This window comes from Zingiber officinale, chromosome 9A (genome assembly GCF_018446385.1).
Source record: "Zingiber officinale cultivar Zhangliang chromosome 9A, Zo_v1.1, whole genome shotgun sequence".
Classification (NCBI taxonomy): domain Eukaryota; kingdom Viridiplantae; phylum Streptophyta; class Magnoliopsida; order Zingiberales; family Zingiberaceae; genus Zingiber; species Zingiber officinale.
This window is the reverse complement of record NC_056002.1, coordinates 134,468,293-134,612,471: the sequence shown is the minus strand read 5'-3', so window position 1 is coordinate 134,612,471 and position 144,179 is coordinate 134,468,293. Positions and strand designations below refer to the sequence as shown.

The 144,179-nt window shown below is 35.6% G+C and overlaps 6 protein-coding genes across 17 annotated transcripts; 2 read left to right on the top strand and 4 right to left on the bottom strand.

Moving 5' to 3' along the window:
• Window positions 1–2,013: 2,013 nt before the first annotated feature.
• Window positions 2,014–3,760, bottom strand: LOC122019618 (probable WRKY transcription factor 26). Its single transcript, XM_042577070.1, has 5 exons — window positions 3,578–3,760; window positions 3,400–3,465; window positions 2,903–3,306; window positions 2,674–2,838; window positions 2,014–2,506 (listed from the first exon to the last, which is right to left on the bottom strand). The coding sequence occupies exons 1-5, from the start codon at window positions 3,758–3,760 to the stop codon at window positions 2,014–2,016; spliced, it is 1,311 nt and encodes a 436-aa protein (XP_042433004.1).
• Window positions 3,761–19,521: 15,761 nt separating this feature from the next.
• LOC122019617 (probable WRKY transcription factor 2) lies at window positions 19,522–21,283 on the bottom strand. Its single transcript, XM_042577069.1, has 5 exons — window positions 21,101–21,283; window positions 20,924–20,989; window positions 20,426–20,829; window positions 20,197–20,361; window positions 19,522–20,029 (listed from the first exon to the last, which is right to left on the bottom strand). The coding sequence occupies exons 1-5, from the start codon at window positions 21,281–21,283 to the stop codon at window positions 19,522–19,524; spliced, it is 1,326 nt and encodes a 441-aa protein (XP_042433003.1).
• An 8,011-nt stretch (window positions 21,284–29,294) lies between these two features.
• Window positions 29,295–34,565, bottom strand: LOC122021535 (eukaryotic translation initiation factor 3 subunit F-like). The gene is made up of 6 exons (XM_042579658.1): window positions 34,280–34,565; window positions 32,070–32,149; window positions 30,953–31,200; window positions 30,131–30,252; window positions 29,939–30,052; window positions 29,295–29,694 (listed from the first exon to the last, which is right to left on the bottom strand). The coding sequence occupies exons 1-6, from the start codon at window positions 34,484–34,486 to the stop codon at window positions 29,605–29,607; spliced, it is 861 nt and encodes a 286-aa protein (XP_042435592.1). The 5' UTR covers window positions 34,487–34,565; the 3' UTR covers window positions 29,295–29,604.
• Window positions 34,566–39,503: 4,938 nt separating this feature from the next.
• On the bottom strand, window positions 39,504–55,694 carry LOC122019982. 3 transcript variants are annotated; one of them, XM_042577656.1, is made up of 20 exons: window positions 55,226–55,694; window positions 54,963–55,140; window positions 54,721–54,883; window positions 53,823–53,959; window positions 49,527–49,630; window positions 49,321–49,416; window positions 46,758–46,848; window positions 46,356–46,476; window positions 46,075–46,274; window positions 44,393–44,484; window positions 44,199–44,254; window positions 43,453–43,542; window positions 43,261–43,360; window positions 41,991–42,095; window positions 41,831–41,903; window positions 40,911–41,065; window positions 40,769–40,823; window positions 40,490–40,606; window positions 40,086–40,150; window positions 39,504–39,895 (listed from the first exon to the last, which is right to left on the bottom strand). In XM_042577656.1, the coding sequence occupies exons 1-18, from the start codon at window positions 55,226–55,228 to the stop codon at window positions 40,548–40,550; spliced, it is 1,878 nt and encodes a 625-aa protein (XP_042433590.1). In that variant the 5' UTR covers window positions 55,229–55,694; the 3' UTR covers window positions 39,504–39,895; window positions 40,086–40,150; window positions 40,490–40,547. The 3 variants fall into 3 exon arrangements, with proteins under 3 accessions (XP_042433590.1, XP_042433589.1, XP_042433591.1); XM_042577655.1 differs by having other exon boundaries at window positions 40,086–40,606; XM_042577657.1 differs by lacking the exon at window positions 40,086–40,150.
• Window positions 55,695–69,201: 13,507 nt separating this feature from the next.
• Window positions 69,202–78,514, top strand: LOC122019614. Its single transcript, XM_042577068.1, has 4 exons — window positions 69,202–69,266; window positions 76,290–76,436; window positions 77,038–77,103; window positions 78,303–78,514. Exons 1-4 carry the CDS (start codon window positions 69,202–69,204, stop codon window positions 78,394–78,396), a joined length of 372 nt encoding a protein of 123 aa, XP_042433002.1. The 3' UTR covers window positions 78,397–78,514.
• Window positions 78,515–80,814: 2,300 nt separating this feature from the next.
• On the top strand, window positions 80,815–142,519 carry LOC122019804 (SWI/SNF-related matrix-associated actin-dependent regulator of chromatin subfamily A-like protein 1). 10 transcript variants are annotated; one of them, XM_042577343.1, is made up of 27 exons: window positions 80,954–81,092; window positions 81,692–81,787; window positions 82,065–82,119; window positions 82,193–82,284; window positions 82,372–82,427; window positions 82,514–82,589; window positions 82,684–82,719; window positions 82,838–82,904; window positions 83,691–83,757; window positions 88,402–88,468; window positions 93,737–93,820; window positions 93,907–93,948; window positions 95,119–95,274; window positions 109,353–109,430; window positions 114,601–114,669; window positions 114,761–114,826; window positions 114,921–115,049; window positions 117,642–117,698; window positions 119,006–119,095; window positions 127,313–127,375; window positions 129,147–129,212; window positions 138,939–139,007; window positions 139,089–139,193; window positions 139,299–139,424; window positions 141,553–141,611; window positions 141,689–141,725; window positions 142,160–142,519. In XM_042577343.1, exons 6-27 carry the CDS (start codon window positions 82,521–82,523, stop codon window positions 142,349–142,351), a joined length of 1,794 nt encoding a protein of 597 aa, XP_042433277.1. In that variant the 5' UTR covers window positions 80,954–81,092; window positions 81,692–81,787; window positions 82,065–82,119; window positions 82,193–82,284; window positions 82,372–82,427; window positions 82,514–82,520; the 3' UTR covers window positions 142,352–142,519. The 10 variants fall into 10 exon arrangements, 9 of the variants coding, with proteins under 9 accessions (XP_042433269.1, XP_042433270.1, XP_042433271.1 ...); XM_042577335.1 differs by lacking the exon at window positions 81,692–81,787 and having other exon boundaries at window positions 80,815–81,092; XR_006122037.1 differs by lacking the exons at window positions 81,692–81,787; window positions 142,160–142,519 and having other exon boundaries at window positions 80,815–81,092; window positions 139,310–139,424; window positions 141,689–141,727.
• The last annotated feature ends 1,660 nt before the right edge of the window (window positions 142,520–144,179 follow it).

Below are 144,179 nucleotides of genomic sequence, written 5' to 3'. Positions count from 1 at the left end.
TCCTGGTGAGTGAAGCCAGGTGAAAGTCCTAGTGAGTGAAGCTAGGCAGATGGAAATCCTGGTGAGTGAAGCCAGGTGAAAGTCCTAGTGAGTGAAGCTAGGCAGAGTGAAAACCCTAGTGAGTGAAGCTAGGTGAAAGTCCTAGTGAGTGAAGCTAGGCAGATGGAAAACCCTAGTGAGTGAAGCTAGGTGAAAGCCCTGGTGAGTGAAGCCAGGCAAGGGAAAATCCAGATGGATCAAGGATGATCGGACATCTGGTGCTGGGAAGTCCAAGTAGGTCAAAGGATTGACTGGATACTTGGCATGAAAGAAAAGTCCAAGTAGGTCAAAGGGATTGACTGGATACTTGGCACAGAGAAAAGTCCAAGTGGGTCAAAGGGATTGACCGGACACTTGGTAAGGGAGTCCTAGCAGGTCAAGGGAGTGACTAGATGCTAGGCATGACATACCAACAGGTCAAGGTTGACCGGATGTTGGTTTGGGATATTTGGGACTTGGTTTTGGACAAAAACCAAGTGCTGGATCGATCCGTGGATCGATCCAGGCTCTGGATCGATCAGTGGATCGATCCAGACCTGTCCCAGCGAACAGAGAGCTTCTGGATCGATCCGTGGATCGATCCAGATGTCCCAATCGATCAGTGGATCGATTGGGACGCGGCTGCTTCGCGCGATAAGCGCTGGATCGATCCGTGGATCGATCCAGGCGCGTTTCCAGAGCACAGAGGCGCTCTGGATCGATCCGTGGATCGATCCAAAGCCTCCCCGATCGATTGGGAACATTCGAATCGATCGGGATCCGACCGTTGGCGTCGTTAAAGGCCGCAGGCGCACGATTCCTCCGATTCTCGCCAACTCCTCCACAGCGCTCACAAAGCTCAGATCGCCAGTTCTTGAAGGATCTTGGAAGCTTTCCAAGTCAAGAGGCGGATCAAAGGCAAGAAGAGAAGCTAGGGTTAGGGTTTTGTACTCATTGTAAGCTTGTATTTCTTGTATCCTTTCCCTCTCTTCTTGTATTGAGTATTGTAGGGCTTCTCCGCCCTTGGTAGTTACCACAAAGGAGATTTTTATTTAGTGGAGGGTGTGTGTGTTGGTGTGGATCCTTGGATTAGTCACCTCTTGTGAGGTGGATACTAAGTAAAACCAACCGTGTTAGCGTTGTGTGTTTGTTTCTGTATTTTCCGCTGCACATCTTTGAAGGAACAAGCAACGCCGAGCACCGAGCGAACGCGACGAGCTATTCACCCCCCCCCCCCTCTAGCTACTTTTGGTCCTAACAGTAAGTTCTCTAGATATAGAGAATTTATGATACTTATCAACGGATATCAATAATAATACTAGTGATCGTGCACACGCGTCGCGTGTGTGATATAATACATTGAAATCACATTGACCATTTATAATAAAATTATATTAATTAAAGCATTTTAGTATTAAAATACTAAAGTAGAGTCATGACTTTTGAAAATCTGAATTATTTGGGTCTTTGAAGATCCGATTTGTTCAGAATCAAGAAATTATTTGGGTAAGATTCATCAGGCAATAGTGTAAGGGTAACTAGAGAATCCCAGCAACAAACTACTATAACGGGCTTTCCTATGAACAAAATTAATTTAATTTAATATTATACTTATCTTAGTAAAAAAAACTAAGAAAAATATATTTTTTAATATTGTCGGCCTAAAATATTTATAGATGCTTTTTTGATCATAGTGTTGTCAATTCTAAGATGTGGGACTAAAGAGAACTATATTTTTTTATATAAAACAACCAGAGAAAATTAATGATGAGAAAAATTCATAATAATACACCACAGCTGAGCCTCGGACTCTAAATCACTGATTGTTTCACTTGTGGAATTATTAATAAATCTTGGAATTATTTTTAGTGTGAATAAAAGGATATTAACGTAAATTCATTTTAGGCTTCACCAAAGTTAGTTAGTAGCGGGGGTGGAACTAAATTAAAATTAAAACTTTTTCTTAATTTATAAAATAAATTACATTCGACATGACTAAGGTGGTGCCATTGTCATTGTCATATCACATCCTTGATGAACATTATCTTGCATAGACAAATGTGTCCTCGAGGAGGAAGCATTGAACTCTTGTGTGCGCTCTACCTTTGGTTCAAGAGGCCCACGAATGCCAACATAAGGCATAATGATAGGTTGATAACCCAAGTTAGATCGAGGACATTGTTCCACACTAATTGGTGTTGCATGAACCGTGTTGAGAGGATTAGGGCATTCAAATCTCATGAACCTTTCTTCTTGGTTCGTCGTTGTCGGTGCCTCAACTCTTGTCTCGAACTGCAACTTATTAGCTTGATTGTGCTGGTCGAATGGAAAATGCAAATTGTTGTCAATATTGTGCTTTGTCGTTGGAATTCCATGGTTGTGGAGGCCTTCGTAGGTTATCAATAGGATGTTGCGATTATGATCATCTACTTCCTTCTCCACGTGCTTCTTCACTATGCATCCATGATGAGTGCACATATAGTAATCCCTGCATCATCAATAACTAGAATTAATCAACACATAAAAATAACATTTTTACTCAATAAGATTTGGTTAGTAATAATAAAATAAGATAAAATTGAAGATTATTATGAGATTAAGGCTTGATCCCACTTAGTGAGATAAAAATTTGATTGTAGTTGTATAGATAGTTACCTTGGTTTTAAGTTTCCTTTCACAATCTTTCTCCCATACTTTCGCCAGCGATATCCATCATCGAGCACTTCATGGTTGCTTACTAATTGAGCCACCCACTTTTGTTGGCGAACAGATCTCGAAGATGAGCTCATTTGAGAAGTAGCAACGTACTGATCCAACCTCCTGAAACAAAAAACAAGTTAAGAAATGGGCCTAAAATAACTAACAAACAAACTAACAAACAAACCTGTTTCTTAAGTCATTATCAACTTCATTATCGAGATTGTAGGTCATTTCTTGTGCTAAGTAGATACTAACGAGATCGCAAGAGGGGTTAACTTGAGGGTGGTCATGCGAGCCCTTATAGATTATTTCCGCGGCATAACCTTCGGCCGAGTATTCGACCTTCTTCTTCGCATCACAATTTGGATATGTGCATTTGTAGTAGTTCCTCGGAAAGTTGTTCCCTTTCACATTCTTCTGCCCGTATTTCCTCCAATTGTATCCGTCTGAAGGCGGATTCCCGATTGCCTTTGAAACTTTCCTCATCAATGGCTTAGCAACAATACTCTCAACCTCATTTTCGAGCTGATTTTCATTGTTGTTGTTATTATTGTTGTATTTTTCAACCATAGCTAGTGCATATTGTTCCTGTTCGACAACAAAGTATAAACTTCTTTAGGAGCACTTAACTTTACATGAATTGTACAAGGCAAGGCGATCGGAACTGCAATGAGAGAATACCGATTTGAGAAGCTCGTTGGAACGCATGATTTGAGCATTTGCATCTTCGGAAAGGATTGCATTGTTCTAAAAAAAGAAGATAAGTAAAAGAAGTTAGTTTACGAATGGATTTATTTGTTTATGAAACATATAGTGTTATTAATAGGTAATTTGATGATAAAAAATTGAGTATCTTTACCGCATAGTTGTCGAAATTCAAAAATTGTCTTGGGTATGTGGAGTGAGGGATGTCAATGTGAAGTGCGGCTTCATTTTGATACTGACTCTGTCTTAGAAGGAAATTTTGATCATTATCTTGTGAGGGTTGCAATCCTTGATCATTCGTCAAGAAGTATGATTTGAAATTGTTGAAATCTGTCATCCCTTCTTCAATATGTTGATCTTGCCGTGACAATTAACTTCTTTTTCCGATAAGTGAATTAGGTGAAAGATGTCTTCTTACTTAGTAGAGCCAAATTAAAAAAGACACCTGAATTATAAAAATATATCTAAAAATATTATTTAAAAATTTAAGAAAATAAAATTAGTAGATCAAATAAAAAGGAGGTTTTTTTATGTTGCACTGTAACTTTTTTATAATAAATAATAATTTTTTCTAATAAAAACTCTACATATTTTCTAGTAAAAATTTATTACCCAAATAAAAAAAAAACTAAGTGAGTTCTTCCCAACTTACTTTTAAAATACAAAAACTAAATGAATTTCTTTTAAAATAAAAAGAAGTTTGTAAATTAAAAAAATAAAGAGTTTTTACTTGATTTTCACCTCTTTTTATAGATGAAGAATATAATTTTTTTTGGGAGGAAGTAACCTAATTTCCTAATAAAAACTTCATATTATTTTACTAAAAAAAATTAACAGCTTGTATTTTTTTAAAAATAAAAGAATTTTTTATGTAGAAATAATATGGAGACCCCATTTACGTAAAAACTTTTTTACTTAGACCCAGTTTTTTTAAAAATATAAATAGACTAAATAAACTTCTTTAAAAAAAAACTCATGACTTAATTAAAATTCAATGCAACCAATAAAAACCCCAAATAGGATTTAGCTTCATCTACTCATGGCCCAGTGAAGCTGATAAAAGCCCCCACAATGTTCTGAGCACAGATTCTCTCGACCATAAATTACGATCCAAAGGATCCTGACTATAATGTTTCGATAATTAAAAAAAAAGAACAATTATGCAACGAATAAAGACACGATACTTTCGAAGATAAATAAAAATCCAAACTCAAAACTTTTTAAGTATATGAGATCTTAAACCCCCTCCCCATTCTAACAGTGAAGAATCTTTTACACAACAAATAAAGATATTAAAGACATTATACATACCTAGAGAAATAGAAGTCGAAACGTAAAACTAGTTTAGTATGTGAGATTCTAAACTCTTTTTCCCTTTTATAGACGGTTACCATGATTTTTTTTTTTTTGTGAAATAACAGATTTTCCTAAAAAAAATCCTAATTATTTTAATAAAACTCTAACGAACTGTTTTAAAAAATAAACAAACTTTTTATAAGGTCCAAATTTATTTCTAAAATATAAAAAACTAAATAAACGTTTTTAAAAAAATGAGAACGGCCCATAAGAAGCAAAAGGCCCAGGAAAGCCTATAACAATCCACAATGAGCCTTGATGCGCATAGCTGGGCCATTATCCAATAACGGCCCATTATTATCCGAGTTGGCCACGACTAAGACCCATGAAGACAAATAGGAACCTGAATTTAGCCCAATAGAGTTCCATAAATTGGGTTTGACGGCCGTAAAACTGGCCTACAGATTGAAGACATCGAGTGTAAGATCATTTTTAGAATTTAAAGAAAAGTTTCATAAAATATTAGTCAGACCTAGTTGAATATTAGAATGTGAAGTGATTATAAGGAAGAAAGTCATAATTTTATTATATAAATGTGGAACCGTTATATTAGTGACTCTCTTACCTCACTATTATTGGGAGGGAGATAAAGTTGGAAAATTCAAATAGCAAGTGCCAGGCAGGAGTTTATAGAGATGGTGAAATCCTTTGTTGAGTTTTAGACTCCGGATCACTATAGCTTTATCTTAAGCGCTTAGTGAAATCTTCTACTAAGTTTTAACCCTCGATAACCACAACTTTATCTCAAACACTTACTACTGAGTTATATATATGTATACTTAGGCAATGTTAGAATATGACAAATATATTGGAGAAAAAAACAAAAAATTTAGATAATAATAATAAAATTTATTTAAATATAGATGAAAATATATTTTAAAATTAAATTAAGAATTAGGAGTGTCAAGAGTAAAATAGATTTGGATCAATCGGAAAAATATCGGATTAAAAATGAAGATTTTTGAGTTCTGGTTGGATTTAAATGGGATATAAAATCTGATCTAGAAAAAAATTATGTTATGTTTGGTCAAATTCGGTAGAAAAGTGATTTGTTTTTTATTTTCATTTTAAAGTTATATATTTTACTAATATTTTTTAATTAAAATATTATTATTATGCATTTTAAATTTTTATTTAATTATTTTATTAAATAATGAAAGAATAATATCACATTAAAAAAATTAGATCAGATTCATCAAGTTATTTGAGTTGGCCCGGATTTTAATTTATAATTTTCAGGTCGATTAGAGTCAAGTTTGAATTGGATAGTTTTGTGTAATACCCTTGTTCAATTCGACCCAAATTCATCCGACACATCCAAATTGAGATCCCTATTAATGTAGTTCGGATCCTCTGTCTTGAAATTATGTGTCCTCGTGTCCTCTTGTCGATCAGATGATCATGACATTCTTGAAATATGTGCAACATCTTTAAGATATAATTTAATCCGTCTAATCGACGAGCAAAATAGAAGGGACATATGATTTTGAAACAGAGGATCTGAACTCCTATCAATACTCATCGCTATAAGAAATCTACTGTATAAATAAATTTTATTGGTCAGAATCTATAACCAGCTAGAAATGAATTTTACTGCATGTATATATATGCATATAATTAATATATAAATATAATATTACTAAAATACTCATGTATATACATACATGTATATATTATAGCTGACCAAATTCTAATCAGTTAGCACTATCTTTAAATTCTAGGCAAATGGTATAATCATGTGTCAATTAATATCCATTAATTGCCTCTGTTGGATCGAAACACAATCTCACCTACATGGACAATGTTTGCTTCTTGCCATTTAGAGTATCCATACTAGCAGCTTACGTAAAATAAATTACTATACTAAATTTTATTATTATTTTTTGTAAAAAAATCACCTACATCAGATTTTATTTTAATTCTCTAAATTTAAATTTATGCTAAAATGTTTCTCCAATTATAAAAAATGAAATTCTTTATTTTAAAATGAAGATAATAAAATTTTTAACATAACTAGTAGAAAGTGAAAAGTAATTATCTAAAATTTAATAACATAGATGATTTATTTTAAATTTTAGAGATATTCATTATTCAGTGGTTAATTGTCTATTCTCTTATTGGTATATTGGAGTCTAACCGCGTCCATTTTTCATTCAAATTAACAAATTCAGTTAGCCTAATTCGATACTATCCTTACGGTAGTGCCTATAAGCATACTGTGCACAGTCATGCACAGTAGATTTTTTTTAATTTCTATTTTTTGATGATTTTTTTACGCGTCCAATTATACAACTAAAATTTTATCTTTAGAGTTTAATCGTAATTATAATATTTTGTAAAAAATTTGATTTGAAATTTTTTAAATATTTAATATTATAACCCAGTTTTTAAATTTTAAAAGTAAAATTTCATTGACACCATCATAAACTTTAAAACTATCAAAAAAAAATTAATTTTTTTTAAAAACATACTGTACACAACTGCACACAATACCTTTATGGGCAGTGCCAGTAAGGGTGGGATCGAATTAACACTTAGCATTAGTATCTGTACATGTCGAGTACAAGGCTATTTCATTTATGTTTGAGGTTTTAGGGAAAAAAATAACCTTTAATATATTTTAAAAAATAAGTATTAACCCTCATTTATTTTCATCCGAACTTAACTGGAGGACATCTTAAAAAAAAAAAATATTGTCAGCTCCATAGATATGGAGGAAAATAAATATAAATACATAACCGTCAGATGCATAATAGGATAAATCTTGGATAGTAAATTTCTCATAATTGACTTTTGACTATTATGTTAGAGATGTCATGTATTCATCGTATGCGCTACGTCTTAGGGACAAAGGACATCCTTTAAAAATATCACTAATAAGGAAGGGAAAAAATGTAGATCATTGATGAGGGAGAAAAATAAACAAGAATACTGATCAAGGAAGAGAAGGATACGAGATCATAGGCGATTGAGAGAGTATAATTTTTTTAGAGATCAATGTGGAAAAAAAATTGATTGGGTTTTAATAAATAAGATACATAATTTAAAAAATATATAACAAATAAAATTAAAAATAAATGTTTATTTTTTAAATTGAATATAAATAATATTAAAATAATTAAAATCATTGGCCCAATTAGTGGACGCAAACATGGCCGGCATGACTCCTCAAACGATCAAATCGGCTGGAGTTAGGAATAAATGAAAATGAAAAAAAAAAAAGACAAATAGTAAGAAGTCATACCCTTTTCTCCTCATCTTCTATAATCGGGATTGTCACCCAAGTTTAATGTTATCTGGTTAATTATTATGTTTTATTATTATCATCATATTTATAGAGGTAAACCCTCAAGTCATACCAGATTGTTAAATATTAGATCGGACCGGAAGGGCACAGCAGAGATGGAGCCAAAGCGGGGTGATGGTGGCAGCCGCCGCTTCTCAATTTTTAAATATAAAAAAATGTAAGAAGTATAAAAATAGGAAATAAAAAAGAGATGAATGGGAGGTAAGATATGATCATCTCCCTTCAATATAAAGGTATGCATTTCACCCTCTCAATATAAAATTTCTGGCTTCATCCCTGAGCAACAGAATCCGATAGTATCACTTAGTAGACATCAAGTTGGCCGGCATTAGTAATGGGACTTCAAAAACTCCTCATAATTTCAAAGGGTAAAGTTCATGACATGTTTGGAGGTTATTTGATGTGTTTGAGAAAAAGTGCTAGAGGCAGAGGCTTAATAGGTAATTAAAGGTGGAACGATGGCATAGGGTGTTAAGGTCGACTAGGTGCAAATTCAAGTTTGATCCAATAAGCTAACTAGCTTAACTTAAACCAAACCAAATGAACTTGCACACTCAATCAAATCATTAAACATAAACTTGATACTTTAATAAAACCCATAAGAAACTAACACCCAAATTATTTCGAGTTGTTGCTTCTGTTGGGAAAGTGAACAAAAAATTAGTTGAGATGAACTCCATGTGAATGAGAATTTAGTCTAGCACTTCTCCGCGTCAGCTCTTCCTAGTGATAAGAGTTCGGGCAGTGTTTGATTGATCTCAACCTTCCGAGCTCTGCCTTCTTGACTCGACATCCATGAGTGATGTTAACAACCTTCTAATTTTAACTAATCCTTCAAATATATATACATTTATATCCACTACTCGTTTAATTGACTGCTTATCCACAAGCACAGATCTCTTCTACCACTTTTTTGTGATCTAGAAGATGTGTCACTCCTATTTGTGATCGGATTGCGATCACGATCCGACTGCAAAGGGTTGCGAACCCTTCTTGAGTTCACCGTTCCTACCAGGTTATAAATTTTATTCGAAACGGACGGTCGGAAACCGCCTGAAAACCTCCGGTGGTGGATAAGTGGCTAGGTTACTGGGCATCGAGTGAAGGTGTCCTCTGGACAACCTCCGACCGCCCGCTTCGAACAAAAACTATAACCTAATGAGAACGATAAACCCAGGAAAGGATCCCAACCATTTGCGGACAGATCACGACCGTGATCCGACTGCAAATGCGAGTGACACATCCTCTAGACCATAAAAAGTAATCCAGGAGATCCTGCCTCCTTATCCACACACTCAATGCCTAAACTTAATGAAAATTCATAATTATAGACATTTATATCCTTCAAATATATATACATTTGTATCCACTACTCGTTCAATTGACTGCTTATCTACACACTCAATGCCTAAGCACAATGAAAATTCATAATTGTAGACATGAGAATAATCAGCATATCATGTGCCATGAGGCATATTATGACCTATTATATTCATGAATCTTCAAAATTTAAGTCTTTCTAACTTAATTCCCTACTTGCACTAGAATTTAAATTACTAACATACATCATAACAATTTGAAATATATATATTCCATTCAATATTACTGCTTCAATGTTATTAAATTTTTAGTTTTGTTGTTGTAAAAAATATCAGATAACTTAATATGATAATTACATTTACTAAATAAAGTAAAAGGCAGCATGTAAAGAGTAGGATAAACAATAGAAAATTCATTAGTAGCATGCATAAGAAAATATTGCATGCTTTTTCAACATAAGATCATTTTGGAGATTGCAGTGATAAAAGGCCATTTCCTCATCTAGTAAAGACTGGAAAGATCATGAAGATATTTGGAAATCCTAGAAACAAATAGTCATACATGCTTCCTAAGATTGCAAAGCCAATAAATCAATTTTACAAAGCTTGTCGATTTCGATACTATGATAAACAGTAGTGAATCAACTTGGTAAAGAAGCACCTGCAATTGGAGCAAAACTGATGATGGAAAATAGCAATGTCAATAACTAGGGCAACTTCAACACCACGCCATTAATAAGGAAGACAGTCAAAACAACAGAACGACACAAAACTGCATTGAGACGCGGTCATCTTCATCACAAAACAGCTGAAGCTCTACAATATCTGAGCGGCCGTATTCAGCTTTTCAGCAATGCCGAGTTGCGTTTTAACGAGGCTTGACAAGTAAACTAAAGCAAGATTGTCCTGTAACAAAGAAAAGGGTCTCACATAAGCAGTCAGAAAATTGACGTAATAATTCTTGTGGTCTTCCAGTGAGACAAAAGCAAATGCAGTGGGCATATGGTCAGCTTATCGAACATCGCGCAGAGGCGCATTTACCGTTGCAGGAAACACTTGATATGCATCTTCTAAAGGATACAAACACTGCAAGAAATAATTATTTAAACAGACACTTGAGGGAGTCTTCACCTGAATCTTGTCATTGAAAACCTTGTCAAAAGCTGCCGGAGACATTCTTGGTACTGAAGCCAATGTGCCCGCCACAAATCTCCCGATATCATTATCTGGGGCTACTCGTCCCTCCTGGAAAATCATAGAAAATCTACATTTTATAGCTGCAAATGGAAAGGCACAAGGAGCATTGGCAGTTGAGACCCTTATCACGACATCGCCAACATATTTGTAAATCTCATCGAGTAAAGAGTGCACATCAAAAAGAGGGAGATTGTTGGACCCCGTGGTTGTTTTGATGTGATCAACCAAGTTAGATTAGGTCTTGCTTATTATTTAATCCCTGTGTCTAAGTGTACAGGAGCTTAGTAGCGCAGGAAGTTGAACGGAAGACGCAGCTAGCGAGAAGGACGGCACGAGAAGGGAGCCGACGAACTCGGTGTGTCTGAGGGACGAGAGAACTGCGGAAGAGTACACTGGTAGACAAGAAGAACGTGCGCGGCGTTTGAGGGACGAGAAGACGGGTTGGAAGCATGCTCGAGGAGAAGGCCAGAAATTGAGTTCGGATGAGCCTATTTCGATTGACCGCAATTACCCATGCATTCGGATCCTCAGAAGAAGAGAACAAGTCAAAAGGAGTTAGAAAAGCTAGTTGGAGGCACCTTCAATGAATTGTTGAAGGTGTCTGTGCTGACTGCAGTCTTGGAGGCGGCTTCATTGCCTTGAAGGCGCCCTCAACCTTGTCCAGGTCGCCTTCAAGGCCATTAAAGGCGCCTTCGACCCAGTCTAGATGACTGTTGCGAGTACGGATAAAGTTTTATCCGTTGACTCGGCTGGAGGCACCCTCAACCTCGTTGGAGGCGCCCTCAAGGCTCAAGATAGGTTTTCCAGGAGCTATATAAAGGCCCCTGAAGCTAGGAAATTAATCATTCAACTTAGTATTCAATTCCTAGCAACTTGTAAGAGCTTTTAGTATGTAAAAAGCTTCTACGTCTTCAGAAAAGGAGATTTTCTTAGTGCGTATATTTAACCGCCTTGAATTAACAACCTTCTTAGTTGTAACCAAGTCATATCGCTGAGTTTCTTTCTCTCTTTTCTGTTAGTTGATTTTGTTTTTATTATTGTTGCACTATTTTAGAGTTGAAAGTTTTGAGGAGGGTATTTTTATTTTACAGGCAATTCATCCCTCCCCTCTTGCCGGCTCCGTTGCACCAACATATCCATCTGAGGGTGGATTTCCAATTGCCTTCGAAACTTCCCTCGACAATAGCTCAGCAACGACACCTGCAACCTCATTTTTGAGTTGATTTTCCTTGTTGTTGTTGTTATTGTTGTGTTATTCATGCCGCGCCTTCTCCGATGAAACCATAGCTAGTGCAAATTGTTCCTGTTCAACAATCAAGTATAATATTCTTTGGAAACACTTCACATGAATTTTACAAGGCAAGGTGATCGTAAATTACAGCAGGAGATATCGATTCGAGAAGCTCGTTGGTGCGCATCATTTGAGCATTTGCATCATTAGAAAGGATTGCATTGGTCTACAAAAATGGAAATCAATAAAAGAAGTTAATTAGCGAATGAATTTACTTGATGTATGCAATTTTGTGATAAAAAATTGAGTATCTTTATCACATATCCTTGAAATTCAGAAAATATCTCAGTCTGTGAACTGAGGGATGTCAATGGGAAGGTCTGTTGGTTGAGAACTAGAATTCACAAGCATGGCTTGATTTTGATTTGGACTTCGATTTTAAAAAACAGGAGGAGTTTGCGACGAAGTAACGACTTTAAGGAGGGCATTTTGATCATTATCATGCAAGGATTGCAATCCTTTTGCAGCAAATGATAATTCTTACCCCAAGGCCTTTCGGCCTTTCGGCCTTTCGGGATTAGCTCATGCAATCTAAAAGGAAGGTAACTCATAAGAAACTTCATCCAACATAGTGACCCATTATACGGGGGATCGGGTGACATGCGATGTATTTCACATACGTTGAAAATCAACCACATGACTTATTACAACAACATCATATGTAAGTACCAATAATGCATGTCAGCCGATGGAGACGCGAGGGTTGCAATCCTTGATTGCCCATTAAATAGTATGGATTTAAATTGTTGAAATCTGTGATGATTTCTTCAATATGTTGATCTAGCCATGGCAATAAACTTCCATAGGTGAATTTTATATATATTAAAAAGAAGGCTTTTTATGCCACACTGCGTAACTTTTTTAAATAAATAATAAATTTTTCTAATAAAAACTCTAACATATTTTTCAAGTAAAAATTTTAATAACCCAAATAAAAAAAAAACTAAGAGACTTCTTCCCACCTTATTTTTAAAATATAAAAACTAAATGAACTTCTTTTAAAATAAAAAAAAGTTTGTAAAAGTTGAAACTCACACTACAAAAAAAAACAATCTATTAGGGATGAATATTTGCAACGAATTTAAATTTTGTTCCAAACTTTCCAACGAAATTTGCAACAAAATAATAAACTATTCCAAATTAGCAACAAATTTAGCAACAAAATAAATTCGTTGCAAATTAGCAACAAAAGATATTTTGTCGCTAATATGGTTGCAAGTTAACGACAAAACATAAAATTTGTTGCAAATTTTACAACGAATAATATTTTCATTGCAAATTTTGCAACGAATAATTTGTTCGTTACAAATTTTGCAACGAATAGTATTTTTGTCGCAAAAATTGCAATGAAAATATTATTTGTTGGAATTTCCCAACGAATATATAATTTGTCGCAATTTTACAGCAAATTATTGCGGGCAAAAATTTACAACGAATCCATTAATTTATTGGAAATTTCCAATGAATCTGCCAATTTGTTGGAAATTTCCAACGAATCTGCCAGTTCGTTGGAAATTTCCAACAAAATTCAGATTCGTTGCAAAATATGCAATGTCTTACAAAACCGTTTGACCGATCTAGAGACCTCAGAATCGGATGAAACAAGTTTCTATGTGCTTCTCTTGGACTCCTAATTCTATAGACGAGCTCAAATATTTTTTTTGAAATAAGATGAATTTTTAACATCTTCGTCAATTAGATGAATTTGAATCATTAGCATGAAAGTGTTGGATTTTTAAATCAAATTGAAGTATAGTTGAACTTGTTAGATTTACAAATAAAATTACAATAATTAAAAAAAATAGATAATTTCTAATGTAAACAATCTTAAAATATTATAAATCATGAGCTCTAATTAAATTAGGGTCTTAGGCATAAATCTTAATAGCCTATGCCTTAAGCTAACACTGATCGTTACTCTAGATGCAGAGAATTCATGATATCAATAATAATGCAAGTCAGTTTAACTCCTTAAAATATAAATATATAGATAATATTTTAGTTGAGACAATGATTAGTGGAACTAAGTTAATTTCAAAATTTATTTTTAGAACTCATAATTATTAATTTATGTAGTATCGAAGGTTGATATTGGTATACCATCGAGTCTTAGTTCTGTGAGAAATGTCGAATGCGTATATAGCATTTACTTGATCATGAAAAACTAAAACCTTTTAATGTTCAGATTTTACAAACAATTGATTTCTTATCGTAACAATTGAAACTAAACTAAATTACATTCGACGTGACTGAGGTGACGCCATTGTCACCGTCATATCACATCCTTGGAGAACATTATCTTGCATAGGCAATTGTGTCCTCGAGGAGGAAGCATTGAACTCTTGTGTGCACTCTACCTTTGGTAAGAGGCCCACGAATGCCAACATAAGGCATAATGATAGGTCGATAACCCAAGTTAGGTCGAGGACATTATTCCACACTAATTGGTGTTGCATGAACCGTGTTGAGAGGATTAGGACATTCAAATCTCATGAACCTTTCTTCTTGGTTCGCCGTTGTCGGTGCCTCAACTCTCGTCTCGAACTACAAGTTATTAGCTTGATTGTGATGGTCGAATGTAAAGTGCAAATTGTTGTCAATATTGTGCTTTGTCATTGGAATTCCATGGTTGCGGAGGCCTTCATAGGTTATCAATAGGACGTTACGATTATGATCATCTACTTCCTTCTCTACGTGCTTCTTCACTATGCATCTATGATGAGTGCACATATAGTAATTTCTACATCATCAATAACTAGAATTAATCAACATATAAGAATAATATTTTTGCTCAATAAAATTTGATTAGTAATAATAAAATAAGATAAAATCGAAGATTATTAAGAGATTTAAGGCTTGATCCCACTTTGTGAGATAAAAATTTGATTGTAGTTGTATAGATAGTTATTTTGGTTGAGTTTCCTTTCACAATCTTTTTCCCATACTTTCGCAGTGATATCTATCATCGAGCACTTCGTGGTCGCTTACTAATTGAGCCACCCACTTTTGTTGGCGAACAGATCTTGAAGATGAGCTCATTTGAGAAATAGCAACGTACTAATCCAACCTCCGGAAACAAACAAGCAAGTTAAGAAATGGGCCTAAAATAACAAACTAACAAACAAACCGGTTTCTTAAGTTATTATCAACTTCATTATCGAGATTGTCGGTCATTTCTTGTGCTAAGTAGATACTGACGAGATCGCAAGAGGGGTTAGCTTGGGGGTGGTCATGCGAGCCCTTATAGATTATTTCCGCGAGATAACCTTCGGCCGAGTATTCGACCTTTTTCTTCACCTCACAATTTGGATATGTGCATTTGTAGTAGTTCCTCGGAAAGTTGTTCCCTTACACATTCATCTGTCTGTATTTCCTCCATTGTATCCGTTTGAAGGCGGATTCCCGATTGCCTTTGAAACTTCCCTTGTCAATGGCTTAGCAACAACACCCTCAACCTCATTTTCGAGCCGATTTTCATTATTGTTGTTATTATTGTCGTATTTTGCAACCATAGCTAGTGCATATTGTTCCTGTTCAACAATAAAGTATGAACTTCTTTAGAAACACTTAACTTTACATGAATTGTACAAGGCAAGGCGATCGGAAACTGCAATGAGAGAATACCGATTCAAGAAGCTTGTCGGAACGCATCATTTGAGCATTTGCATCATCGGAAAGGATTGCATTGTTCTAAAAAAGAAGATAAGTAAAAGAAGGTAGTTAGCAAATGGATTTATTTGTTTATGAAACACATAATGTTGTTAATACGCAATTTGATGATAAAAAATTGAGTATCTTTACCGCATAGTCGTCGAAATTCAAATAATTTCTTGGGTCTGTGGAGTGAGGGCTGCCAATGTGAAGTGCTGCTTGATTTTGATGTTGACTCTGTCTCAAAAGGAAATTTTGATCATTATCTTGTGAGGGTCCTTGATCATTAGTCAAGAAGTATGATTTGAAATTGTTGAAATATGTCATCCTTTTTTCAATATGTTGATCTTGCCACGGCAATTAACTTCCGTTTTCCGATAGGTGAATTAGGAGAAAGATGTCTTTTAGTAGAGCCAAATTCAAAAAGACACCTGAATTATAAAAAAATATAATACAAATATTATTTAATAATTTAAAAAAAACTAGTAGATCAACTAAAAAGGAGGCTTTTTATGTTGCAGTGTAACTTTTTTTAATAAATAATAATTTTTTCTAATAAAAACTCTACATATTTTCTAGTAAAAAATTATTACCCAAATAAAAAAAAACTAAGAGTGTTCTTCCCAACTTACTTTTAAAATACAAAAACTAAATGAATTTATTTTAAAATAGAAAGAAGTTTGTAAATTAAAAAAAATAAAGACATTTTTTAAAAAAACAAACACTTTCTATGTAGGCCCCAATTTATTTTTAAAATATAAATAGACTAAATAAACTTCTTTAAAAAAAACTCATGACTTAATTAAAATTCAATGCAACCCATAAAAAACCCAAATAGGATTTAGCATCATCTACTCATAGCCCAGTGAAGACCGATAAAAGCTCACATTGTTCTGACACTCTCGAAGATAAATAAAAATCGAAATTCAAAACTTTTTAAGTATATGAGATCTTAAACCCCCTACCCATTCTAACAATGAAAAATCTTTTATATAACAAATAAAAACATGATACTTACCTAGAGAAATAGAAGTAGAAACACAAAACTAATTTAGTATGTACCTAGAGAAATAGAAGTAGAAACACAAAACTAATTTAGTATGTGAGATTCTAAACTCTCTTTCCCTTTTATAGATGGTTACCATGCTTTTTTTTTTTTGAAATAATAGATTTTCCTTAAAAAAAATCCTAATTATTTTAATAAAACTCTAACGAACTGTTTTAAAAAATAAACAAACTTTTTATAAGGTCCGAATTTATTTCTAAAATATAAAAAATTAAATAAACTTTTTAAACAAAATCGGAACGGCCCATAACAAGCACAAAAGGCTTTAGCGACACCCATTTCCTAGGCCCATCATAGCCTAATAACAATCCACAAAGAAGGCCCATTATTATCCGAGTAGGCCATCACTAAGACCCGTGAATACAAAAAGTGAAATTCAGCCCAATAGAATTTCACAAACTGGGCTTGACGTCCCGTAAAATTAACCTACCGATTGAAGACGTTTAGGGTACGTTTGGTTCAAGTTTTTATATATGACCTTGATTATATGATCACCTAGTAATCCGATAACCAAGGTTATGGAGAATAAAAATTAATCCTAATCTTGTTTGGTTCAACCTAGGTAATGTTATAATCTAATTTGATAATTACCATATTACCCTTATCAATTATATGATTAATTTTTTAGAATAAATTTAATTAAATTAATAATAATTATTAATATTATATTAATTAATAACTTGATAATATATATAATAAATAAATATAATTGATTTATAATTTTTAAAATTTAAAATAAATCTATATATATTTTAAAATATAATTAAAATAATTTACATATGTGATTAAATTTTTAATTTTTTTTATGTTACTGTACTTCTCCCTCCTGTCCCTTTTTTCGTATCGACGTCTTCTTCCACGCAAGCCGTCGGCGCACCGAATCCTTCACGGACCTCCGGCACAATCTGCGCATCGTCTCTGTCCAAGCGATGGTTGGCCTCAGCCGTCGTTGCTTCACAATCACCGCTTGCTTGCCATCGTCGCCGCCACCTGCTCGCGGTCGCCGTTGCTCCGTTATCGCCATCGTTGCTCACTGTCGCCTCCTTCTTGCCGCCGACGGGCCACCTCCTCCGCGAACCTCCGACGTTGCCACCTGCTCGCCGTCGCTGTCCAGGTGATGGCTGGTCTTAGCCGTTCTTCACAGTCACCACCTGCTCACCATCGCCGCTGCCACCTGCTCGCCGTCGCCGTTGCTCGCTATCGCCATCGTTGCTCACTGTCGCCTCCTTCTTGCCGCCGACGGGCCGCCTCCTCCGCGAACCTCCGACGTTGCCACCTGCTCGCCGTCACTGTCCAGGTGATGGCTGGTCTTAGCCGTTCTTCACAGTCACCGCTTGCTCACCATCGCCGCTGCCACCTGCTCGCCGTCGCCGTTGCTTCGCAGTCGCTGTCGTTGCTCACTGTCGCCTCCTTCTTGCTGTCACCACCATTGCTAGTCGCCGTTGTTGGCTCCAGTCGCCGTCGTTGCCCCCACAGAACCCGCTGCTCCTGCTCACCACCTGCTAGTGTTGTTAAAAGAAGAATTTATCTCTTTTAAGTGTCGCAGGGTAATTTTGGGGAAAAAATATTGACAACCCCGGAATCGTGGAAAATCTAAGATTTTCAAGGTTTTCTGATTCCGGATTATATTCCCTTATTGCTGACGTGACAGGAATATTACATTACCCGGAATCATTCATTACTTAAACCAAATAAGGGTATCCTTGATAACCTATCAAGGTTATCATTGATAACCCCTAACCAAACATGCCCTTACTGTTTTTAAAGATCATTTTTAAAATTTAAAGAAAACTTTTATAAATGCTAGTAAGACCTAAGATGAATATTGGAATATGAGCAGTCAAAGTTATTTTATTTTATTTTTTATTAATCAGGACAGCTACCATGGCATCAAAGTTATTACTATGGTTATTGAAGGTGGAGTATGTACACTAATAAATATCTAAATTAGATAATGTTGGAATAGGATAAATATATTGGAAAAAAAATTGAAAAACTTAGATAATAATAATAAAATTTATTTAAATAGTGAGAAAATATTTTTTAAAATTAAACTAATTATTAAGGATGTCAACAATGAGCCTGATCTGAGTCAATCGGAAAAATATCATGTTAGGATTGAGGATTTTAGGATTCGAGTTGGATTCGAGTTGATTTGATCAGATTTTGATTGACATTAAGAATTTATTAGTTTTATAAGATATATAATTAAATAGAATAAAATCTTGACTAAGTATAATTATAAGGAAATAAGATTAAATAAAATAAAATCTTGGTTGTCATTAATGGGTCAGCATGATATTTATTAATGTGTATATTATCATTAATTAATATTAATGACTCAATTTATTTTTTTTTAATGCTTTTACTTAATTATTTAATCAATGAGCCCCAGTAATATTGGGGTCCTAGGCATAATGTTTAATGGTCTATGCCTTGAGTCAGTGACTTCTCCCCATCCTATTTTTAAAATATAAAAACTAAATGAACTTCTTTTAAAATAAAAAGAAGTTTATAAAAGTTGAAACTCTCAAATAAAATTATAATAATTAAAAATAAAAAATAGATGTTTTTTAATATAAACAATATTAAAATATTAAAAATCGTGAGCTCCAATAAAATTGGAGTTTTATAAAAAAAAATGGAACCACCACATCAGTGGCCCCCCTAGAGCCGGTCCCACGGATATGGAAGGAGATAAATGCAGGTACACAGCTGAAAGCGCATAGCCTTAAGCAACACTAGTCGTTACTCTAGATACAGAGAATTCATGATACTTATCAACGGATATTAATAATAATACAAGTCAGTTCTCTCCCTAAAATACAAATATACAGATAATATTTGAGTTGAGACAATGATCCGTGAAACTAAATTAAAATTAAAACTTTTTCTTAATTTATAAACTAAATTACATTCGACGTGACTGAGGTGGTGCCATTATCACTGTCATATCACATCCTTGGAGAACATTATCTTGCATAGGCAATTGTGTCCTCGAGGAGGACGCATTGAACTCTTGTGTGCGCTCTACCTTTGGTTCAAGAGGCCCACGAATGCCAACATAAGGCATAATGATAGGTCGATAACCCAAGTTAGGTCGAGGACATTGTTCCACACTAATTGGTGTTGCATGAACCGTGTTGAGAGGATTAGGGCATTCAAATCTCATGAACCTTTCTTCTTGGTTCGTCGTTGTCGGTGCCTCAACTCTTGTCTCGAACTGCAAGTTATTAGCTTGATTGTGATGATTGTATGGAAAATGCAAATTGTTGTCAATATTGTGCTTTGTCGTAGGAATTCCATGATTGTGGAGGCCTTCGTAGGTTATCAATAGGATGTTGCGATTATGATCATCTACTTCCTTCTCCACGTGCTTCTTCACTATGCATCCATAATGAGTGCACATATAGTAATTCCTATATCATCAATGACTAGAATTAATCAACATATCTGAATAACATTTTTGCTCAATAAGATTTGGTTAATAATAATAAAATAAGATAAAATTGAAGATTATTAAGAGATTAAGGCTTGATCTCACTTAGTGAGATAAAAATTTGATTGTAGTTGTATAGATAGTTACCTTGGTTTTAAGTTTCCTTTCACAATCTTTCTCCCATACTTTCGCCAGCGGTATCCATCATCGAGCACTTCATGGTCGCTTACTAATTGAGCCACCCACTTTTGTTGGCGAGCAGATCTCGAAGATGAGCTCATTTGAGAAGTAGCAACGTACTGATCCAACCTCCTAAAACAAAAAACAAGTTAAGAAATGGGCCTAAAATAACTAACAAACAAACTAACAAACAAACCTGTTTCTTAAGTCATTATCAACTTCATTATCGAGATTGCAGGTCATTTCTTGTGCTAAGTAGATACTGACGAGATCACAGGAGGGGTTAACTTGAGGGTGGTCATGTGAGCCCTTATAGATTATTTCCGCGGCATAACCTTCGGCCGAGTATTCGACCTTCTTCTTCGCCTCACAATTTGGATATGTGCATTTGTAGTAGTTCCTCGGAAAGTTATTCCCTTTCACATTCTTCTGCCCGTATTTCCTCCAATTGTATCCGTCTGAAGGCGGATTCCCGATTGCCTTTGAAACTTTCCTCATCAATGGCTTAGCAACATCGCCCTCAACCTCATTTTCGAGTTGATTTTCATTGCTGTTGTTATTATTGTCGTATTTTTCAATCATAGCTAGTGCATATTGTTCCTGTTCAACAACAAAGTATAAACTTCTTTAGGAACACTTAACTTTACATGAATTGTACAAGGAAAGACGATCGGAAACTGCAATGAGAGAATACCGATTCGAGGAGCTCGTTGGAACGCATCATTTGAGCATTTGCATCTTCGAAATGGATTGCATTGTTCTAAAAAAGAAGATAAGTAAAAGAAGTTAGTTAGCGAATGAATTTATTTGTTTATGAAACACATAATGTCGTTAATACACAATTTGATGATAAAAAATTGAGTATCTTTACCGCATAGTCGTCGAAATTCAAAAATTGTCTTGGGTTTGTGGAGTGAGGGATGTCAATGTGAAGTGTGGCTTGATTTTGATACTGACTCTGCCTTAGAAGGAAATTTTGATCATTATCTTGTGATGGTTGCAATCCTTGATCATTCGTCAAGAAGTATGATTTGAAATTGTTGAAATCTGTCATCCCTTCTTCAATATATTGATCTTGCCGCAACAATTAACTTCTTTTTCCGATAAGTGAATTAGGAGAAAGATGTCTTCTTACTTAGTAGAGTCAAATTCAAAAAGACACCTGCATTATAAAAATATTATTTAAAAATTTAAGAAAATAAAATTAGCAGATCAAATAAAAAGGAGGCTTTTTTATGTTGCACTGTAACTTTTTTTTATTAAATAATAATTTTTTCTAATAAAAACTCTACATATTTTCTAGTAAAAATTTATTACCCAAATAAAAAAAAAAGCTAAGAGAGTTCTTCCCCCACTTACTTTTAAAATACAAAAACTAAATGAATTTCTTTTAAAATAAAAAGAAGTTTGTAAATTAAAAAAATAAAGTGTTTTTACTTGATTTTCACCTCTTTTTATAAATGATGAATATAATTTTTTTTGGGGGGGCGAAGTAACATAATTTCCTAATAAAAACTCCATATTATTTTACTAAAAAAAAATTAACAGCTTGTAATTTTTTAAAAATAAAAGAACTTTTTACGTAGAAATAATATGGAGGCCCCAGTTTACGTAAAAACTTTTGTACGTAGACCACAGTTTTTTTTAAAAAAATATAAATAGACTAAATAAACTTCTTTAAAAAAAATTCATGACTTAATTAAAATTCAATGCAACCCATAAAAAGCCCAAATAAGATTTAGCATCACCTACTCGTAAATTATGATCTAGAGGATCCTGAATACAATGTTCCGATAATTAAAAAAAAAAGATTAATTATGCAACGAATAGAGACACGATACTTTCGAAGATAATAAAAATCCAAACTCAAAACTTTTTAGGTATATGAGATCTTAAATCCCCTCCCCATTCTAACAGTGAAGAATCTTTTATACAACAAATAAAGATATTAAAGACATGATACTTACCTAGAGAAATAGAAGTCGAAACACAAAATTAGTTTAGTATGTGAGATTCTAAACCCTCTTTCCCTTTTATAGATGGTTACCATGATATTTTTTTTGTGAAATAACAGATTTTCCTAAAAAAAATCCTAATTATTTTAATAAAACTCTAACGAACTGTTTTAAAAAATAAACAAACTTTTTATAAGGTCCGAATTTATTTCTAAAATATAAAAAACTAAATAAACGTTTTTAAAAAAATGAGAACGGCCCATAAGAATCAAAAGGCCCAGGAAAGCCTATAACAACCACAATGAACCTTGATGCGCATAGCTGGGCCATTATCAGTCCAATAAAGGCCCTTTATTTTCTGAGTAGGCCATCACTTAGACCCAAATAGAGAATCCGGTCCAATGGTTAATAGGAACCTGAATCGAGCCCAATAGAGCTCCATAAATTGGGTTTGACGGCCGTAAAGCTGACCTAAAATTGAAGACATCAAGTGTTTTATAAGATCATTTTTAAAATTTAAAGAAAATTTTTATAAAAGGCTAGTCAGACCTTGTTGAATATTTTGTTGAATATAAAGTGATTATAAGGAAAAAAGTCATAATTTTATTATATAAATATGGAGTCGTCACATTAGTGGCTCCCCTACCCCACTACTATTAGGAGAGAGATAAAGTGGAGAAGCCCAAGTAACAAGTGCATAGGCAGAAGTTTATAGAGATGGTGAAATCCTTTACTGAGTTTTCATCCCAAATCACTATAGTTTTATCTTAAGCACTTAATGAAATCTTCTACTAAGTTTGAACCCTGGATCACTACAATTTTATCTCAAACATTTACCACTGGATTATGTATATATACATTAATAAAATATTTTGTGAAAAAAATAAAAAATAAACTTAGATAATAATATAAAATTTATTATCGATAAAAATATATTTTAAAATTAAACTAAGAATTAGGGGAGTCAAGAATAAATCCGAATCGAGTAAATTGGAAAAATATGAGGTTAGAAATGAAAATTTTAGAGTTTGGGTTGGATTTAAATGGGATATAAAATCTGATCCGGAAAAAAAATTATGTCAGGTAGAAAAGTGATTTGTTTTTTATTTTCATTTTAAAGTTATATATTTTACTAATATTTTTAAATTAAAATATTATTATTATGTATTTTAAAATTTTATTTAATTATTTTATTAAATAATGAAAGAATAATATCACATTAAAAAAATTAGATTAGATTGAGCAAGTTATCCGAGTAGGTCCGGATTTTAATTTATAATTTTCAGATTGATTTGAGTCAAGTTTGAATTGATATTTTTGTGTAATACCCTTGTTCAATTCGACTCAAACTACGCATCCCAATTGAGACTCCTATTAAAATAGTGCAGATATTCTATCCTCAAATCATGTATTCCTATGTCTTCTTGTCTATTAGACATGATATCCTTGATATGTATACAATATCTTTGAGATATAATTTAACACGTATAATTTTGAGACAGAAAATCCAAACTCCTATTAATGGCATAGGGAAGTTGCTCTGTAATTTTTTTTTTCTTTCTTTGCTTTCTCCCTTGTGGCTATTGGACTCATAGGTTTGATTTCTTTTTGGTTTCATCAACTTCAGCTGATCATCAGCTTATCTTGGAAGCAAGTCAATGAATAACTCTGTCGCCTTCTATATCCTTGACCATATTCTTTTTATTCTAGAGTTTGATTAAATGACTCTTCATCATTATTATTGGATAGAGGAATACAAAATCAATTATCTAGTTTGAATGTCTCTGGTGACAAAAGATGAATACGTTCATCCCAACGTCCTCGTCAACTTATCTCAAGATCAACACGAAAAAAATAATCTTGAAAGCCTCTGGAGGATATGTTGAGTCATCAGGAGGCAGAACTTACAAGGCAACTAGAATGTTGAGTCGTCGTTACCGAACTCGGCCAGGACTTGTAATAAACGTAATTTATTTAATATACAATTTGTCCCATCACCAAATGTGGTTAGAAGTTCGATCTTTGTTTCATAGGATTAAAAAGCTGGATGGCACCAACAAAATATGGGAGAAATCAGAGATAATATAAGGAAGGACAATGCTAACTGGTCAATCAAAATAAAATTCTTTATATTTATTTTTGATTGAGATACATTAATTCAGATGGTATGTAATAATAAAATATTTTATATTTAGATTCTAGCTGGTTAAATTATGATTATTAAGATTTATCGTATAAGAAATTCTCAATACTCACAGCTATAAGAAATCTACTATATAATTGATAAAAATAATAAAAAGGTAAATCTTCTAATAACATTATCTCAAAGCACTGCCAACAATACAAATGATGAATTTTATAGAAGAGATTTAAAATAAGATGAGTGAAATTATTTTAAATCTCATTTAGATTTTCTTAGCCCTCGTTAAATGCAATTTATATTTTCTAGGACGTCAAGAATAAAAAGAGTGTTTAACAATAACATAAGGACAATACTAAATTATCAGAATCTGATCAACCAGAATACATACATACATTCATATACATGAACATTTTAGTAATATCATATGTATATATTAATTACATACATGTACATGCATGCAATATAATTGGAAGATAGAGATTTCTAACTGGTCATATTCCGCCATGGTTAGTGCAGTCAAACAGACTCTCATACGAGCTCCCGATGATTCATTCATTTGACCATAGACTAGAGCTACTTTGGATTCAACAATATTTTTTTCATTAATAACTCTGGATTCTTTCATTTCTATGTAAAGATCATTTCCTTCACAAGTACGTTCGCCTACTCCGCCAAATACGGATATACCTCCATAAGCTTTGGCAATGTTGTTGATCAATTCCATGATGAATACTATTTTACCTACTCCAACTCCCCCAAATAGTCCTATTTTTCCTCCACAGCGATAATGAGCTAAAAGATCCACTACTTTAATTCCTGTTTCAAAGATTAAAAATTTTGTATCCAACTCTATAAAGGCAGGTGTGGGTCTATGAAACCAACAAAATTTACTCATAGATAAATCACAAAGGTATTTTGCAAGTACCAAGAAAATTTTCAGGAATACTAAAAACTGATTGATCTTTTTGAATTTCTGAATAACATGTTAATCTTTAAATTTTCGGGTAAATTTTCAATTTTTTCCAAATGGATTCATCCTTCCCGAGCATCATTAATAAATGTATGAGTTCATTCTTCATGAGCACAATTATAAATGTTTCCTGAGTTACATGTTCAGCCTAGCCATCTTCCGTCAATATGGTCTTAATTTTCTATAATTTAGAGCACCGTGTTTTTTTTTTTTTTTTTTGAAACTAGATATTCATAATTTCCCAATGATATATAACTTGTCTGGTAATTTGCTCCCAATAAACACAGATTAATAATTGAACTTGACACAAAATCTAATGGCTTCTGAAATATTTCGTGTCAGTAGACCATGTTACAACCCAAAACTAGTTGTTTGTGACTAATTAAATTCTACCCAAATGGTATAATTGACTATTAAACATGTGTCACTTAATGACCATTAATTGCCTCTGTTGGATCGAAACACAAGCTCACCTACATGGGCAATTTTTGCTTCTTGCCATTCTAATGCCTCTGTTGGATTAAACACAAGCTCACCTACATGGGCAATTTTTTGCTTTTTACCATTTCGAGCATCGATATGATCTTGTCCAAAAATAGAAAGGTGGAAAGTTACGGATATGGTTACTATGTTGACTGGTTATAGGGCACATTCCGCTCTGCAAAATAAATAATGTCAGTACCGAGTCAGAAAAGGGTCCACTGCGTTAGCCCTCCGATGCTCAAGTTAATCACCGGAAATGTAGAGAAAAGCGGAGCAACAGTACCACAGGTGCAAACAGTAATCACGTGTATCTCCGCCGGTGATGGACCCCCCTTTATATAGAGTCCTGGTGGACGATATGCACGCTCCACGAGATGTGGCACGTTCTCCAATATATCCTATGAAGGGATTTGTCAAAAAAGTACCTTTGCCACCATACCTTAACAGAGCATGCATATCCTTTATAAGACACGAGAAGCTTTTGCCTTACAATCTACCTATCAATCATGCCTCGTGTCAGCGACACTATCTCCCAAAAGGATATCGAAAGATACGACAATGATCTCGCTGATTGGCCGAGCGAGGTAGCCGCTCGGTTGGAACTCCTCCGCTCCGTTGTAAATGTTACTACAAATTATTTAATGAGGCATTTTAAATTAAGCTTATAAACTACTATGAGTGACATTTTTTATTATCACTATAAATAAAATAGAAGGTACTTATAGTTGTCCCGCTAAATACTTTTAAAGGACATAAATTTATCATTATTACTATAATAATAAGGCATGTATAAATGTCATTACAAATTTTATAGTGACACTTTTTGTCTTTATAATAATTATTCATGGCATTAGTGGTGTGACTATTTTTATGCTATAGTGATACTAGGAAATGTCATAAAGCTTTAGACGACATCAGGATAGAGAACATTTTGACTTAATGTCACTATATCAAAAGTGTCGATATAAGTAGTATATGATGACATTTTTAAATGTCATTAAAAACATATATTCTTGCAATAACAATGGCCGACCGGGCGAAATAGGATAAGACCGACCGAAAGTAGAGGCTTAGGCCGACCGAGCGAAGAGGCTAAGGCCGACCAAAAGTAGAAGCTTAGGCCGAAAAAGCGAAGAGGTCGACCGAGTGAAGCTTAAGGTCGACTGAGCGAAGAGTCCGACCGTGCGAAGCTTAAGGCCGACTAAGCGAAGCTTAAGGCCAACCAAGCGAAGTTTAAAGCCAACCGAGTGAATCGAAGGCTTCTATCGAGCGAGTTGCAGGCTTCTGTAGAGCAAGTTGCATACTTCTGCCGAGCGAGTTGCAGGCTCCTGCCGAGCGAGTTGCAAGTTTCTGCCGAGCGAGTTGCAGGCTTCTGTCGAGCGAGTTGCTGCCGAACAACAGAGCGAAGCCTAGAAAGTGGTCAGACGAGTTAACTGAGTAAACCGAGACCTGCGACGAACGTAGTTTCCTTGAAACAGGTTCGCCCCACCTCTGGTTGTGCTTCGAGGCTTTCTTGGGTCATCTGTTTCCCAGGACACAACGGTGAACCATGATTCCCACCATACACTGATGGTCACGACGAATTGAGAGGTACCTGACTGCTATCACAGACACTCCACCGAATAAAAAATGCATGATAGAAGAGATGGAGAACATATGTGGAGATTCAGCCTTTCGTGTGTGTAACATTTTGTCTGCAGTCGTAGCCTCCTTATATAAGAGTTGACACCAATGACAGCGTTAATGATCATTATTTGCCAGTTGTGTAATACCAACGTTTCACTCGGCTACATTAATCGTTCTTTAATGCATCTGTTTCACTCGGCTGCATTAATCTTTCTTTAATGCAACCGTTTCACTCGGACAAGCAGCAAAAAGATTTATGTGGTAAAATATTGATTGTTCCGCTTGAGTAAATTTTGCCCCGACCGGTCCGGCATTCCCTGACGCGTAGGTTGTGCCCGCATACGAGTCAACATGGTTCAATGCAATCCGAGCCCTGGATTTACAACCCCTGCGCACCCACGCGTGAGAGAGAGACTCTCCCCATGCATTTGTTCACATCCTCAATGCATGTGAATTAATATAAACTAACCAACATACCTTGAAGCTTTCAATGTTGGACTAAAGTCTCATTCACAATAGAATTTCATACCTCTTCCACCTCTTCTCCATTCACATATATCCAACAACTATAGCCTGGAGAGGGCAGTGAATCCAGGAAGAGATCACAACCAATTACGATCAGATCGCGACCACAATCCGACTGTAATTATGAAAGGTCCATTTCTTGGTCCACAAAAAAATGAATTAGGAGATCTGCCCTCCTCACTTCTATAATCAACATTGTCACCTAAGTTTAATGTTATTGGGTTAATTATTATTTTTTATTATTATCATATATAGAGAGAGGTAAACTCCCCAGTCATACCAGATTATTAAATATCGGATCGAGAAGGAAGGGCAGCAGAATCCGGTAGTATCACTTAGTAAACATCAAGTTGGCCGGCATTAGTAATGGGACTTCAAAAACTCCTCATAATTTCAAAGGGCAAGTTCATGACATGTTTGAAGGTTATTTGATGTGTTTGAGAATAAGTGCTAGAGGCATTGGCTTAATAGGTAATTAAAGGTGGAACGATGGCATAGGGTGTTAAGGTCGACTAGGAGCTTAGGTGCAAATTCAAGTTTGATCCAATAAGCCAACTAGCTTAACTTAAACCAAACCAAATGAACTTGCACACTCAATCAAATCATTAAACATAAACTTGTTACTTCAATAAAACCCATAAGAAACTAACACCCAAATTATTTCGAGTTGTTGCTTCTGTTGGGAAAGTGAACAAAAAACTAGTTGAGATAAACTCCATGTGAATGAGAATTTAGTCTAACACTTCTCCACCTCAGCACTTCCTAGTGATAAGAGTTCAGGCAGTGTTTGATTGCTCTCAACCTTCCTAGCTCAGCCTTCTTGACTCGACATCCATGAGTGATGTTAACAACCTTCTAATTTTAAATAATCCTTCAAATATATATACATTTATATCCACACACTCAATGCCTAAGCTTAATTGACTGCTTATCCACACGCTCAATGCCTAAGCTCAATGAAAATTCATAATTGTAGACATGAGAATAATCAGCATATCATGTGCCATGAGGCATATTATGACCTATTATATTCATGAATCTTCAAAATTTAAGTCTTTCTAACTTAATTCCCTACTTGCACTAGAATTTAAATTACTAACATACATCATAACAATTTGAAATATATATATTCCATTCAATATTACTGCTTCAATGTTATTAAATTTTTAGTTTTGTTGTTGTAAAAATATCAGATAACTTAATATGATAATTACATATACTAAATAAAGTAAAAGGTAGCATGTAAAGAGTAGGATAAACAATAGAAAATTCATTAGTAGCATGCATAAGAAAATATTGCATGCTTTTTCAACATAAAATCATTTTGAAGATTGTAGTAATAAAAGGCCATTTCCTCATCTAGTAAAGACTGAAAAGATCATGAAGATATTTGGAAATCCTAGAAACAAATAGTCATACATGCTTCCTAAGATTGCAAAACTAATAAATCAATTTTACAAAGCTTGTCAATTTCGATACTATGATAAACAGCAGTGAATCAACTTGGTTAAGAAGCACCTGCAACTGGAGCAAAACTGATGATGGAAAATAGCAATGTCAATAACTAGGGCAACTTCAACACCACGCCATTAATAAGGAAGATAGTCAAAACAACAGAACGACACAAAACTGCATTGAGACGCTGTCATCTTCATCACAAAACTGCTGAAGCTCTACAATATCTGAGCGGCCGTATTCAGCTTTTCAGCAATGCCGAGTTGCGTTTTAACGAGGCTTGACAAGTAAACTAAAGCAAGATTGTCCTGTAACAAAGAAAAGGGTCTCACATAAGCAGTCAGAAAATTGACGTAATAATTCTTGTGGTCTTCCAGTGAGACAAAAGCAAATGCAGTGGGCATATGGTCAGCTTATCGAACATCGCGTAGAGGCGCATTTACCGTTGCAGGAAACACTTGATATGCATCTTGTAAAGGATACAAACACTAGCAAGAAATAATTATTTAAACAGACACTTGAGAAAACAACTATGATTTTGGGAGTCTTCACCTGAATCTTGTCATTGAAAACCTTGTCAAAAGCTGCCGGAGACATTCTTGGTACTGAAGCCAATGTGTCCGCCAGAAATCTCCCGATATCATTATCTGGGGCTACTCGTCCCTCCTGGAAAATCATAGAAAATCTACATTTTATAGCTACAAATGGAAAGGCACAAGGAGCATTGGCAGTTGAGACCCTTACCACGACATCGCCAACATATTTGTAAATCTCATCGAGCAGAGAGTGCAATCTCTCCATAGAAGCTTCCATTCCTTCAAGATCATTGGGGAGCTTGTCAACGACAGTTGTCTTCAAGATGTCAACTAGCAAACCCAAAACAGAAAGCAGTTACTTTGTAGTTCAAATGAAAAATCCATATTACAGAAAGGATGCAGCCCTGTTATTAGTACTGAATAACTGATGCAAAAAAAATCCATATTACAGAAAGAAAATAACTACACAAAAGATGAAGTAAGAATATTTCGTAATATATTAAAAAAAACACATCCTCACAAAATTTAAAAGATGTAAAGCACATGTATTTTGGGGGCTAGAGCTAAAAATATGTTATTTAGTCCTGCAGATTCAAGTAAATGCATATGGATGGTTCAAACAAATGGTTCATAAATGCACCATTTCCTGGAACCGTAATCTTAAAACACAGAAAAACTGATTCAGTCAAGTTATTCCACATGACATTCCATTTAGATTATTGTGTGGTTTTTGCCTATGTTTGAGATGTTCCATCTGTCATTATTCATTAATGGAATTTGATTCAAAAACATCCAAAAGGGTAACCATATAAAGGGCATGAATCAGCAGCCTCAAAGTAGATACACATTGTACCATGTTCTAAGACTGTAGAAATAGCATTACTAACTTGTATTCTAGACACAGTACAATAATGACATAAAAGTGCAAGATGTAAAACTAGACTAACCTAAAGGTCAAACATCCAGCCTGTCCTACTTCAGTAACAAAATAAATGTAGAATATTTAAACTACTCAAGTCAAGGTTCGTACATCCAACCCGTTCTGCTTCGATCATCCTCAAATCCAATGGAATTTCTTGAAATTGTGCAGCAAGTGGTCTATCTCCAAGAGACAAATTAGAAGAGACATAGCCTTTTATGGATGCCTCCCCATTTTTGAACCCTGTATCAACAGTGAGATGGATAGGCGGAATAGAACTCTGTGCTTCTTTAAGTTCTTTTACATAGAATTCATGTATCAATGCACTCCCACCAGAAACACCAAAACCAGTAGAAAACCTGAGATTTGGATAGTAAGACGCATCAGTAGCTTTCAAGATGAGAAAAATCTAACTCTGTTACCAGTTGCTTTGGTGTTAATAATCATGACAGTGACTCAACCTTCAATTAGGACATGGACCAAACAGATTTAGCTAACTACTAGAATTGAACAAATTAGCACCACAACAGCTGGTTCCAAGCACCAAAGATATTGTTGGTGATACAGAATCATGATTAGTTACAAAATACACGCTGACAAAATCTAGTTATTTTGACAGAAAACATTTATGGAGAAATCAGATCTTGCAATAATGGTAGAGTATGTTAAAACAAAGATAAATTACTCAGGAGCAATAGTTCACAATCGCATTAGATGAAGTTGAAGCAGTATAGGATACTAAAGGCCAATGTTTGTTGTAGTGAGACAAGGAATCCAGAACATTAGAAAGTATCATGTTTTCGGTAAACATGTAATGAGAAATTAAAAATGTGCATTATTAACTGGAAGAGGAATGCTTGTTTATATAGAAAAAAATTAAATCAATAATAATATCAAAATTTTAGTTAGAATGGCTATTAATTATTTGATGGAAATGAAAAGCTTCCTAGGAGAAAACCATATGATCACATAAATAGCTTAAGAAGACACTATCTAGAGAGCATATGAGCCCCATAATACAGTGACTTCCAGAAAAATTAAACCAATAAATTTTGTATTCCATTTTAAAATCAACACAAAAAGGTGAAGAATGGTAACCAGATTTTAAAAAAAAAACATAAGTTTTGTATTCCATTTTTGAATAATAAAAATAATGCGGTATTAAGAAACTATAAAGTAAGAAAACTATATACATGATAACATTAAAAAAAAACAAAGACTAACCTACCATCCAACAAGTACTTCCTTGGGATTCACTTTTAGGTGAGACAAATACATGTTGCGATGGTAATCAACATCCAATGCAACCTGAGATCAAAAGTTGAAAAGGAATCATAAATGTAGAGGTTAAAAAAGAGCATGTAAATGTCTTTCTGCGGATACTTGAGATATAATAACTGAAATCAATCAAAGCAACATAACAATAACATTTTCTATAGATTCTCAATGAATCATTGAATCAGAATTTTGAAATGGCCAATTGCAAAGCAATAATATTCATTGAATTAAATTTCAAAAAGATTGCAGAATATTAGTTTGAGAAAATTAATAATATTTACTCATGGATGTTACAGGAGACAATCGACAGTTTATAATAGCGATAAATAAAACATAAGCTTGTATGATGTTTTTAATCATCAGATACATAATGGTAATAAGTCCATATTGAAAGTTCTTAATAAGATTCACTGACTCAACTTGGGGTTGACTGAGTAGTGCATTTGTTCCAGCATAATAATAATGTCTTGAAGTGGATTTGCTGTCAGGTTTAATTCCGCAGGTGAATTAGCTAAGTAGGTATAATTGTCAATGTCAAGATAAGCTATGTTGCTGTACCTAAATTTAAACAGCTTAACTATACGCAAAACTACAACAATGACAAACAAGCCAAAAGTCCCAACTATTTGGGGTTGGCTACAATAATATCTTATGCCTTATTAAGCTGCAGACAACGTATGCAACACAAAACAGTGGTTTAATGTCCTTTGGAGCATCTTAATGTAGTAGTAATGTAACTTAGTGTAGTAGTAATGCGGCATGGGAGATTAAACAACATCACTCAGAGAATGAAATATGTCCAACTTATTTAAAAATACATAAAATCTCCTAGAATACTTGGTAAGGAACAATGATGCAGTTTATACATAGAAAGATCAAGTTTGGAAGTTCTAAAATAGGTATTAGATTTTATAAGTTTTATAAAATTCATAATTTTTATTCTAAGGTAGGAAAAAACAATTAAAAACTAGCTATTTTGTTTACCAAGAAATTAAGAAAGTTATTATTTCTTGCCTATCTTTTAGGAGAATAAATAAATGCAGGTTTTTTTAAAAGGAACCTCAACCCCCTCTCTGTATAATGGATTTTCTAATAATGAAATTTTAAATTCTGTGTGCACTACATTCTCCATGTGAGATTTTTTATCCCCTCTTCCACATCAAGTAGTTTAGACCTCTTGTAGCTAATAATGCACACAGGCTCCTTGTTGAACTTCTTGAATAAATGTGTTTATTTACAGAAACTCAAAACAGCTTTCTCTCGTCATTATCAGATTTATTTTCATTTTCAACATTTTATATTAATTCTTTACCTATTTTTGAAGATCAAGCATCTTCTGTCAAAAGAATGATGAAAAATGTTAGTTTTCCCAATTTTCAATTTTTTTTACCTTTTTTAGGAAAACAGAAACTAGAAACGGCTTTCATGAAACAAAATCCATATAGTTTAGCCATATCCTAGTCTTCAAGGCTCAACCTCTTCTGCTAATAAATCTTGATGTACACTTCAACAATGACATTATATTGGCTTTTAACATAGCAACTATACAGATATGAGAATACACTGCCTTGTAGAACATATCATGCACTTGGAGAGTAACATAGCATTTCCTCTTCTGTGATTACATAAGGTCCATTCCAGAATAATAATATGCAGCTAAAAATTTGAAAAACATCATCATCAATTTAGGAGTTAAGGCCATTATTGACATTTCTCAAGGAAAACTGAGGCCGCGTCGAAGCATACTATTATTATCTACTTTGACTCTTAAACAGTAAAGTTATTTACAGACAATGTGGGAAGACCATATCACATTCGATCATGCAGAAGAATTAAAGCGAGACGAAGAAACAAATTGTGGCAGTCAGACACGAAACTATCAGACTACGTTGGAGCATAGAGAAGAAGAATTCGATGCATCATAGCATCTGTCACAGCAAAGACATACATGTCTTAGGTAGCTAGTTGTTATCTAGCTAGGACAAATAGTATTTGATCGTATGGGTATAAATCGATATTGATAAAGTAATAGTAATGACAAATTATCAAGACACAGGAGAGCAATAAAAATCATCTGTTGCACGATATCCATTCGTGCCAGATCTACCATAGCTTGTCCTTGGCATTGACGGAAAAAACGATAGCGAATCGGGGGCGAACCTGGTCGGCGGATTCGTTGTGAGGAACGGCGTAGGAGTTTTTGATCTCGATGACGCCATCAGAAACGGAACCAAGGAGGGTTCCAATCACGCGGTCGGCCTGGTCGGGGCGGCGGACGTAGCAGTCGCAGATGTTGAAGAGGACGACGGCGTGGAGCTTGGAGGAGACGACGGGCGAGGAAGGCGGGAAGAACTGCAGCACCGCCATGACGTGAGATCGAAGAGCCGAAAGGGAGAGCGGTACCGCAGCGGCGCAAACTTCGGCTAGGGTTAGTCTCTCTTGGAGAAGTAACGCAGAGAGACAGGTGGAACGATGGGTAGACCGGACCGGGTACGACCCGAAACCGGTCGGCCCGTTTCTTACAGTGTGGCCTAATCTATCACGGATCATACTGGGCACGGCATGGGACTTCACTGACTGCTCGGCAGAGGCCCAGGACCAGGCCTAGGCCCGGTTTAACTATGTCAGACATAGGCAGAGTCCATTAATGAACGTGTGGATTTGGGCCTACGGGTCGGGATTCCATTTCTCACCGTGTGGGTTTGGGCCTAGCCCACTGGGTCACAGGTCGTGATAATAGGTACAGCCCACGACTTTAGGTCGGCGACTTACCATGAGAGCAGATCCTCTGGTCCCTAAATTGCAGACCAACGGATGGTCCACTGATGAGGACCTTTGATTTGGATGGATCCATCCAAATCAAAGATCCTCATGTAGTAAACTATCCCCTGGTCCACAATTTGCGGACCAGAGGATCCCTACTAACTTGCCATAGGATTGGCCCCTTCCAATCATGCCTGAATAAGTCGGGATTAACATAGTTAGTAACTCTATAAATGGTTATTCTAATAGGTCTTGAAATCAGGGGTATCAAAAATGAATATGATATGACAATTCAATCTAAATTGATCTGAAAAAAATCAGGTTCGGATTAAGGATTTTTAGGTTTGTGTTGGAGGATTTTAAGATTGAAAATTTTTAAGTCGGATTTGATTTAACCTAAATTTAAGTTTTAGTGAATTTTTTTTAGGCTAAATTAAATTTTATTTTAAAAATTAAAATAATACATGATGATAATAGAGTATTGAGTATTGAAATAAAAGATTAAAAAATAAAGAATTATTAGAAAATTAGAGACAAAAATAATCAGATTATTTGAGTTGGATTCGGGTTCAGGTTTAGGAGTATCAAATCAGTCAGTATCAAGTTTATATTGGGATTTAAAAAAAAAATCTAATTTGATTTGAATATGATCTAATCCATCCGAATTGACACCCCTATTTAAGATGATTAATTTTTCATCGAGTGCAAAATGTGTATCTAATCTTCTTCATATAAAGGGTCATTGTGTTAAGGTAAAATGCTCCCATAATTTAATTGTCCATATCTAATCAAAAGCTAACGATACTAGACCGTCTAAGATAAACATTCTCATACGTCATACATGAGGAAACCTCTTTTCAAAAAACAAAGAAAATATTAATAAATATTAAAAGTATCTAAAAAATATTTTTTAAATAATAGAAATATTTTTCATTTATGATTTTTAAAAATATTTTTAAAATTAAAAAAAAAATCTTTATTTTAATTTGAAGTACAAAGTTGGGCCAGATTGTGTCAAACTCGTGACGTTAGGTTTTATATATTAGGGGTGAGTACACGTCAACCATCTCAATCTGCGCACAATCCATGATCAAGTTAGGGGCACAGGTCAAAAGTAGAATCATCAAAATATATAAAATATTTGATGGCCTAAGATCGTTAAAGGAAAAAGATGCAGAGAGGAAGGCAACCAAAAAAACAATAAATTCCCTTAGAAATGAAGACAAAACAAAAAGAGACACTAAAGAAAACTTGAGGACTTAATCACTTCATATTACAAAAATACATAGGGTTCATCCCTTTAAATACAATTCAAAAGATAATCTAGACTTACTTCATTACACTTACTTCATTACTTTAATGAAGTAGTTGACCATCGAAAACATAAATTATGAAACATTAAAACCATTTAATCCTATTATAGTTTCAAGTAGAATTTTTGTATTTCTAATATGATTCGAAGTAGTCATCTTCAATTTCTAACAAAAAGTAATTCTAAAGAATATGGTTACAAGCATCACTTTAATTTCCAACACTCCCCCTTCAAGCAATTTGAATTGTCTTCTAGGAAGTTCTTTAGTGAATATCTTCAATATTCTATCATTGATGTCTAGGTAATAACTTAAATATTTTACCGTGATACCATAATCCAAGGACAAATAAGAGCACGATAAAGCATCGTACCTTAGCTCTATACTTGAATTAAAAGGAATACAATAGTGTTTGCTTTGATTTAATCCAAATCGCTCAACTAATTTCTTGGAATAACCTTGTTGGTTGATAAAAATTCCATTGTCTATATTCACAACTTTTAAACCAAGAAAATGATTCAACTCCCCTAATTTCTTGGTGTCAAACCTTATAGCAAGCGAAGTTGCTCAACTTTCACTTTGTTATTTTCTATTATTATAATATCATCTGCATATATAAAAAAAAATTATATGCAAATATTCTTCTCTTTTAACAAATAAGCTGGAATCTGAATCTGATGCAGTATAACCACAGAATTGTAAGTATTGAGAAATTTTTTCAAACCATGCGTGCAAAATTTGTTTGAGTCCATAAAGAATTTTCTCGAGTTTACAAATATAATTTGGATGTAAGTTAGACACATAACTGAGTGATTGTTTCATATAAATAAAAATACATTCTTCTTGTCATAGCTTCCAATCATAAATAACGCTAAAGATATCACCATACGAACTGAAATCATCTTAGTCATGGTGCTAAAAGTTTCTTAATTCATAATCTTCCCCATATTTTTAAGAAAATCTTCAGGCAACTAACCTTGCTTTATATCTATCAACGGTATCATCAACTTTCCTCTTGATTTCGTACACCCACTTGCAAGAAATAGGTTGTACATTTGAGGGCTTAGGAACAAGACTCTAAGTTTGATTAGCCTTAAGAGCATTTATTTCAACTTCCATGGCAAGCTCGTTTTCCTTATTTCCTTTTGCCGCTAAAAGGTTTTTCATCATCAATTGGTCTTGTAAAAAAACAAGAATATGTGCTAATGAAATTTTCATCCCTATATGAAGCTAGCTTGACAATGATTCTATTTGGCCTTTGTGACTTGAGCACCTCATGTAAATCATTTGTTTCATGTAAATTATTCTGTATCTAGACTCCTTTCACTTTGCTCCTCAATAGTGATGAAGATGAGTTGGTTGGAGTAGAATCAATAGGCAATTCCCTACCAACTTCACCTTTCTCATAATATAAGGATATTTCATCAAAGATGACACCCTTGAAACAACAACTATCTTTGATCCTTGAAACAACAACTAGATGAGATTTAGGATCCATACATTTCCAACCCATTTTTCTTTCATCATACCCAATAAAAATGCATTTTCGTGTCTTTACGTCTAACTTGCTTCTTTGAGATTCTAGCACATGAACATAGTTAATAGAGCCAAAAACCTTTAAATGCTTAACATTTAGCTTTTCTCCGAACATTAATTCATAAGGTGACTTCATATTAATAGGACAAAGAGACCTTCCATTAATCACATATAATGCACATTTCATGCTTTCAACCCATAAAGTTTTTGGTAAATTCTTCGCATATAACCAACTTTTACAAGTCTTTGTTAAATGTTTGATCTTCCTTTCTACTACACCATTTTATTGTGATGTCTTAGCATAAGTAAATTTTCTCTTAATACCATATTGACGGTAAATAAATGAAAATTATTCTCAAATAAATTAACCGCCATTGTCGGTCCTTAGTCCCTTTATTTTGGAAATAAACTCTCTTTCAACCATTTCTTTAAATTCCACAAACCTATTGGAAACTTATGATTTTTTGCTTCACAAAATAGACCATGTGTTTCTACTATAATCATCAATAAAAATCAACATATATAAATATCTTGAAAATGAAGTATTCTAGTTGGTCCCATTAAATAACTATAAATGAGTTTCAATGGGGCTTTGCATCATGAAATTGACTTATCGAACGGAAGTCAATATGTCTTTCCAAATTGACATCTTTCACATTCCTTCACAAAAATTTGTTAAGCTATGCAATCATTTTACCAGATTTAATTTCTCCATAGCTTTTAATCTTTCCATGTTAAGATGTCCCAACTTAGCATGTCATGTATGTGAATTTTTTATACTACTTGTCTTCTTAATGTATGAACTAGGGGCAGATAAAATAAATAAATCATAAACTTTATCATTAGTGTGAATGACATCTACTTGAGTTCCTTGATATTTTGAAGAAACTTCACATCTTTTGAGCCAAAAAGCACAGAGTGTCCAACATCTACAATATTTGCAACTGAAAATAAATTTTTCTTTATACCTTGAACATGAAACACACTATTGAGTGTAATGGAATCTGCTCGCTTATGGTTGATGACAATAGTATTTTCCGTTGGAAATATGAATGGAATAAAGAGGTGGAGACGAAAAAATTCTATTGTACATGAGTTTAGCCCCATAGAAGAAGTCTCTTGGCTTTATTGTTGGTTTAAATTATGACACATGCATTGATATTGTAAACATAAGTATGGGGAGAAACTCTCTCACGCATGAGTGCACAAGGGTTGGTGCAAATCCAGGGTTCGGATTGTACTGAACCAAAGTTTACTCGTGTGCAAGCACGATCTGCGCATGTCAAAGTTGTGGTGATTCCTCTTGACATTAATGAAGAAATTAAACTCATTAATGATGACATTAAATCCAGCATTAAATGATCATTTATTGCAGGCAAGAGAGACGCGTAAGAAAAGCGAAAGCAAGAGAATTCTTCCACCTTCGTTCCCCGATTCTTCTCTCAGTCGTGCATTCACTTGGCTGAACTACTCGTGATAGCACTCAAGTGCATTCTCAGTTCGCCACGAATAACTAGTGGTTTTGTCGTTGTATCCTGGGAAACAGACGACCCGAGGAAACCTCGAAGCACAGCCGGAGGTGAGGCGAATATGTTTCAAGGAAACTACGACAATCGCAGACCTCGATCACTTCACCTGTTCGGTCACTTCGCCCGCTCAGACTTTGCTGCTCGAACTCGATGCTTTGTCTGCACTCAGCAATTAGTAGAAATCAACCGTCGCTGACAGCCTGAGATTATCAACTTAGGTCATCTCGACAGATAAATTAAAATTGATTTTATGTAATTTCAATTAATTAATTTTTTAATATCTCCAGCAATAAATTGTCCAACATTTTCATTATCCACATGATGAACTGTGTTATTAGCTATTACAATGCATCACAACCATTATAGTCTTGAAGGCTGAAAATTTTGAATTTATCTCTAGTAAAATGATGCCCACAACCAAAATCTATTATAACTAGCCATTTGCTTAGCTAGTGATTATTGTGATGAAAGAAAATTCTCTATCTCCTCCGAAGATGATTATTGAGCCCACCCTTGTATTGAAGTAACCAAGGAATATATTCTGATTTCAATCCTCAAATAATGCTTCTCCTTATAAGACCTTCAGAAATTTCTTCTTTTAGATTTAGAAGAGAAATTCCTAAACACCTATTCTTGATCTGCAAAAAATATATAGAAAGATCTGTCTTACTTTTTTTTATTGAATAACCTATTCTTGATCAAAAAAACAATCTTAAACCGTTGAACTAACGATTTCAAACCGTCAAACCAGACGTTCTAAACCATCAAACTGTAAAATCCACTGTAATATAATCTATCTATAATTGGACTGGTTCAATAGCTGCATACCGAGTCCACTAGCACGTCGCTTGAATTCATTTTTGAGGCACCGATTGAAACCTCCACCAAGGGATCTTGTCACCAATATATAAAATATTTTGATGGCCCAAGATCGTTAAAAGAAAAGATGTAGAGGAAGACAATCAAAAAAATAAATTGCATTAGAAATGAAGACAAGACAAAAAGAGAGACTAAAGATAATCTAGACTTGCTTCTTTAATGAAGTAGTTGACTATTGAAAAACCTAAATTATGAAACGACTAAAACTATTTAATTATATTATAATTTTAAGTAGATCTTTTGTACTTCCAACATGATATAGTAATAGTTTAAGTCGTAATCTTTCCAACAAAAAGTAACTCCAAGAATATGGTTTCAAGGATCAGTTCAATTTCCAACAACATAAACCATACCCAGCAAGATAGGGTTAAATAAATCCCCCTTCCAGTATAAAATCTTGTAAGTGCTTCTTTATGAGTTCTCAACAGCATTTCTAACCGAAGGGAACCGATCAGCCCAATTGCAGTACCCTGCAAGTTGTTCAAAGAGGAAAAAAAAAGAGGATCATTATAAGAAACAGCCTTTAGTGAATCCATTCTATAAGAGAAGCATCAAGTTGAATAAAAGGCAGAAGCTCAATGAATCGGTGAAGCTCGAAAGTTGCTGATTGCTATAGCAACTATTTAACCAACCTGCACTGATAATTTGATGGAGATCTGAATGATCTTTCAAATACTCCAGCTCACCCTACACCAAGCCAAATATGATATTTAAGAAATCGACCAGATGTCAGGATATCAACAACAAACATGTCATTCCAGAAGGTATGTGTACCTGATTTAAACTTCTTGCAATAAGATGAGACAACTTCTCGAGAGAACTTTGGTCAAAACTTGATTGGTTTAGAAGAGACTCCTCTGATGTCAAGTCCAACACCAAGCAGCAGATGCTTGAAACCATCATCATAACGGATGGGTCCTTGCAGTTTTCTTAGTAGAACACAACGAAAATAGCATATTACTGTTTTGGATACAAAACAAGTTCTAAAAATAAGGCAAACACTATTAAAAGGTTAAGTGGCTGTCATGAAAATAGGAGGTCCACTGAAAAAACCAGGTGATAAAAAAACACTACCAAAAGAAAGGATGTGCTATGTTAGTGGAGGAAAGTTCCAACGATATTCAAACTTTTAATAACATAACATCCCTTGAGAGTTTGATAAATCATCACCAACACCAACTTGCAAAATATTTAAATCCTGTGTTGAAATAGTATAATTTGATCCATTCAAAAAACATGCAACAAAAGACCAACCTGTCCAACTATGATATTAATGTGTCATTGTTAAATGCCTGAGAGTTATTCTCGAGTGTTAGCTTAAGTTTTTGGTACCAAATCTCCACAATTCTTGTTACATCGGATTTAACTGAAATGACTAAAACAACAGACGTTTTCACTTCAGATGGCATACCTTGAGAAAGGAAATTTTGCAAGGTATCACAATCAAACAACAGTTGGCTGTTAAGGCCATTTACCGAAAAGAATAATCTCAATGTGAAAAAAATATGAGATGGATAGGTGATTGGGTTTCTTCAAGATTCACTTTTAAACTTCACTTGTCAAAAAAATACAGCTAAGAGGAGACACAAAATTATACAAAAAAGAAAATCATAGTTGCTGCAATAAGCATATCTTTGGCCCATAGATAGTTCATATTTAGGAGATATTAAAATACTTGGAGATAAGAAAAATACCATTCCAAAAGATTAATGCATGTAATAGATTAACAAAATCGGACCACTCTATCCAATCTTTGAGTTCCTTTCTCTGTCAAAAAGTAATCCAGAAAATCAAATTAACTGAAAATAAAGAAATTACCAGCAGCAGGCCGCAAATGATCTGGCCCTGACTTACACTTAATAGAAGATTCATGATGGTATCACAAGCCAAGAACACTGTATCCTTGTCATCGACTATTTGGCTATTACTTCCAACCATATTCACCAGACATTCCACAATCTGACAAGATGGAGAAACATATCTTATCTTAGAAAGTACTGAATTGAAAACTAGAGCAAGGTGATATTAGTATCATATAAAATAACAGGAATTTTGTGAACCAATATGACTTCAATGAAGAGGTTCCGAAGTTCAAAATGAGAACTAGAAAGTTCATTTCATTGCCATGTCATATTGTCATTGCATAAAATACCGGTATGTCTTTTAATGTGTAAGCCTGCAAACTGAACTTCTCAAAAAACAGTAAATTTATTAATTCTATAATACAAAAGCAATGCAGAACTTTCTACTGATGCAGGTCGAGAGAGAGGATCAATACATGGATTGTTATCATTGTACTGTGCACAATAAAGATGTGTAAACATTGGTCATCCCGTGGCTGTGAGTGGCTATGACGGACGAATAAAATTGAGTCCAAGATGCATGCATCAACAATAGAATCAAAGAAATGGCAGACTCCAGTAGTAGAGGCAGGAAAATATATGAATAACATTTAAAGGTGCTACAAAAATATTGGATTGAAGTCGGAGTCCTGAACTGTAGTTAACTGGGTCAAAGTGCAATCAACCAAACATAGCAAAACTAGAGAACCACTGAGTGCTCTTTGCACATTGCAATAGAATAAGAACAATGAAAAAACCTGAACACACTTAATTGTTTTCCCATATTATCCCAAGTAAACAAAATTAAGGTTGTGCTTCCTTGTAGGCTTAGAGAATACTATAGAAAGAAGAGATCAGAATAGAAAATGGAAGGATGGGAAAGGAAGGGAAAGAAAAATGGTTTTACTACAACTGTATTTCCTAAAGGGATGGACATAAGGAAAAGTTAAATTCTGATGCTACCCTTACTATTTTGTGAATGTAGAAAATGTACAACTGCAGCAAAGGCCACAAGCAGCCTCAAAGTCAAGGGCAAGAGGTCAAGGCTGCAACTAGGGAAAGGGTACATGGAAACTTGATGAGAATTTCTTCTGATTGGATCTGTCCAATTTTGAGGAGAAAGAAAAGAATTATTCTCCCACTTTCTTTACCTCCAATTTTCTCTCCGACAAAGTAAAAATCGTATCTCTTCATTTGTTCTTGCTTTTTCTCTAATAAAGTAAACACAGCTGAATAAGGAAAATAATAAAAATATTTTAACTAGTATAAAGAAACAGGGATACCTCTCTATGCCCCCCAGCTGAAGCCAAGGCCTTGCACCCATCAATATGCATTGTTATTTGGCACAACCACGGAAGCAAGAAGCAGATGGAATAGAAGGGACTAAACCACAGTGGTAAAAGATAACTACTATCAGCAATGAAACTAAATAATTCTTAAGTTCACAACACAGTATAGCGAGAAGAGAGTTAAACCTTGTTTCATCTTGCCCTTCAACTGACAGAAGATATCCCAACAAAGCTCGCATCTTTTCCTGGCATGCAATGGGTACCTCAGCAAGGTAGCTGGAACATTCATCAAATTCAGAAGCTTAATCTAGTATGCGCGCAGATATGTAGAAAACAAAGAGCTCTGGCAATGAAACTAAAAACATAACCACTCTAGCCATCCACACAATCTTTCTATAAGGTCCATAAAACATATTGATAAAAATCATAAAACCACCAGCATCAAGCAAATCACTAGGATAAGAAAAGGCATCAAATAACACCATAAGAGAAATTCCAACCTTGACCTACAAATGCATGAATGAGGTTAAGGTAGCTTTTGAATGACATTGCCACCTCATACCAACAACACTTGCATTTACTTGACAGCAGAGATCCAGTTTTCTTTTAAGTTTTCTAACTCAACATTCACCTGTTTGGTTATATCCTATGAGTCCCCAAACCAATATATCAATCAGGGAGCACGCCGACTAGAAATTAAATATTTGTTTATTTCTGAGAACACAACAACACCAACAACAACAATAAGAATATCTTTATAAACCATAACCATATAGATGTTAAGTTTGTTAAAGTCCATAACTTTCGTCTAGTTAGTACATTAAAATCCAACTAACATATTTGAGCAAAGAAAACAATACTCTGCTTTCTGAAAAAGAAGAAAACTAGAGTTGCTAAGATAATGAGAGAGATATACAAAAGGTTAATCGTACCTTCCTACTATCCTGACTGCTGCTAAAAGATCATCACCTTTTCTTTGACCATGATCCTATTGAAGATCAACCAAATTAAGGAAACCATAAAATTGAAATCTCAGGCTAGGAAATATAAAGTGGATACTGAGATCAACACCAAATTAAGGAGACCACAAAACTCAAGTCTCAGTCTAGGAAGCATATAAAATCACCTTTGAGTCTTGTAAAAAATCAAAAATCAAGTTAATTGTTTCCTCAAGTCCTGAAACCATCTTTGTCAAAGTGCTATCTTTCATAGGGGAATCTGCAAATAAAAAAAGAAGTGTGCTAAGAAATTTTTATCGAACCACATAAAACATAAAGATTGATTATCACTTTGATAGATAGAGAGTGTAATCTAATGAAATTGTCATGGCACTTTTCTACTCAAATGATAAATTATCATACTTGTTAACAAAGTCCTTTAGAGAGGTAATAGGATCGACTATATTTGTAACAAGGACTTACATGATATCTTTGAGCTAGTTTCAAGGGCAATGCTAGGGACCTAAGGGTTGGATGGACTCAAATATTTGCATTTACTCAGTTGTTCGCTTAGAATGTTAGTTTGAACAAATAAGTCACGAATGAATAAGTGGATGGGTGGATACATATATTCGTCTCTTCAATTGATTAGTTGGAAGGATGAATCACTCAGAAGGGATAAATCATCTGAAAAAATTCCAATTTTTCCCTTCATTTTTTACCCTTCCAAATCAGGTGAACCGAGGGAAGGATATAAAGGAATGATTAATAAGTTATAAATATGTATATATTGATTATCTTCTTGTGAATTTCCTTACATGTAACCATTTATAAAGAATTTCCTCATGCATATCACCCATTGCTACCATCATTTGTGCACCCACAACATCAGCATTTACACACCCACAATTGTCACATCAATGCCAATGTTCACCACCTCAGCTAACGTTCGTTGTCTTTTGAACTAACGTTCATTGTTCGTCGCACTAGCACTAACCTACATTGTTTGTTGCACTAGGGGTTTTGGCTATTTTTGTGTCCATCCGAAATCAAACAGAAAGAGTTTTCTTTCCTCAAGCCAAACTCTCCGATGAGCCAACAACCCCAAACATCCCCATCAGTGAGCTCCCAACCATGGCCTACCAGGCTGAAAGTTGCAGCCTGGCCACGAATAATTGATCCTTTTCCACCACTGTTCATCCTTTTCCCTCTCCCATCCACCCTCTAGGATAAACAGAACATTACTAAAATCTTATTTAAAAGAAACCTCTATAAACTAAATCCTTTTCACTTTATAAATTGTTGATTAAAATATTATATAGAAGTTAGATGGACAGAATGAAAGAGAAAAGAGGGTGAGAGTTATAGGGAAAAAATGGTATTATTTTCTTTTAATCAAATTCAATTATCCACCCTTCCATGTATCCTTGCATATGAATAAGTGAAAGCATCGATAAATGGATATATCATTCTATCTATTCATCTGTGCAATCCTTCGGATGGAAGGATAAATCAATTTCCATTCATCTACTCATTAATTGATCCACGCATCATCATTCATGATTCAATTTATCTATCCTTCATTTGAACAAGCCTTATGTGTAAAACTACGGGCCTAGTTAATAACTATCATATATTACATGGATTATAATGTAATATTGAGGTCATAAATAATACACACAAGTAGAAAAAAAAACTTTGAGGTATTTGAACCCTAACTTTCCTTATTGAAAATAGAAAGCAATAATAAGATAGATTAAGATCAACAAGAGATTAACCTAAATCATCAATAACAATTAATAGGATGAACAGGTACTTCAGAAATACCATATAAGATTGAAACCAAGACAAGAAGCAAAGAAAAAGGTACCTTTTGCATCACTAACATTGGACAAAAGTTTGATAATCTTTTCTATCAAGGAAAAAGATAAAGCCAAATTTTGCTGCTTTTGAATAATTATTCCCAATGCATCAGAAGAGCTGCTGGAAGGTTCATATTTTAAGTAGGCTAGCTCATTAAGTAAAATAGCAACTTCTACCCTTGATGACTCCAATACAAGAAAAACAAACCTACAAGGATATGAATTTCACGTAAATATAAAACAACCACTTAAAAGAGGTTCACCTAGAAAACCAAAAAAAGGTTCTTACTTGTCAACTGGAATAATTTCTTGGTCATGCTGCAACTGTATCTGATTCAACAACCAGTTTACCCCTAGTATAGACATCATCAAATCTGCCAAAAGAAGTGCTTGGAGCTTTTCAGCAGAAACTGCAAGATTTTAAACACATATTCAACTCCTCTATACCAGTCCTCAGTTATTCTTATTGATAAAGAAGAAAGAAATTTTCGGGTTAATTTTTTATGGATACCTAAAATCAGCTTGACTTTGTTTTAAGGAGCACAAAAGGTGCATGAGCTACAACCATGGTTTTGAATACTATGCAGCAGCAATAACTAACATAAAGAGGTAGAAAGAAGAGGAATCACAAAGTTCGAGCCCTTAAAGTAATGTGCACATATTAAACTGTATATAAGTAAAATAAGCATACCAACACGGTTTCGAAGTATTTCACTAATGCCAACATGTACTTGAGCTGCCCATGTATTACTTGGCATCATCCTTAGAGCTTCATGAAACATCTAAAATATACATGTTCATACAATTAAAAGAGTAATTTACACAAATTTATAATCTCAAAATCAGAGCAATAGAAAGCCAACTCAATAGCAAATAGGCTAAACAAATGTTCTAATAAATGAATGATAAGATTGAAACAAAATTTAATGTGCTTCAAGTTAAGAAAAATAAAAAATCCAAACAAAATGTTTCAAAGAAAAACTAATGGTCCAGACGTGCAGTATGTATCTACATTGTCCATTCTCTACACCCACTTTGCATGCAGACAATAGAGAAGGGGGTGCAACAAATTAAAAATAACTAGTGGTCGTGAGCCGTGGCCAGGTCACAAGAAGTAACAGCTTCATCATATAGGTATCAGCAATATAAAATTACATCCAAGTGCTACATGATAATCTAGATGTTATATCCCTTATATAAGATGGGTACAAGAGGAGATAACCAAAATTTATGTTCTTTCATCTAATTTTTCCTTGTTTTTACTTGCATTGTTGCACCCTTTTGTCAGATGGCTAAGGCTAAGAAGATGAATGAAGCAGGATAGAATTTTAGTTAAGCAATTACAATAGCTAAAGAAAACTACTTGGCTTCACGCGTGGAAATTGTTGTTATGTATTAGGTTCAAACTGTCCTGGTAAAGGACTCAATATCACTCTAACTGAGGACGTGCTCAGATGAACTGCTATATCAAAGGAACATAATTAAGCTCATGAATGATACTAGTAGTACTTAGTAGCATAGTTAACAAGATGGCTGATCGGAATTTGCAAAACAAGATTCTAGTAGAAAAAACTGATATGATAAAGAAATTCCAACAAAGTTGACATGTTTGATAAAATAGTGACTGGGCTGTAGTTTCTATAATTAAAGTATTTCGCAAACTAGAGATGGAAACACAACAGACTAGAAATGACTAAACAGGATATAATTTGAATAGACAATGTCAGACTGTTCCTTATATTATTTGCATAAATTAATAAAATTTATGCGATAACTTTTAATTTTGATTTAAGCATGATATTAATTCATTTTTTCTATTGTCATAGGTGTTATTACAATATATTTCCAGTGTAATTTCCATGTAAGCACCAATCCTTCATATTCATTGTGCATTTACAAATTATATTCCAGCAATCGAGAGCTAGTTGGAAAGAGCTATGAAAAAACATAACTATGAAAAAAGTTGAAATAACTTATAAGATAAGGAAAACATGGTGGAAATCTTGTGTTGTGCCAGGTGACACTCAAAATGTATCATCCTAATAAAATTTTCAGAAACCTAATAATGATTACTACATAACTTCTTAGGTTGCACATGCCCATGAGTATCATATAGTGCCAACACTCGGCAAGTATTAGCATGTTTCACACACGTCCTAATGAATTTAAGTAATATTTATTATTTTTTAGCTTGTTTTTCTAAAATTTAAATTTGATAAAGTATCTAAGTACTATAATCTTATTTCTAAGAGTGAACAACTTAAGTGGAAGAATATTATAGAATAAAACTGATATAACTTTATTCACACAAAAGCAAAATATATATATATATATATATATATATTTAACTCAACTTGATATCCATTTAAATTCATAACGGCATGATATGCTTTAACACATGCAAAATCATGAGGAGTATCAGTACAATATCATATAATATGATTTTAATTCAATTGATTATCTAATTATTATAATTTTATTTTTAGTATTAAATAAATAAAGTTAATAAGTATTAAAAGAGTAAACCTCACCTAAATACATCTTAGCATGCTTCAATGTGTGTCAAGTATAGGCACAACATGGTGTTGAACCATATTGTCAACACAAGGACTAAAACTCCTCCATAAAATGATATTTTAAACTTTAGATGAGTATTTTAGAATGCATTTAGAGTTTCGTTTGGATAAGAAAAATAAGAAACCATAAATAAAATAAATAATATTTGAAAGTAAAAGTGATTAGCAAACATTTTTTATTTTTTCAATTTTCCAACACAATTTTGAGAAAACCAAACTTTCTGATGAGAAAGCATTTATTGTAGAAAAATGTTTTGCAGTGCCCTACCAAGTTTAGCCTAACATACAAAATTTAATCGCACTATCTATTCTAATCTCATATACTTTACTTATTGCCAAGTTTTAGTACAACATCTAGCTTACCCTGCTCAGAGAACTACTGCAATTCAAGTTTAATGTTTTCCCCCATTTTCTAGCGTTTATAGAAATGATGGAAATGTGAAACATCAAGTGCCACAATAAGAACTAGCACAAGAAATATCCTCTAGATGAATCGATACTGATTTAGTCATGCTTATAAAGCCCATTTTTTAAGCATCATATTGAGTCTGAACTAGGAAGTTGCATCAGACAAAATTAGTGTTTGCAACACATGGCAAGCAGGACAACAACTAATACATATCTGACTCCCATAATGATTGATAAAATATTGTGAAGGGGAAGAGACAATTCACATACAGTATTATTTGATGATAGAAGTGAAGTGAGCATATGAAGAGCATCAAATTTGAAGGCATTCTGCAAAACGGCAAATTGCCTAGATATTAAAGTTACCTGCATCACCAAATTAACTGTGAGTGTGCATGTGGATGGTTCAATTATTACTGGAAAATCCATCCAGAAAAAGGGGTAAGAAAACATGCTAAAATATCACTGCAGCATACCATAGATAATATGAGAGGCAGGTTCTCACTAATTACAAAGCCAATAGATAGCCGATTCACCAATAGCTGCAGGAGTTGCATGGCAAACTCAAGTGCGCGAGTACCTTGAAAGAAAGAGACTACATAAGTAACAATATCATGCACAAGGGTCGAACAATTATATATCACGATCAAGTTAGTCATCAATTAGATTCAAAGAATAACAGTTCAAAATATAACCATCTAACGTTTAACAGATCTAGAATTTCAATTGATGTATATAATAATGACTTTAATAACGATCATACTAGGAACACATCTTGATGCAAACAAAAATAGAATGAAATAGACAATTGTTAGAATTAACTGTCTTTTTTTTTATTTTATTCTTGCTTAAATTTTTTCCCCAATTTTTTTATTTCTAGCAACTTTGTCAATTTGACTAAGTCTTATAAGCCCATATTATCATAAGACCTATAAAAGAACTCACTCTATCAACCTAGTCTATTTTGCTCTCAAATATTCTAGTCTCTCTTGGGAGATTGTCAACCAAGGCATGAAAAACCATGTGAGATCACAGGCTAAGACACAATCCTTGCCAATGTTGCATCAAGTGGTATCAGATTTAAATCTCATTCTCGATCTCAAATTCCCCTTGCATTTGATCAATATCTTCCTTTGCCTGGTTCCACTACACTAGAATTGAAATCAATCTTTAAATTAGGGTTGAAATCAATCTACAAAGAGAGATATTAACAAATTGAAAAATAAAAATCCAACTACGTGATCAAGATTTGGACACATAACTTTATCATCATATAAGTTTGCGCCAACTAGGAATAGATGCATATTTTTTCAAAAAAATTGTAACTTCCTTTGAATTTTATTCAAATTTGTCAGTTTAATCTAATTGTAAGTCTTATTTAATTACTATAACATAGTAAAAAAGAATTCAATATTTTAAAATCAAAAAATACCATAGCTTCATCCACAAAGAAATCTCTCTTTACTATGCTCTGAAAAGTAGTAACGCTAGTTTATCATGTAAGTATGATTCATATTACATTATATAATAATTAATAACTATCTTTTACTTATATTAGTTAATTGATAAATATAAGATAAAGGATATTATATTTATAAATATAAATCAAGTGAATAACTAAATATTATTTCCATAAATTATTTATCTATTAATAACTAAATATGGTTATTATTATCAATGATTACTCACATTTTACTGATAATGTCATTATTAATTCAATATTATATATAACTTATAGCCTATTAGTAATAAAATTTATTGTGTATTAGTAATAACAATAGTAATAATTCATTACTTTTTAGCTAATACATTGTATTTATTTTTAATCGAGTTAACAATAGCAATAGCTTAGATATGTAACATTTATAAATCCCTAATCTTTCTTAGCTTAGCTAATTGTATTACTAAATTATACTGATTAGTTATTATAATACCAAATATAGTTAATCTTACATATTAAATAATTACAGAGTATAGGAATTAAATAATAGAATCAACAAAATATAATTAACCTCACAAAATGAACTCACCTATTACAGTATAATTAACTTAATCTAATTCCAATGTACCTAATATAATATTAGGGATTTATAAATGTTACATATCTAAGCTATTGCTATTGTTAACAACAACAACAACAACAATAACCAAGCATTTTCCCACTAGGGGGTCGGCTGTATGAATCCTTTTACGCCATTGAGCTCTATCTCCTATTATATCATCATCTATATTTAAATAAATTTTATCTTGTTTTATTGTTGCTAACCAAGTCTTTTTTGGTCTTCCTCTTCCTCGTTTTATATGCATGTTTATCATAGTTTCACATCGCCTAACTGGAGCATTTATTGGTCGTCTAAGTACATGTTCATACCATCTTAAACGTGTCTCTCTGAGTTTTTCCTCAATAGATGCAACTCCTACTTTCTCTCTAATGCTCTCATTTCTTATTTTGTCCATCCTCGTATGTCCACACATCCACCTTAACATCCTCATCTCTGCAACTCTCATCTTCTGCTCATGTGCTCGAGTCATAGCCCAACATTCAACTCCATATAACATAGCAGGTCTAACTGCGGTTTTATAGAACTTACCTTTAAGTTTAAGAGGTACTTTACGGTCACATAAAACACTCGACGCTCCCCTCCATTTCACCCATCCTGCTTGTATTCTATGTAAGACATCTCTCTCAATCCCTCCATCATTTTGTAAAAATGATCCTAAATATTTAAATCTCTCGGTTCCAGGCAACTCGTCCTCTCCTATCTTAACAATTGTTTCATTACTTCTAATATTGCTAAACTTAAATTCCATATATTCCGTCTTTAATCTACTAAGCTTAAAACCTTTCCCTTCTAGTGTTTCCCTCCAAGATTCTAGCTTAGCATTTACTCCTTCACGTGTCTCATCTACCAAAATAATATCATCTGCAAACAACATGCACCACGGTACTATGTCTTGAATGTGTGCAGTGAGTTCATCCACGGTGCTATTGTTAACTCGATTAAAAATAAATAAAATGTATTAACTAAAAAGCAATGAATTATTACTATTGTTATTACTAATACACAATAAATTTTATTACTAATAGGCTATAAGTAGTTATATATAATATTGAATTAATAATGACATTATCAGTAAAATGTGAGTAATCATTGATAATAATAACCATATTTAGTTATTAATTGATAAATAACCCTCCTCGCGATCCTTACTAGTTCCTCATGAGCTACAAATGACCCTCCTCGTCGCTCCCACCTTTTCCTGAAGCTGGAACATCTGAACTCTTCTGCTTCCTTTGCTCTCTAAACACAAAAACGGATATATTCCACCTCTCATCTAAGAAACAATGCAGCAGATATACCAAGTTGGATAGCAGAGACATCCTTGGCGGAAGGGTTTCATCTTCACAAAGGCTCTTTTTTTTCTCCTCACAAATTCGTTGCAAGATCGACCAGTAATCAGCAAGAAGTGAACTAATGTTGGAAAGAAATGCTGATTTTGCACAGAAATTGCCAATTCCTCCCCATTTTTGTTTGATTGTTTCAATTTTTAATGCTAAGTTTGGTACTTTAAGTCTCCCCTTTATATTTTTGATAACCATCAGACACATATGATAGATATTGGCCAATATTGGATTAGTTCTTACTGATGGCAATTTAACTTAGTCAATCCATATCATGATTGATTGACAACCATGAGGACAGACAACCTTTTTCTCCAACTTGAAGTGCAGAAAGCTTGCCCACCTTCACTCAATAACATTCCCAAGCATTTTCCAGTTCAATATGTTGCCCGTTCGAACACCACTCTGCATATTTACTATGATCTGTGGATTTTGTAATCAACTACAACACCCAAATTCGGCATAGGTAGGTAACATCATAGGTCTGTAGTCGATGATTTCTAACACAAATTTATCTATACGTCTACATCCAAACAGCAAGGTAATTACAAACCAAATGTATCGTCTCATGCAAGGTGTTCGGAACCAGTTTCAGACCATAGCCAACACGATACAGTGTTAGTGCCATGTTGGGTGAACCGATACATGGTGAAAAGACAAGGAGGAATCATCGAGGATGAAGAGGCAAAGAGGATGCAGACTTGGGGAGGAGTAAAGGGAAGAAGAGGAAGAAATCAGCTTAACTAGCCACAGAAACCTTGTGCTCATGATTGCTTGCAGAACTTGTTGTCACTCAGAAGTCACTGTGGCTCATGGAACCCATTGTCGTTCACAGAAGTCGCTCATGTGTCAGTTGGATGTTGGGTGTCAGTTGGTGGGCAAAACTTATGCCAAGCCATAGAACAGGACGGTTTTTCAAACCTTGGTCTCATGTGATTGAAGAGACTTTGGCAGGGTCAGAATGGATTCAGTAATCAACTACTACTTCCAAATCCAGAAAGCAGAAAGCATCAGAAAGGCATGCAAAATATTAGATTTGCAGACGTTGATTCCCTACCAGCAGAAGTTTTATCAGTGCTTTCACTTTAACACCTAGGTAGTAGGAGAAACATAGAAATCAAACAAATCTAAGGAATCAAGAGGAGAGATTAGTGTGATTTGATGATTCTATCGAGTATAAACTAAAACCTTATCTAAAGGGGCTTTGCAAGGGTCCAAACAAGTATAAACTACAACCCTATCTAAAGGGCCTTTAAAAGGGATAAAACTTATGGTTTCTAAATCAAATTCATGTTTTCTTAAATCAAAAAACAACTCCCTTTTATCAATTTTCAATTATACAATACAAGGAAAACAGAACATTTAGTACCATCGTTCAAGGTAGTAATATGAGATGCAAGCATGTCAAATACTCCAGGTTGATAAAATTTTGCTACTCCACCATCTGAAGCAACAGCAACAAGTAAGAGAAACTCATAGCATTCCTCAAAAATGGATGAGTCAGACCTGCATCCAAAGCCCAAACTAGTTTCAATGCAAGCAAACAAGCCAAAACTCAACATCAGAATAGAAAATTACAGAGGGATTAAATTATATAGTTAAAATAAAAATAATTTTGCTCCGTCTAGAAACAGTATGAAATATGAACTTTAGTTTTTGGAGCAAACAAAGGTAAGGAAGTGTAACATCAAACTTCTGTTGGCATTACTCAAGTTACAAGAATAGATATGATCAACATTTGTGTGATGCTAGCTTTTCTACCTTTGAGGAGCAGCATGACAAGAAAAAACATGATGAGTATCCCTGGAAGGATACGAGAAGAATGTTTTCAATTACTAGGTAAATCAGTTGACAAACAGCAACCACAAGGAAGGTAAGTAATAAAATATGGGTATTTACTTCAACCATCTTTCTGTACTGACACACATAAACAAAGCTAAGAATTGATCATACAGAGATTTGTTGTGAATATATTAACAACAATACCGATTGAAGAATGCCGGAGTATTAAAAAATAAGTTCAGAAAATTATTAAATAAAATATTAAAATAAGTGTGACTACGATTAGTATGTGAAAATCAATCATGTGTATCACAATCAACAACAACCACAACCAAGTCTTACCCCCACTAAGTGGGGTCGGCTAATCATGTGTATCGCAACAAGATAAAATATGACATAGCAAAAATTCAAAATTCTTTGACATAGAAATTATTCCATACAACCTGAAGATTTTAGAAGAAAAATAACCGAAATTAGAAACTCACGATTTTGTAACTATTTCAGCTACAAGAGGAACTTTAGAGACCATGTCCTCAGATGAAGCAATTTCTGGCACCCGACACAATGCAGCAAGAAGGGTGATAGAGAGCCTCAAATATGCCTCTTTATCCTCGCCACTTCTAAACCCACCAGATCCCTTTCCCATACCTGAAACAAAACCCAAGGAACTTGAATCGCGAGAAAATAAGCAAAGTTGAAGTTATTAGGAAAAGATCCCAAGCATTACCGGTTAAGATGAGTCTCTGAAGAAAACAAGCACCGACAGCATCATAGACCTTTAGAACGGCAGTTGCGTCATCCCCATGACATAATTTTGAGGCGAGAAGGAGACCGGCAAGCTTTTGCTCGTCCCGCTGGCCTCTCAACAGCTTCAAGCAATCATCCAAAGAGGGTCCACTCGATGCCTGAGAAAAATAAGGAAAAGTTAGCAAATGTAGAACTTTTTGAGTGGGTGTGAGAAAGAAAGAGAAACGAGATAAGGAAACTCACCATATGATATGAAGGGAGATGTATGTTTGCTTCTCGGAACGATGAGTTCGATTAGAGAAGGAGTTCTAGTGCCTAAGCTTTCAACAGATAGGACGAGGAAGTATTTCGACTTTCTGTCTCGCAAATAGTGACACAGAGAGGCAGCGAGGTGTCACGCCCCGGGGCGAGCAGAACAAGAGAGGGAGAGGCACGAGAGAGGTAGAGGGGCAGTCGGAACAGCCTTTCTCGCCCCCGGCGGCTACGGCTGTGAGCGCGACAAGGGGCGGCGACAGCCTGGTCGATCGCGAGAAGCAAGAGAGAAGTCGAGCAGCAGAGAGAAGGAGACGGGGAGGGTAGGAGAGGACGCCGGCGGGTGAGGCGGTGGGGTTGCACGGCCAAAGGAGAACAGAGGAGAGAGAGGGGTGCGTCGTGGTGTGAAGAAGAGATCCCTACTTACCCAAATTCTCCAATCAGTCCAACAAGGTTAAACAGAAGTATCTCCGTTTAAAAACTTTGGTTATATTTAAACCAAATATGAATCTAGATAATTTGATTATATTTATTTTAATTTATCTATAATTTTAGAGTTACAAGAAATTTAAATATGTTATTCATTATTTTCTCATAGATTAAATATAATAAAAAAAAATCATCAAAATTCTCCTAATATAGAAATACATCCATTTCAATTCTTGTAGATTTCTAAGGTTGTAAAAAGTTCAAATATACTATTCATTGTTTATTTCGATTCAGATGCATTAAAATGTTTTTAGAAGAATCCACGTATAAAAGAAAAGAAAAAATTGAGAGGAAAAAAGAATAAACATTGCATGCATAGGAGGAAAGAGAAAGAGAAAAATAACATAGAAAATATTAAAAAAAAATAATCAAGAGGGTATAATGGGAAAAACACTATAAAAAGGTACATCTTTTGTAAATAACAAAGTAACATATTGGTAAATTTAAAAACTTTGATACGTCTTTTGATAAATTACCGATAAAATAAAAACAAACTCCCAATTAAATTCAGAGAAGTATTTAAAAAAAAACAACAAGATCATCAATATTTTATTAATAATTTTATCCAAAAAAATATCCTTAATCAAGCATTATTACAGTAATTATTGATAACTACTTTAGCTTATGAAAACTATCGGCTAGCTGGTAGAAGCATAGTAGAAGTTATCGGATCCCCACGGACTTAGTTGAGTTGGTAAGTGGTAAATTGATTATCACATGAGATTTAGGGTTGAATCTCATGGCTAACGGGACATAAATCCCTGCAACTTGTGCAAACTCACCACACTTGCCATTTGTCTTCTTAGTCACTGTGATTTACCTCCTCTATGTTGGTCCTAAGGCGGACTAGCGGAGACATTAAGGACGAGCGTATTCGCCTTTTACCATATAGTAGAAGTGATCGGATGATTGTTATACATATAGAAGTTACTCGATAGTTGATGCAATATATAGAAGTTTGCAATCAATTGTTACATGTTGTAACTATAATGCAAGATCATCTCGATATGGCTCGTTAAATTTTAAATGGTCATAATTTTTTACTAGAAACTTATAATTAAACTCTATCAGCACTCATGCATACAAAATTCAAATATCTACATTTATTATTGAGAAATTTGTAACCACCAAGTTTGGACCAAAAAGACATCGTTTAGGCCATTTTCCGAACCTCCAAAGATTTTTTTTTTCCTATTTTCATAAATTTTTATTTTTATGTTAGGATATTTTTTATATATGTGTTAAGATATGTCTATATTAGTGTTATGTTTTATTATTTACTTCTGATAAGATTTATGTTAAACAATTTCTTTTTCTAATAGGATTTTTTTCCTTTCGCTTAGGGCTGTAAACAAGTCGAGCCGAGCCGAGCCGAGCTTTGGGGTATTCAAACTTGTTTGATAAGATAATCGAGTCGAGCTTAAAATGAACCAAACTTTTGAAATGAGTGTTCAAGCTTGCCTTGGTTTATTTTTTATGAGCTTGAACTTGTTTGAAATGAGCTTTGTTCGTTTAGATGTTATCAAGCTCTCAATTCAAGCTTGGCTTGAGCTTGGTTCGAGCTTGGCTCATTTAGATGTTATCAAGCTCTCAATTCAAGCTTGTTTGATTGTTTGAAACTTTTAATTGTTTGATTGGTTATTAAGGTTGATAATTTAAATTTATTTATTTTATTTATTGTTTATTTAGCATATTGAAAAGAATTTTATTAATAAATATTGTTCATGAACGTTGTTCACTAACATTGTTCATGAACATTGTTCACGAACGTTGTTCATGAACGTTAACGAGCTGAACACATATGTGTTCAAGCTTGTTTGTTTAGCTTAACAAGTTGTTCAAGCTTGTTTGTTTAATTAATCTAATGTATATTGAACGAACATAAACAAGCTCTTACCAAGCTGAACACCAAGCTTGTTCACGAACGTTTGGTTCATTTACAGCCCTACTTTCGCTATAAGATAGAAATTAAGGTTTGTATATTATGATTTGTTTCTTTTCGTTTAGTCTTAGATCTAAAGTCTATATAATCACCTGTTTTTTATGTTTGGAGGTTTCTCTTCTTATATTTTCCTTAATTCTATCTTCTCGTTAGCCTACGAGATAATCGTTATCCTGTCCAACGTCAAACTAACATATAATATTTATTTGAAATATAATGGGTGTTATAGAGTCCTTTTAATTTTGTTTTCTTCATTGAAAACAATCAAACATTGTTTTAAACAAGTTATTACTCTCTAATAAATAAAAACAACTTAAGATAATACCATTGTAGAAGTTAGCAACTAGTTGATATAGATTGTAGTAACTACCTATTAACTTTTATACTATCTATCATGATCAATAATATTTATTTTAAATCTAATGGTTGTCATAAAGTCCTCTCATTTGTTTTGTTCATAAATATCACTTTCTAATAAATAAAATCTACATAAAATAACGACATTATTATAAAAGTTAAAAATTAACTGATATATGTTGTAGAAGTTAACTACTGCAATCTAAATTTTAAAATCAATCTAGGCATATTTTGGATAGTTTACTTTAAATGGGCACCGATTTAACTACGATGAAAATGAGCTATCATCTAATGATTCGTCACTAGAAAATGTTTCTTGCGATCTGAAATACAATTTGAAAATACTTCATAGGTTACATTTGTGAGATCCTCCAAAATATATGTCAAATTAGAAGCATACTTTTTAGGGGTGAGCAGTTAACCCATCCAGTGGCGGATCCAGAAATTCAAGAATTGAGGAACGATTTTTATGCGGAATAAGGGATGATATTGTTGGAACCCCAAGGTTGTTTTGGTGTGATCAACAAGTTAAGTTAGGTCTTGCGTTGTTTCTAACCTTGTGTCTAAGTGTGCAGGAGCTTAGGAGAACAGGTACTCGAGTGGAAGACGCAACTAGCGAGAAGGACGGCACGCTGTGTTAGGATCTTTCGTACGGCTAGAGAGGGGGGTGTGAATAGCCGCCCCAAATTCTCGCGTTTCTTCCTACGATTAGGGTTAGCGCAGCGGAAAATACAATGTAGAAACGACAAAGAAAGAGATCAAACCTCAACGCATCGATGTAACGAGGTTCGGAGATGAAACTCCTACTCCTCGGCGTGTCCGTAAGGTGGACGAGCCCTATCAATCCGTCGGTGGATGAGTCCCCGGAAAACCGGCTAAATCAAACACTCCTTCTGGGTGGAGAAACCTCGCCACAAAGTCTCTTGCAACAGCAAGATAAGTGTACAAGAAATACAACAAGAAGCAAGAACAATAAGAATGTAAAAACACACACTATCTTGCCTTCGACTGGTTTCCGTTGACGAAGCAGCAACTTCACGGAACGATAGCAGCAGCTGACCAGGAAGCTCACACGAAGCTTCACAGTAGAGAGCTCAACAAAGCTCAAGAAGCAGGGGCAAAGAGAAGAAGAAGAAGAAGCTCAACGGTAGCTTCTCAACCTCTTTATAACTGCGAAGAAGACGAAGAAACTAGCCGTTGCGTCGCAGCTAGAACTCGATCGGCCCGTGGACCGATCGGGAAGAGGCCTTTGCTTGGTCACGGTTGGTCCACGCATCGATCAGAACTTCTGATCGATGCGGGGACCGATCGGAAAAGCTTTGCTTGTTCCGTCCGATCGGTCCATGGACCGATCGGGGAACCCTGATCGGTCCATGACCGATCAGAACTCTGATCGGCCGGGACCGATCGGGCTTTCTGATCGGTCCCGACCGATCGCCCCTCGCGCCTCGCTCTGCTTCGATCGACTCGATCGGTCACGGACCTATCGGTTATCACACGATGCTATCGATGATCGGTCACCGACCGATCGAAATATTCATGATATCCGGATCGATCACCGGATCGATCCAACCTGGTTTTCGCCCAAACCAAGTTCAAACCAACATCCGGTCAATCTTGACTGTTGGTACATCATGCTTAGCATCCGGTCCCTCCCTTGAACTCTCTCACCAGTGTCCGGTCAATCCCTTTGACCCACTTGGACTTTCCTCTTCGTGCCAAGTATCCGATCACTCCTTGATCTACTTGGACTTCCCAACACCGGATGTCCGATCACCCTTGATCCATCTGGATTTTCCTGCGGCTTCACTCACCGGGACTTTCACCTAGCTTCACTCACTAGGGTTTTCACCGGCTTCACTCACCAGGATTTCAATCTGCCTGGCTTCACTCACCAGGGACTTCCAACCGCCTGGCTTCACTCACCAGACTTTCCCAATGCCTGGCTTCACTCACCGGACTTCCACTTTCACCTAGCTTCACTCACTAGGATTTTCACCGCTTCACTCACCAGGATTTCCATCGCCTGGCTTCACTCACGGGACTTCTCACCTGCTTCACCTACTGGGACTTTCCATTGCTCGGCTTCACTCACCAGGACTTCTCCCACCTGGCTTCACTCACCGGGACTTTCCACACCGCCTAACATCTCGGTTAGGACTTTCCCCGCTTCACTCACCGGGACTTCTCCACCGCTGGCTTCACTCACCAGGGACTTTCCACACCGCCTAACATCCAGTTAGGACTTTCCCACTGGCTTCACTCACTGGACTTTCCCTGTGCCAAGCTCCTGCTTGGACTTCTCCCCGCCAAGTCTCCATACTTGGACTTTTCCAAAGTCTCCATACTTGGACTTTTCCCGTGCCAAGTCTCCATACTTGGACTTTTCGCATGCCAAGCTCCCTGCTTGGACCTTTCCAGTGCCAAGTCTCCATACTTGGACTTTTCAGGTCAACCAGGTCAACCTTGACCTAGGGTTGCACCAATAATCTCCCAACCATCTATTCTTGTCTCACATCAAGAATACAACTCTTCCACGAGTGTCAAACATCAACATGCAACTCAACTAGGTCAATCTTGACCTAAGGTTGCATCAACAATCTTCCCAAGTCAAACATCAAAATACAACTCGAGTCAAGTCAACTCGAGTCGGGTCAACCAGGTCAACCTTGACCTAAGGTTGCACCAACAATCTCCCCCTTTTTGATGTTTGACAAAACTATAATCAAGTTAGGTTAACCCGATAACCTAACTTAGGTTTTCCAACCATCTTCCAATGTCCAATGTTCTTTCCTTGAACATTCTCCGGACATTCTCCCCTTAGGTTAACCCGATAACCTAACTTGGGTTCTCCAATAATTCTCCCCCTTTTTGACACACATCAAAAAGAATTCCAATGTTCTTCCTCGAACATTCCTTGACATTCTTCCCTTAGCTTAGGTTAAACCGATAACCTAACTTGGGTTCTCCAATAACTCTCCAATGAGCACTCTTTTTGACACACATCAAAAGAAAAGGAGAGTATCAAGGTCAAGAGTTTCTTCCTAATGAAAGTCCCATACCTTTCATTGAAACTCTTAATTTCCCCTTGATACTAAACTCAACAATCAACTTAGTGATAATCCCATATCACTAATCCTTAAAAATCTTAAGGAGTAAAAACTCCCCCTAAAAGCCAACTCCCCCTTGACCATTGCACCAACAATGTCTTTGGGAGTTCCAAACCTTTAGAAATCTACAAAACCCAACTTCCAGCTGAAATTTCAGACCAACAGATCGGGAACCTCCCGATCGGTCCCCGGACCGATCGAAACCCATGGATCGGTCCCCGGACCGATCGGCCTTCACCGAATCTGATCGCATGTGCCCTCTTGGATCGGTCTGCGGACCGATCCATGCTTCACCGGATCGGTCCGCACCGATCAGACTTCTGGATCGGTCCCGCACCGATCCGGACTGATAAGCGATTTCAAATTTCCTTCCGAAATTCGAAACTCCTAGAAAATTCAGAAAATTCGAAAAATGTGAAATTCGAGGATACATTCCTCATAACATATACTACCATGGAAAATAGTTTTCTATGAAAGTAGTTTCCATTTTCAATCTTGATACAAAGTTCAAAAACTTTGAAAAAGTTCAAGTTTAACTCAACTTTGTATCACAATGTTCAATGATGAATGCTATCACTAGGAAAGCTTCATCAAGGTTTTCAAATCAATTTTAAAATGCTTTTAAAACCATTTGAATTTAGGACCATAATCTTAGGGCTATATGCACATAACTTGTACACAAGCTTTCCCTATGATCCTCCATATCTTGAATTAGGCTCATCTAGGTACAAGAACTATGCACCTTGATCCTAATTCATGATCCTAATATCTCACACACATCTAAAGTGTATCAAGCACATCCATGTCAATTTTGATGTGAGATATGGGTTTAGGTATCTTAGGCTAAGGTCTCATGCATTTTCTAAACACAAATTTGATCTCAATATCAAAATATGTTTTTCATCCTTAAATCAATTCAATTGATTATTAATGCAAGAGATGATGACATGGCATAAAATGGTATCATAAATGAGAACATGTGCCAATGTCATGATGTCATGGCATAAAGTTTGAAACTAAACTAACACATGACATATAAACTAGCCTAAGTATTATCATGACATTTCAAATGATAATAAAATAAATATGATGTCATGGCATGGCATATGGCAACCAATCATGGCAAGTTAGCTCAAATAAAATACCTAAATCCGTATCTAAGTATCCTTAGCCTTAGCTAACTTAAAATCTAACCCTAGATTGCCCATATATCCCTAAGAGAAAACCAAAATCCCAATTATGGTATTTCTCTAGGTTTTCTCAAATTGTGCCAATTAAAATCATTCTTTTCATAATGACACATTTTACTCTTTAAGGAGTAAATAATAATTCTTTTTCATTTCCAAAGGTTATCAAGACCTTGAAAATGCTCCTTGAGTGTCAATTTCCTCAAAGTTGGGTTAACTACCCTTCTAATTGGAGTTGACACTCTCTAACCCATCTATGGGGTAGAGAAGATGCTCCTAGGAACCCAATACCTATTAGAGCTCATTGGGTTCACTAAATATTCACTAGGGATGACTTCCCTAGCAACTCTCCTAATGACCCTCTTAGGCTTTAAAGCCTTGGTCATTTGGGACTCATCAAGATCAACTCTAGGGGTGACTCCCTTGTGACCTTGGTGGTGGTCTTCCTAGCCCTAGGTTTTGTTCCATAATTGAATGGAACATTATGATAAGTGGGCTTGACCACTTGGGACTTAGGTTTGTGACCCAAACCCTTTTTGTCCTTGGACATTGGTTTTTGACCCTTAAACCCTAGAGATGACTTCTCCAAGTTCTTAAGAGCCTTTTCCAAAGTATCAAGTCTTGACCTCAAGACTTGATTCTCCTTCTCTAATACCTCAATTTTTGATTTGTCATTTTTCTTTGAGGCATTCCTAGGCATGTGTCTAGTTGATTTGGGATTCCTACCTAGGTTCTCCTTAACCTTAGATGAGGTAATTCTAGGGTTGGCTTTCCTAGGGTTATCCTTATCTAGGCTCACATGTTTGGCACCTAAGCATGTGTATTGATTTCTAATGTTATCATGCTTATCATTATTGACTAGTGCAATAAAATTTCTAGCATGTATCTTACTAGTATTGCACGAATGAGACTTAAATGATACCTTAGGGTTTGCCTTAGCTCCCCTATAGAAGTGCTCGGTTTCTTGCCCTTGTGAGGTTGCCTCCCCTCGGACAATGACTCGATAATGTCCCCTTCGCTTGCATTGGAAGCACACCACGTGCTCCTTGCCCTTGCGTGTCGGGACTCCGGCTACCTTGACCTTTGGCGCCGGTGGAGTCTTCCTTACCCTCTTTGGACACTTACTCTTGTAGTGCCCAAATTCCCTACACTCAAAGCATATTATATGTAACTTATTTGAAATTGAAATGCTTGAGTTACCTAGGTTTGGGGATGGGTGTGAGCTCTCTTCCTCATCCCTTCCGGAGGTAGATTCTCTTCTTCTTGCTTCGAACTTGAACAAGAGGAACTCTCCTCCTCTTCTTCCTTGGATGTTGAGTAGCCCTCAACTCCCAATTCGCTCCCTCCATGATGTGAGCTACTTGGCTCACTAGGCTCCTCTTCATGGCTTGAAGTGGAACTCTCCTCATGGTACTTGGCCAAGTTATCCCACAACTCCTTGGCATTGTTGTATTCACCTATCTTACGCAAAATATTAGTAGGTAATGAAAATTCAATTGTTTTAGTTACCTCATTGTTGATCGTGGATTGATGGACTTGTTCCTTTGTCCACTTGTTCTTCTCTAGAGGCTCTCCTTCTTTATCCATTGGAGGAGTAAACCCTTCTTGTACACAAAACCAGTTCCACATATTAGTCCTAAGAAAATACATCATCCTTACCTTCCAATATGCGAAGTTGTCATTGTAGAAGGGTGGAATGGTGATGTCTTCTCCGAATTGATCCATCTCTAGCTTTGCTCCCACGGGTGTTGATCCGATGAAGAGCGACCTCGCTCTGATACCACTTGTTAGGTTCTTTCGTACGGCTAGAGAGGGGGGTGTGAATAGCCGCCCCAAATTCTCGCGTTTCTTCCTACGATTAGGGTTAGCGCAGCGGAAAATACAATGTAGAAACGACAAAGAAAGAGATCAAACCTCAACGCATCGATGTAACGAGGTTCGGAGATGAAACTCCTACTCCTCGGCGTGTCCGTAAGGTGGACGAGCCCTATCAATCCGTCGGTGGATGAGTCCCGGAAAACCGGCTAAATCAAACACCTTACGGGTGGAGAAACCTCGCCACAAAGTCTCTTGCAACAGCAAGATAAGTGTACAAGAAATACAACAAGAAGCAAGAACAATAAGAATGTAAAACACACACTATCTTGCCTTCGATGGTTTCCGTTGACGAAGCATCAAGCAACGATAGCGAACCAGCTAGGGAAGCTCACACGAAGCTTCACGAGTAGAGAGCTCAGAAAGCTGAAGAAGAAGCAAAAGAAGAAGAAGAAGAAGCTCAACAGTAGCTTCTCAACCTCTTTATAACTGCGAAGAAGAAGAAACTAGCGGTTGCGTCGCAGCTAGAACTCGATCGGCGTGGACCGATCGGAAGAACCTTTGGTCACGATTGGTCCACGCATCGATCAGAACTTCTGATCGGCGGGACCGATCGGAAGAAGCTTTATCCCGATCGGTCCATGGACCGATCAGGAACCTCTGATCGGTCCATAGACCGATCGGAACTCTGATCGATGCGGGACCGATCGGGCTTTTGATCGGTCCACGACCGATCAGCCCCTCGCGCCTCGCTCTGCTCGGCTCGATCGACTCGATCGGTCACCGACCTATCGGTTATCACACGATATGCTCGATGCGATCGGTCACCGACCGATCGAATATTCATGCAGATCACCGGATCGATCACGGATCGATCCGACTCATGGTTTTCGCCCAAACCAAGTTCAAACCAACATCCGGTCAATCTTGACTGTTGGTACATCATGCTTAGCATCCGGTCGGTCCCTTGACCTGCTAAGACTCTCCACCAATGTCCGGTCAATCCCCCCACTTGACTTTCCTCTTCGTGCCAAGTATCCGATCACTCCTTGATCTACTTGGACTTCCCAACACCGGATGTCCGATCACCCTTGATCCATCTGGATTTTCCTGGCCTGGCTTCACTCACCGTGACTTTCACCTAGCTTCACTCACTAGGGTTTTCACCGGCTTCACTCACCGGATTTCCAATCTGCTTCACTCACGGGACTTCCAACTGCCCGGCTTCACTCACGGGACTTTCCCGAATGCCCGGCTTCACTCACCGGACTTCCACTTTCACCTAGCTTCACTCACTAGGATTTTCACCGGCTTCACTCACCAGATTTCCATTGCTGGCTTCACTCACGGGACTTCTCCGACCGCCTTCACTCACGGGACTTTCCGATTGGCTTCACTCACCGGACTTCTCCGACCGGCTTCACTCACCAGGACTTTCCACACCGCCTAACATCCCGCTAGGACTTTCCCCGCTTTCACTCACGGGACTTCTCCATTGCTGGCTTCACTCACTGGACTTTCCACACTGCCTAACATCCCAGTTAGGACTTTCCCACTGCCTGGCTTCACTCACCAGGACTTTCCCTCGTGCCAAGCTCCCTGCTTGGACTTCTCCGTGCCAAGTCTCCATACTTGGACTTTTCCAGTGCCAAGTCTCCATACTTGGACTTTTCCCGTGCCAAGTCTCCATACTTGGACTTTTCGCATGCCAAGCTCCCTGCTTGGACCTTTCCAGTGCCAAGTCTCCATACTTGGACTTTTCAGGTCAACCAGGTCAACCTTGACCTAGGGTTGCACCAATAATCTCCCAACCATCTATTCTTGTCTCACATCAAGAATACAACTCTTCCACGAGTGTCAAACATCAACATGCAACTCAACTAGGTCAATCTTGACCTAAGGTTGCATCAACAATCTTCCCAAGTCAAACATCAAAATACAACTCGAGTCAAGTCAACTCGAGTCGGGTCAACCAGGTCAACCTTGACCTAAGGTTGCACCAACACGCTGTGCGTCCGAGGGACGAGGTGCTGCGGAAGAGTACACTGGCGGACGAGAAGGAAGTGCGCGTGGTGGTTCCGAGATACGAAAGCCGGAGCGGAAGATTGCTCGGGGAGCAAGAGACGCAGCTAGCGCGAAGGTCGGCACGGGGTGCGACCGAGGGACGAAGTATGCGGATGAGTACGCTGGTGGACGAGAAGGGACACGCGGCAATTCCGAGGGACGAGAAGCCGGAGGGAAGCACGCTCGAGAAGACCGGAAGATTGGTTCGGGTGAGCCCTATTCCGGATGTCAGAGATTACCCAAGCAAGCGGAACCGGAGCAGAAAGACCCGGACCAGAGGCAAGCTGAACCCGGAGAAGAGAGCACGGACCAAAAGTCAACTGGGTTGACTTTTGGCTCCGGGGGCGCCCCGAACTGTCCGGGGCGCCCGGAACCCTTCCGGGCACCCGGAAGTGACTTTTTTACAGGATCGAGCTTTGACTCGATCCAACTATTGGGGGATAAATTTTATCCCCCCTAGGGCGCCCGGAACCCTTCCAGGCGCCCCGACCAAGGCTATAAATATAGCCTTGGTCCAGAAGCTTTTCAACAATCACGATCATTCTATTTCCAAACACTTATATGCTTTAGTTATAGTTAAGCTTCTGTTTTCTGTGCCTAAACGCTGTAAGAGGCTTCTCCGCCTGAAGGAGTTTTTGAGCTTAAACTTCCTTGGATTAACAACCACATCGGTTGTAACCAAGTAAACATCTGGTGCCTCGTTTTTTCTTTTATGCTTTTATTTATCTGCTTAATTCATTTTACAAGTGTTAGCTTAATCGTTCGAGGAAGGGTTGCTTGTTTTTAATTGACAGGTTATTTACCAACCCCTCTAGCCGGCCCAACGGTCCTATAGATATCCTCCATCTCCACCGATGGAACCCCATAATACTAGGGGGTCTATCGTCGGTAAGGGGGGACGACCACCGATGCCCCCCCCCAACTGGATCTACCCTTGAACCGGACAAACCTGCTTATACCGATCCGAACCGAATCGAAAAAAAAATCTGCCGGATATAGGGCTGGATGTAGGGTCCTAATGTTACATTATTCGATCTAGTAGGGGCGGATAGTTTTTTATCTCAATAACTAAACCACCGCGATCACCACTACTTGTAGCAACTACTATTGATAAGTTGCTACACGTTGTAGTAGTTACTGCCGATAAGCTGCTACACGTTGTAGCAGCTATTGACGATTAGCTGCTACAACGTGTAATGAATAATGTCTATTATCATTTTAAAATATTTTACTATTTTATATTTCATTGGATATAGGATTGAATATCCAAATAACTGACAATCCGTCGGATAGCTGATACATAATAACCGCTAGGTATAGGACCGGATGTAAGTCCTGATATTGTATTATCTGATTTAGTAGGACTGAATAATTTTTTATCTTAATAATCAAATCAATCCGATCCACGATCATCCCTAATTTTTTTCCATAAAAGCAAATTAGAAGCATACTTTTACAATATAAAAATATTCTGCACTCATCCACAGTAAAAGGTGAAAATAGGCCATACGGTTTTTTAGCAAAAGGCGCCAATTTTTTTTATATTTATCTAAAAAAACACCCTAATTTTAAAACTACAAAAAAAAACATTAAAAAAATAGTGTTATTCCCTTCTTACCCTTCTGGCCAACCTCCTAAATCCTCTCTCTCGTCGTTTTCCATTGTATCTCATCTCCTCAGGATTAAAAAGAGTTTGATATATTACCATATCAGGTCCATCGTTGGATCTGATATGATCCCATATCAGACCCATGGTGAGTCTAATATTTTTCCATATCAAGTATACTATGGGCCTTATATGGAACCTGAGCCTGATATTTTTCATATTAGACTCACGCTGGGCCTAATATTTTTTCATATCATGCATGTTGGCCTTAATATGAAAAATATCAAACCCATGTCGGGCCTGATATGATCCAATATCAGGCTTAGTGTATGCCTGATATTTTTTCATATCGGGGCCATGCATTGAAAAACAACATGAGATTTAGGAGATTGACCGGAAAAGTAAGAAGGGAATAATATTATTTTTGATACTATATTTTATAGTTTTGAAAATAGAATATTTTTTTGGTAAATAAAAAAAATATGAGCGCTCCTTTTGTCAAAAAATCGTAGCCAATAAGTTACCACTTACCAGGAGAAATAACGTTTATTTAAGATCATATTTCTTCACTTTGATAGGTAAAAAATAGAGGGAAAGCATGTGATTCCCAGCATCCTTTACTAGGTATGAAAAGTAATGTTTTGAAAGTTTATATCTTTAACTGTCAACTAATCCATAATCTAATATTTTTTTTTTAATCTTTGATTGTGTGTAGGTACCTAGGTTGATCGAATATCGAGACAAGTGATATGCAATAGAATAGAACAACAATAAAATGGTTACATAATTAGGGTTTTATTTTTTTTACTTAAGTAATTTAAGAATACTTATAGAGCTTGGAGAGCTTATGACTTAATAGGGTTGAGTGATGGATATGACTCAGCGTGGCTAAGATAACATGCTTAATGGTTTTGAGGTCCGAATAGATTAAAAAATGATGATATGAGATTAGGGGTGTAAACGAATCGAATCGACTTGAATCAGAAATATATATGATATTCGAAGTTCGAAATACAAAAAATTTTTGCTCGAGTTTGATTCAAAATAAAATTTGAGCTCGAGCTCGATTCGAATTGTTCGAATCTTTATTTGAGCATATTCAAATTATAATTCTGACTTAAATTTGAATTCAATTTGAATTATTTGAACATTAATTTGAAATATTTAAATTAAAATTATGTAAAAATAATTAAAATTCGATTCGAGTTTGGCTCACGAGTGGCTCGTGAACAATCGAACATAATACTATAGATTTGAATTCGGTTCGAAAAAATATTCGAACGTGTTCGAGTTTGGCTTGAATTTTATAATTTCAAATACGAATCGAATATTTTTTTGAGCTGGCTCAAATAACTCACGATCCGACTCGATTCATTTGAACAAAGAGCATTGAGGTGATGTATGGTGCATATTGGCAACTTCATGGCTCGGGGTTCATGTGGATTGAAGAAAGTTGTGTGAGGCAAATTGAGGGATTATAGGATAAGGAGCATTGAGACGACCAGGATAAAAGTAGATTGAGGCAATAGGTGAAGGATGATGGGATAACATTGGGGAGAGTCAACGGTTCGTGCACATCCATGAGACCAAGTAATATGATAGGAGATGGTTGAGGAATAAAGTTAAGCTCCAATGATAAGTCTTTAACAAGCTATGAGTGTTAAATGATCTATAATCCTTAGGCATTGAGAGAAGAGCTCAACATAAGTGAACTCAACCTATGAGAACTACAGAGTTAGAGTCAACATTCGATTGACAATTGATAATCTGAATAAATTTAATGTTTAAGGTTTACCAGTTAATTAGTATTAGAATATAATTAATCAACTAGTGGATGAGTTAATGGATGAAATATATAATTGATTACAAATTAAAATTCTAAAAAAATAGATCCGTTATATTAACAGTCACTTGATGCTAGACATACGGATATGGAGAGAAGTAAATACAACTACACAAAACGTTGAACACATGATAAGGTAAATCCTGTATCGTAAATTTCTGAAAATTGATCCCTGTTTATTACATTAGAAATGTCATGTGTTTATCGTCTGCACTACGCCTTTAGCACTACAAACTAAAATCCTAAAAGTAGATCCGCTATCTTAGTGACCCCCTAATACCGGTCCCATGAATATAGAGAGAAGTACATATAAGTGTATGATAAAATAAATTTCAAATCGTCAATTCCTGAGAATCTTAAAGTTATCATAAAATGAGGCTCATAGTTTAAAGCCAATGTAGAAATGATGGTAAATGACCAGCCAAACACTAGCCAATGTAGAAATTAAAAAGGAATAGTTAATTTGTAGGGTTGTAAGAATTTGGGAGTTTAAACAATGTTAAATAAATGTGTTAGCAATTCTTATAAGTAGGGTTGTAAATAAGTTTAGTTGAACTGAGCTCGAGTTTGTAGAGTTGAGCTCGAGCTCAAACTCAATATTTAATTATGGATTCAAGCTAGAGCTTGTTTTTTTTTAATTTTATTTTTAATAAATAAATTAATATATTATATATTATAGACATATATTCTTACTTGCTTGTTTGATTCTACAAGCCACCAAGCTAATAATAATTAAGCTCAATTTATAATCAAGCTGGCTCAAACTTAGCTCGAGCTCGGTCAACTTCAAACTCTAGTTGAGTTTTGACCGAATGATTTTACGTACGATCCATAAACGACTTTGCTCATTTGTACCTCTACTTATAAGTGTGATTCTTTATATGATTTCATTTTCCCTATATTAATTGATTGTGACCTTACTAGTTCAGCTGTAAGAGAAGGAACAATCCTATTCACCCATCTAATGTAGTCATCCCGTCCCTCAAGTTGTTTTATCAATTGACTTAATTCTTATACCGATCAACTAAATTTAATTTTAGCTGCTCCAAGGCTGAATCCTCATCTGTTAAGAGACCATGTCTCTTTGAAACTTCCTTATTTGTTAAGGACTAATCAACCTTGATTTATTTGGATGTTTGACAGTTATAGATGATTTTTTTAGAGCTTCATCCATTGCGTACACTACAAAAAAATACAACTTTGGGGACAAAAGTTTGGAACAAAAAAAATTCGTCCCAAAATTGGGATAAATTTAGGGTCGAAAATAAATTTCGACCCAAATAACCAACAAAACTTGCAACAAAAAAATTTCGTTTCAAGTTTGCAACATAAAAATAATTCGTTGCTAAATTCGTCCCCAAATCTGGAACGAAAAAAGAATTTGTCCCAAATTTAGGGACAAATACTGGATTCGTCCCAAATTTGGGAACGAATCGAAGATTCATCCTAAATTCTGGGACGAATCTAGGATTCGCCCCAAAATTTGGGACGAATCCAGAATTCGTCCCAAAATTTGGGACGAATCCAGAATTCGTCCCAAACCTAAAAATATTTTTAAATAAATAAAATGAAACACATAAGGCTTAAATATGGACCTAGAGATCTTGGATTTTGATGAAACAAGTTTCTATGCATTCGTATCGTTGAGCTGATCGTAAATAGGTCATCATCCATAATTTTTAATTATTATTTTCAGTGATTTGAATTTTTAACACCAAATTAGGTCAAATTGAGATTAAAAAATTCCAAATATATATATATTTGGTAAAAAATATTTTTATTGATGGATTTACGATCAAGACAATGAGACGAGCACATAGAAACTTGTTTCATCAAATTCTGATGTCTCTAGGTCCGTATTTAATCCGTCTAATTTTGTTTTTTTTTTTTTTAAATAATTAAATATTTGGGATGAATTCTGGATTCGTCCCAAACTTTGGGACGAATTCCTGGATTCGTCCCAAAATTTGGGACGAATCCAGAATTCGTCCCAAACCTAAAATTATTTTTAAATAAATAAAATGAAACACGTAAGGCTTAAATATGGACCTAGAGATCTCAGAATTTGATGAAACAAGTTTCTATGCATTCGTATCGTTGAGTTGATCTTAAATACGTCATCATCCATAATTTTTAATTATTATTTTCAGTGATTTGAATTTTTAACACCAAATTAGGTCAAATTGGGATTAAAAAATTCCCAATATATATATATTTGGTAAAAAATATTTTTATTGATAGATTTATGATCATGACAATGAGACGAGCACATAGAAACTTGTTTCATCAAATTCCGATGTCTCTAGGTCCGTATTTAAGCCGTCCAAGTTTGTTTTTTTTTTTTTAAATAATTAAATTTTTGGGACGAATCTCTGGATTCGTCCCAAATTTTGGGACGAATCCAAAGATTCGTCCCAAACTTTGGGACGAATCCAGAATTCGTCCCAAACCTAAAATTATTTTTAAATAAATAAAATAAAACACGTAAGGCTTAAATATGGACCTAGAGACCTCGGAATTTGATGAAACAAGCTTCTATGCATTCGTATCGTTGAGCTGATCGTAAATACGTCATCATCCATAATTTTTAATTATTATTTTCAGTGATTTGAATTTTTAACACCAAATTGGGATTAAAAAATTCCATATATATATATATTTGGTAAAAAATATTTTTATTGATAGATTTATGATCATGACAATGAGGCGAGCACATAGAAACTTGTTTCATCAAATTCCGATGTCTCTAGGTCCGTATTTAAGCCGCCCAAGTTTGTTTTTTTTTTTTTAAATAATTAAATTTTTTGGACGAATCTCTGGATTCGTCCCAAATTTTGGGACGAATCCAGAGATTCGTCCCAAACTTTGGGACGAATTCCTGGATTCGCCCCAAAATTTGGAACGAATCCAGAATTCGTCCCAAACCTAAAATTATTTTTAAATAAATAAAATGAAACACGTAAGGCTTAAATATGGACCTAGAGACCTCAGAATTTGATGAAATAAGTTTCTATGCATTCGTATCATTGAGTTGATCTTAAATACGTCATCATCTATAATTTTTAATTATTATTTTCAGTGATTTGAATTTTTAACACCAAATTAGGTCAAATTGGGATTAAAAAATTTCATATATATATATATATATTTGGTAAAAAATATTTTTATTGATGGATTTATGATCAGGACAATGAGACGAGCACATAGAAACTTGTTTCATCAAATTCCGATGTCTCTATGTAGATATTTTTTAAAACATCTATAGATTGATACTAACTAAAAATGTGTTGTGTACTGAACGGTTGTAAATTAGTGTCCGAAAGCTTAAATATGGACCTAGAGATCTCAGAATTTGATGAAATAAGTTTCTATGCATCCGTATCGTTGAGCTGATCGTAAATACGTCATCATCCATAATTTTTAATTATTATTTTCAGTGATTTGAATTTTTAACACCAAATTAGGTCAAATTAGGATTAAAAAATTCCCAATATATATATATTTGGTAAAAAATATTTTTATTGATAGATTTATGATTATGACAATGAGATGAGCACAAAGAAACTTGTTTCATCAAATTCCGATATCTCTAGGCCCGTATTTAAGCCGTCCAAGTTTGTTTTTTTTTTTTTAAATAATTAAATTTTTGGGACGAATCTCTGGATTCGTCCCAAACTTTGGGACGAATTCCTGGATTCGTCCCAAAATTTGGGACGAATCCAGAATTCGTCCCAAATCTAAAATTATTTTTAAATAAATAAAATGAAACACGTAAGGCTTAAATATGGACCTAGAGACCTCGGAATTTGATGAAACAAGTTTCTATGCATTCGTATCGTTGAGCTGATCGTAAATACGTCATCATCCATAATTTTTAATTATTATTTTTAGTGATTTGAATTTTTAACACCAAATTAGGTCAAATTGGGATTAAAAAATTCCAAATATATATATATATATGGTAAAAAATATTTTTATTGATAGATTTATGATTATGACAATGAGACGAGCACATAGAAACTTGTTTCATCAAATTCCGATATCTCTAGGTCCGTATTTAAGCCGTCCAAGTTTGTTTTTTTTTTTTAAAAATAATTAAATTTTTGGGACGAATCTCTAGATTCGTCCCAAAATTAGGGACGAATCCAGAATTCATCCCAAACCTAAAATTATTTTTAAATAAATAAAATGAAACACGTAAGGCTTAAATATGGACCTAGAGACCTCGGAATTTGATGAAACAAGTTTCTATACATTCGTATCATTGAGCTGATCGTAAATACGTCATCATCTATAATTTTTAATTATTATTTTCAGTGATTTGAATTTTTAACACCAAATTAGGTCAAATTGGGATTAAAAAATTCCCAATATATATATATTTGGTAAAAAATATTTTTATTGATAGATTTATGATCATGACAATGAGACGAGCACAAAGAAACTTGTTTCATCAAATTCCGATGTCTCTAGGCCCGTATTTAAGCCGTCCAAGTTTGTTTTTTTTTTTTTTAAAATAATTAAATTTTTGGGACGAATCCAGAGATTCGTCCCAAACCTAAAATTATTTTTAAATAAATAAAATGAAACACGTTAGGCTTAAATATGGACTTAGAGATCTCAGAATTTGATGAAACAAGTTTCTATGCATTCGTATCGTTGAGCTGATCGTAAATACGTCATCATCCATAATTTTTAATTATTATTTTCAGTGCTTTGAATTTTTAACACTAAATTGGGATTAAAAAATTCCAAATATATATATATTTGGCAAAAAATATTTTTATTGATAGATTTATGATCATGACAATGAGACGAGCACATAGAAACTTGTTTCATCAAATTCCGATGTCTCTAGGTCCGTATTTGAGCCATCCAAGTTTATTTTTTTTAAAAAAAAATAATTAAATTTTTTGGACGAATCTCTGGATTCGTCCCAAATTTTGGGACGAATCCAGAGATTCGTCCCAAACCTAAAATTATTTTTAAATAAATAAAATGAAATACGTAAGGCTTAAATATGGACATAGAGATATCGGAATTTGATAAAATAAGTTTCTATGCATTCGTATCGTTGAGCTGATCTTAAATACGTCATCATCCATAATTTTTAATTATTATTTTCAGTGATTTGAATTTTTAACCCCAAATTAGGTCAAATTGGGATTAAAAAATTCCAAATATATATATATTTGGTAAAAAATATTTTTATTGATCGATTTACGATCAGGACAACGAGACGAGCACATAGAAAATTGTTTCATCAAATTCCAATGTCTCTATGTAGATATTTTTTAAAACATCTATAGATTGATACTAACTAAAAATGTGTTATGTACTGAACGGTTGTAAATTAGTGTCCGAAAGCTTAAATATGGACCTAGAGATCTCAGAATTTGATGAAATAAATTTCTATGCATCCATATCGTTGAGCTGATCGTAAATACGTTATCATCCATAATTTTTAATTATTATTTTCAGTGATTTGAATTTTTAACACCAAATTAGGTCAAATTGGGATTAAAAAATTCCAAATATATATATATTTGGTAAAAAATATTTTTATTGATAGATTTATGATTATGACATTGAGACGAGCACATAGAAACTTGTTTCATCAAATTCCGATATCTCTAGGTCCGTATTTAAGCCGTCCAAGTTTGTTTTTTTTTTTAATAATTAAATTTTTGGGACGAATCTCTGGATTCGTCCCAAACTTTGGGACAAATCCAGAGATTCGTCCCAAAATTTGGGACGAATCCAGAATTCGTCCCAAACCTAAAATTATTTTTAAATAAATAAAATGAAACACGTAAGGCTTAAATATGGACCTAGAGATCTCAGAATTTGATGAAACAAGTTTCTATGCATTCGTATCGTTGAGCTGATCTTAAATACGTCATCATCCATAATTTTTAATTATTATTTTCAGTGATTTGAATTTTTAACACCAAATTAGGTCAAATTGGGATTAAAAAATTCCCAATATATATATATTTGGTAAAAAATATTTTTATTGATAGATTTATGATCATGACAATGAGACGAGCACATAGAAACTTGTTTTATCAAATTCCGATGTCTCTAGGTCCGTATTTATGCCGTCCAAGTTTTTTTTTAAAAAAAAAATAATTAAATTTTTGGGACGAATCTCTGGATTCGTCCCAAATTTTGGGACGAATCCAGAATTCGTCCCAAACCTAAAATTATTTTTAAATAAATAAAATGAAACACGTAAGGCTTAAATATGGACCTAGAGATCTCAGAATTTGATGAAACAAGTTTCTATGTATTCGTATCGTTGAGCTGATCGTAAATACGTCATCATCCATAATTTTTAATTATTATTTTCAGTGATTTGAATATTTAACACTAAATTAGGTCAAATTGGGATTAAAAAATTCCAAATATATATATATTTTGTAAAAAATATTTTTATTGATAGATTTATGATCATGACAATGAGACGAGCACATAGAAACTTGTTTCATCAAATTCCGATGTCTCTAGGTCCGTATTTAAGCCGTCCAATTTTATTTTTTGTTTTTTTAAATAATTAAATATTTGGGACGAATTCTGGATTTGTCCCAAACTTAGGGACGAATTTGGGAACAAAATATATTTGTTCCTAATAAACCCTAGATCTAAAACTCACCCGATACTTTTTCCCTTCCCTCATTTCTTTCCCCTCTCTCTCCCCCGTTCCCCCTTCCCAAGCTGCGATTTCCACGTTTCGGCCACATCTCCGACCGACGACGACGTGATCTGCGACGATCGCTTGATCTCCGGGTAAGCACTCTGCCCTCGGATCTCTCCCTCTCGCCGTCGTAGGGCTGCTTGCCGGCGCTGCCTGGCCGCGGGCACAGCTGCCTGGGCGCGGGCAGGCGCTGCCTGGGCGCCGGCAGGCGCTGCCTGGCCGGCGCCGGGAGCTAATGAGTCATCTCAACAAAGAAGTATGAAAAGAAGAGTTTCATTATTGGAGGCATTGAATGGGGGTGGTGGGGAGAACGTACACAGGATTGGTTTGGATTAAATTGGTGCCTAAAGTTTATTGCCGGAAATTAAATGGACTACCGTTTCTTCTGTAAAGGATCAAAGTTATGTATTGAGACCATTGTGGCAGATAAAATTGGCCATCCGACGTTGGAGTTTTTATGCCAAACAAGAAGAAATAGGACTTGTTTATTGTGGCTGTCTGACAGTTTCGAAGTTGGTTGAGCCAAGTTATGCAGATCTCTAGTCCACATTTGACACTTTGATTTTGTTGCTTGATTAAAACTTTGGAGGATCGAATTATACAGGGAAGAAGATCTCTCTTTGCCTTGCCTTATATTTATTTTGCAAAAATACAATCTGAATTTTGATATATCCTAGATTTATTTTCCCCAAGGAATCCTGTGGCGAATTGGAAAGGGAAGGACTTCAAAGCGATGCATTGGAGTCATCAAAGTGTCAGGTAAACTTAATCAACTGTCTTGAATTAGCCATTCACAATATATCTTTTACAACTTTTAATCAGCAATATGCAGTTACAGTATATGGATTCCTTTTTCGGTTAATTATATTGAGCTTTTGTTTGCTCTTAATATTACTGAGCTTATAGACATCCAAAGTAGTCTGTTGATTAACTTATATAACATATTCTTGGGCCAAGTGTTTGATTTGTCTACCATGAATCAATTTGCAATTCTAGTTCAGCTGTTCTGTTTTTGTTGTTACTGGAGAAATGCTCCAAGAAGAACAATGTTGCCTTCATTGGTTCATGTGAGTGCACTGTAGTTTAACTAGTCAAATGCTAGCATTGCCTTCCTATTTGATATGGTACGAGTCCACTAGACACGAGTACAATAAGAGCTCCTCGGATGAAAGAGAAAGGTAGTTGGTGCAGTAGTTGGCCGGACCCCTCATTGTTTGTAACGTGATCAGAAATGAAGTCAAACAGGAATTGTGCACGAGAATAAAAACCAAAAACACTGAAAAGTTGAGTAGTTGAGCTCATTGGGAGCTTGTGTATGATATACTGACATCTAATTAGGCATTTAATGCAAGTTCTCAGTAACTCGTAAACAGGGAGCTTTGTCATAGACAGCGTACAAAAAGTATGAAAGTGAAGCTCCCAACCACACTAGTAAGCCTCGGTGGATGCCGCACTCGGTGGCGGTGGAGGTGAGGCTTACGATTTCTGTTAGAAAAATATGTTTTTCTTTTGATTCACCTTGCTCTTAGAATCTGACTGTATAAGCTTGGAGAGCCAAAATGGAAGATGAAAAATTGTTTTGATCTTGTGAATATGAATTCATTATCCTCTAATGAATTCAAGTTGATAATTGATTGACGAAGACCTCACTTAGCCAATGGAGTGCGAAATAAATAAATTTTATGACCTTTGAACAATGCATGCATATCATGGGTCTGTTCTCAAAATGTGTATGATTAAAAAAATATGATAACAAATCTTAAAAGAACTGGTGCCCTGCATGAATACTACAAGTATGATATGTCCATGTTTACACAGTAAAACATTGTGTTAATTAATGTAAACTATGCATATCATGGGTCTTGTTTCCAATTATTCTTGTTACATGGCCATATCGTATAATTTTTAAAAGCTTTCTTGTTACACTTGATCTGGTTTATTTGTTTGTTATTATGTAGGCAAAGGAGATTTGATGGGGATCAAAGATTTTTGTGGCACACGAAGATGACTATATGTATTCTTAGTGTTCTTGGATGGCTGATGGACTTTTAAAACATTCGGTTGTTGAACTTTGTATCATATTTTCTAGTAGCTTGGATGGATGATGGATCTTGTAAACTTTGTATCATATTTTCTAGTAGCTTGGATGGATCTTGTAAACTTTGTATCATATTTTCTAGTTAGCTTGGATGGATCTTGTAAACTTTGTTGAAATGTAAACTTCATGGAATCTTTATATTTCTTGAATTATGAGTTGATGTGTTGAAATGTTAAATTAGGATGTGTTGAAATGGTAAATTAGGATGTGTTGAAATGTTAAATTAGGATGTGTTGAATGCATATTATTGTTATTTGAATTTGTTTTGTTTATGTATTTATGGATTGTATTGTAGAAATAAATTGAATCTGGAAAAAATATTTGATATATAGACGAATTTGGCAACGAAAATTATTTGAGCCAATTCTATCGTAATTTGGGACAAAATTATTTTCGTCCCAGAATCTGGGACGAATTTGGATTCGTCCCAGATTCTGGGACGAATTCTGGGATGAATTTTGTGGATTCGTCCCAAAATTCGTCGACGAATTCTGGGACGAATTCTGGGACGAAAATTTACCATACGATTTTCAAAATCGTGGACAATTTTTGTTGCCAAATTCGTTGCCAGATTTGCAACAAATTTATTATTCGTTCCAAATTTAGGAACAAAAATGGCAACAACAAAAATTTTGTCACCGAATTTGTCCCCAAACTTGTTGTAATATTAGGGACAAAATTGGCAACAAAATATAATTTGTCACCGAATTCGTCCCCAAATTTGTTGCAAAGATAGAGACAAATTTACCCATGTGAATTCGTCCCCAAATTCGTTCCTAAGTTTGCAACAAAAACTATTTTCGTTGCAAATTTGTATAATTTTTTGCAACGAATTTGGGGACGAAAATTTTATTCGTCGTCAAATTCGTCCCCAAATTCGTTCCTAAATTTGCAACAATCCATATTTCGTTCCAAAAGTTGGCATCAACCAGTTTGGGACGAAAAAATTTTCGTCCCTGATTTTGTCCCAGAATGTTTTTTTTTTTGTAGTGGTAGTTAGTTAATCTTAATCTATTAGGATTTTTATTTATCAAGTCTCTGATCAATCTTGACATGTTAATATTCTACTTGCTTATAATTATCATTTTACGAGAGTTTAACATTATTGACATTCAATCAACTTTGATCTACTGTATTTTTATTATTTACTAAGCATCCGATGATATGTGATTTGCTTGAACTTTATGATTGTCTGAGCATCTAATCCTACTCGATGTACCTAAATTTATCTCTACTAATAATCCAGCCTTTTTTTAGCTTATTTGGACTTCCACTATCAATAGTATTCTATTATGCTTTTCCATTAGCTTATTTGGACTTCCCCTATCAATAGTATTGTATTATGCTTTTCCATTACCAACTACTCGTCTGTCTTTTTTTTTAATGTCAATATTTGATATATTTAAATAACAAATATATGGCTCAAATATCAAAATTTAAAAGACTAAATTGGCATTGATTGGACCAGCAAAGATGAAGAATTTATAAAGACATGATATATTGGCATAGAGTCTAATATTTATATGTCTATGGGTTATGGTGTAACGAGAGGAGATTTAGATCATCACTCAGGCATTCATGGTCATGTAACTAAAATATGCTGGGCCTAATATTTAAAGTATTTGTAATTTCATTATTTTAGAATAATTTATTGAATCGATTTAATCTAATGTTTGGCTACATATTTTAATATATACTGATTGTGTACACGTGACGTCACATTGTCCCTTTATAATCAAATTATATTAATTAAAATATTTTAGCATTAAAATACTAAAGTAGAGTTATTAGGGTAAAGTAACTTTTGAAAATCTGAATTATTTGGGCCTTTAAAAATCTGAATTATTTAGATTTTCGAGTGTTACCCCTTGCGACTTTCCTATGAAAAAATTAATTTAATTTAATATTATACTTATCTTAGTAAAAAAATTAAGAAAAGTATATTTTTTAACATTGTCGGCCTAAAATATTTATAGAAGTTTTTTTGATCATATTGTTGTCAATTCTAAGATGTGGGACTAAAGAGAACTATATTTTTTTATATAAAACAACAAGAAAAAATTAATGATGAGAAAAATTTATAATAACATGTCGCAGTTGAGTCTTGAACTATAAATTACTGATTGTTTCGCTTGTGAAATTATTAATAAATTTTGAAATTATTTTTAATGTGAATAGAAAAAAGGATATTAATGTAAATTCATTTTAGGCTTCATCAAAATTAGTTAGTAAAGGAGGAGATTTAGTTAGTTAGTAAAGGAGGAGATTTTTAATAAAATAATAAAATATATATATTATATTAAATTATAATTTAAAAATTTTGAATATTTTTAAAAATAAACTTGAGTATATGTTAATATACATTTGTATTTTTGTCCTTTCTCAATCGCGGTCCCGGGCCGCCGGCGAGAGGGTTTTGAGGAGCGGCGATCGAATGGAAGAGTTGGACGACTGGGGGCTCAGTGCAGAAGAGCTCAACTTCCTGGAGGAGGATGCTATCAGGAAAATCTCTGAGAGGAAGGCTTCCTCCGTTGCCTCTTCTTCATCTTCTTCTCCCCTTGCACGCCAAGCTGACGCCTCCAAGAACCCACTTTTCAAGCCGGTTGACAAACCCCCTTCTAAGACCTCCTTAGAATCCCGCTACGGCAAGGTAACGAGTCAGGGGTTGCCCTCGTGTTTATGTAATCCCGTGTTTATCTGCTTGGCTTGTCGATTAAGCAAAGCTGGACATTTTTTTTTAAACTTAACAATCAATCTACTCTTTGCGATAGAGTTTTTTTTTTTTTTTTAACCTTTAACCGGTTCTTTCAGCCTTTTTCTGACTGTGAAGGGAATTTATGGGCATCCTTTATCCAAAACAGTCACGAGAACTGGAAGGATGTTTCTTTTGTTCAAGTTTCTGTCTATGAAGTGAAAAATTCGATCACCACTCTTGGTGAACTGCCAAATAAAGGCCTCCATGAAGTCATAGCATTATGGCTGGTAGATAGTTATGTGAAATATGAAGACAACATTTTTGTATTGGTTTCCTTTTTGTCTTCCATAGATTTCCCCTGTAGGTTATGATGATTATCAATTCAAATGAATTACGATTCTCGTGAATCTCTTGCTTTTTTTTAGTCACATGCACACATTTGCTTATGATAAGCATGCTTATTGTCAGAGATAGTAGATGGCTTTTCTAGCACTTTTGGTTGATTATATAGGCAAAGGCCTCCCATTCAATTTTAATAATTTTCTGTTGAGCAGAAATATGAAATGTGAAGGCAACATGCAAGTTTTTTGGTCACATGCACTCATTTGTATATAGCGAGTGGGTTCGGAAGCAGTGAGTTGATGATATAGGTACCGTTTCATGTCTTACTTGACCACATATAGCATCCTTTTAGATTTATGTTTATCACCTTTAGAATTCGTATGCATCTTTTATGAGCTCTCTAGTGTCTCGAGGATGCCATTTCTTATAGCAATCTGAATGTCACTTTTGTGACTTAAAAAATTCATGCTTTTTTCCATTTATTGCTGCCATGTCTGTTCTATTTCTGCATTATGCCTCTTCACCTTGGGAAATGCTAGGATACGAACCTACTTTTAAAGTATCATATCTTGATATCTTGTTTAGGTTGAAGCCTTTCCTCCTCAAGATATTTCTTCAGCTGACATATCCACAGGGACAGGTACTTTCCTTAAAGTTCTGTTTTAAGTAGTCTTGTGTAGGAAAATTTGAGCTTACTTGGTTTACCTTTCTAGGGGAAAGCACCAGATCTGCCCTACCCACACTTTCTGTCAGATTTTGTGTTCATGAAAGTGGTGCCATTGCTGCAAAGTTCTCATATCATGCGGTAATTCATCTTCTCAATACCTACATTTCACGTATTTGGACTTGTATAGAACTATCTGTTATTTTATAATTTGTATGTTCATTCCAGTTACTCGTAGATGCTTTTCACAAGATCCCAAAGACGAGCTGGCATGCAAAAGAAAGGTATTGTGTCCACTTTTATGAATATTCTAAATGTTGTTTTAATTGGTTTCTTTACATTTTCTATTCCTTCAATGATAAATCACTAGGCTATGGATGTTTCCTCTATCATCCTTGGCAGTGGCTGAGGAGGTTCTTAGTGCAGTGAATGGTGCAAATGTTGAGGTATTTCTATTATTTTATACTGTCTTTTCTCATGTTTGTGGACTATTCGGTATAGTTTTTTCCCCCCTTTGTTTCGGTTATGGATTCAACAAAGTGGATCATATCAATCAAGATATTGGAATATGCTATGGTAAGTGTTGTGTTCTTTTACTTTTTGGATCAGTACTGTCACACTAGTGAGTGAGTCAAATTTCACAAAGTTTTCCAAAGTAATCAAAATTATTTACTCAAATAACCATCATTCTTAGGTAGAGAAGCTAGACGTATTGGTGCATCGTGCCCTGGGAGCTGCCTCTGCTGTTAATGATCTTCGAGGTAAATGCCCATACATGTGTTAGAGATGCTTAATGACCCCTAACTGCGTGTCAATGATTACAATTATACTAGTTATTATAAGTTTGCATTTGCATTGCCTCCATGGTTGTATTTGTGCTTCAGGGCATTGTAGTCATGCTATTACCTTTCCAAGTTAATTGATATGCCACATCATTCATCCTTATATCACAAATGAAACTTGAATCCCATGGTCATGGGCCCATGGTTTTACATCTGAATGAATATTGCCTGATGAGAGCGGTATGTACTGGTCTGACAAGCATTGACATCAGTTAGGTACAATGGACTGTTTTCTGCTGTAATTTCTTATTTGTTTGTATGGAATTGAACCATTCAGTTTCTTCAAACACCAGTGCTGTACTAGTGTCAGCTCCATTTGGTTCTAGACAGGGACAGATATTTTTTAGTTTGAACCATAGTCAAGTATATGATTCACTTTAGTTAAATTAGTAATGATTCTTTGTTTGTTCGTCCTCTTTTCGGTTTCAGTTCTAATCTGTTTCAATTTGTTCTTTCATATTTTTGACCTTTTCTTGTATTTAGAACTAGAAGGCCTATCTTGAAGCTCAAATTTTATGAGTCCACCTTTTCTTCTCTCTTGGTAGTGTGCATCATACTTAAATCATTGCTTCTTTTTTATCAAGTTTTGTAAGGTCATTCTGATGTAGAGTGTTGCAACACTTTTCTAATATGTTCACTCCTTTTTTTATTGGTAACTCTTGTATTAAGTTTTTCCAATATGATACTAATTAACCTTCTGGAAAGATCTCTATGACAGGATGCCAAGCTATCTTGAGACGAAACTTCTACCTTTCCAAAGAGAAGGAGTTAGGTATGTAGTATACTACTGATTTTAAAGATAATATGGATCCTATCGAAAGGTATAGGTTTCATTTGACCATGTATTCTTCTACCTTTCGAAGAAGTTAGGCATATAATATACAACTGATTTTTGAAGAGAACATGGATCCTATACAAAGGTTTAGGTTTTGAATAACATGGATCCTATATAAAGGTTTAGGTTTCATTTAACCATTTACTCATGTTTGCAAGATTGTAAGTTGTGTCTTGTTCATGGTTTGAAATATACCATGTTAGGTGGCATGCTTGAAATATACTATTTGTATATGATAGAAGCATGAGATTGTTATGGGTTAACTCTCCGGTATTTCTTGTACTAATCATGCTGATGAGTATCATGTTGTGCTGACACTTGACATGCTTTGACACACTTATGCACATATCCATATGGATTCAAGTATAGTTTGAAATCTCGGATATCGTGTCAATGTCATGAATGTCTTATCATAATGAGACTTAATACCCTTTATATATTATGATATTGATCAAGATGAATTGAGATAATGTTATTTTTGTAAAACTTGTGTCAATACAAAATAATATCAAAATTGTACTATTCTAAATGGAACATAAATTCAGAACTCAACTATATAGGTATCTTATGTTCTTTTCCTTCTACATCTCCTTCCGCTTTACACCTCTAATTTGCCATCGACGCCATACATAAAACCTCGACATTATACAACAATAACAACCAAGTCTTTATACCATTAAGTAGGGTTGGTTATATGTATCCTCCTATATAATTGGGCTTGGTTCCATATTATATATATGTAAATATATTTTATCTTATTTATCGTTGCTAATCAAGTTTTCTTTAATCTCTCTTTTCTTCGATTGATGTCGTATTGATCATGATCTCACATCGCTTAATGGAATATTTGTTGGTTGCCTAAGTACATGTTCATACTCTCTTAAACTCGTGTCTCATAGTTTTTCCTCAATAGGTGCAACCTTAATTTTCTCCAATGTTTTTATTTTTTATCTTGTCTATTCTCGTATCTTTGCATATCCACCTTAATATCCTCATCTTTACAACTCATCTTCTGCTCGTGTGTTCGCTTCATAGTTCAATATTCAAATTTATATAATATAATAGATCTAACTGCTGTTTTGTAGAACTTTTCTTTAAACTTTAGAGGTACTTTACGAGCTTAAAAGGTACTTTATGATCACAAAAAACACATGATGTCCTCCTTCATTTTAATCATCTTGCTTATATCCTATGTAAAATATCTCTATTAACTCCTCTATGTTTTTGCAAAAGCGATCTTAAATACTTAAAACTTTTAATCATATAAATAATTCATTATCTCGATCTTAATAATTGTCTTACTATGTCTACTATTACTAAATTTAAATTTCATATGCTTTATCTATACTAAGCTTAAAACCTTAAACTTAGGACATTGACACTATATTGAAACAATATCGTTCAATTCAAAAACCAAAACTCTTATTGAAGCTTGAATTAAGGCAATGTTTATTATTTTTTACTAGCTTGCTTCTTCAAAATTCTGATTTAATTGTTTATCTAATTCCTATAGTTTTAATTTTATACTTAAACAAGTAGTGGAAAAATATCATAGGTATAAAACTTAATAAATTTGCCTCAACGCACATTAAAGTACAAAAAGGTAAAATTATATTTAATGTAATTACTAATTGATATAGTTCTTTAAAAATTAGAAAATTTGAATGAAAGAGAATTGAGTAAAATTAATCTAAATTCATATGGGTGTGCTTTAATATATGTTGAATATCACTACAATTATAGCACAACAAAATTTATTTCAATTGACAATTACAATTGCCTTGCTTGTATAAGCAAATAACTAAAGAAATGAGTATTAAATAAATAATCTCATCTAAATTTATCTAGACATGCTTCGATGCATGCCAAAGTACAATGAGTGTCAGGACAACATGATGCTAAAATGGAGCCACCCCAGTTGGAAACCAAACTTCCAGCACCTTGGCGCTGAACTCAAACCACTCTGGTTGGAGACTAAAACTCCAGCACCGCGGTGCTGAAATCAAGCAACTTTAGTTGGGAACAAAATATTCGGCATGGAATGAATATTTAATGCGCATCACCAGCTATATTGATCCCTTCTTTTCTTTCTTTATCTTCTTCCTTCCTCCATCTCTAATTACTCCCTCCACCTCTTGTCACTTTGGCATGATATCAAAATCGTATTGTTTTGGTCATCACTGAAACCTTAGCTCAGAATAAGATATTAAAGCTGGGTCTAGTGCACTGTGTATATGTCCTTCCCACCTTAATTTATGCATATATAGACTATAGAAAAAAGCTATAGATCATAAAATTGATAAATATGGCTCATGCCAAATGCTCAACAATTTAAAATCTGTCGGCACTGCTTTCTCCCAATGTGGATATACATTAAAGTCTCAATACCTACATCATCAAGCAACTAAGTCAATTAAACAATTTGTAAGTCACTTAATACCAATTTGTAGATATGGAAAGATCTAAATGCATAAATCATAAGGATGACAATAATTCAAATTATTTTTCTTTTTTTTTTCTCCTTCGGTGATGCACTGGAACTTTTATGGTCTTCATTTATTTTTGACTCAACTATTTTACATTTATTTATTGGTAAATTTTTAATTACTAACAAAGATTTATTGGGGGTGATGGATGTGGACGTGAAGGTGGTGCCTATAACAATAACTGTGGTGGATGACCAAATCACGACAACCTGCTTGTTTTATGAATTTAAGTGTTTGAAACTATTTGATTTGACAATTTTCATCATTGTTTGATCACAATGATGAAGTGATAGAATTTGAATTTAATGTGGTGATGGTAGGTATATTTGGTTTCTCTGTGAGTGACTTGCTTCTACTTTTTAATAAATACGAACCATTCTATTAAAATACTTGGCAGGTATATTTGGTTTCCCATACCATTGGCTAATGCATCAAATGCATAGGGGTGAGCAATCGGTTAATAATTGAAATGATCAAACCGTTTAAATCTGTTTTTTTTACTTAACCGAACCTACTGAACTTCCCAACAAAACCCGAACAGTCGAAAATCGAAATAATTGATTTTTTCATCAATGCTTTTCATCAATATGATTAACAGTCAAGTCGAAGGATCAATTGTTAAACAATCTATTTGATTTTTTAAGTCTAGCAGTCAATTCATCAATTGGCTGCTATAGCAATCGATTGATGATTTGCATCGACCGACTACTATAGCAATCGACTGGTAACAATATAGCAGTCAATTGCTATTTTCGGTTTAATTGGTTTAGCCAATTTGTACTTTTAAAACTGAGACTGAACCTATTTGACCTAAATAACCAATATTTTAAAGAAAAAAACCGAATTAACCGAACCAAACTTTAAACTTCAGTATTCGGTTTAACCAACCTTTTGCCCACCCCTACAAATGCATATACAAGCTAACATAAATAAACTAATATAATGGCTGGCACTATTTTTGAATTGCTTAAAGGAAGAACATTGTCCAATATTTAATTTATTTGCCTCAAATCTATAATGGCTGACCCTATTTCTCATGGCAGGCCTCTGAGTTATTCAACAAAAAGAATATTAATCATCAGTGCTTAACTATTAAACAAAAAGAAGACAATATAATTAATCATCAAAGCTTCCAAAAGAGTTTATTATATTGGGCAAAAAAATAAAAAACTTTCATCTACGTTGTTGTGTCTATTAAGAGATGGAGTCGGCTTGTAGCAGGCTTCAAGCAGAAAGATTTAGGAGATTACCTTAGGGCTTACTGGAATTTATACAAGATAATCTTGGTAATTAATTTTTTTGACATGATATATCTTTCGTTTCCAATGACAACACGCACTCACACCCTTTAATGAAGTGTGTTTGCTTTAAGGCACTGGTGCAACAAGCATAACTTGCAGTTGGTGATTAACGATGACAGTTGTGGCCACATGCTTTTTGACACATTCTTTTATATTTGACAACATCAAAGATATGAATGTTCTGGATGTGAAATTGTGACAGCCTTAAGGCACGGTGCAATGAACTTAACTTGCAGTTGATGAAATGGCGATGATGGTTGTGAGAGTTGAGACATTTATGACAAGCATTGGTCCATGAGTTGTAAAAAAACAATAATGAAATGTTTGACAAATAAAAATAATAATGAAATAGATTTGATTAAATTGTGAGGTGGGAGGTGCCCATGGGAGATAAGGAACGACACCAAGCAATTGTGCGACAACAATGGAGACCGACTCCAAAGAAGGTTCAATAAAATTTGATTAATTTTTGAGATCCGAGTACAAACTAGAGACTATTGGTTGAAATCTGAATACAATACAGAGTTTACTTAGAAATAGGAGAAGTACAAAGTAATGAAGATAGTGGGCAAATGATTCATTAACACGTGAAGAACATGAATCATGCTAAATTTGTTGCAACATAATTACTGTTTTTTTGAACTGACATTATTTGTTAATAATTTATAATTGTACATCAAAATTGTATTGATCATACCTGAATGTTTAAGAGCTGCGTTAACCATTTATCTTTTTCTTATTCCAGAATTATAAATTTTTGTAATCTGATTTGCATGTTAAATTTTCTATATTAGATTCATTTTGCAGCATGGTGGGCGTGTTCTTCTAGCTGATGAGATGGGTCTTGGAAAGACATTACAGGCATTGGATCTTGGGCCCAGAACTTGTATCGTGCTTTCAAGTTCTTAAGTATTTAGTGTGTAATTTAAGTTGAATCTTCTTTTATTGATGACATCCAATACTTATTTTGTTATTTCCCCTTTTGTTTGTGTCTAATGTCTTTTGGTGCATTTCTTATGGGTAAGGTAGCATTTGCAACTTTGAGAATCTCAGCCTCCACCGAGTTGAAAACTTTCAATACCTAAAGGCTTCAACTAGAAAGTCAAAACTGTCAAATGTTTGAAATTAAAACATTGTAAAATAGTATATAGTTTTTTGTTAGCAAGCTGAAATTCAGGTTGCTTAGAATTGGGGTGGTGCTCAACCAAAACATTTGCCACGCAACATTTGGTATATATGATACTGAATTAGAAGATTGTTCAAATTGCACATATTCTTCTTCATCAATGGTTAAATCTTGGCTTCATTATGGATTTCAGTCTCTTGCCAAGATGGTATGGTATTAGTATTGACTTTTATGGACCCATGATACACAGGTGGAATCATGCCAACCTACTTTCAGACTGATTTCATTCTTTGATCTCCTTCCACTTGGCTTGAAATATTATTATTTTCAAGTTGTGTTTTTTTTACTATCTATCTGTGGCTAGGTATTTGGAACTTGCCCTTCCATTTTGCTCCATGCAAGTCTATATTCCTTGAAATATGTTAATTAATTGATCTTTGACTACATAATTAAATTTTCTTTTGTCTTCATTTCTTCTTTGTGCCTTCAACACTAAACATTTTTACAGTTCTGTCTGTAGAATCTATTGGCCTTTGATTAACATGTCCATACCATCTTAACCTATTTTCTCATCTCCTACTATTTGGCCTATTTACCTATAAAAGGTAAGAAATAGATCAAATTCATAGCAGTTAAGCTGGCATATGTAAAAAGAGCTTGAGAATATTTATTATTTTTTAATGTAGTACTTATGCACAGTTCTTTAGTTGTATAATATGATTATTGGCAAGGTTTGAAATCTCATTCTATTTTGGGGTTTTAAACCTCGGCTAAGATGAGATTGTGTTGATGATGTTGACGGCCTGTCGAGATGGTGGTGTCAGTTGGAACTAATTAGGAGGAAGAATAAGAGGAGAGGAAGAAGAAGAAATGGGAAGGGCAAGGAGTAAAGAGTAGTGGAATGCTTGTAGTTCTAATTTGTACTGTCTTGAATAGGAATCAAGGGAGAGTCAGCTGTTGCCTTTGTGTCTCAAAGAGGAAGTTAGGACGCTGCTGAGCAGTTTCACTATTGCCCAGAGTTATCCGCTCATCTCGAAGAGGATTGGAACCCTCACTACATCTCAAGCAGGAAGACTACAAGGATGAACCCTTGCTTGCATTGCTAGAGTTTGAAGAGGATGCAAGGGGATGCCAGTATTTGTTCTGCACTGCTCTGTGTCAAGGGGACACAAGGACCAATAATAGATTGAGCAGACCATAAATGAGAAGGTGAAGAAGAGAGAGAAGAAGAAAAGGAGGAAGAAATCTACTCGTTCATTTACTGTTCTTGAATACTATTGGAGTTCATATCACTGATATAGGCTGAAACCAATGCATTGATCCCTTGGTATAGGTATTACATGGTTGGGATCAAGCAGAAGGTATTTATGCCCAGGCCAATCCTGTTTTGGTGGGAGTCAATGGATGGAATGATGTATTTCACTTCTGCTGAATGACATGGAACCAGATATGAACCATGTAACTGCCTAATGCTTGTTGTCTCCATGTAGGTTTCAGACTGTCAGTATCGATGCTTCACAGCATGCAAGTTATAACTAGGCTCCATCTTCTCTATTTGGGTTGACGTCTACATACAGGGTACAACTAGGAGAGATGTTTCCATTATCATTCATTTTATAACAATCAAGCCATTTAACTAAACTTGTTGACTATAGCATCTCTTACACTGATCAGCATTTTGTCAACTCACACTTAAGTTTGTCAACTCTGTCCGTGACGAACCAGTCATGACCGGTTCCAAGCCCGGATAAAAAAGGAGGGTTGCGTTAGGTTGCCAGCCAACATTAAAACTATGACAACTATTCAATGAATGAATTCATTAAACTATTGTGCTAATGCTAGATTGTTCCTGGAAGGAACGCGTTGCAGGGTTCGATGTAACGTCTCGGCAAGGACCGTTACATCTCCAGAACTCGGGTATAGTGCTCAATATGTAAGAGTTCGCGTTGTAAGGTTCAATTGTAACGTATCGATAAAAATCGCTACATCTCTACGAGAACTTGAGTGTGGTGTTAAATAGGCAAGAGTTCTCATACCATAGGTTGGATAAAAGCAAATATGATAGGAAAATTAATAATCTAAGATTTTGAATATGAAACATAAGAACCCTTTTTACACTGTAAGTAGGATTAGATGAAGCTACTAAATCAAGGTTTTGGGACGACTTATATGAAATATTACAAAACATTCTGCCAAATGAATGATTTTAATAGGAGGTGATCTAGATAAACATGTCGGAGTGAAAAATGAGAATATGAGAGAGTACATGGGGTTATGAGTTTGAAACGAGAAATAAGGAAGGGGAAACTATATTAGATTCTGTGATAGTATATGACTTTATATTAGCTAATACATTTTTTAAGAAAAGAGAAAAACACTTAGTCACATTCAAAAGTGGGAATAATAAATCGCAAATTGATTTTCTTATGGTTAGGAAGAAGGATAGAAATATTTGTAAATATTGCAAGGTTATCCCTAAAAAAAACTTAACTACCCAACATATGTTAGTAGTATTGGATATATGCCTTAAACATAGTATGAATAAAAAGAAAATATATACGACTCCTAAAATTAAGTGGTGGAGGTTAAAGTATGAGAAACAAAATATATTTAAGGAGAAGGTAGGAGTACAAAAATTAGGTGAAATATATGGTGACTCTAATTCGATATGGGATAAGATGATATTAAAGTTGAAAATAGTAGCTAAGAGTGTACTCGGTGAGTCAAAGAGACATGCACCACTAAGGAATCTTGGTGGTGGAATGAGAAAGTATAAGAGAAAGGGAAGGAAAAATGAATAACTTATAAGGAATTATATATTTGTAAGAACGAGGAAAACTTAAAAAAATATACAATAGCCAAGAAACAAGCTAAGAGAGAATGAAGTAAAAATAAATTTTTTGAATGATTATATCAAAAATTGGATACAAAGAAGGGGGAAAAAAATACATTTATAGAATAGCTAAAGTGAGAGAAAGGAAGACAAGAGATCTTATCCAAATAAAATGTATTAAAAATGAATGTAATAAGGTATTAATAAATGATGGAGAAATAAAAGAGTGGTTGAAGAGGTATTTTCATCAACTTTTTAATGAACGTTTAGGTAACCAATTTAACTTGGGTAATTTAAGTATGTCAAATGAGGATAGAAATTTAAATTTTATCGTAGAATTCAGACTTCAGAAGTAGAATAAGCTTTAAATGGGATGTACAATAGAAAAACTGTTGGACCAGATGATATTCCGATAGAGGTATATTTAACATGATATTGAAAACGAAAAAAATACCTGATAAGAGGATAAGTAATCTAGTTCCTTATTATAAGAACAAGGGAGATGTACAATATTATGTAAACTATAGGGTATTAAACTAATGAGTCATACTATGAAATTTTGGGAAAGAGTAATAGAAAAAAGATTAAGGAGACCACGGTGATTGAAAATTAATTTGGATTCATACTTGGAAGGTTGATGATAGAAGCTATACATCTTCTTAGACAATTAATTGAAAAATATTATGAGCAAAAACAAGATCTACGCATGATATTCATTGATTTAGAAAAAACTTATGATAGAGTACCAAGAGAAATTAGATGGGGAATTCTAGAAAAGAGAGGTGTTAGCGTAACATATATTGAACTAAGGATATGTACGAGGATGTAACGATCAGAGTAAAGATTTCGGGCAGAATAACTGAAACATTTCCAATAAAGATAGGGTTACATCAAGAATTAGCTCTGAGCCCTTATCTTTTTAACTAATTATGGATGAACTCATTGCACACATTCAAGACACAGTATCATGTGCATGTTGTTTGCATATAATATTATTTTGTTAGATGAAACACGCGAAGGAGTAAATGCTAAACTAGAATTTTGACGGGAAACACTAGAAGGGAAATGCTTTAGGTTTAGTAGAATAAAGATAAAATATATGAAATTTAAGCTTAGCAAAATTAGACGTAATGAGACAATTGTTAAGATAGGAGATAACGAGTTGCCCGGAACCGAGAGCTTTAGATATTTAGGATCATTTTTGCAAAATGATGGAGGGATTGAGAGAGATGTCTTACATAGAATACAAGTAGGTTGAAATGGAGGAGAGCGTCAGGTGTTTTATGTGATTGTAAAGTATCCCTAAAACTTAAAGGAAAATTCTACAAAACTGCAGTTAGACCTGCTATGCTATATGGAGCTGAATGTTGGGCTATGACTCGAGCACATGAGTAGAAGATGACAGTTGCAGAGATGAGGATGTTAATGTGTATGTGTTGACATGCGAGGAGGGATAGAATAAGAAATGAGAGTATTAGAGAGAAAGTCGGAGTTACATCTATTGAGGGAAAACTCCTAGACACGTTTAAGATGGTACGAGCATGTATTTAGACGACCAATAAATGCTTGATGTGAAACTATGATAAACACGCATATCTAACGAGGAAGAGGAAGACCAAAAAAGTCTTGGTTAACAACAATAAAATAAGATAAAATTTTTTTACGTATAGATGATGATATAGTAGGAGATAGAGCTCAATGACGTAAAAGGATCCATATAGCCGACCCTTTTTATTGTTGTTGTACACTTAGTTTGTCTAGCACAGTTTTTGATATTTATCTTGCTTTAAATGGATGGTCAAGTAATTTTTAAATCAAAGCTGTTATACTTCATAAGAAGTAAACGATACATATTTAGTTAGCTATTTGCTAGTAAACCTAATCAAGCAAGCGAACTTATAGTCTCCAATATGGGTATCATATTCTAGTTTACTATTCTTGTACCTTTATGACAACCGCTCAAGTCAACTCATCTCCAATTCACCTTTTTGTTCTCTTCTATTATTGGATTCAGACTGTATCATAAGAGGCGCACAATAGGAATTTACTTTTTCATTTTTGTTTGGTAGATTTTGGTACTGTTGATTTAGGTTTGCAACAGCAAATATTATTGCCTCCCAATGGAGTGCTAATCTTGCTGCTTATTGAAATTAATTGCTTTCTTCCACAGGCAATTGCTGTTGCTGCATGCATGCCTGAGGCATGGCCTGTTCTTGTTATTACTCCATCTTCCTTACGTATACAATGGGCTTTTGTGAGTATCACACCATGCCTATTGATGTCATGGTAGGATATCCATTGTTCTTCAGTTAATTTGATTGTTTTAAATGTGGTTTTCAGATGATTCAGCAGTGGCTTAATATACCGTTTGCAGATATTCTGGTATATTGTTACATTCCTTTAAAAGCTTTCTACCTGAATCATAAAGCTAAATTCTTTTTCTGGAATATTGATATTTTAGTTTATCCTATGCATGATTATTATCTCTTTGCTACTACATTTAAACTAACTTTTCTACATTCTCACAGAAAGAAAACAGAAATGGATTTTTTATATGCAAAATGTCATTATAAAAGGAAATCACCATTGTTGGGTCCATAAACCATAATACATTATCTTCATAAGAGTATGATCATTATGCCATTTTACATCCTCTTAGAGAAATAGAATGATTGTTTCATATTATTTTCTATGTTTCCTCATATACTTCTATTTGTAATATTTTGCTGTTACCTATAGTTCAAAGTAAGATAAGGAATTGACATGATACTATCATGTTAGGATGTAGATCTTTGCACTACCCCCAGTAAAGAAAAAGAGGGTTTTCATGACAATACTTGCTATCTTAGAAACCTTGGATGCTCTAGAAGGATTTTTGTGATAGAATCCAACTGTGGCGAGTGCACAAAGCAACACTGTAAGAAATCTCATGGCAACGAATGAGTTGCTCTCAGTGATGTTGTAATTCTGTCACAACACTGTCACAAATGGTTAAAATCTTGTGATAATAACATGGTATTGCACAGACTAAGTTTTTGCAATAGCCACACACTATTGTACTTGCTGTCATAGAAGCTTGAAAAAAATCATTTAAAAATTTAAAAATATGTGTACATTTATTTTTTTTTAACTTATTTATGTGTACATGAATACACACAAATCAATACATTAGAACACTATTTAGTCTGCCATAAGTATCCATTATATACATATCCGTGATTGTTTTTTAATATTTATGCTAATTATAAGACAAATGGCTTATGGACTAGGGCAAAAAGAAACAACATTGATAATGATAAATTATTCAATGCATCATAATTTGAGATCTTCAGCATGCTAGATGGTATCATCCAAGCTTGTGCATGAATTAAATTTTGTTCCTTGCCAGTTGCCATGAATGAAGTTTTTTGTTTGGTCTGATGACATGCATGCTAGATAGGTAAGTTTTTTGTTCCATCTGCTAACATTGATATGTTTCCTGTAAAATACTAAACATGAATGCTATGTGATTATTAGTGAGTAATTAACAGTCATGGTTGTTTGTCTTTGCAGGTAGTGCTATCTCAATCTGGAGGTTCTAACAAGGCTGGATTTAAGATAGTATTTTCGCATTTAAAATCAAGTATCCATCTAGATGGTGTATTCAACATAGTCTCTTATGATGTAGTTCCCAAGATACAAGATATTTTATTGGCTTCTGAGTTTAAGGTAATTAAAATTTTCTCATTTTCTTCTCTATCCTATTTATCTCTTTATTTTGCACTCATATTCTGACTTGCATTTAGTGACAAATTAAGGATGGCTAGTCAAAACCCTGTGTCTTAGCTAATTAAACTAACATATGCCTGTTATTGTTTAAGAAACTTTTGGAAATAAATTTAGTTGCCCTTTTATATTATTTCCTTTTTTTTATAAGTAAAAGTTGTATATCATGTATCCAAAATGTACAAAATGAGATTTTAGGGTCTATTCATGTTTGATGTAGTATCTATCATATCTGAATAGATACCTAAAGACCTGTGTTCTAGTATGGAAATCTGATCATGATGACATGGCGACAGAAGTCTACCCCGGCACAAAGAACAATGACGTTTAGGTCTTCTCCTACATTTCTTCCCGTAGTGTGGCGATTCTTGTGGAGAGTAACACCTGTAGCGTGGCGATTCTCGTGGAGAGTAACAAACATCGAAGGGTTTGCCCCAGCGAAACCACTCCGATGTCTAGGTCATCATGGTGTTTCAAAAAAGGGGAGAAAGTAATTAAGAGGCGTGAGTTAGAGAGGCCCCCTTTGAGGAGCATGTACCTGTCCTTTTATAAATGTGACACACCCATATAGATCATGGAGAGGAGGAGAGGAGGAGAGGAGAACATGAGGGGAGTGGGCAGGAGATCATGGGTGAGTGGGGAGCATGACCCATGTCCACCTCGACATACAACGGGTCAATAGATCAGCTCAGAAGTCGGATCGGCTAGTCGGGAGGTCAGCTTGACAAGTTGGTGAGTCCGGTCGGTTCACCACGTGGAGTCTATGTTGACCAAGTCCTGACCATGCCACTCGACCTCTTTGTCGATCGGGTCCTGCCATGTGGGCTCTGTCGTTTCCATCACATCACAAGCATCCTCTTTACTCTAGTTGAAGGAGGATGTAGTTCGATTGACTAGACAATTGTCTTGTCAACGAACGTCAAGGTCCATGTGACTAAGTACCTCAAGGTAAAGTTAAAAGGGAGGACCACAACATATATTATATAAAAATGCAACACATACAAAGGAGTTCATACGAAGGAAAAGTCGAGGGACACCTTTATTTGAGACAAAGGGAGTGAATGCTTGATCCGTAACTATGTCTGAGCCGTGATTATGTCTAAATCGGGAGAGAAATAGCTTGATCCACGACTATATTTGAGTCGGGAGAATAATAAGCTCAATCTCACGACTCCCAAATGCCGGTGGAATCGGAGAGAGAATAACTCGATCCACGATTATGTTTGAGTTGGGAGATAATAATAAGCTCGATCTGAGTACTCGTGGAGCCAGAGAGAGAATAACTCATAGGATAAAGGACAATTGCTGATGGACGCCTCAGTCTGAGACCAAGTGAATTTGAATCATGAAAAGGACAATTTGAGTTCGTGGGAACACGATTGTCTTCGGACCCTGAGCAGGGCAATTTAAGTTCGTGGGAGCACGCTTATCTTTGAGACCCTAAAGAGGGCAACTTGAGTTTGTGGGAGCACGATTGTCTTTGAGTCCTGCAGAGAACTATTTGAGCCCTAAAAAGGATATTTGTTGATAGATGCCTCTGGTCCGAGACCAATGGAATTAAATGCTCCATCTATGATATGTCCGAGTCGGGAGAGAATAACTTGATCCCTCGACTCCTGAGTGCCTGCGGAGTCGGGGAGAAAATAGGAGACTTATCTTGTCATTGATATCGAGTTAGGAAAAAGGATGTGATTATAAAAGATAATACAAAGTGAGTGTTAAGAGACTGATCTTGCCAAGGAGAGTAAAGTTCGAATTGTTATGAAAGCAGATAAAAGATTATGCATTCATAATTTTGTTCAGAGTCCTTTCTATCACTTTTGCACTTGGCCTTCAAATTCCACTAATCAGTGAGAATAATATAGGATCAAAAGCTGTAACCATGCAAATTGCCTATTACTGCTCCCAAAAATTCAATTTCAGAGATGACGATTTTCATCTTAGTTGGGCTTAGCACCAGTCCATTCTCTTTGTATATACTTAGCATACTTCTGAGGTGTTGTGCATGGCTTTGCTTATCAGGAGAGAATACCAATATATCATTAATATATACAACAATATATTCTTCCGTACCTTTGAAGCAATTATCCATTTTTCTTTGAAAAACAGCAAGGGCATTTTTAAGTCCGAATGACATCACCAGCCATTCATAAAGGCCATCTGGAACCCCATTCAATTGAGTCGGGGTGCATGGCTACCTGACGGAAGCCATTCTTCAAATCAAATTTAGAGAAAATATAACTATTACTGACCTTCTTTAGGATAGTGTTTATGCCTGGGAGGCTATATTGGTCTTTGTGTGTGATGTCATTTAGGCGTTTATAGTTGAATACCATCCTTTCTTTGCCTTTTACCTCTTTGCCTGTCTTTGGGTCAACTGTTGTTCCGGAATTGACAATGATTGCTGTAGTTCGATGCTTGCTTTTACTTGGCCGAATTATGCTTTGAGCATCACTCAAACCTCTGATTCTTTTCATGACGAAATAGTATATCAGCATTTGCGTTCACCATAACTCAGGAACATAGATATATTTGAGGAAAAATCACAATTGGTATTACTGAAATAATTGCAGCTGGACAAAAGAGATTACCTTGCCACTAAAATCCATGCTCAATTGCAAGGGGAATGCTGGAAAGACAGCAACAAATACTCCTCCTTTGTGCTACCCATATTTGTCCTGATAAAATTTTCTTGCACTCTCTTCTTACAGAATGTGAGGAGCTTTTAAGATAAATGAATGGAACTTGCTGGAGTTCTCTGATTTCAACCATACTTGAAAAGAAGTGCAAGAGTAATTAATCAGATTCTGGATAGCATGAAATCAAGCAATTCTCATAGACAACATTCTTCTCAGGAATTCTCTCAAACATTCTTCATGCATCGTCCACTCATCCCTGGATCAGTTGGTTAGGTGCCTGCAGCTTGCCAATGAAGTCGTGGGGTCGAAGGTCGCCAGTTGCACTCGGGGATAAAACCCTGGTTTGCTGCGCCAAAAATTCCTTCGACCCCCAGTCACCTATCCTGCCCAGCATTAACCGTGATTTACTCCCTCTGGAATCTTGTGGGGCCGGGGCCAGGGGGCCGCTAGGGTGGCGGTTCCACCTTTTGCCAATATTTGATCTATTGTAACCTGAATGCTATGGTTCATCTTTCCCCAGATTTATTTGAAGGCTCAAAAACATGGTCATCAAACCTACTCCAGCTTTTCTGAAACTCCTCAAATTTGTTGTCTTTGATAATCGTGGACATTACATCAGCATGTAACAATAGAGAGACAATATGATCGTTCTTTTTGTTGCAAGGTGCTGATCATGATATTTTAATCTGAGATTTCATCACCGACTTCTTGAGTTGCGGACAGATGAGGCGACTAACCTGATGGAGCAGCCCATGTTTGGTTCAGACATTGCGTCGAACACCTTCCCTGTGTCATTGCATAGAGAACCTCAAACTCACCCAAACAGCCACAGAGAAGGAATGGAATGGCCTCGTGTTGGAAGGATATGATCAGTTTGTCCTCGGACCCCTCATGCAGAAAGACATATCAACAGGAAAAATAGCAATAAATTTTAAAAAACTTCTCAGCATAGTAGATCTTTTCATTGCTAATTTTGACTAAAACAAACCATCAGAGACGCAAGCGTAGATCTTCTGTGTAAGGCAGTGAAGAGATTTATCTTAAGATAGGATGGCGAAGGCAGAGAATAAGGAGAAGGAACCACACGACGGCGTTGTGTATGACGCTCTCGAGGAATATTTTGAGGATCTTGCATCACCTCACTAGGCACCGGATCACCGATTTGGTCCACTTTTCTATACCATAACTCTTAAGGAGTAGAAAAATGATGCCTTCAAAAGCAGTGACAACGAGCCCCATTTAGATTAGTAGCCTAAGGCGCTCATCCTCGAATGTTGAAGCCGATCAATTCGAGGCCCTTCCAGTTCAACACTCTAAACTCCCTTTCCCCTGTTCACATCCATAAGTCGAGCACCAACAGAGAATGCTTTTGTGAGCGACATCGAGGCCGACACAAGCCTTGAGTTACGATAAAGGCAATGCTTGGAACAAGCGGAGAGGAAGGCGGAGGAGGGATCGGAAGCGAAGTTAGACGACCTCCAGGAGGCACCGCCTCTAGTGCACGCCCCTCCTTGTACCTGCCCTTCTCTTGTCGCTCCTCGGGATGAAATGATGTTTACGAGACAAGCACCTCCTAGTCTTCACCTGCTGCTGCTCAAGAGGCATATCTCAAGAGCTCAATTATCAAATAGCACGATTAAAAGAAGCAATTACAATTGCAAACCATCGGGAAAAATGATTTATTTTAGTAAGGTGAAAACCAAGATCTGATCCTTCTAAGAAAAGGACAGAAGATGCAAACCCTGAGTCAAGGCCTATGTTCAGTTGGACGATTGGGGAAGATGAGGAGATCTTGATTGAGGCAAGGAAGACCTTGGGGTCGAGCGAGAAGAGAACCCCTAGGGTTTTGATTTGAGGAGGAGACGTATTGTATGCCTTGGAGGGTGCTATCAAAGAGGATTTGTTGTCGTCGACCCCATGGCCCCCATGGCCGGTACTCGAAAGGGAAAGACCAAGTAGGATTGAGAAATTAAAAATATAGAAGAGAGGATCCTTTACTTTTGGTTCACACTACAGTAGATTAGGATTTTTAAGAATCCAAGAAAATATCAGATCTGCATGGGTGAAATGGTTTGGGAAAATCATTTGAGTGATCGCTCGACATCTTTTGCTAACGTTTCCCACGGACGACGCCATTTTGTTCCGGTCTAGAAAACTCACTAATACGGTGACAGTACACGTTGGCATAAAGAACAATGACGTTGAGGTATTCTTCTAGATTTCTTCCTGTAGCGCAACAATTCCTGTGGAGAGTAACAAACATCAAAGGGCTTGCCGGGAGTTGCCTCGGCGAAATTACTCCGATGCCCAAGTCATCATGGTGTTTCAAAAAAGGGGACAGAGTAATTAGAAAGCATGAGTTAGAGAGGCCCCTTTGTGGAGCATGTACCTGCCCTTTTATAAATGTGATGTACCCGTAGAGATCATGGGGAGGAGGGGAGGAGAATATGGGGGGAGTGGGCAAGAGATCATGGGTCTGCCTCGGCATATAGTGGGTCGGTAGATCGGCTCGGAAGTCGGATAAGCTAGCCTCGCCTCACCTCGCCTGGTCGGGAGGTTGGCTCAGCAAGCCGATGAGTCCGGTTGGTTTGCCATGTGGAGTCTATGTTGACCAAGTCCTGACCACACCACCCGGCCTCTTTGTTGACTAGTCCTGCCACGCAAGCCCTGCCGTCTCCACTGCATCGACCTATATATAATCGATGTAGATTCCTTATCGTTGTTTTGATCCTAGGAGCTAGAGTGACTTTGATTGCTATTTTTTCTTTTTCTATTTGTGAAAGATATTCTTACGCCTTCATCTTAAATTACAAACTGTTTTGATGTGCCTACCCTTTTTTCTTAAAGCCAGAGTGTAGTTAATCCTGCATTACCAAACCATTTTTCTCGAAAGGAAAGAGTACCTTTCAGGTTATACATAAGATTTTTTAAAATTTTCTCATTGATCTATTATGTTCAACACACAAAGTGATCTGTGTGAGGTCTATTTGAATAGAAAGGCTTTGAGGCCACCTCAAGAAGGTTTACTAGGCTCATGGTTGATACGGATTGATCATATCATATGAGGAGAAGTTAATCTAGGAGTAGGCGGAAGGGTTAGAGCAAGGTTTAAATTAGTGTTTCATGTTGTGTTTTGACATTTGAGATGCTTCTGTAAATGTTGAAATGTGCTGTGGTGATTTCTGAAACTTTTCACGAAGCCATCTTTATCCCAATTATTTGAGTTTGGCTACATGGGTTGTATCCCTCTATTGAGTTCTATATAAGGTTATATGGCTAATAATATTCAAATAAGTAAATCTCTTTTATTACATAATGTACTCTTTGATTTCCCTTAACCCCTTGCGCATTTTTTGGTGGGTGAATCATTGGATGGTGGGGTACTTGGATGAAGGAGAAAAGCATAAGTGACAAACTGTTGACAAAGGAGCTTCTCTTTGTTCCTTCATGGGAGCTCACAAGGATATCAACACGTAGATGGTTCACTCTCTACCTTACCTGTTTCTGTTGGTTAATTCTATTAGTCTCGAACATATGCTAAGGTTGCAACTTTTGGCTGAAGGTTTTTTTTATGGTGTGATGATCAACTTTAAATTCAGGGCATAACCACACAAATGTGTCCTCTAGTGAGACTTTGACTACCGGCCAATGCAAGGTTTTGCCGATGCCGACTCTTACATAATGCTTGTACCCTAGGAAGGGGACAGTTCACACAATCTCGTTGAGAGGAACCAGTTTACTATCATTGTCTCAACTCTCAAGAAGAGGCATACCTTGAACCATGTTGTGACATAAATCTCCACCTTAACTTTCCAACAAGAAGGCCTTCCCTTCTCTAAGGAGATGGCCAACTGGGCTGGGAAATTTGGGTGTGCTTGTATTCTATTCTACAACAAACCTCTTTCGTGCCTTGAGAGTTCAATAGAGACCTCTTTGCTCTTTCGAATAGAGCAGTGCTGGCTGATCAAAGTTTGACCGGGCATTATGCCCATTGAAGACAACAATGTGCTGGTTAGCTGCACTCTTAGCCACATCACTTGATCAGTTAATAGAACAATGATTTAGGAATCTCCACTCCTTCACAAATGCAATAGCTAAATAAGGGAAAAGGCTTATTTCTGAGTTGCTTCTCTCCCTATCCTACCAAATTCATAGACCATAAAGGTCCATTTCCTTTAAAGTGTGGAAAAGTGAAAAAATAGTGATATTGGGGGATAGGATCCCCTTCTAGTACAGCCGACCTAACCTGCATGGCACAGATCTAGCTCACTTGCGGATTGAATTAGGGCATGGCCCACACTCGACTCGTAATCTGCAAGATCCAATAACTCGTTATGGGTTGAGACCACGATCCTCTATAAAAGGTTGACCATGGTATATAATCCTAGTTTTTCTTTTCTCATTCTATATTTTCTAATATTTTGTTCTTTCCATGGGGAGATGATTACTTAGGCATTAGAGAGGCCTTGTCGGGATGACTACCGACGAACCCTTTAATGCGCATTGATCTATGTCAGGACTAGCAAATGACAAAAAACATTGGTGTTGTTTGTAGGAAACATGAGCAAAAGACATTGAGAAAATCCTTGGAGAGCGAGGTTGAGGGGTAGAGCGTACAAAAAGAGGGCAACGAACAAAAGTCTCATAGGCAGATTGACCCACTTCCTTCTTCTTTTGGGTGCTTCGCACTTCTTGCCCCTTCAGATCTTAGCCACGCTGCTCTCAACCCTCCCCTCGTGGATCCTATGTCCTCTCCGCCGATTGTGCATCGGACCATCCTAGTCACGGCTGCTGTAGCTTCTAAAGGGAGGGTACCACACCATCATGGTGGACAACCTCGACAACTCCTTGTAAGTTGCCCTTGACTTGGTCAAGGAGCCCACCGGGGAGTTCAACAAGAATCTCTCCATCCATTAGATAGATCTTTGAGACAGAGAAGCATTGGAGAAGGATGGGGTTGGAGGCTAAGGAAGAAGGGGATCTAGAGGCTAGGGCCGCCTCTGTCCCTAATTGCCTCAGCGGAAGCTTCTCAGAGTCAACCAATGCTGCGGAGTTAGCCGTTGTCGTAGAGGAAGGCGGGCTAGCTTAGACATTGTATCTTGGGTCCATGTTCGGCCTGTGGTGCCTCTTAATATCTACTTTAGCATCTACAACAAGTAGGTTCCGAAGTTTTTTCACTTTCTACACTAGCAATTGGATCAACCTTTGTCTTATTTGCGGACCACTAGTCTTTACAAACGTTTAAGGTTTCCGCTTCACAGCTTGTTGCAATATTACCATTGGCTCTTATCCACACAATGGGAAATTTTTTTACTAACATGAGCCTTGGGAAGGTTGCTGTTTTATTCACACACAATTAAAGCTACGGAACCCTTTTTCTCTGTTGCCTTGTTCTTAGGAGAGTTACCTACCATCTAGGTTTTACTTATGCCAATTATTGGAGGTGTAGCTTTCACTTCTCTAACAGAAGCTTCTTTTAATTAGTTTTAATTTTTGAACTTGACCTTCCAATCCTACAATGTGCTAAACAAGAAAGGCATGGTTAAGAAAGAGAAATCATTGGAAAACATCAATCTCTTCTCAATAATATCAATTATGACTTTTTTTTCTTACTAGCGCTTGCAATATTATTTGTTGAAGGCATCAAGATCACTCCTTCATATTTGCAGTCTGCTAGTTTGGTCCATGTTGCCATACTTATTAACTGTTTGGAGGATGATGAAAGTGACGAAGTGCGTTGTCTACTAAGAATGAGGTAGAGAAAGAGGAATTGGGCTTTGGATCCCAATTGATATTATGAAATGATAAATCCGAGAATGAAGCTGATATTGGAGAGGTAATTCTTGGTGGCTAATATCTCCTAAATGCCATGACCTGCTGTTTTATGGGTCTCACCTGCTATAAAGAAAGCACAATGGATTATTGTTGGGGTATGTTCAGACTAGGTAAAACGTGCATATCTACGGGAAATGAAGTGCAATATATGTGTTCACTGTCTATCAAATTGTGGGTATTATTCACCAGATATATATGACAACAAGCATCAAGAATGCTGGCTTAACTAAGATATTGGGATAAACTCTTATTCTCCTAGTCTTTTGGTCTTGAGATTGACTCGATACTTATTCTCCTAGACCTACAGTCTCTGGATCGTCGCTCCATTGGTTCTCCCTTGTAGGGTTGAGCCTGGTCTTCTATAAGGATCGAGGTGATCTTCTCTATTATCCTTAACTCCCAAGGGATCGAGATGATCATATGCTCTCTTTGACTTCGTTGGTCGCCCGGGTAAAGGGTTTGAGCCCTGTGTTCTTTTATTGTTCTCCTCGACCTCGTAGGTCTTTTGGTTCAAAGATTGAGCTTAGTTTTCTTATACATTCTATAGGAACATTTTTGTTTAGGAATATCCCCACTTCGCATACTATGTGCTTGGGAACATCCCCGCTTAAGGACATCCCTAGTAAGCACACACATTCCTACTTCGCATACTATGTGCTTAGGAACATCCCCAGTAAGCATATGGTATCCCCGATTTTCAAACTATGTGTTTGGGAACATCCTTGATAAGCACACGCATCTATGTTTTACATACTATGTTTTGGGATCATCTCCGGTAAGTACACACATCCTCGCTTCATATAGTATGCCTGGGAGCATCCTTGGTAAGCACATGCATCCTTGGCGCACGCATATGCCCTTTGGGAACATCCCTATTCTGTGCATACATCATTTGGGGACGTCCTGATCAGGAACATCACCACTCAGCTTCTCCTCTATATGAGAACTCCTTGACGCTTGATCGTAGGATAGAGCATCTTATTCTCTTCCCACGATCTTAGTGGGATCAAGCTTTTCTCCCAGCTTGGTGCAGGATAAAGCCTCTTATTCTCTCTCTGTTCAGTTGTGGGATTGAGCCTTTTATTCTCTTCACAACCCTCGATCACCGAATTGAGTTTCTTATTCTCTCCCCGACCCTCGGTCGTGGGATCAAGCATCTTATTCTCTTGCCACAATCTCAGCGAGATCAAATATTTCTCCCTGTTAGGAGCGAGATCGAGTTTCTTATTATCTCCCCAACCCATGGTCGTGGGATTTAACATCTTATTCTATCCCCATAACCTTAGTGGGTTCAAACTTTTCTACCTCGTTAGCGCGCGAATGAACATCTTATTCTCTCTCCACAGCCTTAGCGAAATCTAGCTTCTCTCCCTAGTGGATGTGGGATTGAGCATCTTATTCTCTCCTACTGACCTCAGTGGGATCAAGCTTCTCTCCTCGATCAGTATGGGATCGAGTTCTTATTCTCTCTTCAACCTTTGGTCATGAGATGAAACATCTTATTCTCTCCCCATGACCTCAACAAGATCAAGATTCTCTCCCGAGTCGGCGAGGGATCAAGCTTATTATTCTCTTCCCGACTCTCGGGTGCGGGATTGAGTATCTTATTCTCTCTCTACGACCCTAGTGGGATCAAACATCTTTCCTTGTTGGTGTGAGATCAATCTTCTTATTCTCTCCCCAACCATCAATTGTGGGATTGAGCTTCTTATTCTCTTCCTTACCCTTGACGCGGGATCGAGTACCTTTCTCTCCCCATGACCTTAGTTGGATTGAACTTCTCTTTCCGATTGATGTGAGATTGAGCCTCTTATTTTCTCCCTGATACTCATCACATGACCGAGCTTCTTATTTTTTCTCTCCCCCCCTCTCAATCACAGGATCGAGTAATTTATTCTCTCCCATGACCTCAGCAGGATTAAAGTTCTCTCCTTGCATGATCAAGTTTATTTTCTTCCCAACTCTTCCGGGATCGAGCATCTTATTCTGTCCCCATGTCCTCCGCAGGATTGAGCTTCTCTCTTCGGTCGGTGTGGGATTGATTCACATATTTCCTTCCTGATCCCTAGTGGACCGCGCATTTTAATCTCTCCATGAACTTTGCGGGATCGAGCTTCTCACCTTGATTAATGTGGGATTGAGCCTCTCATTCTCTCATCGGTCTTCAATCGCAGTATCAAGCATTTTATTCTCTAACCTCGGTCTCAACGGGAGCAAGCTTCTCTTCTAGCTTGGTTGTGGGATCGAGTATCTTATTCTCTTATGGTTCTTTGTCGCGAGATTAAGCTTCTTTTTTCTCTCTCACTTTGCGGGTATTCAGGAGTCACAGATTGAGATATTTCACCCTTTTGTAATAGCGGCCTCTGTCCCTACTTATAGGTTGACTTAGCTATGTTCTCCCCAACATCGTTGATTCATCTGAGGCAAAGGATTGAGTTGTAGATAATTCCCTCTATTATATCTTTCACTCTTGCATACTTGATGTTGAGATGAATTTCTTTATTCCACTTTCCCTAGTCTTAGCGGGATCGAGCTAGATTTCTTATATTCTCTCAAAGACTTTAGAGGTTTTCTTAAAGTCTCAGGATCAAGTTATTTCTACTCAGCCCATGGCTCTAGGGTTGTCTCCTTTGTATTGATCAACCCTAAGGAAGACACTCATCAAAGCCCTTGACACCACTCTTGTGACTTTGCCTCTCGGGTCACTCCTACTATGCGACATCCCGAATCATTCCTAAGTACTCCGTAGTTCGAGTACCCCATTTAGCTCGATGACTTGGCTTCCTGACTCGACCTCTTGAATTGCTCTTATAACTTGGCAACCCGATCACCCATGCTCCCTAAATTAGACTTCCTTCGTCTCTTCTCCTTAATCCGATTTGGAGAAGGGGACTTATGATATTCAGGGACAGTGATCTCTATAAAGCCAACCGGGTCAGCCTATGTGGTGTTAGTCCACATTAGTACATCTGACTTGCATGGTGCCTGTCGAGTTCATGAATCAGCTCATGTTCCTGAGCCCCTAGCATAACTAGTATCTTTCTGCTCAACATTTTGAGTTGAGTGCCCCACGCGACTCAGCTACTCGAGTCGCTCCCACTGTGTGACATCTTGAGTCGCTCCCGAGTACCCCATTCAGATTGATGACTAGGGAGCACATCTTGAGTCGCTCCCGAGTACCCCATTTAGAGTGATGACTTGGCTCCCTGACTCGGTCTCCCAAGTTGCTCTTATAGCTCCGCAACTTGAGCACTCCACGCTAGACTCAACCACGGTTTGGAATCGCCAATCGTACGGTTGCAAGAATCTCAACCCACACGGTTCACGATTTGAAACTGCCGATTACGATTTGGTTCACAGTTCATGACAATTTAAGATTATTATTATTATTTTAAAAAATAAATTAAATAATAAAAAAAGGACTTGTACTTATTTAAGTTGCCTATGTATCCCTTTAGGGTATAGAAAATTCAAAGCCCACGTAGTTCACTTATCTTTTTACTCTTATTACTTTAGGAGGCACTTCCAATTCCCATTCACATACTGTTAATTTCTTTAGTATCAAACTCTTCTTCCTCGCCATCTGAAAGTTGCATTCCTTATATTTTTTTTTTAGCTCTCGTCCAATTATCAAGTAATATTTGTGCTTTCAAAGAGTCATAAGACAAAATAAATCTTTTTTCATCCAATATACTATCTCGGAACTAAATGTCCTTCTACAATAATTATTGATACTGAACAAGTTAGAATTTCTTTTTCTATGATAGAGAGGATGGAAATTTTTAGCTTTAATTTTAAATGAACATGTTATTAATGAATTTTTATCTCCTTGTGTATTAATAGTGAATACAAAATGAAAAAAATATTTTTTTATATTTCTTATACTTGTTTAGTTTCATTTATTTTAGATCCTAGACTTAAATTAGATATTTACAAGAAATTTTAGTTATGTATTTATGATACATTAATTCCATTTAAAGATTCTTCTCTCGATCGTGCTAATATTTTACAAAATATTAGAAATAAGTTATATGATATTTATAAAGATTATAGTTTAAAATATAGATTAGAAACTAATGTGTTTGAAACATAAAATATTTGTAGTAGTAATTTAAAATTCACAAAAGCACAACTTTTGGTAAGAGAATGGATGAAACGTCCACAAAACTTGAGAATTATTTTACGACTTCTTTTGATTTTAGTCAAATAGATAGCAAGATGAATTTCGATATTCTATGGTGATGATCACATGTTATAAAAATTCATTATAATGGTTAAAATTGGGTGGGAATTGTGTGGGCCGATATGGTTCCTACTTGTTTAACCAGGTGAACGGATAACCAGCCTGTTCACTCGATTACGGATCTGGCTTGGGCCCATGCTTGCTAAGTCGGACTTCATTCGACTCTACTTCTTAGTTTGATTGGAGGGGGGACTCGTGATATTGGGGGATAGGATCCCCTTCCAGCTTAGCAGGTCAGCCTACATGACACAAATCTAGCTCACATGCATGACCCACACATGACTTGCAATCTGTATGATCTAATAACCTGTTAGGGTTTGAGACTATGGTTCTCTATAAAAGGTTGACAATGGTATACAACCATTGTTTTGCTTTCCTGCTTTTATACTTTTTACTGATCTATTCTTGCCATGGGGGGATGATGACTTAGGAATTAGAGGGGCCTCACCCAGATGACTTCCAGCGAGCCCTTTGACGTGTGTCCAGCCATAGGAGAAAACTTCATCAGGTCTAGTAAGTGACAAATTTTTCTAACCGCAACGGATACTAAAGTGGGAAAATGAGTGAATGTAAATGAAAGGTTGAATCTTCCCTTTTTATATCCACTTATTATTATTTTTTTCACTTATTGTCCTCCACTTTTCTATATTGAAGCCTTTTTGAGTGTAAACAAATTCATCTTGATACACTTTGCTACATGTTGAAGCATGTTTAGTGTTGGCATAGTACACGTAATAATGCTTTAATTCATTTGATTATCTAATTGTTATGATTATATTTTTAGAACTAAATAAACTTAGTGGAAGGGACTAAAGGAAAGGAGTAAAGTGCATCCAAATTCATCTCAACGCACTTTATCGCATGCTGAGTGTTGACATGGTACTGTCATTGTCTTGTTTTGGTTGGATACTGAAACTTTAGCAAGGAATGATAGTTTAGAACTTGGTCTCTATTACTTGCAAGTGTTACCATTTTCAAGGTCATGCATGATTGTGATGATGATAGGAACACTTTAGTTAACTTTGCTAATGCAACTAGACTTTTGTTCAACCAGTTTTTTGTTAATGTTTTATTAAACAATGTTGCAGGTTTTTTTTTGTTACAAATTTCGAACCTCTATAATTAAAAATGGGAGTTCATTTTGTCTCCCTCTGCTGTGAGCTTCTGTTTCCAAAATCAGAGATCTGTCAAATTCATGTTGTCTTATAAGGAGTTAGTTTTGGATATATGCACTGCACCTCTTCATGTGGGCATAAACCTTTCTACTCATCACTTAGCCTTTTGTTGTAATGCTTCTTTCTCAGATTGTTGTTGCAGATGAATCACATTTTATGAAGAATGCTCAAGCTAAGCGAACAAATGCTTGTATCCCAATTCTAAAGGTCAGGCATTACTTTCTATAAGAGCTCTTATGGCAATCTAAACCAAGTTAACTTCATTGCAAATGATATTTCTTTTGAGACCTTGCCATAATTTGAAAATTTGTGGAATCTAGACATGGCATGATGGAAAGTTGCTTTGTTATTACTATACATATATAACTCCAAGCTTCATGGCTTCCATTTCTCAGAATATTATTTATCTGTTGACTTATCTTAGAAGAATTTTGTTTTCTACCTTCAGGAAATATTTTTTCTCAATTTGGGTGTACTAGAATGACTACAAGAAAGTGGCAGTCTGTTCCATCTATATCTGTCTCTTTCTGTATCCGATGGACCTCCACCAATTTTTTCCTTTTGCATAAGTGTTCGATGCATTAAACATTAAAGACTTGAAGATACAGTTTAGTAATATCACACTGAAAATACTGCAGAACTTCATTGATCATTGACCTTTAGATACAACAGGGACTCGAGGATTAAATGGTCAATGGGGGCAAAAGATATTCCAGAGATATCAATGTGCATTACAAAATTTCACCAAATTAAAAAAATTGGTCATTATTATCACAATTATTGGTTCAATAGATACAAAATATCTGAATGGTCCTCTAAATGAGTTGATTAAATGAGAAAATATTTGAATTTCTTAATGCTATAACACAAACTTTGAGACAAATTATAAGGAGAGACATTTTTTTCAATTAATAGAATGTCAGTGTTCTGTAACCCACCCTTTTAATTTGAACATTATCTCAAATTTTAATCTCTAGCCCACCCTTGTAATAGAATGTGAGTGTTCTTTAAATTTTTTATTTGCAGCCAAAAATTATCTCAAATTTTTATCACTTGGGTTTTAGCTGAAATAACTTTCATAGTATTATGATTCTCTTGATTAATTTATTTATTATATTATATTCTCTTAGCAAAGATAATTTATTTGCGTCTGTAAGAAAATTGTAACCATATATAAAAATATTCCATAAATTATGGGATGTAAAAAAACCTCTTTAGTTTTTTTTAGTTAAGTTAATTTAGAAAAGTTTGTTAGAGTTCTCAAAGTTTTTATTAGAAAAGTCACTTATTTTATGAAGAATAAGTTGTGTTATCAATTTATTATAAGAGGTTAGGATCCCATGTATTAGATAAGGTTTCAATTAATACAGTTGCCAATTTCCAACATTGTATCAGAGCTGAAACTTGCTATTCGGTTTTAGTGTTAGTTATCCTTTAATTCACCATCATTCTCAATCTTGCCCTCGTCTATGAATCATACACACTTTGATATTTGGTTTGTTTCCTTTTCTCCTTATTCTTTCCTTACAAATAAAAAACTAATTCTTTTGTTTTTCTTTCTTTGGTATTCTATATCTTATTCCTAATCTATCCTCTCTTTATCTTCGTGCCCTCTTAAGTGTCGTGTCCTCTTAATTTTATTTTCCTTTACCCTAGTTCTTCTACTCTATTGTTGTGTATATCTTTCTATTATCATTCCCTTGTTTTATTTGCCCTCTTCTTTTTTTGCGGCCGCCTATTAACCTTATTATATATATGTGTGTGTATGTATGTATGCTTTCCAATTAGCATGTAAACACAAAAAAAAAGTAAAACAAAAAACAAAAAATAGAAATTTCATCTCCATCCTCAACTGTAGAAATATCCCAGTCACACAAATCTCTTCCTTACCATTGAACGTGATATTTGTACACATGAATCTTAACAATGAAAACTATTTGCTTTTGGAAATGCAGTTTCTCTTATTGCTTCATGCCCATGATAGTTTTTTTTTTCAATTTACTCTTCTTTATGCTCCTTTATCTTGATCCCTTTTAAGTTTATTTTTTTTTATTTTGTTCTTTTTTGTTCTTTAACTCAATTCTTTTATTTTGATTTTCCTCTTAAATTATTAGCATTTATCTTTATATTGTTTCTCCCCACCAGTTTCATCTTTTAAAATCTCTTTTCTTCTCATCAATTATAAGCTTGTCCTTTTCCCCCTTATTATATTTTATTATTTTTTTCTTTTTTTTTCCCTTGTGATGCCTTCAATCAAAATCCTAAACTTGCTTGACCTTCATTGTTGATTTTTTTCTTTTACCTTTATAGTTGAATTTCCCCCTTTTGCTTGGCTTTCATTGTCAATTTTTTTTTTCTTTTATCAGCTTTTATAATTGCATTATTTTTAATAACCTTGGTAGCTGTTTTTTTTCCTTTTGCTCAGCTTTCATTGTCAATTTTTTCTTTTACCAGCTTTCATAGTTGAAGTCTTCCCTCTTTCTCTGCCTTCATTGCCAATTTTTCCTTTTACCATAGCTGGATTTTTCTTTGTTGCTCAGCTTTCATTTCCAATTTTTCCTTGTTACCGGTCTTCATAATTGAATCCATTTTACTGGCCCTCATAGTTTGTAATTTTGCTATTGCTCATTATCGACCTTTATAATTAGATTCCTTTTACCAGCTATCAAGTTGGATTTCTTTTATCAACTTTCATAGTTTGATTTGTTTTATTGATCTTCATAGCCTTCATAGCTAGATTTTTCCTCGTTGTTGCTAGACTTTCATTATTGTTTTTTCCTGTTACTTGCCTTATAGTTGGATTCCTTAGGGTTAAAGAGTAAAATGGAAACACTCTTTACATTCTATCTAGTAATACACACTATAATAATTTTGTCTTTAGGATATTTGAATTATTTCTCAACTCAGAAAGGGTACAAGTGTTGTCATTCTTCATTAGAGAAGTTCTATATGCCGGCGAATGTTATTTTCAATGAACAAGCACCTTATTTCATCTTCAGTGAGAGAATTCCATACTAGAAGATTAAGGATGGGAATTTCTTGCTCGACCTTTTATTACCTCTGACGTATAAGTCACTGTCTAAATTCATGTCAAATTTTATGTCTGCCTATGCATGAAAACCCCAATTGTCTTTAAAACTGTGGGACTTGACAAGGCAAACTTGAAAAAGACAGTTGTTCTTGAACTAATGCTATGCAAGTCCAAGAATCGCACCCAAATCCTAAGAATGAGTTTGATGTCAAAAATATATTTTTGCATGGAGAATTAAGGGAAATAAATCTATATAGAGGTCTCACTAGGATATGGAAATAATTTGGGAGCTTATACTGTATGAAAACCTTATATGGACTTAAGCAATTACCCGAGCATCATTTGCAAGAGTTATGATTGTCATGCGGTATAGATAAAGGCGGGGATATCACATTGTTATTAAACACTCTTCTTTTGGGGGCTCTTAGTATATATTGATGATATAACAATGATATTAAATGATGTGGCTCACTTTAAACAAGTTATTTTTATCTCTCAAAAGGAATATGTTATTGAAAAATAGGCAAACAACAAGCAAGCCAAGTTCTCCAATAGAACCAAATTCTCATACTTAGAATGGAAGATAATGATGCCTCAATAGATAAGGAGATGTATCAATGGCTGGTAAAAGTTATTTATGTGTCTCATACAAAACCAGATAGCATAAGAGAATTTCATCTGCAAGCAGCTCATCGAGTATTACATATCTTATAGGAACACCAGGAAAGGAAAGCTTTTTTTGTTTAAAAGAAATGAAGGTGTTAGAGGCACATCTGGATGGTGATGTTGGTTGATAATAGGTGAGCCATAGAATATTTCACTCTTGTTTGTGGTAACCTTGTGACATGGAAAGCAAGAAACAACATATAGCAGCGGTCTAATGTAAAGGCGAAATTCCGAGTAATGATTTATGGTATATGTGAACTACTTTGATCAACGACCATTTTGGAAGACTTGAAAAGATTAAATGGGATGAGCCAATGAGACTGGATTGTGATAATAAGTCTGCAATTAGCATAGCTCACAATTCACTACAACATGATTGACCGAAGCACATTGAAATTGACAAACACTTCATCAAGGACATTAGAGAGCTAGTTGATTTGTAGCCTTTTCATATCTACACATGGACAACTTGCAAATCTAGTTACTAAACGATTAAGTAGTTCAACGTTTCAAAGTATTATATCCAAAATCATTCTCCAGTTTGAGGGGGAGTATGAGAGAATATGATTTTGTAACCATATATAGGCTGAAGATATTCATTTAGGTTTTTTAGATAAGTCTCTCTATAAACAAAGTTTGTTTAGAAAATTTTGTTTGGAAAAGTCTGATATAAGTTTTAGGGTTTTTATTAGAAAGGTAAATAAGTCATATTATTAATCTATAAAAAAGTGTTAGGATTCCATGTATTAGACAAGTTTTCAGTTAATATGAGTTTTAATTTCCAACAACATCATTGGTTGATCTATCTAGTCCCCTTGGACTTAAAACTAGGGCAATTTACAAGAAGCATGGCAACCTATAGAATTGGAGACCCCTCACTGACAGTAATCAAATGCTAGCAGCATCTATAGAAAAACTCCCGTCAGCTTGTTCCATTCCTTCACTGGGATTGATCACAATTATTTTCCATACAATGCCTCCATGCATGTACCTTGGCTGTTGAACTTTGTGTCAGTTGTCTCTAACAATATCCAACCACTTCTCATGCCTTTTGGTTTGCCTGATTTAATCAGGTGGCCTTGGAGAACAATAAGGATGAAGAGTAGCAACTAGAAAGAAATAAACAGGAAAGTTAGGGAGTAGAAAGGCGAGGGGGGACAGAAGATGCAAAGAAGAATAAGTTACCTATTTGGAAAGAGACTGGTCCCAACAATTGACAGCCTTTGTTGTTGCATTGGTGATGACAATTAGATTTAGGTTGAGAAAAACTGGGATAGGGAACTTTCTGTGTTGCACTGCATCTTATTCCTATTTCCCAAGATGAGTGGAATCTAGAAACAATTCTTTTTGTTGCTTTGGAAGAAGAGAATGTTCTTGAAAAATTGCAGATAATGTTTTTTTGGAACTCAAGTGTGCCATTTTGGGTGTATTGTTAGGCTGGTAGTAGGCTCATGTCACTACAAATATGCCCCTTATTTATTTTGTGAGCCCAATGGGGATCTACTTGACTCTGTCGTTAGAAACATGTAAGTTACATGTCTAGAAATATTCTGTTTGGCACTTCAAATTGGTAAGCTTAACTGCTTTGGTTATGCTCTTATTTTGTCCATCCAACTATCTACTCCTTAATTATAGTTACATAGCTGCACTGCCTTTGAGTCGCACTGCTCTTTATTTCAGAAAGCTCAATATGCAATTCTTCTGAGTGGAACTCCTGCTTTATCCAGACCTATTGAGTTGTTCAAACAGGTGAAAACTTAAAGATCCTATTGCCTGATCACTTTGCTCCTTGTGTTTGTGACGCTCTTAGAAGGTTTAAAGCTGATGTATTATTTTCCAGCTTGAGGCTTTACATCCTAATGTTTACAAAAATGTGCACGAGTATGGGAACCGCTATTGCAAGGGAGTAAGTCTTTATCTTCTCATTTCTAGTTATCCACTATACGATGCATCTCTTAGCAAAATTTAAGTTTAAATAGCTCTTGAACTTTATCTTCTAGGGCTTCTTTGGTGTCTATCAAGGTGCAAGTAACCATGAAGAATTGCATAGTTTGCTAAAAGCAACTGTCATGATTCGCCGGTTAAAAAGAGATGTACTCTCACAGCTTCCAGTGAAGCGTAGGCAACAAGTAATGTTATCTATTCCCAAAATATTATTTCGAGAAAGTCAAGCTATTTGTTTTTGTCTTGGCAGGAATGATTTGCAATCTGCACACCACTCTTGGTTTTGTTATTGCTCTATTTTTACAGTGTTTTTGGAATAGTAAAGGACTGCAGATTTGGTCTGATTGTGGATCAAATGCATTTTTTTTCTTCATAGTTGGTCACTTGCAATTTTGTGAAGATAAGAAGTTTTCACGTAACTGAAACTAGATGCTTGAGAATCAGAAAGCTTCACATCTAATGGGTTTAACTAGACAAAAGTGTTGTCTTTGTGCATTTTCCTTGTTGTTTTTAGAAAATAATAGCATCATTTTCTTTTATTTCATGTTGTAGAGATTCAGCTTTTCCCTACCTTTAATCTCACTTTCTATTTTGTGGTGTAGATCTGCAGTGTCAATTTTTGTTTTGCTGGTTATTGTCCTATTTGTTTTAACTTCAAACATACATTCTAATCTATCTCTTTAATTGCCAAAATCGCACAAAGCTGCCATGTCTCATTTATTTTATTTGTTTTGAAACTCACTTTTATATATATTTTTAACTATTATCTCTCTTAGTTTTGTTTTGTCTTCTCCAACAATCTCTGTATGTTTCTTGAATGCCACTTGCAAACGACTGACCTCAAGAATTACAAATTCACGCATGCATATTTAACTCATTTGTATGTTTTCAAGAAAAACCATGTAAATTTGTTTCAGTTCATATTTTGAGTTACAGGCCATGTCAAAATTTTTATTCCTATAACCATGTAAAAACCCTTCTCATTCATTCTACGGAAGTCTTTAGTGAAATTGTATAGAAACAGCTCCAACCATTGCTATGGAGACAATTGAAATCTCATTCCATGCCACCTGCTCAGGTGGCAAGAACTGTGCCTTTGGATTACTGATAACTAAACCGATCTCTTGAAGTTGACATTAGCTGGAACTCGTAGTGGATGACAGAGGCTTTATTGGAGGATTTTTGTTGTGGAATCAAGCCAATGAGTGAGGGAGGAGTAGACAACCATTGATTGGTGGAGAAAATGGTGCTGGAGAAGAAATCGATGTTGGGACTGAAAGTTACTTTGACAGGATGAGAAAAATGAGAAATCAATGCCCAAATGAGTGCTGGCCTCTCTGTCTCTTCTTCCTGTTTCTTCTCCTCTCCTTTCTCTTCCTATGCCTTCTTCTCCTCTCCTTTCTCTTCCTATGCCTCCTCATATGTACCTACCTGCACCACTTTGTACTAATGCTGCTACCATCACATTCCCACAAGTGACTGAGACAGAGACCAAAAATGAGATTCTGGGCCTTGGATAGGTCTTGTGCGTGAAGTGGATAGTGAGAAAAAAGAGAACGCCTAAATATCTGGAAGCCTTGATATGATTATACTTATCTGATGGGACATTCCGCATAGGTTTGGCTCCTTGTTCAATCACGTTCACAAAGTGAACTTCATTGAGCTAAAAGCATGTTCTGTGGGCTTCATCAAGTGGGTTCATGCGGGGATGTTAGACAATAGTTTGGAAGATATGGCACTGAAAATTGTAGAGATGGTTGTCCTTTATATTTAGCAACAATAATTCAAAGATTATTGTGGAATAGGCCGATTAAGGATGAGCAATTTGGAAGCTCAAAGCTTCTCACAACAAAGGCAACCACTAAGTCTTCTTGTCCACTAAGAGTCTGGAAGTTTTGGAGTTTCTCGTGTGTGGTGAACAGGTAAAATGAAATTTTTTGCCAATGCCATCACCACAGCTTTAGATTCTACTGCTTTAGACAATGCTTTCTATGTCATATTTCTATATAAGAAACATCTTTTTCAGACTAAGCCAAATCATATGACCTAGAAAATGTATTTCAATTAGGGGTGACAATTCGGGTTGGCGGGTTGACGGGTTGAATCATCAAAACCCGACCAAATTAATATTTCGGATCAAATTGTTCGACGCGAATCCGATCCGTTTATTTGTATTTGACCCGAACCCGACCTGAAATGATCCACAATCTGAATCCAACCTGAACTCGATCCGACTTGAAATGACCCATTTATAAAAACATGTTCATCTTAACTCGAACTCAACCCGAACCTGATCCGAAAAAACCAATTTTATAAAAATATGCTTATTTTAACCTGAACTCAATCAGAATCCGACCCGAACCTAACCCGAAAATATTTATAAATGGGTTCGCGAGTTGTAATCGGGTCATTGACCCAAACCCGACCCGTTTATTAATTGTGTCAATTAGATCGAAAACCCGACCTGAACCTAATAATACCTGACACTAACCTAATTTTTTTTATGTTCGATTCGGGTCGTGTTTTCGTGTCGGGTCAGAAATTGCCACCCCTAATTTCAATAAAATTTTGTGAAAATAGCAAGCCATATATTGTAAGTCTTAATAATTGTTTGTTCTCCCTCAACATTCTCTGTTTCAACTGTCATTGAAGATTATTTTTAGTTTGAGTTTTTTTTTAAATTTCAATATTGCTAAACTTGACCTTGAGAAGTATTATTCTATTTAATATTTTGATTGATGCTGTTTTTTCTATTATAAGTTTTCTGATGTTTACAGGTCTTTCTGGATTTGAATGAGAGTGATATGAAACAAATACGAATACTCTTTCGCGAGGTATTCCTGGTAGCCACATGCTTATATTTCATGTATGCTTAGTAGATCTTTGGTCCACTATGAGCGGTGTGGAGAGCAAGAAATAGGAGTTTCTTTGATGAGGTGCAGTTAGACCGTGAGAAGATTTTTAGAAGTGTGCAAATTCATGTATTCTGGTCCTTAGGAGTGTACTCTGATTTGACACTATGAGGCACTACTAAAGTCTGCTTGTTGTACGCTTTGCCAGTGTTATATATAAAATTTTACTTATAAAAAAAAAAGTATGCTTAGTAGTCTTTATTGACATTCTAAACTTTCTTAGTTGTGACTTTTAGTTGCCTTATGATTTGTATCATATTAATGATTATTATAATGTAACTACCTTCTATAAGTGAAACAACAATTAGAATACTCTAATTCACAGGAAATATCTTGCAACTGAAATTTCTTATTTTATTCCTTGATCAAAACACAGAACAAGGTGACATGCATTAATTTCATATGTTGTATGCCAGAATAGTGCTACTCGTATTGAGTAGAGTTGGGTAGTACCACTCGCAACCTTGGTCAACATAGGTAGCGATGAGAATCTATCGTGATGTATTATCTGGATGATTCTGCTGGAAGAGGAAGAATGTCTTAAAAGTCAACTTGAAATCTGAAGGATTCTTACTGGGATGAAGAATCAAGGAGTCGTATACTACAGTGGGAGGTGCTTGGAACTCTGAAGGATGAATCCAGGGACATCAGCCTCGGAGGAGTGTGGTAAGGTTGTTGGATGAGATTTTGATGGATAGTTGACCTTGTTGGAGCTGTGATTTGGCGACCAGTCTAAATCACAGTGTGGTCGATATTGAGGCTGCCTTATAGGGGGAAGCTCTCTGTTTTTTTCTTAGATAGGTTAATAATGCTGACCAGCGCAATGCCTACGGCTGGTAGCTGACCATCATAGCATTGCCAATGACAACATTACTTAATTATTTTTTTCTTATTAAAATGACCACTCAACCACTAGGCAGATTGCTTATAGTACTGGTGCAAGCTACAGTCATCTATTCAATGCATACTAATTTGTTAGAAATCCTTGATTCTACTTTTCTGCCTTTGATTACTTTCAATATTAGATAGCCAACCTTGATGCAACATAGCCTTTACATAATGTTATAAGTGTTTCTAAAAGAATTTTTGTCTTCTACTGTTTCCTTGGTCATTGTTGAATGAAACGCAGGAAAGCTTTTTTTATCCAATTTTTATGGTAGTATGCACACATATTATTTTATCTTTAAATTTTGCAATCTAAGTTTTCATGTTGCTTTTTATTTTTTCAGTTGGAGGTAGTGAAAATGAACATCCAGGCTTGTAATTCCCCTGAGAAGATTGAGTCACTCAAGTTTATGCAAAAGAACCTTATCAACAAGGTGCGAGCTATTGTTCTACATAACTTAAGTGAATTTCTGTTGGCCTCTCGAGATACTATTATTTCAAATATATCCTTGAGTTTTGTAAATGCAAAACGTTCGCAGGTACGCGATAGTGGAAGTTAAGGTTTGAATTATGGTATAATTAATTTCTTTTGTTCTTTGCTTGGACGGGTATTTAGCGTTTGAATTATGTTATAATTAATTTTTTTTGTTCTTTGCTGTGACGGGTATTTATCTCTATACGTTATAATTGATCCTTATAATGAAAATCAATATAAATTACATAAAATAAATCAATCCAATAAACTTAGTTCGGAGTCTTAAAGTCTTAAGTAATTTTTACTTGGTCTGATCTACAATTTCATTTTATTTTGGCTTATATTATTCTCATTGCACTTAGCCTTAGTGAGACTGACCTATTCTAAAATGTACAAACAAAACAGGCTTTCCCATTACAACCATAATATGAATTTTTCTGCTTCATATTTCTCTTTTGTTTTGGTGAAACTATTGTACAAGGCATGCAATTTTGTAAGATCTCTAATTGAGAAACATAAACTTATATTGTGCGGCATTATAAATCTGACTTATGTTCTTGTAGTCCCTCGAGTAACCTCCCTCCCCTTGTTTGTCTTCCCTCTTGCACTCTTATTTTGCACTGTAGTTTATGAAATCAGTTTTGGGAAAAGTATCAATTAGTTGGAATATCTGAGAATCAACCGCATTGGATAAGGTAAAATTGAAATCAATTAAAGTTTTCATATATCTAAAGTAAAAATCATCCAAGGCTTAAAATCTCGACCTGTGTCGGGTTTCGGTCTCAGACCGGAATGATACGATTTTGGTATTGTATGGTGTTGTGCCGTGTCGATACGGTTTTAGGATTTTTTTTATTTATATATAGTAATTATTAGATAAATATATTTATTCTTTTTTGCTGCACTCAAATCTTTCATGTTAAATTCTTTGCTCAACGTCTTCAGTAGTTATACTCTTCACAACAATCAACATATCATCCACATAAAACAACAAGAAGATAAATGAATTGTCGTCAAGGATCTTTGCATAAATGCAACATTCATATTCACATCTGTTGTACCCATTTTGAACCATGTAGGAGTCAAAACACTGATATCATCGTCTCTTTAGCCATAAGTGACTTTTTAGTTTACAGACTAAGTGCTCCCGTCCAAGATGACTAAATCCTTGTGGTTATGATATATAAATATGTTATTCCAAATTACTATGAAGAAAAGCTGTCTTCACATCCATTTGCTCTAACTACAAATTATGATGTACTACTAAAACCAACACCACTCTGATGGATGTATGTTTAACCACCGGAGAAAATATCTCATTATAGTCAATCCCCTTCCTCTATAAGTAATCCTTTGCTACTAATTGAGCCTGAACTTTACATCTTCACTTTCTTATATGTCTTCGTTCTTTTTGAATACTCACTTGCATTTTATAGCTTTCTTCCCTTTAGGAAGTTCCACTGAATCCCGTGTTTGTTTCTTATGCAACATACACTTGTCCTTCTCCGAGCCGTGTACTACCTCCTGAAAAGTCGTAGGATTTCCTCTACAAGTGATAAGTGCTTAAGAAACTAAGTCCTCGAAACCGTACTAGTTATAGTCCAATCCATCATGTGCTTTGAGCTACCATTATCAGAACCATGGATTTCTAGCTCCACCTGTACAACATCCTTATCGTTGTTGCAATTTTCGGATGATTGTTTCTCATCCCCTTGAGTACTCCGTATAATGACTTTTTTTACAAAGATCGCATCTCTACTGATCACCACTTTGCTCGCCTTAGAATCCCAAAGCTTGAAGTCTTTTACCCTTTTTTGATAACCCAGAAAAATATATTGTCTAGACTTCACTTATAGCTTCGATTTATCCTCATTAGAACATGCATATAGGGTAGACATCCAAACACTCTCAGACAAGAGTAATCATCAGATTATTTGTCCACACCTCCTCTGACACTTTGTTATCTAGTGCTACCCTCAGTGACCTATTGATAAGGAAACATGTCATGTTTACTACCTTTGCCCAGAAGTTCTTTGCAAGCCCATTTGAGACATCGAGTTCTCTCAATTATTGTTCTGTTCATCCTTTCCACTACATCATTTTGTTACGGTGTCATGTGAACTGTGAAGTGTCTCTTGATACTATGTTGCTTATAAAATTTCTTGAATTTTGAATATGTGTATTTAGTACGATTGTCTGATCTCAGGCATTTAACTTTTCTTCCAGTTTGATTCTTTATTTCAGTTTTCCACATCTTGAACTTTGAAAAAATTTCTGACTTGTGACGCATGAAGTACAACTAGACTTTCTGTGAGTAATCGTCGATGAAAGTTATAAAATACACATGTCCTCTACGTGATGTTACACTGGCCGATTCTTAGAGATTTGTATGAACATAGTCCAAAATTTCCTCCTAGAACAGAATACTTGCAGAAGTTGAGTTTGCATGTTTTGACACCCTTCCATAACCCTCTTTTATGAATCTCCAGCATCTCACGCTCACTCATATGGCCCAGTTGCATATGTCATAAGACTGTATTATCTGATTCAAATTCGACTGCAATAGCAAAACCTACAACTATGGTACCAACAAATCTATAGATATTCCCGTCTCAAAATTCCCAATCTGCAAGGACTGCAAGGAAATATCGACAAGAAATTTGGCAGAAACATTTTACAAATGAAGATATTTGGGATTTACTACAACCACATACTTGTCTCTCGAAGATCCAGAGTATATTGAATTTCTTGAACAACGACAATTTTTATGTGTCAACACATTAGATATCAACGATGATTACATCAACTATTTGCAATATCTAATGCTGCAAGAAATAGACACAGGTATTTCCAACTCTTCATCCAACTCTTCAGATGATTTTATTAACCCTTTCGCAGTGGAAGATGGTGGGGCTAAACCTGAAGACTTATCTGATAATATTCTTGCTGTGGGAAAAGAAGATGAATTTCTTATAGATTATCCACAGTTACAGCGATTATCGGAACAAATATATTCTCAGGAGGTTGTATCTCAATATAGGCCACCTGTTGATACAACTATGAATCCAGTCGGTTACCCCCAACGAGACCAAAGTCGGAACCTGTTAGCATTGCAAGAGAACCACAAATAAATAAAGGCAAAAAGCATTTCAAAGAAAATAATACTTCTGAATGGTGGAATCTACCATCAGCATAGCAACAGACAGGAGTCATATTAACCCTTCCTATGCAGTTAGGAAAAATTGAGGACGTCTTTTTACGATGGGAAGCTATCACCAAGAATATAGTTGCCCTGCAAAACTTCACAGATACACAAGATAAAGCTGATTTTATTGAAAACTTATTGGGAGAATCAGAAAGACTCACCTGGATTCAATGGCGCATGACTTTTCCAAATGAGTATGCTGAATTAGTAAGATCAGCTGATGGACGAAATGGTACGCAAAATCTAATCTCTCAAATTAGGAGAGTATTTATTCTTGAAGATCCATTCCAAGGATCTACTGATATGCAAGATAGGGCGTACAGGGATTTAGAAAGATTAATATGTTCTCAAATTAAGGATATTATACCTTTCATGAATGAATATATGAACCTTGCTGCAAAGACAGGTCATCTATTTACAGGTCCAGAATTATCCGAGAAGTTTTGGTTAAAACTTCCAGGGGACCTTGGACGAAGAATAAATGTTGCTTTTGAAGATATGTACCCAGGAAACACAATGGGGGTTCATCCTCGTATTATTTTTGCTTACAGATATTTGGAAGAGGAATGCAAAAAGGCTGCCTTTAGTAGATCATTAAAAGACTTATCATTTTGCAACCAAATACCGATACCTGGTTATTATCCAGATTCAAAAAGAAGGTATGGAGTTTGAAAATCAACTACTTACAAAGGAAAGCCTCATCAGTCTCATGCTCGTATAGAAAAGAAAAAGCATCTGACCAGAAACAAAAAATGTAAGTGCTTTCTCTGTGGAGAGGAAGGTCATTTTGCCCGGGATTGTCCAAGGGAATATAAAAATACCAAGAGGGTTGCTATGTTTGAAGGTTTAGAACTTCCAGAGGATTATGAAATAATGTCAGTACAAGAAGGAGATGACCAATCAGATGCAATTTATAGCATTTCAGAAGGCGAGGATAAACAAGTATTATCCATAGCTACTGAATACTTGTTTGTCTTCATGGAAACAAAAAATTGTTATATGATAGGAAAAACTGGAGGATGACATCCCATGGTTCGAGTCTCAAAGGAACAACATGACTGCACTCATATCTGGATAATAATGAGTACCATGGGCTGTCATCCTCCAGTTTTTCATATCATATAACAATTTTTTGTTTCCACGAAGACAAACAAGTATTCAGTAGCTATGGATAATACCTGTTTATCCTCGCCTTCTGAAATGCTATAAATTGCATCTGATTGGTCATCTCCTTCTTGTACTGACATTATTTCATAATCCTCTGGAAGTTCTAAACCTTCAAACATAGCAACCCTCTTGGTATTTTTATATTCCCTTGGACAATCCCGGGCAAAATGACCTTCCTCTCCACAGAGAAAGCACTTACATTTTTTGTTTCTGATCAGATGCTTTTTCTTTTCTATACGAGCATGAGACTGATGAGGCTTTCCTTTGTAAGTAGTTGATTTTCAAACTCCGTACCTTCTTTTTGAATCTTGATAATAACCAGGTATCGGTATTTGGTTGCAAAATGATAAGTCTTTTAATGATCTACTAAAAGCAGCCTTTTTGCATTCCTCTTCCAAATATCTGTAAGCAAAAATAATACGAGGATGAACCCCCATTGTGTTTCCTGGGTACATATCTTCAAAAGCAACATTTATTCTTCGCCCAAGGTCCCCTGGAAGTTTTAACCAAAACTTCTCGGATAATTCTGGACCTGTAAATGGATGACCTGTCTTTGCAGCAAGGTTCATATATTCATTCATGAAAGGTATAATATCCTTAATTTGAGAACATGTTAATCTTTCTAAATCCCTGTACGCCCTATCTTGCATATCAGTAGATCCTTGGAATGGATCTTCAAGAATAAATACTCTCCTAATTTGAGAGATTAGATTTTGCGTACCATTTCGTCCATCAGCTGATCTTACTAATTCAGCATACTCATTTGGAAAAGCCATGCGCCATTGAATCCAGGTGAGTCTTTCTGATTCTCCCAATAAGTTTTCAATAAAATCAGCTTTATCTTGTGTATCTGTGAAGTTTTGCAGGGCAACTATATTCTTGGTGATAGCTTCCCATCGTAAAAAGACGTCCTCAATTTTTCCTAACTGCATAGGAAGGGTTAATATAACTCCTGTCTGTTGCTGTGTTGATGGTAGATTCCACCATTCAGAAGTATTATTTTCTTTGAAATGCTTTTTGCCTTTATTTATTTGTGGTTCTCTTGCAATGCTAACAGGTTCCAGCTTTGGTCTCGTTTTGGGGGGTAACCGACTGGATTCATAGTTGTATCAACAGGTGGCCTATATTGAGATACAGCCTCTTGAGAATATATTTGTTCCGATAATTGTTGTAACTGTGGATAATCTATAAGAAATTCATCTTCTTTTCCCACAGCAAGAATATTATCAGATAAGTCTTCAGGTTTAGCCCCACCATCTTCCACTGCGAAAGGGTTAATAAAATCATCTGAAGAGTTGGAAATACCTGTGTCTATTTCTTGCAGCATTAGATATTGCAAATAGTTGATGTAATCATCGTTGATATCTAATGTGTTGACACATAAAAATTGTCGTTGTTCAAGAAATTCAATATACTCTGGATCTTCGAGAGACAAGTATGTGGTTGTAGTAAATCCCAAATATCTTCATTTGTAAAATGTTTCTGCCAAATTTCTTGTCGATATTTCCTTGCAGATTGGGAATTTTGTTTGTAAGCCAGTTTGTGTTTTTGCTCTCTTGCTTGTAATAGTTCTGTTCTTCGTTGATTTGTTTCTGCTATCCTTTGTTCTTTATCATGTTCTGGAATAGATAAGCTTGTTGATCCAAAGTCTTTTTGTCCTCTTGAAGTATTGTTAAGTTCACGTACTGGCATAATTATCGGGGTCTTGCAGCATTCTAGGATTAATTGTGCTATATATTCCCCTGTTTTGAGAGACAAAGTATTATTAGAGAAATTGTGAACCAGAATCTTTACTTCACCTCTATAATTTGAATCAATAACACCGGCGCCTATTATGATGCCTTTCATAGCATAACTGGATCGAGGCGCTATACGAGCATATGTGCCTTCTGGAGTTTTGATACTAATTCCAGTGCTTAATAATTCTTGTCCTTGTGGAGGAATTATATAATCTTGGTCAACAGCAAGATCATATCCTGCGGCTCCTTGTGATGCTTGCCTTGGTGTTTTTGCTGTACTACTTATCTTTTTGATATAAAACACCTCCTCTTCTTCTTCATCCAGTGTTAAGACTGCAACTGTATGCATCTGTTCTTCCTCTTCTTCATAATCCCTCGAATTATATCTTGGTGGTGACGGTGTTCTTACTACCTGATAATTGTTAAAATGAAGGGAAATTCTTCCATCAATTAAATTATTAGTTGTTACCTCAGTGGGTTGTAATGGAACTGTGACCGTAGATGGTGTAATAATCCAATTCTGCCCTATCAATTCTCTTGTATCATATCTTCTTCCAGGTAATGCTCTAACCCCATGGCTAGCAAGATAATCAACAACATTTTGAACTTCGTAAGCGAACCCCACATTTGGAGTATTTGACAATCGTCCGACCAGCCCTCGAGTGATGAGAATATTTGCTTCTCCATTTCTCCATCCTTCATAGCCACGTGCTAAGATGGATATCTGTATATTTCTATAGAAATCAGATATGGTTAGCATTGTGTCAGGGATTACATACACTAATTGGATTCCATGTGTAAGATCAATTTCCATTGTTGCAAAGATTGCTTGATCTCCTTGCCATCTGTTGTCACGAAATACCACTAGTAATAAAGTACCTTCTTCTTGTCGATGGAGAATTTGGATTCTAACTTGTATAATCCCCATATGAATAAACCTCATCCCACTTCTTTGTAATTGATAAAAACTTTCTTTTTGAATAAAGGCTCGATCAACTTGATTGGTTGTCACCAGGATGGCTTCTTCTGATCTATGCATATACACCCGATGGTGTGCATCATCTCGTCTGGAATGATAAAGTACCTCAGCGGGTACTAAGGAGGCTCTCTCTTGCATAGATTGTCTTAACTGAATCTGAGGATCAATCTGTTGTTCAAGAGAATAGATATAAGGTCCCTGCCCTGTAATTCTTCGTGTGATTCTTTGTAGAGTTCTCTCAGCATTATATCTCCTTCGTTGATTACGCCTGTAATCTCGAATTTGATCTTCAACAAGGGGATTTCTTTCACTTGCTCTTTCAGTAGTGACAGGAGGATTTATAGTGACTCTAGTATTCATGGTTTCTTTTGTTCCCGAAATAAATCGTAGGGGTCTTTGAATACCAATAGCTTTCCTCTTCCTTCTTTTGCCTTTTCTTTAAGAGTCAAACCTTTAATTTTGTTAGATAATTCTTGAATGACTTCGTTAGGTAAAGATACCTCATGATTAGCTTTTGCTTCAATCTTCTTGATTCTGTCCTCCAAGCTTTCAAGTTTTTCTAGTATAGTTACTAGAAGTTGGATCTGTGTGTTTGCTTGTTTGATAGTAGCAATTGTTCCACTAAGAGCGCCCTTGTAGTCAGCAGGTTTACAGAAACCAAGTGAAGGAGCTTCAATTGCTTCAGTTGCCTGGAGAGCTTCTTTATATGAGCTTGTTGCTTGAGTGTTAATATAGCTCATGAAGAGGCCCACGCTCCTACCTTCTGTAGTACTGCTTCAATTTGACTAAGCTTTCTTTTTAATTGTTCAGAATAAGCTATTACTTGGCTGATTTCTAGCTTATGTTTTTCTTCAATTTGGAGTATAAAGCTTTTCAACTGTTCCCTAGTTAAGGGCTGGTTTTGTACTACTTCTTTAGTCAAATTTTTTATTTCTTTGACTAACTTTTGATTTTCTCCTTTTAAAACCTCAATGTCTTCCTGAATTTGCTTAAAATTCTTAAGGTTTACTGGATTTGAGAGGCTCAGTTTCTGTCCTCTCATCACCATAAGAGCACTTTTACTAACTTTCATTATTTCGCTTGCAGATTTATAGCAACAACCGCTATCGTTCAGTGTGCACAAAGAAATTAGGTTCTTCCTTAGATATGGTACATACCTAGCATCACACAATGTTTTGACCCGACTACCAAATATCTTAATTTTGACATTCTGACGCTGGACAGAATAGCAATTATTCTGCAGGCTTGCCGAGGGGGGGGGGGGGGGGGCAAGAAGAGATAATAATATCCTTAAAGTATTCTCAAAAAGTATTATTTATTAATGGAGGATTGCCCTTCTTACCACTAAACAAATGTTTATATAGACTACATACCCTAATACCAAAGAAAGAAAATAAATCTCAATATATAGACCCCAATTTCCTAACTTGTAAAGAAACGAAAGAAATCATAATAAAAAGGAAAAGGACTCATAATTCTAAAATCCCTAAACGGACTTAAATCCAAAAATACAAAAGATAAAAATTGACAAAAATACCAAAAATATCTTAAATATTAAAAGGATAAAAGTTAACTTGTACTCAAGTTTAGAATAATTTTAGGTGGTAATCAAATCCGTAAATTCTACTAGTAGTTGTTGGACTTTGGAAATCCTCGTTGATCCGCTAACGAGCACCACATCGTGGATGCTGTTTTGTCCGTCTTTGTGTAGTATTCTCTCACAGTTGCAGCATAATTCTTGATGACGATGAACTCCAATGCTTTGTTAACCTGAGTAGTCCAATTGCTGAGTCTTTTTGACATTTCCGTCATGACAATGAACTCCAATGCCTTGTTAACCTGAGTAGTCCAATTGCTGAGTCTTTTTGACATTTCCATGGTTGACATATGCTAGTTCATACATGCAGCAAAGATTCACGACCTTGATACCCTTTCCAAAGTCCCCTCTAGCACCTTGATTGAATCAGACAGGTCTCTCGAGTACAACAAGCAGAGAGCTTTATTGTTCAGCGTCACTACATCCACATTCTTGAACTTCTTTATATCGAGCTTCACATTCTGGTTGTCCATGAAGGTGGACCTCATCACAAGGTGCCCTTGCTGGTGGAAGGACTTGGGAGATTTGAACACCGAGTGATCCCTTGAGTACTGCTTGATCAAACTGCTCTCCTCTATGGCAATGCTGTAGTGCATGTAGTTGAGCTTCATGTCCTTACATCCACGTTTGACGAACCACTGTACTACTTGGACACAGCCGTGCTCAGCAGCTCGCATACGAGGGCCCAGGAAGGCTCCAACATTCCCTTCTTCAACCAAGCACTCCATGGTTCCAATTTTACAGTAATGAAACGTGAAATCTAAGGCAAGATTGACGTCTACATCCAAGCAATTTCGTTGAGCAATCTGTAGCAAAATTCTTACAAGCTCTTTACATCCGAATCTCGATGCTTCAAGAAAGCGTTGGTTTACATTACCTTCACCACCCTGAACAAACAACCCTAGTAGTCCCTGTATAACAGTTGCTGGAATTCCGAATGCCCAACTAGGGTCAAATTAACTAGAGAAGAGAGTAAGAGAGAAACAGGCAGCATCAAACGCTTCAGTAAAATCCTTTCTAGTAAGGCTGTTGCCAGCAATATCTAAAAAGGTCCTAAATGCCAACAACTGGAGTTGGACTTCAAGAATTGTGCTATGATTCCTCTTACCCTTGTTATCCTGGCAACGGGAGTGGATTCCTATGCACTTCAAGGCCCATTATGTGAACTTTTGTACCTTCTCATGTTATTGATTGGTTGTGCTGCATGCTTCTGTCCTTTATCTAATTTGTAATCTGGTCATTATGCCTTGTGATAATTTACAATCTTACTTTTCTTTATTGTCTAAGTTGACTCTTATTTACTTACTCCCATTCAAACTTCAGATCTTCAATGATTCAGCAGAAGCTAAAGTTCCTGCTGTTCTTGACTACCTGGGAACAGTTATTGAGGTAATCATCAGGAGTTTGCAAAGATGGTTTTACTAATTCTTTTGTTTTTTCACAGTTTGTGCATTGGATAAGAAAAGGGGGGTGCTTGCTCATTAGAGGTTAAACTCTGGTTGAACTGAGATGTAATAAAAGAATTGCGTGAATATATATTATGTTTTGGCCATGATTGCCAATATTGGCTTTCATATTCGAATGTTCAAAAATTTCAACCCTATCAGATTGGTAGGATCAGAATTCGTGAGAAAATTTTAAAAATTAAAAATTAAAAATCCTAATAATTATATTAGTATTTAAACAACAATGAATGATAGTGATAAATTACTACCTATTATTTTATAGTTGATATGGTAATTTTTGGGTTAATAGTAATATACATTATCATTGTATAATGGACATAACACATCCCAAAACGGCATTAATCACCTAATATGTAAACTATAATTTTTACCATATTATTGTTATACATCACCTTAATAATAATATATTAACAATCAATCAGCACTTTAACCTTACCTAATAACATTGTTATTGACTAAATCACATCATTATTATCAACTTAAATCATAGAATAATAATTTGACTAAAATTAACATTACCTTAATTAAATCGCTATCCAACACAAACTTACCTCGTCCCTCACCATGCTACCACCTTAACCTCACCTATCATACTCACTCCATCCAAGACTAACCTTTCCCATTTCTCACATGGTCCTCCATTGCGAGATTCATCTTCCCTGTGAAATGGAACAACAATGGGAGGATGAGATGATCTTGATCCAATCAAACCTTTGACCTCCTCTTCATCGTGAATCATCCTTTCTTGAAGGATCTCGCAACCATGCTTCTCCAATCTCTTTCTTCCTCTATAGGTCACAAGATTGCAAACGTCTCCTTATATAAGTTAGAAGCAGAGGCTCTGTTTTCCTCAAATCAGATTCTTCTTCCAGCTGGAAAGGTTCATGATTTGAATTGTCCGGGTTAGATATGAATCAACCAATTTTGAACAAGATTGCCAATTCCTTCCTACATCGATACGATTTTACTGGTCTTTTGCAAATCTCAACCATTTCTACTCTTTTTTTCCCCTCAATTTGGAAAACTTTCCAAGACCTGGCCAAGAGATGGACCTAAATAAAATTGGCTATTGCCAATCCTGATAGAACTAAGTCGATTTGCATCAGGATCAACTGAAATTTTCAACCATGCTTTTGACTGTTAATAAGGTTGGATTTTAGTTCGTATCTATCTGTGTTATGAAAGAATTGAATGAATGATATAGATGCTAATTTTTGTTTGAACTGAACCATTGATGAGCAATAGGATAAATATTTCAGAAATAAAGTGGCTTTTTGTTGGTGTAAATGTCTATTGATGCGATTTAAATTAGGAAATTTTTACTTTGAAAGATTTGATTTGGAAATTTTAATTTTATGGGTTTAGAAATAGGATTTTATTTTGGTTTAGTCATGCCAAATTAGGTATTTTTATTATTATTTTGGGGAATGAGTTTTTTGGAGCACAGGGTAATTATTTTCAAATCTGAATAAATTATTTTAGGAATAGGTTAGTTTTTGTTAAATGCTATCTGACCTTTTCACCTCTTCATCCGAAGTGTGTATTTCACATTCAATTTTAATAAATTGCGATAATATTCATCTGCATTTGCTGGTTAATTTTCCTTTAGATTGTCTTGGATCTTGGACTATTCCATTCTTCTATAAAGTGCTTATTGATTCCAGTAAATTGTCAACAATATCAAAATGACTTAAAATCCATCTTTCATACATGTCAGTAAGGGTGCTTCAGTAACTGGTATATTGTCAGATTCAGGATAATAACTCTTAACCACACTTGTGCAGGATGGATATGTGACACGTATTTACAATTATTGGAATGCTAACTCAACTAAGTATTTGCTCTTTTTATATATACATGCATTTGTTTATAAATTTACAGGTTGATCCTCAACTCTGTCTTCAAGTTGACTCGAAAATATTATAAAACCATAGCTTAACATCATATACTCAATTATTGGGGCTCTTAATAACCAAGCCAGCAAATTATAGTTGACAAAGTTCAAATGTGTCTTGATGCTTGTAGTGGTTGATCGTTTGCATAACACATGTATTATGTAAAAGCATATGCAGTTGGTGTAAATTTTTTAAAAATATTCACATATCTAATAGAGTAATCAACCCATCTAATTCTTATTTCTATAGCAAAAATGCATGCCAAATATATAACGTAACACACATAATATAAAATTATAGAATAATAGATCATATTTACTAGTAACATACATATAATTTAAATCTAAAGTGTTTATCACTTGCAAAATAAATGTTTACATTACTACCATATAAAAAATTAATTAGTCTTCTTTAATAGAGAAAAAATCATCACAAAATACCGAGTTCAGTTCTGGATCATAAAATGAATTAGACTAGTTTTTTTACTGCATAGATGACCCACATGGCTCACAAACACCTGCCTAGCTTTCATAGGTACACTCTTGTCTCAACTAATTACTAAAACTGCTAAGGAGACAACATATCACATAGATGATACAGTCCTGTCTCAAATGTCCTTTGGTAGAGTATTGATCCAACCTAACTTCTTTCAACCCAATTATCTCTTATTGAATGCTTCTCCACTTTCATTTGTCAACTGTGTGTTGTCAACTTAGTCTCAAGTTGAAGATCATCCTAGAGACTACCTACTAGGTTCTTGCCTCATCATATCTCTATCGACAACTGACTTCAATAGCTTGGCCCCTTGTTGAGTGTTTTTCTTCACTTCATTCTATTATGTGTTGTCAACATCACCACAAGGAGAAGCCACTCAAGAGATTGTCTCTAGAGGTCTTGCCTCATTCATTTGCAGTAGATGCTTTGCATGCTTCCTTGCAAACAATCCACCTCAGCTTTATCTTAGTTAATTTATCTTTTTTTTAGCGTTTCTAGTTTATACAATAAGTTGAGGTGGATGCTTTGCATGCTTCCTTGCAAACAATCAACTTTATCTTAGTCAATTTATCTTCTTTTTGGTGTTTCTAGTTTATGTAGTAAGTTGGGTATAGATACTTCCTATTCTCTAGCTTTGGGAGAATTTTTAGAGTTATTGCAACTCAATGTGGGTTTAGTTCCACAAAGAATATTCTAGTTTTAGGATATTGTGTTGAGTTTAGTATATATCATGTAAGAGTTGTCTCATAATAACATTAATCAAAATCTCAAGCAGCGTTGATATTTTGGTCTTTAACTATAACTACTATATTGGTATCATGCTGGCATTCCGATATATGGTGCTAGTGGGGAATTGGAGGTTCAAGAAAGAGAGAGATGAAGAAGATAAAGATATGTCTAATGTATAGAATTCTTAAGTTCGAATTTTGTCTTCCGTTTATAATGGTACAATATTGACATTGTTTTGTGTTGAGAATATAAAGGAAAGCTCTGAGGTGTAAATTATGCCAACTAGCTGTCTTGATTATTCTTAGCAAGTTTGGTTATTCTTAGCAAGTTTTAATTATTCTTAATTATTTGTCTAAATCAGTGATTATGCTGTAAATTATTGAGCTGTAATTATGCTGTCAATTATTATAAATACAATCTCAATAGAAGAGATTATTATTCCCTCAAGTCATCTCTTTCAAGTTGATATCAGAGCCATCCTTCCCTGTCCAGAAATTTCTTTGTGCCTTAAGACAAAACCATGTCTGAACACTCCAGCGAATCCACCACTATTCCTCAGTTCTCCTCACATCCTGCCCAGATAACCACCATCAAGCTGAACGGCGACAACTTCTTACGATGGTCGCAATCAGTGAGAATGTATATTCGGGGCCGAGGAATGATGGGCTATTTAACGGGTGAAAAGAAAACTCCATCGGAAAAAGACCCAATGTATGCTACATGGGATGCCGAAAATTCCATGGTAATGACATGGCTCGTAAATTCCATGGAAGAGGAGATTGGCGCAAATTATATGTTTCCCTACGACATATGAATTATGGGAAAACATAAATCAGATGTACTCTGATTTGGGGAATCAATCCCAAATCTTTGAGTTGACTCTCAAACTTGGTGAATTGCGGCAAGGAGAAGAACCGGTCACCAAGTATTTCAACTCCTTAAAGAGGATCTGGCAGGACCTTGATCTCTTTGATGCATATGAGTGGAAGAATGTTGAAGATGGGCAGTACCACAAGAAAACAGTGGAAGACAGTCGTATCTTCAAATTTTTGGCTGGTCTCAATGTTGAGTTCGATGAGGTAAGAGGAAGAATCATTGGTAGGAGACCACTACCATCTCTCGGTGAAGTATTCTCCGAAGTTAGAAGGGAGGAGAGTCGGAGGAATGTTATGCTTGGCAAGAAAGGACCTATGACTATCATTGAAGGTTCTGCCCTTACCTCTACAGGCTCAAACATGCGCAGAGGCACTGCCAATCTACGTAAATCAGAAGAAAAGTCAGTTCTGTGGTGCGACTTTTGCAACAAGCCACGTCACACCCGAGAAACTTGCTCGAAAATTCATGGCAAACCCGCCAACTTTAAAGGCAAATCAGGGGAGAAAAATGGACGTATCTTTCCCACTGCGAATGAGGCAATGACTACTGCCAACAACATCACAAAAGAGCATCTGGAGGAACTTCTAGCACTGTTAACTTCAAACCCATCATCCAGTACTCCTAATATTTCTGTGGCGCATACAGGTAACGAAATAATTGCCTTTTCGTGTGGTTTCGGAATTTCTGCTCCATGGATAATTGATTCTGGAGCATCTGATCATATGACCAATTCCTTGAAATTGTTAAAATTATACTCACCTTGTCCTGAAAATAAAAAGGTTAAGATTGCAGATGGAAGTTTTTCACCTATTGCCGGAAAAGGTTCAGTCCAAATTTCTGAGAATATAGATCTTAAGTCTGTTCTCTATGTACCTAAACTTACATGCAATCTTCTTTCAGTCAGTAAATTATCCAAGGACTCTAATTGTCGTGTAATTTTTTGTGACTCATTGTACCTTTCAGGACGGGAGCTCGGGGAAGACGATTGGCAGTGCTAAAATGGTGAATGGTCTTTACTACTTTGAGGACATTTTACCTAGTAAGGAAATTGTTCAAGGACTTAGTAGTATTAGTTCTCTTTCTGTTTATGATCAAATAATGGTTTGGCATTGTCGTTTGGGTCACCCTAGTTTTTCATATATGAAACATTTATTCCCTGATTTGTTTAAAAATATGAACCCCTTAGATTTTCAATGCGAAAGTTGTATTCTTGCAAAAAGTCCTCGTAAAACATATGTCTCTAGACCTTACCTTGAATCAAAACCTTTTTACTTATTCCACACTGATGTGCGGGGACCCTCAAAGGTAACTACATCATCTGGACAAAAATGGTTTGTAAGCTTTACCGATGACCATACTTGACTCTGTTGGGTATTTTTGATGAGAAACAAAAATGAGGTTGAGAAAATTTTTAAAGAATTCTACAATTTGATTGAAAATCAATTTCAAACAAAAATAAGCATTTTGAGAACAGATAATGACACAGAATATTTCAATCAATCTGTAGAAATTTTTTTGAGACAAAAAGGCATCTTACATCAATCAACCTGTCCTGATACTTCAGAACAAAATGGAGTCTCTGAAAGAAAAAATAGGCACTTACTTGAAGTTGCTAGGGCCATAATGTTTTACATGAATATTCCAAAGTACTTGTGGGGAGATGCAATTCTAACATCAACTTATTTGATTAATAGGATGCCTACTAGAGTTTTAAAATACATCACTCCGTTGCTTGTCTGAAAAAGTAATTCCCTAAATCTCGTATCAATTCTGATTTATCCCTTAAAGTATTTGGTTGCACCACTTATGTACACATACCTAAGAGATCACGGTCAAAATTAGATCCTAGGGCAGAAAATGTGTTTTTATAGGCTATGCTGCAAATCGCAAATGCTACAAATTCTTTAATCCTCTAAAAAAACGGTTCTTTGTAACAATGGATGCCACTTTCATGGAAACCAAACCATATTTTATCAAAAATTGGATTCAGGGGGAGAATCTAAGGGAACCAAATTTTTGGGAGATAACTAGAACTCTTCCAAATTTAGTTATTGACCAACCTCCAAAATCTCAAAATGAAAATAATGGGGTGTCCGAACCCATAATTGTCAACTAAAGGAAAAGGAAATACTTCGAATGGAAAAAAACCGAAATATCCTTGAACCTGTGGTTTATTCTAGGAGAAATGTCCTTGGAAGAAGTAGAGATGAATTAACCATTCCAGCACAAGCCTCATTGGAAGCCCCGGGCGAAGGAACTCTGAATACTCCAGGTACCTCTTTTTCCCCTAACTCCCATGAAAACTCCACTTTACCTATTATTCTTGAGTCTACTAGTCCAACCTCAATTGTTCCGCAAGAAAATGACCTTGACAACCTTGACCTTCCCATTGCTTTTCGAAAAGGTACCTGAACCTGTACCAAACATCACATTGCCAGATACATAACCCATGACCATTTAGCCGAAACACATAAGGCATTTACTATTAATATTTCAAAACTTGTTGTACCTAGAAACATTCAGGAAGTACTGGAGGACAAGGATTGGAGATTAGCAGTGTTTAAAGAAATGAATGCCTTAAAGAAAAATAGTACTTGGGAAATTGTTGAAGCACCTAAGGATCAAAAGATAGTAGGGTGTAGATGACTCTTCACTATAAAGAGTAAACCAGATGGGAGTGTAGAGAGATATAAGGCAAGGCTTGTAGCAAAGGGCTTTACGCAGACATATGGAATAGATTACCAGGAAACATTTGCTCCTGTCGCAAAAATTAACTCAATCCGAGTTCTTCTGTCACTTGCGGTCAATCTCAAATGACCCTTGTATCAGCTGGATGTTAAAAATGCCTTCTTAAATGGAGATCTAGATGAAGAAGTACTTATGAGCCTCCCTCCGGGTTTTGAAAGAAAGTTCGGAGTCGGAAAGGTGTGTAAACTGAAGAAGGCCTTGTATGGTCTAAAGCAATCCCCAAGGGCATGGTTTGAACGCTTTGGCAAAGCTGTGAAGCGACTTGGTTATGTTCAAAGTCAAGCTGATCACACCATGTTTTACAAACACTCAAAGGAAGGTAAAACAGCTGTGCTTATTGTATATGTTGATGATATCATCCTAACAGGGAGTGACTACAAGGAACTTGAAGAACTTAAAGGAAAGCTTGCAAAAGAATTTGAAATCAAGGATTGGGAGTGTTAAAATACTTTCTTGGCATGGAGTTTGCAAGGTCAAGGAAGGTATATTTGTCAATCAACGAAAATATGTCCTTGACTTGCTGATTGAAACTGGTATGCTGGGATGTAAGCCAGCTGAGACGCCTATGGAGCCTTACGCCAAACTACAACCAGCAGCGACAAAATTAGTAAAGGAAAGGGAGCGCTATCAAAGACTTGTCAGGAGACTGATTTATTTATCACACACTCGACCTGATATAGCATTTCCAGTAAGTGTAGTTAGCCAATTTATGCACTCGCCTAGGTCTGAACATTTCGACGCTGTGTATCAGATCCTAAGGTATCTAAAGATAACACCCGGTAAAGGCATTCTGTTTAAAACCCGGGGACATCTACAAGTTGAAGCTTACACTGACGCAGACTGGGCAGGAAGTCTAACTGATAGAAGGTCTACTTCGGGATATTGCTCGTTTGTGGGTGGTAGTTTGGTCACTTGGCGTAGCAAGAAACAAAATGTGGTAGCTCGAAGCAGCGCAGAGGCTGAGTTTAGAGCCTTAGCTCATGGGATATGTGAAGTTTTGTGGATCAAGAGACTATTATTGGAATTGAAGATATCAGAGTCGGCGCCAATAAAGATGCACTATGACAACAGAGCAGCAATTTCAATTGCACACAATCCAGTAGTTCATGATCGCACAAAGCATGTGGAAGTCGACAAGCACTTCATCAAAGAAAAAATAGACAATCAAGTGATTAGTGTGGATTATATCCCTACCATTGAACAGGTAGCTTATCTACTTACAAAGGGGCTACACAAGAGACAGTTTGAATATTTAGTAAGCAAGCTGGGTATGGAAGATATCTTTAAACCAGCTTGAGGGGGAGTGTTGAGAATATAAAGGAAAGCTCTTAGGTGTAAATTATGCCAACTAGCTGTCTTGATTATTCTTAGCAAGTTTGGTTATTCTTAGCAAGTTTTAATTATTCTTAATTATTTGTCTAATCAGTGATTATGCTGTAAATTATTGAGCTGTAATTATGCTGTAAATTATTATAAATACAATCTCAATAGAAGAGATTATTATTCCCTCAAGTCATCTCTTTCAAGTTTTTGTATAGAGACAAACTATAAAAAAACAATATTATCTCAATTGATTTTGAGCTATCTTTTAGTGTATCAAGGGGTCTCAAGTGTTGACATGAAAGAATATTCATTAACACGATTGACATAGCAACGCGGGAGGAGAATATCGATACAAGAGACATTATTTGTGCCGACTATTATCGAGTTTTCGGTAATTTATTAGAACGATACATGTTGACCATTCCAAGAATGATTATGAGATTCAAACCTTGACATCAACACAATATTCCTTTCCCATTCATCAGAAACATTTGTAATAGGTTTAGATTGTGAACAATATGTGTTAATTGAAACTCATCTTAGCGCTTTCTTGTTTACTGCATCGTGACTTTTTTGAACCGGTCCCTACGTCAAAATTATCACACTAAGGGACCAATGAAAGGGCTGTGGTGCTAAATCTGGTCAGATGTTACTTGGAGAGCATACTTGTGTTGGATGAACTTTCATAGCCATTTCTGAATTTATTGACAATTTTAGGAATGCCAGCACAATAGCTAGTTTGTCTACAACATCCTTTTCCTTAAAAAAGAGGGGGGCTAATTAATCATGAGCGTAAAATCCAGATATGAACAAAATTTGGCAATGCTCACCTTGTTTCTTTTGCTGAAGGCAAAATAACTTATATTTTTTGCTTCTTAAATTTGGAACAGATTCTTTTCTATGGAAAGGAAAAAATATACTGCGATCAGATTCTCCCAATGAAGCATCTGTTCTTTACAATCAACAATTTTCTTCTTTAGTATGGATCAACAAGTTATTGCGGCTTCAGCATATATCAAGTTATCAACATCAGTCATTGCCTTTGATGAAAATCAGATACTTCAAAAGAATGGAGACATTATTAGAGAATGAGTGAGATTTAGGAAGATGAATTTGTGAGGGTTAGAAAGTAAATAGTCAGGGAACAAGAATGAGGAGTCACATGTAAGCACAAATCAACAAAGGGACAGAAACTGGCCTAATAGCCTTTTAGCCATTAACACAATGACCCAACAACATGGCAATCTGACTGTTCATCCCAGTACTTGGTAGCAATCTGAAACTTGGTGGATCTTTGTGCCTGATTACTGGTAGTATTGCCTGTACCAAGTGATACTTTATGAAACTTAAATTATGATTATTGTATGTGAATTATGTTCACATATTTAAATTGTTTTATGCCATTATACCTTTTTTATGAGTTTCAATAACCTCATTTGTTAGAGCTATAGTATTTCTTACTATTAAGGTGTGTAGAACTGTTTTACAGTTGCTTTTATAAGCCTCTAACATACTTGGAAATGTTTTGTCTTTAGACTCTACATCAAGGCTTCAACAAGTTGTTTCATGTGCTCTTGTTGCAGGCAGGTTGCAAGTTCTTGATATTTGCCCACCATCAGCACATGATTGATGCAATACACCAATTTCTTCTTGTAAGCAACTTCTTCTTTGTTTGCTATGTTGTATGATTCTGAACCAACGAAACAGCACAAACAAATAACAATATATTGCAGAAAAAAAAAGTTGGTTGTATAAGGATTGATGGTGGTACACCTCCTACATCAAGACAAGCTTTTGTTGCTGACTTTCAAGAGAAGGATGGCATCAAGGCTGCAGTTGTAGGCTACTTTTTAGTTTGCTTGGTTGTTTCTGTTTTGTTTTAGTTTTTTCTTCACGTTTTTATGTTATATATAGCAAACAAAAACCTGAGTATATGTTTATAGCTTTCAATTAGAGCTGGAGGCGTTGGCTTGACTCTCACAGCTGCAAGCACAGTAATTTTTGCGGAGTTGTCATGGACTCCTGGTGATATCATTCAAGCAGAAGATCGTGCTCACAGGATTGGTCAGGTAATGGTTAAAATTATTGCTATAATTCTTGGTTAGCCTAAAGATATCCTCTTTCCTTTCTTGGATGCAAACACTTCTCTCAATAGGAATTTGATATTGTTGAAGCTATCATAGAAATTGGGTGATTAAGATGAAGATGTTTTGGAGTCTTGTACACCCCTTGTGCTGAAAGAGTTTTTTTTCACATTCCTTATGATTCCAAGTGTTAGAAAGTTTGGAAATCACTTGAAAAAAGTTAGCATAGCCAAGGTGATATGTTAAGACGAATGAGTGACCTTAATAAAAGATAAAAATGTTAAACTATATAGCAAAACAAGTTAAGTCAATTACAACTACAATTAAGTAGGTGTCATGTGTAGATGGTCCAAATTAAACTCCAGTGAATATAAATAAAAGTGATACAAAATATTTGAGCATTAGTATTAGAGCACAAGGTGATAGCACTCATCCCAAGAGGGCCAGGATCATCAACCCCCGATTAAATACAAGTAGTTAAATCACGGGGGGCATGTACTCTAGCATAGCGGCCCTTTGCATGGAGGAGGTCAGACACCCATCGAGACATTTTGCATTTGTGGGGAATTGACCCTAATACCTATTGGAGCAACCATCCATGTAGTTACCAACTATGCCAACCCATATGAGCATTACTAGCATTATAGCTAGGTTGTAAATGAATAAGATGCTCATGAAAAATCTCAATATTTGGCCCCATATGAGATTATTATATTCATTTGATAGGTTAAGGGATATGAAATAGACAAGCTCGAAGCTCGACTCATTAGCATATGTGAACAATTTATAATCAAAATTATTAACTATTCTAAATTTTGAGTATGATCTTATTTGCTTTTTTATATTCAAATACATAAAAGAATAATAAGCTATATTTTATTGTAATTTTAAATTATTTATAATATATTTTAAATGAGGAAATGATGTATGTTTCCTTTTTTAGATCAATGATTTTACTAAATTATTTGGTAGAGCTCGATAAAAAGCTCTTGTTCAGCTCAAACTCAATAAGGTTTAATAAGCAAACTTGAATAAGTTCAATACGAAAATGAACCAGCTTGAGCAAAGTCCAGCTTGTCTTGGTTTGGCTCATTTGCACTCTCATGATATAGAGTCCTATTGATGCATGAACCATACAATCAACCCCTAATAGTTGTAACACTTAGACTTTTGTTATATACATTTTTTAGTGTGAATTGTTTTATTGCTAGGCCAACAACTATGTTTATATTTTTCTACTAAATTGTATCTTGCCTTTTATGAAAATTTGATAATAGATGAATCATTTTATAAAGATTCAAAAACGTTAAATTACAAGCATGACTTGTATCTAAAAAATGTGGAACCGCCATATTAACAACCCCACGTCATATGAAGGGAGGATGAAATCCTTGGGATTCGAGCCCTGTCCGATCCGGATAGAATACCATATGCTTACCATCTATGCCAAGCCCAGGTGGCTGCATGACTTGTTTCTAAGATTGTACCTTCAAATGGATAAACATTAGGGTAACATCAAAGAGCATGGTTCCATGATAGTCTTAGGATCACAGATTTTTCTTGCCTTGTTTCTAAAATTGTGCCTTCATGGATAAACACTTTGGTAACATCAAAGTGTATGATTCCGTGATAGTCTTGTCAGTAGTTTCACAATTTTAATGTCATGTTTAGTTGATGATAAATGATAGTGAAAAAATAGGGAAAATTTACTTATTTCTTGTCACTTTTACATGTGATTTTTTTCTCTCACAACTTCTCCATGTACGCAAGCCTAGGAAAGGTCATTATTAAAAATATCTAATAATCCATCAAGTGAATTATGGAACAAACTATTTTGTAGAAGAGCCTCTCTAAGATATGCTATGCTGGCATTTAATTGTGGATGCATTAAAACTTTCCTAGCTTTCTTTTAATTGTGCTAAGACGAAAATACCAGGTTATGTTAATATACCTATGTATGCATGAATGCTCTCTCAAGGTTCTATGGATGTATTTCTTTTCATGAATACCATTTGGGGTGTATCCAGAATAATTGACTCAGTTGATATATTGACACACTGAATTCTATCAACCTCGAATTCAATTAAATATTTTTGTCCCATTCCGGTTGCAGGTATCATCAGTCAACATCTACTATCTTCTAGCAAATGACACTGTGGATGACATAATATGGTATGCCCATACCCCCTTAGTTTTGTGGCACTTTTGATTGCTAACTGTGCATGCTGACTAATATTCATTCTGTTCAGGGATGTTGTTCAAAATAAATTGGAGAATGTTGGCCAGGTTTTATTCTCTCCCTCTTCATTTTACTACTGATCGCGCAACTCGCCATAGTCACGTTCGTAACATTATATTTCTCAAAATGACGGAATAAAGTTGATGTTAATCTATTATGGATATTCACCGCAAGTAAATTGAAGAGAATCGTTATAAGATTTGAATACTTGGTATATATATTAAGAAAAAATTGAAGAGAATCTAATTCCTAAGCACAGTCAAAATGCATATCGGATTTCAAATGTACTGCACAAAGCACCAACAGTAGGTTCTCAGTTTCATTTTGCTGCTTATGCCAAGTGCAACTGATTGAAGAATCTCAGTTGCCTTTAAATAAGCAACTACATTTCTTTTGAGTTTAGTATATATATTCATGGTCTGTATCCTACTACCTTTCACGTTTCAACTACTGGAGGTACAATATTTTGCTTTTCCTGCAGGTGCTTGATGGCCAAGAGAATACATTAGTAGTGTCTTCGAATCCCTCAAGCAGAAGTCCTCATAAGCAACTAACTTTGGACGCGAATCCCTCAAGCAGAAGTCCTCAAAAGCAACTAACTTTGGACGCCTTTATGAAACGTTGCCAAAGTACCGATGACACCCACCACAAAACTAAAAGTCCTAAAATCTGACCAAATTTCTTCGCTCTTTCGGTGTTTTTCGAATGGATGGCTTTATGGTTTTGTGAGAGACTATTGTAATCTATTGTAGTGGATGAATAACTTGTATCTTTCTTCTCTCATGTAGAAAAAGAAAATGGTGAAGCATGGATAAGTATAACAGCCCCTTCCACGTATAAATTGCCATTAGAAAAGAGCAAAAGAAAGTGTTTGTGTCCATCTGCTCAACATTGACTGCCAATGACTGCTATTGATGGCATAATTGAATTTAGCAGTCCAAAGAAATGTCATTCGTTGCCTCTTTAAATGTCTGGAAGCTGAAGGTTTGAAGTTACTTTGAGCTTTTTGGTTTGCAAATTGATAATTTTCTATATATCATCGGTTTTTGGTTATCTAAATAAAAAATTTAATATGCTTTTGCCAATTATCTTTGTATTTTATAAAAAAAATTGTGGGTTTTTATTACAGAAATTATATTTGTTATGTGATTTTTTTTTGTCTTTTCTAGATTATCAGTATTATTATTGAAAATTGAAAAAAAAAAAAAAAAAAAAAGGCATAGGATATTCAAGATTTCAACTAGTACAATGGAGTTTTATTCTTTGTTGTCTGAAACATTACGATGTGAGCGTAATAATTGTACATTGGATGGAGCTGAGAGTGGATGATTATGGGTTTTTATAAAATTATTAAAAATCCAATTAGGTCCAATTTGTTTCTTCACAAATGTAATATATGATTTACAATCTTTTCTAATTGTGTCACGTGCTCTTTCTTTTGTCGGTTGATCAGCTTTTGTATGTTTATTCTACTGCATTAGATCTGTATGCCTTTCTTTAAAGCATATAATTTGTTTCTACGTTATTTCATTTGTGATTTTATTTTCTTGCTTGTATGCATCGTTGAACTAAACTTAGCTTCTTGTGCATATTGGTTATAGAATGAATATGTCACATCTAGTGATGAGAATTTCATTCTAATTTTTGGTTTTCGATTTTCTGCAACCTGAGGAATGTATTTTTGATCATCAATTCTATTTTTTTCCCATTTCTGGACATCCTCACATTATAATTGACAATAAGAAATTAGACAAATAAAAAATATAACTTATTGTAGATAATGTAAAACAAAAATACTATGGTAACAATAAAACTATTGTAACAATATGATGAAATTTGTAACGGAAATAAAAATAAATCTGATCGTAAATATTATTGTAAACAATATGCACAGAAATAGATATAAATCTGATCGGAAATATTATTATAAACAATATGATGAAACATGCAACAAAAATATAAATAAATTTAGTCGTAAGTTAATTTTTAAAACTGAGTAATAATTACACAAAACTAGCTCCAACAATCGGTTGGTTCAGTTGACTTTTGAGCAAACAATTGGGATTATTATAGATAATACGTAAAAAAGGACTGAATTCAAATACAGAACAACTAATAGGCATTCAATATAATCTTGCAATTTATCAAAAAATAAGAGAGGAAATTTTAGCATACACTAATAGCTAAAGAACTTAGGTTCAAACAGAAGGCGGAAAAATATATTTCTTGATCAATCGGGAACAAAAACTTGGACTTTATTTTGCCGGTATAACATAGATACAAAATCAATTTATAAAAATAAACTTTTACTGGCAATGAAGGGATGAGGACGATTGTGGAACCTAGCTTGGCGGCACCTGTGAGAATATGTCGCAGTGAAGAGTCACGCAAGCTAGTGATGACGACTTCGAAGAGGAGGACCGCGAGTTAAAGCCCCCAAGCTAGGACAGCTACGGAGAGGTGGACCGCGAGTTAGGGCTTCAGATCGAAGCGATTCTGCA

Coding starts and splice junctions, on each gene's coding strand:
- LOC122019618 (XM_042577070.1), bottom strand. CDS start 3,760: ATGACAGATTTCAACAATTTCAAATCATACTTCTTGACGAATGATCAA. Junction 3,466..3,577: donor TGAATTTCGACAACTATGCG/GTAAAGATACTC, acceptor TTCTTTTTTTAG/AACAATGCAATCCTTTCCGA. Junction 2,839..2,902: donor GATAATGACTTAAGAAACAG/GTTTGTTTGTTA, acceptor TTTTTGTTTCAG/GAGGTTGGATCAGTACGTTG.
- LOC122019804 (XM_042577335.1), top strand. CDS start 80,877: ATGGAAGAGTTGGACGACTGGGGGCTCAGTGCAGAAGAGCTCAACTTC. Junction 93,821..93,906: donor TACGTATACAATGGGCTTTT/GTGAGTATCACA, acceptor TGTGGTTTTCAG/ATGATTCAGCAGTGGCTTAA. Junction 119,096..127,312: donor AAAAGAACCTTATCAACAAG/GTGCGAGCTATT, acceptor TTTCGCTTGCAG/ATTTATAGCAACAACCGCTA.
- LOC122019982 (XM_042577655.1), bottom strand. Junction 53,960..54,720: donor GCTGAAATAGTTACAAAATC/GTGAGTTTCTAA, acceptor CTTTGGATGCAG/GTCTGACTCATCCATTTTTG. Junction 40,824..40,910: donor TTGCAAGAAGTTTAAATCAG/GTACACATACCT, acceptor GGCTTGGTGTAG/GGTGAGCTGGAGTATTTGAA.
- LOC122021535 (XM_042579658.1), bottom strand. CDS start 34,486: ATGGCGGTGCTGCAGTTCTTCCCGCCTTCCTCGCCCGTCGTCTCCTCC. Junction 31,201..32,069: donor AAGGAAGTACTTGTTGGATG/GTAGGTTAGTCT, acceptor TCCAAATCTCAG/GTTTTCTACTGGTTTTGGTG. Junction 29,695..29,938: donor TTTTCAATGACAAGATTCAG/GTGAAGACTCCC, acceptor TCTTTGTTACAG/GACAATCTTGCTTTAGTTTA.
- LOC122019614 (XM_042577068.1), top strand. CDS start 69,202: ATGTATGGTGCATATTGGCAACTTCATGGCTCGGGGTTCATGTGGATT. Junction 69,267..76,289: donor ATTGAAGAAAGTTGTGTGAG/GCAAATTGAGGG, acceptor AATAAACCCTAG/ATCTAAAACTCACCCGATAC. Junction 76,437..77,037: donor GACGATCGCTTGATCTCCGG/GTAAGCACTCTG, acceptor ATTTTCCCCAAG/GAATCCTGTGGCGAATTGGA.
- LOC122019617 (XM_042577069.1), bottom strand. CDS start 21,283: ATGACAGATTTCAACAATTTCAAATCATACTTCTTGACGAATGATCAA. Junction 20,830..20,923: donor CCAACGAGCTCCTCGAATCG/GTATTCTCTCAT, acceptor GTTGTTGAACAG/GAACAATATGCACTAGCTAT. Junction 20,030..20,196: donor AAAGGAAACTTAAAACCAAG/GTAACTATCTAT, acceptor TTGATGATATAG/GAATTACTATATGTGCACTC.